A 144,179-nucleotide genomic window follows, 5' to 3' on the forward strand; every position below is an offset into this window, starting at 1 on the left:
TAGTAGTAAAATAATAATAATAATAGGTTGCCATTTAACTTACGAAAATTAATTTTTTTTAACAAAAAAATGGGGCTATCATTCTTAAACAATCACATTATATATATATATATATATATATATATATATATTATTATGCTTATTATTTTTGATGTTAAATTTATTTTTGATTAAATAAAAAAACAATTATAGTTATTTTATAAAGTACTCGATGAATGTACTTTTAAGGTTTTTTTTCTATAAAAAAATTATTTTCATTATAATCATTTTAGTTTTGATAACTATTGGATTAATTAAAAAAGGTTTATAGACAAAATTATTATTTTGTTTTTATCTGTTTTTAATTTTCAAATTATAGTTTAAAGCAAGTGGTACCTTGATGAATTGGTTTTAAGGATTAAAGTTTATTTACTGTTAATAATAAATTATAAGTACTGTCACATGGGTTAATTTAAGAAAATGCTTAAACTTTGGATAGTTAAATATTTTATAGATTTCATCATTTAAATTTTGTAAATAAATATTTTGTTATTCTTAAAAATACTTGTAGATATTTAACTAGTGCTGTAGATTAATATGACTAAAATGATAATAGATATTTAACTGCCTCAAATTTAACCACTATGTTGGCCTTTTTGACGCTACTTGTGCAGCAATTGGAAATAGACTTCATGTGAGATGACGTAATATACAAAAAATAATTTTAAGAAATAAAAAAATGATCTCGCTGTTAAAATGCATACCATGGGAACGATCTAAATTATATTGCCTCTGACTGAATTCATATTTCAATTGACTTAAGTCAATTTCACTGCTAGTTAATATAAATCATTAAATATAATTACTATATTCAGTATTAGTTATATTATCGAACCCTTTTGTAATTAATATTACATATACATTTAACTGTATAATAAGAGGTATATTTTTTATTTTATGTCAAAAACGATTTATTAATACAATTAACTCAAATATATATATATATATCAGACAACTGTTCTATAATCAAATAATGAAATAAAAAAATATTCTTTCCTCGTTTTATTAAATTCATTTGAATAAAATGAGGTGCGCGTTTTCATTTTAATAATAATTACATTGATGACTTCAGAGATTTTTTAAGATCAAGGACCAGTGATATAAAATCCTATCACAATTTATATTATCACACATTATGAAATCATAAAAAATACGTATGAATATACATCTATTTGTATATATTAAAAAATACAACAGCAATTACTAAATAACATGAATAAAAATGTATTGTGATTTTTTTTACACAACAAATTTATTAACTATTTTGCGTGATAAGATTACTTCATATTATTAACCTCGATTAAAATAATTATTATTTATTATGATTCAATACTAAGATGATATACTTAAATTATAGTTCATATAAGTAGTTTTATAAAATCCTTAAAATAAGGCTTCATTAAAATAATATTGTATATAATAATTATCATGCATTATTTTCGCATTTTTTTAAACCAAATCTACAAATAGTTCACATTTGTTCTTGAAAAACCACGTCAATTGTTAAATAATAGAAAAATTATTAAATACATGATTACGAAAATGAGTTTAGTTGTTTGAAATATATAATACTTTGTACTATACTCGTTATAAATAATGAGTATTAACTGAGTTATCAGATGTGCTTAAAACAACATGATGTTACATATAATTATTTCAATAGATTATACTAATTGAAGATAAATGTTTATAATTGAAAAGCATTTTTACATATAAAAATAATATTTTAAGGTAAATTTACATATAATAAACTTAATTTTACTAACTTTTTTTAGGTCAAAAATCATAATATTTAATATTTGTAATAATAATATTAAGTTATAAAGTTCTTTATCGAATAAATTAAAATAACAATCTTTATGCATTACGACAAGTACTAGAGAAAGAATAATATGACTAAATGTAACCAGAATTGTCTAGACAGTGTTTGTTAAATATTTGTGTCAGGATTTATAGTTTTATTTTACACGGAGATAAAGGACTATTATAATTTTAAATATTCATCTTAGACGAAGGTTATGGGAAACAATTGGCTACATTTACGTGATTTCTCTGAATAAGTACCTATTGATAACTTCAACGTGTCTACCGGCCAGACGCAGTACCGTCGTTAGATTTTAAGAGTCAAAATTCAAAGCATTAAGTTAATAATGAATATATTTGTACATGAATATGTTCAAATTTAATCCAAAATTAATAATTATAGTTCTGTACATTTATAGTTTTTTGTTAAAAAAATAATTTTTAAATAACAATTATGACAGATACAGTATACTTTTCAAAATTTATGTCACCGTAGACTGTGGGCACCTTGAATATTAAACAGGTCCTGTCATTCAAATGCCTGTCAACTTGGCATTACGTAACAATGATATTCACAACGATGTCTAGTAAAAAGTTTAATGTTGTGCTTATAAAGTGTATTTTAAAGTGCGCGAAAACCTAACGGAGGAAACAGTTGATGATTGGTCATTGAAATTTCTGTTGTTTAATGAACAAAACAAAACGAAGCGGCCGAAGGTCTAGTTATGTAATGAAACCATTTAAAAAAATGAACGTTTAATAGTAAATACATGCCGGTTTCACTTTCGCATGTTTGTAAAGCACGCATACATGACTCGTGTCCTCCTTTTTTCCATTTATTTTTCCCGACAAAAAGAAATTTAAATAACTATTATGCGCGTGACCGTCGTCGCGTACCATATGCACCTCTCAGTATCATTGTACGCATTCACGGATGTTCATTATTCTCACAGCATAATATGTAATTGTCATAATATATTCCGCGTGCAAGTTTGATTTTTGTCCGTTTCAAGATCGCGGCAGCCGAGCCTATTGCCGTGGCAACAGCAGCGGTTAATTACTCGTACTACTACTGCACCTGTCACCAAATTGCCACCTCCATGACGTCACCCCTACACCGGCAGACCGAAGCTCGTCTTGACAAGGTCGACTGCGGTCTCCGACGCGACTTCTCTTCGAGTTGCGTTTAAACGACAACCGGCACGCGACAGACGCAGTAATACCTCAGGGTCGTGACTCTGCAAAAGTTATTAGCTGAAAAGTATCTACTTGCCGCGTATGTACTCGCCAGTGTAATTCTATTTTGCGCCCCAGTCGGGAAATTCTTCCCAACTGTAGACGACGAATCCGCCATGAAACCCTTCAGAGGAACATTTGAATTCGTCATCTTGGCCGCGGTTTTGATCATAGCACGTGGTATGTAAACCATTCTTTAAAACGTTTTTTCACCAGTCCACAACCTTACACGCAAATTCGTAACTTTTCCTTCGGCATGACACTGAAATATTTCAATTTAAATAATTTCCTTTTGTTTCCGGCTGTTATTATATGATATCAAAACTTTCTTTCAGTACAACAAAAAACTTCTAAAAAGTAAAAAGTTCTGTTAAGCGCATGTATGTTATTGGTAAGGTTGTTCGCTAGACTACGCCTAATGCATAAATTTGCAATAATTATGAAAGATTTCATACTTATCTACAACTCATCTTTATCTACAACGATACATACAAAATTAACGAGAACATTTTCCTTGAATTAAGAAAAACTATACTTCACAAATTTTAATTTAAGAAGATTTTACAACAAATTTTACATTCACACTTTGTCATACCATTGACTTACATAATCGTTGTTAAGAATTTTAGTCAAAATAATGTCCCCGTCAACATTATAATGCAAATAAAGCAGTTTTAAGTCAACAATAGAGTCCTAATATTATCATTTATTTTCTAAAACGTACAATTCAAACAATTGATTTTTTAACACTTTTTACACTTTCTATTACTTTCGACTTAAAACATAAAAATTTAAATAATTTACCATACAGATTTTGTTTACAAATTCCGAATAAATTTTATAGATTATATAAACCATAACTATTGTGGATATTTATAACACATCTAACATTATTTTATTGGCTATATGTAACTTTTTTGAGTATTTTAAATTAAAATTAATAGCTATAAAACATATTCCCTTCGATCTATTCTGACAACTACCTAACATTTTATCAGTCTATTAGCTTGCAATCGACATCGTATGAAATAACTTAATTAAGTGGCTATTGTTTAATAATCATTGTTACATTCAATTACTAAATCATAGTTATGTCTCGATTGTTCATTACTAATCATTATTTTTCAGTTACATCTTTTCTCGTCTATTTTGCATGTTTATTATCGTCAATTTTAATTATTCGAAATTAGGGTAAAGTAGAAATTCGGACATAGTCTAAAAAAAATAATTTTCCTCTTGAATTCCCATCTTCTTACAGACTTTAAGTATGATTTGATCACTCGTTCAACCATTTTTCTAATGGTATTGATCGTAATTAAAGGTCTCTAAAATGATTGCAATGCGGAAGGCATATTATTTTTTCTTTACAATATCCGAATATTTAATGATTCAGTCGAGATTAGCTCAGGTGTGGATCGTAGATTTACCTTACCTTAGTTTTACAAAATATTTTCAATAAATGTCTTAAACATCAATAATAAAGTTTTATGCAACTATAATCATAATTAACTTTATAATTAATTATAAATAAATGTCAATCCAGCTAAACTAAAAGCTGATGGAAATAAATTGCATTAAAATACTTGAACTGATTTTTTGCTTGAATATTTATTATTAGTTTTCAGTTATTTTAATTTTGTATAATATTAATTGTTTATAACATAGACAACAACAAAATTATTTATTCGATCTTACTAAGAAATTTGAAATTTACAATTTCAAAAATATAATAATAATATTTGTGTTCGGAAAAACTTTATGCGAATGACAGATTTCCTGAGAGGGATTATAAATTTACACGAAACAAGATATAACAAGATACACATAAATGTTGATACGAAATAAACCTAAAATTAAATGACAAAAACAACTACAAATAACTTTGTAGTATTTAAATAAAGAAAAGTATAGATGTTGATGTGTTTTCTTGTGGCTGCCTATTTGACAGAGGATAGTATTTTTATTCATCGACACTAACGATATTTTAACAATCCAACATATGAAATAAGTTCACTCAATATTTAATTGTACATATTTGTTAACTAGCAAAATAAACCCAACGTAAAAATTATACACAATTACCATCAACCTTCACCACATTAGTAAATACGCGTATTCAACATGAACAATTTTAGTGCGGATATTAATCACTAATTTTAATTATAATATAGCAGAAATCAAACACTTGGTGTAGCAAGGTCTAAAATGCAACAATCCTTCATTGCAGTACCTCATTACTCAAAAAATGAATATTTAAAAATGTATATTGCTATTTTATTTTGAAGCATCTGCTACCAAATCAATCAGTAAATTATTTTTTGAACTTTTTTTTTTATTTCTCAAAAAAAAAAAAATCAAATTTGAATACATAATACAAGAAATGTTTGAGTTTGATTCAATACGAGACTTTTATTGATTTTTCTATCAAAACAATTCAAGTATTATTTAATTAAAAAACTAATATTTTCAGACAAATTTGTTACTTTATTTAAAAAATAACACAATACAAATCACTATTACTTTACAAAAAACAATTTTTAAGTAATTTCAAATTTTTGGCGGCAAAATTGCAATAAAAAACACAAATGTATATTTTCTAAATGTTTGACGAGAGCTATTATTTTATATATTTAGGCTCCACGAAGTTTAAAAATGAAACTGCACAACCAAAAAATTACTTTTACCTAATACTTTTTCAACTTTTATTCAAACTTACCTATATCACGTATATAATTTCATAAACTATTTATTTTATTTTATTTTAAAAACATATTTTTCTTCAGCGCAAGAATGTCCTGGGGGTATACCCGTGACATATGTTAAGTATAGCAATTCTGCTCCAAGATCTGTTATTCAACCAATTTTGTTATATGCTAGTGTGCCTGGAGTCGCCATTACTGCTGAATGCTACAATAGGTGAGGAAAATTTAAACCGATCGTGTAAGCTAATAAATAAAAAACAAAATATTTCCTAACAATATTTCAACAGGCCAAATTTTTAACTTGGTAGATCAAAGTCAAAATATAATATGTATAATACATTTATTAAGTTATTACTATGATTAAACTGTTTTCTAATTTTTACTCAAATTTATATATAACGTGTTCATTTATTTTGATAAAAAGTATATAAAATATAGTCATTTTAATAAAAGTTTTAATCTACTTTTACAAAAATCAATTAAATCATTTTTAATTTTAAGGATCTTTTACTTATTTATAAATTATTTTCATTAATTGCCATATTAATAAAATTATTTTATGTAATTTTTATTATTTTGTAATTTGATTTGTAAATTAATAGATGCCGAAAATCAATGGACTGCGCAGGATTTATCATTGATTACCCTTCTACGTCATGTTATCGGGTACCTAACATGGGCAGCTCAACAGATAATATTATTGTTAGTTCCAGTTCAAATTTCTTTAGAAAAGCATGTCTTCGAGGTAAATTTTAGTTTTCATATAAACAGGTGAATGATAAGAGGATCTTTACAATGCTTTTTAATCAGTCAAAACAACAGTGTTTGTCAATCAAATTAATATGAGAATTAATTTTTTAATCTTAAAAACCTGATAAATTGACGTAAGATAAACACTAATACGTAAAATAGATTAAGTTACCACTTATCTATTCTTGTTACTAATTCGTTTCGACTTATTTTGATTTTATCTGTTAATATCAATTAAAAAGAGCTTTCAACCAACATCGATGAACTATAAATTGTATTTTCTTTTAAGTTCCGGAAAATTGTAATCGAAAAGCATGGCCTATCGAAGTTTCCATGGATTATGAGCTGAATGGCTTTCAGCTTTCGGTTATACCGAACGTGGTAGACAAATGGCAGTGCGCACAACAATGTCTCGATCAACAGTGTAAATCAGCTAATTACTATCGGAAAACTAAAATTTGTTCATTGAACTCTGAAACAAGGAGAACCAAACCAGCAGCGTATAGCCCAAGCCCAGGTCAAGTAGAATATTTAGAAAACCAATGCGTTGACCAATCATCAGGTATTTTTTACCACATACAGAATAAACCAGATCTAACTGACAACTCTTATAACATTTGATCTAATAATAATTATTATTATTATATAATATGAAAGATATTATTTGATCTTATAATAATCATTATTCTTCTTAGACTATGTTATAGCATATTTTTAAAATTAATAATAAAAATGTATTATTTTATTTTAAATTTCAAAATTGCTATATTTAACCGTTTACAAAAAAATTTGATAGGTCAATAACAGTTTTAAGGCAAGTGCTCATTAAGTTACAAACATTGTAATACATACAGGGCAGGTGGAGTATGCATTATAAATATACACCAGTATGAGCTGCACCTATCCTCATTATATAGCCACTTTATGTATTAACAACTCAACAATTATTTGTCTTAAAATTGTTATCGACCCATCAAATTTTGTTTAAAGATAGGGTTAAAAAATAGACTATTTTTAAATTTAGACAAAATATGATGACAATATTTTCTTATTATTGATAAATAATTAATTAATAAATAATCAAAAAATATGTCTTAAATATAGTCTAAGAAGGCAGTAATTATTTTTTAAAACAAATGTTTACAAAATTGGTATACGTATAAAAAGTTATAACAGCTGTCAGTTAAATGTAATTCACTGTGTATACACTAATAATTTATTTGACTTTATTAAAAAAAAATTTTAATTATATTAACATAAACACTTTTTACGATAAACCTACCTTATTTTCAGGCATAAACGAAATGCAGTCTTGTTGGCATGAACCTGTATTCAACAGAACTTTGCAACAAGTAGACTTGCAAGTGGAAAATATCAATATAGAACAGGTATTATATATATTGTTATAATAAAAGAGTCCAACAAATTTGATCATTATTGTCAAATAAGTACACTTACGTCTAATTTAACAGCATTATTTTGTAGCCAAGCCATTTCTATTTATTTAGACCAATCTTGAGTATTCCATAATGATTTTTGTGTATACTAATAAATTAACACTGAACTATATTCTAATAAAAATAAGAAAACATAGGTTAATTAATTCAGTAAATTTTCAAACAATGATCTATAAATAATATAAAGATGAAGAATCAAACAAAATATCAGTACTTATAGATCGCGGAATGAAACATTTTCGGGGAATTCCGCGTATATTAAAAACTGTTTTCTCTGCACATGTACGAGTATATTTTTACACATAGATTATTTGAGTACTTTTTATGTTAAGTGTAAAGACAGGTGTGAAGCAGAGGAATATTTCAATTGCCGTGGTTATACATTTAAATGTCCAACCAACGAATTCTATGGTGGTAGTATCTGTCTTTTACATAGTGACGATACCATGACAGCCGGTCCTCTCGTTCCTTCACTTTGTGCTACATACGTCGAAAGAATTCCCTGCATTGATCGTGAGTCTAAAATTGTTTTAAGTAGTTATTATTAACTGTCAATAATTGTTATTTAACGATTTTTAGTAAGTGTTACTTGTAGCGATACTACAATGTCAGTAACGCTAAATTCTCCAGCCTTCAAAGGACGCATGTTCGTTCTCGGACGTCCAGAAGAATGTGGTGTAAACGGAAGAAATATGGACACTACAACGATGACAATGCCAATTACGGAAAATCATAATCAAAGAAATCCATGCAATATAGTAGTAGCCAAGTCAACACAGGGCAATAGGAAATTAGCCACAGCTGTTGTTGTGGTTCAACATCATCCTATTATACAAACTGTTGGTGACCGAGTGACCAGATTGTCTTGTGCAATGGGTTCAGACTCACGATATTCACCTTCATCATCAGGAGGACAAAGACCGCAAAATATCACGTTGGACGCAACCTTTGGAGTAGCTGAACCAACGTAAATAATTTTTATTTCGGCTTATTGCAAAACTTATTAACTGTTATTTTGGTCATATTTTTTATAATTTATTATTACCGCCATATTATGTACAAATATGTGATCTTATTTTTTGAAACTGCATTAAGAACAATACATTTAACTTGAACATCGTTTTTATAAAAAAAAACAATCATATAATATACAGATAATAGTTGATAATAACAAATTAAAAAAAAACACGTTATAGTAAAAACAAAACGCATCAAATCTAAAATTATAAAATAACGGTTAATGAGTTTCCGCATCTGACCGCCGATTTGTAATATTATACCCTTTACCAGAATCCATAACACTGTCTACAATGATGGAGGATTTGATTCAAATGGTTTAATTGGTTCAGCAAATGTGGTAGCTAAAATGCGCATATTGGAAGTAGGGCACAATGATAGAAAAGTGTCTGAAGTGACGCTCGGCGACGAACTTGAACTCCGCATTGACGTCAATTATCCTTATAGTAAGATGAAAATTATCTATTAATTAATCAATTAACTAATATATATTTTACGTAGATGCTACAAAATTAAGGGCTGGTCATTTGGTAGCTAGTTCGGGTGATGGACTAGATTCATTGCTGCTTTTAGATTGGAGAGGATGTCCTCCAGAACCTGCCACATTTCCAGTGCTAGAGTTCATGCCACCCAACTCAATGGTAGCTCGATTTAAGGCCTTTAGGTTTCCATCCTCTCCTATTCTTCGATTCAGTATCATGCTGACGTTCTGCGAACAAGATATCTGTCAACCAGTACGTATTAATAGTTTAAATAATGTTTACAATTATTAATCTCTTTAGTTTTATAATACAGAATGAATGTGACGATGGACGAGTTACTCTTGGAAGACGTCGTCGAGCCGTATCACCTACAGAAAATAAAAGTAAAGAAGTGCCATTACAACTTGCTATTGTAGTTCGATCTATAGAGGAACAAGAGCAGATTATTGCCGATCAAAGTTTAATAAAAGGAAACGATTCAATACCGTCCAATAACATCGATAGATTACCCAGAAATTTATCAACTACAGGTTTGAATTGATACACGATATGTTAATATCTAATATATTTATAAGAAAAAATTTACAGTGTTTAATTCCGACGAGTGGTGTATTTCCTTCACATCTGCTCTGACTATGATTGCTGCATTGATCGCTGTTCAAACATTAATTTTTATAGTCTTTTGGTCCTGTTTACGCCAATCCAAAAAGAAAGCCGTCAACGACAGAGTTACATTAAACTCCGACTTTCAACCTAGACATGTTACTTGGGCTGATAGCCAATAACCGTTACCATTATACAACACCAACCTATATTTATTAAATAATGTATTTTATAAAAATATGTACATATTTTTTAATTAAAAATTTTCTTATTGAATAAGTTCTAAAGTGTAATTATTCACAGTTGCACTTTGGCAATCTCGTGTATTATAAAACTGCATGTATTCAGTAGTATAGGTAACGTAAAAAAATTAAATTAAAATCGAGACAATTGTAATTATAAAATTATGTTTTCATTCTTCTTACTAGAAATATTTATAAAAAGTATTTTTTTAAGCTTACAAATTATACTGTTATGAATATAAATTTATAGTTCTTTAACTGCTTATAGTTATTTTTTATATTTTTACTTTTACTCTTAACTTATTTAAAAAATAATGAAGAAATTAAATTGATTTATAAATAACAATAATTATCAGAATTTTTCATTTTGATGTATTTTTAAAATGGCCAGTTTATATAATTTTTTTAAATTTTTACACGAAATATTTTACACCCTCTGGGAGATTTTCTGCTGGCGTATCTGTCATGAACAAATATTATCTTCAGACGTATGGAACTTAAACGTCACTTGTTGATTATACATTATTTTTTTTATTTTATAACTATAATACTTTTATTCTTTCCATTGCTTTAAAAACACTTAAAAAGTAAGTAAGATAGAATACAAACTCTTGAGTGAACATAAGTTAATGGAACAGTATATAAGCATAGAAAATCCTTTTTTTGGTAAAATTCAAAAAAATAAATATTTATTGATTGAAGATTGCAAGAAGATATAATTTCCGTTTTAGGAGTACAAAAAACTAGAGACATAAGACAAATGAAGTTAACATAAAATATTAAATATTACACACAGTTAAAAATAATAATTATATCAGTTGATGGTGATGGTAATAAATCTTTATTGCCATATCATTTTTTCCGATTCATTATTTAAATAGCCAAAGTTGACGTTTGAACATGGTTGAAAAAATATTTTATATTTTAATTATACTTTAAATTCAAAAAGATATTATTTAAAAAAATAGTATATATTATAATATAGTTTAAGAAAATGTTTATGTAAAAGTATTTGTCGTGTCTAATTTGATTTAAATATATTAAGATGAATAAAAGTATCAATCTGATAATTAACTATCGAATGTATGGTAGCACTGTACACTTAAGTGTACCTATAATCAATGTATTTTCAATTTTTATCATCAGCTGTCCTTTATCCAATAAACATAGTATTCTTAATACGTATTATACACAACACACACATTCGCCTTATAGGCGATTATAGTTCTTGATATTATAAATGTTTAATTCTGTTGTCCATTAGTCATTTCTTGTTTGTAAAATTATAGTATGTAATATTTCTTATAAATCTCTAACTGCAATGCAGTGTTCTCCCGATAGTATCATCGAGTTGTCCAAAGTATGCCGGTTATGTTTGTCTGTTGTTGACTGGCCGATAAGTGTATTTGATGAGTTAGCTGCCAAAATATCCCAATGCCTCCAAATTAATATATCTCGTACAGACTCGTTGCCTAAACAAGTGTGTGTTAAATGTAAAGACACAATTAATGAATTTCACTCTTATTACAATAATACCTTAGAATGTCAAAAACAACTTGTTCGGTACATGAATGACTCGGTACTAGATGCTGAAAACACTAACAACATAGTAAGTATTATTTCTGGGATATTAATATCATTAATCTTAAGATCTTAAATTTATTCTTTTTTTTTAGGTTACTAGTGACTTTGAACCAGTGGTAACTATTGATTATGATAATATAGAATATAAATCAGAGTTTAATGAATCAGATCATTGGCTTGATGAAAACCAATCTGAAATAGAATTAAAATCTATTAAACTTGATAAGTAAGTAAATATATAAGTAAAAAGAAAAGATGGAGTAAGTGAGTATGCTTTTTTTTTTGCTTAAATTTTTATAAAATGATTTGTGTAGTATTCTTCTGTTAAATAATTATTTTATTTAACATAAGAAGTATTAGAGTACTTAAATTAATGATAAAAAGTTAAAATTAAACTTTTCAGTGATTATTAAAGTAGAAAAAAATTAAGATTACACTTGCCCCAATAGTGGGACAAATTAAAAATTAAATTTGATAATAATTTTAAGAGTTATGGATTTATTATTTTAATGCCAATGTCAATTATTCAAGTTTCATGTTAATTTGATTCATTAATGCTTTATATTAGTTAGGTGGTTAGACAAAAATAAATGATGAATTCTCAAGTAATCCATTTGATTGTGATATATTATATACTAAATGAATTCACAATATATTCACATATTCATAGAAAGTATGAAATCATATTTAAATCAATTATAATATTATTCAATTGAAATTAATCTTATGAAAAAATGTAGTATTTAACCAAATTGTGTTAAATTTTTACAAGCAAGTGATAACAGACTATGTCACACAAAAATTAATAATTCAATATTTAACAGAGCTACAATTATAAGAATTAAAGAATTAAAAGTGAACAACATAACATTTTGATAAATTTCCTTCTAATGAATAATCAGATGTTATGTCTTAATGTACAACAAGTTTACTTACCCCATCTGATCTTATGTATTTATTATATTATATTTCTCATTTCCTGTTTACTTTAACTACATTTAAAATTTTTAATTGCTTATTTTTATTTTACTAAATAGGACAACTTTAGATGGAAATGATAAAAAACCAGGTAAAATTAAGACTTCTCTTAAGTCAAGGAATAAAATGTTTAATTGTACTAAATGTGAAGAGTCATTTGATACAAAGAATGCTCTCAAACTACACAAAAATGATGTTCACCCACATTCTGAATACAAATGTAATTTTTGTGATAAAATATTTGATACTATGTGTGCTCGACAAAAACATAAAAAAGAAGAACATCCTAGCATTACTTATTTTTGTGATACATGTGAATATAGAACTCCTTACAAAAGTCGAATGCAATATCATGAAAACCGGCACAAAAAAGTTTACAGCGTTTTTTGCGATGCATGTCAAGCAGGCTTTTTCAATAAAGATGAACTAGCTACACATGAAATTAAAAATCATGGTGCTGAACCTTACCAATGTGATAGATGCAGTAAATTATGCACATCCAAAACTAACTTGTATAGTCATATGAAAGTTCATACAACATCTGCTGAATCTGTCAGCTATCAATGTGAAACTTGTGGTAAAGCATTTAGACGTATAGGGAGTTATAGAAGGCATATCCAATCACACTTAGGCCTTAAATATGAATGCTCTTACTGTAGTAAGCTATTGAGTTCAGCACATCATTTAAAATTGCATATTCGTATTCACACTGGTGAAAAAAATCATGTATGTGAAATGTGTGGCAAAGCATTTACCGTTAGCAAATACTTAGTTGAACATAAAAGAATACACACAGGTGAACGTCCTTTTAAATGTGAATTATGTTCTAAAGGTTTTACACAAAAGACATCTTTAAGAATACATACCAGATGGCATACTGGTGATCGCCCTTACAAATGTGATGTGTGTGATGACCGATTTGTTATCAATACATTCTTACAAAGACATATTAAAAAACATCATCCTAACTTAATTCAAACAGTTCAAAATTCTAATATTCTTCAACAAAATATACTAAATAACCCAACCTGTTTATTATAGTGTTTCATTAAAATTTTTTATAATTTTATCAAATAATAATTTTATATTCATCTAATCATGAATTGATTATTTATATAATAACTATGATTTTAAAGTAGTGGTATTATGTATAAAATATCAGCTCTGTGATATTTTAAATGCAATGCCTGCAAATTATTTTAATTAGATAAATAAATCATGAAAAATGATTTAAATTTTAAAAAGGTTTAATGTCAACTTAAAACTATAAGTTTAATTCATATTATTTATAAAAATCACTTAATTTTCTTAGCCTTTATTAGTTTAAGTTCCTAAAATATTATTTTAAATACTTCATGCTTTTTAAAATCTACTGAAAATAGTCACTATTGTGAAAATAGATATATTATTATGTCAACAAATTTTTATTTTAAATTGTTATATATGTTAAAATCTAGAACACTTCAATAATTTGTGGATTATATATTCTAATCATATAACAACACCTTCATAAATTACTATGTAGAAATGATCTAATCTTCATTCTATGAATATTATTTAAACTAAAAAGTATATTAAATACCATATTAAAAAACAAGAGATCAAAATGCTAAAAATACATGAGTTTTTTTTACTTTTTTTATAATTACACAGTTGACATTAGAGGATTTTTCTCAAACAGTATTAAAAATGTAATAATAAATAAAGAAATACTAGGAAATATAACAATGCAACAATAAGTAAAAAATGAGGATAAATTTTCCAGCATTTAATGTTCAGCTAGTTCTTTTACCCTTGATGAATAAAAAATGTTTAAGTACAAAATCTTAACAATATATTGCCATATAGATAACAGATTTATGTAATTGGTAAATTTTTTCAATGGGCTGATGAATTGGCAATATCATAATCTTGAAGTCCTAAATACACATAATACAATTTCAATAAAAATAGTTTTTATATTTGCAATATAATATTATGCACCCTGCTTTTTATAAAATAGGATATATCCATTGCAGTAATCTTCTTGGCCTGGCATTGTTTTTGTTGTGTTTTCATCATTGTAATAATACCATTCATTTGTTTCTGAATGTTTAGTATAAGCTGTATAATGTCCCATTGAAGTACCTTGAATTTTTAATAATTTTATTTTATGAATTATAAAATAAAAAGTAATACTGATAGAATACTAACTTCCAGTGTGACAAATACACGCATATAAGTCATATACTATATTTTGTGAAGGGTTCAAAAATAAGTTGTCAATAGGAAATATAACACTGTCTTGAAGTTTGATTCCCCAATTTTCATGAAAAACAAACCTAAAATAATCAATGTATTAATATATGAAAAAAAAAAAACTTATAAATATTTTGTTACCTTTTTAAGTAAACAATTAAGCAATTAGGATATTTAGATATGGACAAAGTTTTAGTGGCACACTGGTTTTTTTTACAGTTAGGGCACCACCAAGGATTATTTTCATCTAATAGTTCACTACAATACAGAAAAAACAATTACACTTATAAACTATTATATTTTTCTATATATAATATCATATAAAAATTTATTTTTAACCTTTGGCTAAATGCGTTTATACAATCATAAATGGTAAGAGGATGATTTGATCGCATTTGTTCTGTTGATACAGAATGTATTTCAGTCTCAAGTAAACTTATATCAACTATATTTTCAAAATTAACAGCCAAGGTATCACTACTACGTAGCTTAACCACTCCAGTTTTGGGGATAGCACAGCCACTACAATGTACATCCCACATACACCGAGAACACATTGTTCCTTGACCATCAACCAAAGACAATGAAAATTCTTCAGAGTATGGATGAAGTTTAGCAACTTCGTCATACAATAATTCAGCAGATAGTTCACTGGGTAGACGTACTAGTGTTGGTCTTCCAATCAAATCTTTTTCATTAGCTTGTTTCATAACAATTGGTATAGTTAGGCGCCTAATAACTTGATTAGTATTATTTGATATTTGTTCAATTGAAATTAAGTCTACAGTAGGATCTATCCGTACACGACATACAGGACAGTCCATCTTGTTTTTTTCGCCACTTGAATGAAAACAACTCATTTTAATACATTCTTCACATAAAATACAAGTACAATTATTCACATCATTATGATGCATCATATCAGGCTTAGACTCTAAACAGATTGTACAAGTTTCTCCTTGTTCCATTGTTCCAGAATCCAAGTCCAAAGATTCCTGTTAACATACAATAAGATTAAAATAGTTTTCCCGGTATTTATAAAACTTTAAACTTACGGTTATTGTCTCATTCTTATAAAATGACTCAATTTTACAACCATTAACACTTTCATGGTTAATTTCTAATAACTCAAAAGCAAACAAATCTCGGTTATTGTAATCCACACTTTTTACTAAATGATCATCATTCTATCCAAAATAAAGAACTTTAATAATTTTATATAATTAAAGCTTTTGAATATAAAGCATACCAATATTTTAGAAATATGTTTGTTAAAAACTTCAGCAACTAACAATATTTCAGGATTTATATTTTGACCAACTAAATTAACTAATTCACTTTTAAGTTTTTTAATATCATCTTGTTTGTTAACAGTTAGCAAATATTTGGTTGGAGCTTTATGTGTTGCACTAACAAATGTTATATCTAAAAGGTTCATTCAAATTAATTAAATAATTGAAATAACAGTATATAATATGATCTCACATATTTGTTGTTCTGTAGCAAATGGTAGAGGCACAGATAAATACATGAATGGTTCGTGCATGACAGAAATATAGTCACATTCTGAGCATATAACCTACAATAAAAAGATTTATTTAAAATTGAAAACAATTTAAAAAGTAAAAATTTTATGTTACCACATAACGTATGATTTTATGAATAAATTACTCACAGTACTTTCAAATTGACCTTGAAAAATTCTATTAATAACAGAAGTGTTGTTAAGTTTTTCAGTCAATGATGACCCTATTGAATCTGGTTCTGCAATTTCACTTTTTGATACAGTATCATCTAATTTAACACGCTTGAGATCCATAAAATTTGAATCAGATGAGGAATCACAACAAATTTCTCTTTTTCCATTTAATAAATCATCAAATCTCTGTTCATCAGTTTTTTGATTATCAGTACCAAATATCATGTTTTCAACATGTTCTATTGAAGTTGTAGAAGCATCATTTGATTCATATTTTTTTTTAATTGGTTGTTCATTATCAGTCATTTCTTCTGTTAAAGTTTCAAAAGTTTGAGGATAATTAAAATCAGTTGAACTTACAGCAGATTCTTCTGCATCACGTGGTAAGAGTCTTCTTGGATTGGACGACTTCCGAGTTTTACGAGAAGCAGACACTTTTAAGTGTCTTGAGAAATGTTGCATGAGTTCTTCATTTAAACTATCTAACAATAAAGCTAGAAACTCTTGACAATCATGTTGACTACAATCACGAAACTGTGCATACCGTTTACCAAGAACATATTTGAATTGATGGGGATTAATAACACTGAACTGACCATGCCATACACGTTTAACAAGATCTGCAAACTGTTCAATTAATGTATCTTCCGAGCCATCAATGTCAAAATTTAAAAAATATGTCACTAAAAATTCCGTTGACAATAAAGCTTGTAAACCTGCACTCATGAAACATGTGTTTCCAAGATTACGAAGCCCACAAACTCCTATTTCTGGTGGGGGTTCTGATAAATCAGCATCAGCAGTAAAACCTAAATTTAACCCAAGACTAGGAGAAGGTATTCTAGAGACAAAATTATCAGCCACATTAAATTCATCAAAATCATTTGGTCCTTGTAAAGGTATAGGAAAACTTGAGTTAGTTGATGTTGGAAAACATGAACCTGAATCTTCATTCCTAAAAATTATAATAATAATAAAATTTATTATTAAAAAACATTGTAAATATTTTAATTAAAAAAAAAACCATGGTACTTGCATTAGAAAATAAATTATATAAAATTGTACATCAAATTTTATTAATACATGATATAATACTTATTACATCAAATGTATTAAACAAGTTTGTATTGCAAACAATTAAGCTAAAAAAACTAAGAGTAAAATACTCACTGTTAACATACTTAATACTACTAACAATAAAAAAACAAATAATTATGATTTTAATCAAAAATTAAACATGATTTTATATTCGAATAATGTATAAAATGAATTCATTTTTTTATTAAATGGTTTTATATTAATATAATAGTATTCTATAAAATTTAAATTAAATGCAATAGTTCTTAAATTATACATGTACAAGTATAACTAAGGAAGCTATGAGTCTTAGCTTTTCAGTTAATAAATCAGCACCCCAAAAATTAAAAAAATATGTTTATTGTAATATAAAAATATTTTTTAGTAATAGGGAAATACCAATAGATGACTCAAAAATGTTGTTTTTAATGAGCCTATATTAAATATATCAAATAAAATATAACTTCTTCCAAGTTATAAACATTCAAAAGTAATTAGATAATATGTGTATCGACAGGTATTTGACTTACCATGAACTATCAATTGTCATCATTTGAGAAGGGCCAGAACCACCACTTCTTATAATAGCGTCAGTATCTGTTATACCAGATAATTCAGGTAACGTTTTTAAATCCTTATCAAGATTTTCTGCTAAAAATTCGGAATCACTCAAACTTTCTTTATTGTCTGCTCTTAAAAATTTGAAACGGTTGCTATGCAACGAACTCAAAATGGAAGACACCTCTGAAGTTTCCATATGTCGTGCGGTCTGCATAATGTGCAAATTATTAGTTGAAAAAAATTCCAATAAACAAAACCTAACTTTCTTTATACCTGAAAACCAAGATGGCTATTGTAGTGTTCCGAAAACTTTTCGGCAACACTAAAATTTAATTAGGAAGACACAGAACAATAATTAACATTAATGAACACTTTTAATATTAACAAAACACTAAACGTTTGAAATATACATTAACTAAAATCTGTTAATAAACCGCGTAAAAACACTACGGCACGCGGGAAATAGCACATCAATTAACAAATGAATCACAGCAATACAATAATAAATTAATTATCTAGAAAATAAATTATTACACTAATTGGCGCCTAAAAAATATCATTATCAACTAGACTAAGAAATCACGAGCAATGAATGTATAAAATTAAATTGTGAATGAAGTTACATATTATCGTATTTTCTTTTTGTTAAGTACAGATGAAAACATTGGTCGATCTTTTTAGGGTTATGCGGTTCAGTCAGGCACTACAACATAGAATATATTTCATTCAATGATATTTCAAGAATCTCCTTGAGAGAAATACCGGTAATTCTGAATTTACAATCTCTTTGATTTACATAAAAATCTCAATACAAACCGTTCGCAAAATTTATACCAATTTTGTTACAAAATAAAATTTTGAGTAAAGTTAGTTTAGTGTCAAAGTTTTTAGCCATTGAAAACTTACCGTTCAAATAACACTAGTCAATTAGGAATTTTCATCAGAGATAAAACTATATTTCTTAATCAATTTTTCGTTCTGATTTCAAATCTACAAATATATTTTTTCTATCACTATTTGAGATAACTATTTACTAATTAGTAAAAAAATAATTAAAAATAAAATTTTTTTTTTTATTCAAAATTATTGATTTTGATGTTAAAAATGATCAGTGCAAAATGTCGATAGTTATATGTCAATAACTTTAAAATAAGATTTCAAAAAACAAAAATTCAAGTTATTATTTTCATTATATAATGAAAATAACATACTTTACATTAAATTAAACTAATGAAAATTTTGTCATGGAAAAAATGATTTAATTATAAAAACAATACTACATGCTACATTAATATGTAGTTAAATCATTTTTTTGTTTGCTTCAGAAATAAAACACATAAATTGTTATTTTCTTTAACAAAAACTGCTACTTTATTGATGTGAAGCTGAGAAAGTAAGGTTTTATCATAATATGCGTTTATTTTATGTCTATCCATAAGAATTCTCAGCTCTCACTAGGTCGGTTTTGTTGGTATATCCATCAAAAAATCTAGTTAAATCTATCAATGCCAAAAATTTAAAAAACCATTCTTGAAAAATTTTTAGCTTCGATGCGAAGCGGAGAAGGTATTAATTTTACTATGATGTGTTTTTTTTTTTTTTTATGTCTGTTGCCACTTTTTCTCAGCTCTCACTGGACCGATTTCTTTCAAAAATACGTCAAAAGATCACAAATCGTATCTAGTTGAAGACATTACCCTTAAAAATTGAAAAAAATTCCCTCGTTCCCCGCAAATGGGGGAAATATCCAAAAAAATTACAAATTTAAAAATCGCTAATTTTCGAAATTTTTTCACTTTTTTTTCTTAAAACTTCCATAACTTTTTGAAAAATCAACAAATCAACATAATTTTTTTTTATACTAAAACCTTAGATATTTACCTTTCATTTGATATCATTTTTTTGAAAATCTATCACTTAACCTGCTCATTGGGGGGGATTTAAAATGGCAACTTTTTTACAAAAATTAATTTTTTCAACTTAATTTTTGAAAATGTTCCGGAAAGACTGCGTCCTTTAAACATATATCAAATTAAAGCTTATTTTATGTACTACAAAATGAAAAAAAAAAATTTGTCCCGACACTTTTTTTTCTACATTTAAACGGCTGCCGTAGTTAAAAAAACACTATTTTTGTGTTAAAATTTTCGATTTTCGATTTTAAATTTTCAACTTAAAAATGCTATAACTTTTTGAAAAATGTATATATCAGCACAAATTTTTTTTTTCTAAATACATTATAAGTACATCTTTCATTTGACATACTTTTTATTAAAATTGGACAATTTCCCCTTATATAGGGGGCGTTCAAAACTTAAAATATTGTAAAAAACATAGATCTTTTTCAACTGAACTTTTGAAAATGTTCCGGAAATACTGCGTCCTTTAAACATATATCAAATCAAAGGTTATGTTATATACTATCAAATGAAAAAAAAAAATTTGTCCCGACATCTTATCTTCTATGTGCAAATGGCTGTCGAAAATTTAAAAAAAAATGTAATGTTTGCGATAAAAATTACATTTTATCGGGATGTTTTTTGTACTTAAAACTGCCATAACTTTTTCAAAAATGAACAAATAAAAATAATATTTTTTTGTATTGAAACCTTAGATATTTCCCTTTCATTTGATATAATTTTTTTTGAAAATCTAACACTTATTCTGCTCACTGGGAGGATTTAAAATAGTAACTTTTTTACAAAAAATAACTTTTTCAACTTAATTTTTGAAAATGTTCCGGAAATACTGCGTCCTTTAAACATATATAAAATTAAAGCTTATTTTATGTACTACAAAATGAAAAAAAAAAATTTGTCCCGACGATCTATCTTCTATACGCAAATGGCTACCATATTGAAAAATATACTATTTTTGTATGATAATTATGGGTTTTGTATTTTATTTTAATAGAAGTTGATGTTGCTTTTGCAATTATCCATCAATTTTTTAAAATTAAACACTATCTACAGATTTGCATCGAAGCGTTTCTTATGATAGTGATTTTAATCACTGTCAGATTAAATCTATACTGGACCCTACTATGCAATGTCTCCACTATGCCGTGACCCCACTGTGCTACCGTTTTTATTATTAAATTTAGTTATTTAATGTAATAATGGGAGATAAATGGTGAAATAAAGCTTTGTGAAACGATAGGCTGGTCAATAGTTGCAATAGTTTAACATAATCTGAAATGAAGCCCTTGTGTGTTTATATATATATATTATAAGATTTATTACATCCCAGAAACTAATTTTATTATTAAAAAGTAGGTTATTTATAGACATTCTATTTAGATTTTTATTATTCATTGAGATAATCATTTTCCATCAATATTTTGTATCAAAATAATTTATTTTTTGCTAATTTTTATCTCAAGTATTCCAAAACAATTGAAAACTTTTAGAATTAGCTAATTCATTTCATACGATTAATTTGTCAATATCTATTCATTATTACAACATTGTTTAACTGCTAATTTAGAAGTTTATGAGAATTATTTTCAATTAAATGTTACCAGAATTACTAAAAAATATATGGAAAATTTTATTTAGTAAAAAAAATTCAAATTAATCAACACAAACACATCAAAAAAATTATATATCAAAAGTCAGTAGTTATTAACTTTGGCTAGTTGCCTCAATATTTTCTTTAGGATCACAAGGTCTTTTAAATTCTTGTCCTACTTCATGTAACCATTTATTGCACACTAAAAATAAAATATTTTTTATTATTTCCTAATATTTTAAGATAACTTTAAAACAATGAAAAAATGTTTACCCCATTTAGACCCTTGCAGTACAGGACAAGCAGCATGTCTAGTTCTAAGATCTCCATTTCCACTAGGATACAAATTAAACCACACTGCAGCAGTGCCTTTCACTGGTTTTAAAGCAACTCCTAACCATGGAAATACAGTAGCACCACCTTGTGCTACATCACTCATCTAAACAAAATTGTTCTTAATACATATTATATTTATAAAAATACATTTAATATATAATTATTGCTCACATAAAATAAAACTGTAGCAATTCTATTACCAGTTCCAAGAGATTTAAAAGCATTCGTTTCTTCTCTCTAAAATAAATACATTTTTAATATAAATCAATAATTATAATATAGTTTTCGATAACAAAATATTACTCTTGCAAAATCATAATGGGGATCATAATGTCCACCAACACCATAATTAACTACTTGTAGTTCTTCCGCAGTTTCAGTAGTAAGACCTGTCATAGTTTCAACACGTTTTGCCACATTAGCAATTACATTGTCTTCGTGTTCTTTTAACCATGCAGATTTACTAATCCTATAATCTGCAAATTCTAACTCGCCAGTTTTATAATTTTGAACAGTAGCTCTTCTAAGCTGTAATTATAACATAATGTAAATCTATAATCTTATTACAAATTAATTAAATATGAATATACCCTAGGTTGTGCCAAACGTTTTATAACATCGATTTCGTTGTTATACAAAATGTCATGGTACAAAACTATGCGTGGACTCAAAAAGGCTTCTTCTTCTTTCAGTGGAGCAATTATCAAGAAGGCTTGGTTGTTTTTGGTAGTATAACGGCAATGAAGTTTTGAACTCTCTTTCACAGACATTAATTTTTCATTTCTACATAACATCTGATAACGGTCACGTTCTTCTGGATCTAAAGAAGTGGAACCCATGCTCCTTTGATTAGAATCAGATTTTTCCATGTCTTTAGTACCATTTTTTATAGCTGCTTCATAGTAAGCTCTATTTCCTAAAGCGCGCTCATGATTTGGAAACAAAACTAATAGCTCATTAGTCAACTGTAAAGCCTTCTTCAAATTACCTAAAACAAAAATTATTGTTTATCACTGTTGTAAACATTTTGAATCAATTAGCAAGTGTAATTAAATACAAACCTTGCATAAAAGTAGAATAAGCAAGGTATTCCAATATTTCCCATCGATCTGTAGTGCTATTGGATCTCTCTTCTTCGTGTCTTCTCAGTGCTTCGTTCATCCATAATTCAGTGTGGTAAAAATCTCGACCATTGTAAGATTGTCGGCCCAATTCAAAACAGTCACCAGCTATATGAATCATATAAGTCCACAATAATTATTTATACATATTTGAATAAATATTTATGTATTATATTCACCAGTAAGTTGTGTGCTATATTGGATTCCATTCAATTCTCCTCTGGCAACAGATGACGTGTCAAGTTTGTACGTGTCTTGCAACCTCATAAGAGCAGTTGCCGCACCCGACAAGTCTTCTTCGGTAGGGAATTTTAAGAGCTCACGATATTGGGTTAGATTCTTCATTGCAGCTAAAATAATAATGTAAGTGTTCTATTATTATTATTTTAGTATTCAAAATTGTTTTAGATTTGAAACAAGAGCAACACTATGTTTATGTAAATTACACTACTGCTCAGCATTTCGCGATAATAAAACAGGGTTCTTAAGAAAATGTACACATACATAGCAATCAAACATACTTCAATGTGAATGCATTATGTATTTATGATTTACTTACCATCATAATAAGGGTCCTGCATTAATTTTTCAGTTTTGTACCAGTCACTGGTTAATCGTTTCACTAATAAGTAATCATTAATTGGATTAGATAAGTAGTTGGTAATGTCTTTTGCGGCGATCTTATGTTCTTTTTCATAATCATATGCATGTCTAAAACAAAATTATTCGTTAACCATATTACATATATTTAGAGTTAAGATTTTACTATATTATTTACTTTTTAAGTGAAGCTATTCTTTGTTCTTGGTCAGATATGTATTGATGGAGAGTCCTCAAAAGAACTGATTCAGTCTCTAATAATTCTTCGAGTTCAGCAAGAGCCGTATACACTTCAGCTCTAATAGATAAACTTAGAGCCAAGCACAATGGCAATGCTACCCATATAGGGTGCATCCCTGTAACGAATTAATCAAATAAAATATGAGGTACTACATTTTAATTCTTTATTCTGAATTCAACACGATAAAATATTTTTCCATTTTAAGAACCAATGAAATATTCTTGATAGTAATTTATGGTTCATTCATTTAAAGGGTATTATTTATTTCCCATAGTTACTAGTTTATAACAGCAATCAGTGAATAGTTTTAAATGTTAGCATGGGGTAAGGACCAAGAGGATGTGATATTTACTTCCTACATTATAGATAAACCAATAATGCGTTAGAATAGAGATAAAACTATTGTAATAAACATTAAATACTACATCCAGCAACTTAATTGTGATTGAACGTACAATTAAATCTAATTGTTACATGTCTAAAATTAAAATGAATCTGTTTTACATATGAAATATACAAATAATCTAATTTTATATGAAGGCAATGTATAATTAATTTATACGTTATCTATTGTTATAATAATCTCTCTCCTCTCACTACAGCCTTCGTAACTCTCACTGTGAGATTGTTAATACTCGTTAATTTTAAACGAAAGGTCAATGCCTAACGGATGCTGTGCATTTATTGTAAGTTTTGAGGCCCACAAATAATGGTGTACTTGTATTTTAGTTTTTAAATGTATTTCACAACGAAAAACAATATAAACTTAAATAATGATAGCAAAATTATTGTTTTAAAATAATTCTCACGGTAACTGTCCATGCAATATGCCGCATTTCAGTATAACATTATTATAGCGGGATTTTTAAGACGTATGGTCATGTAAAAATTAAAAACCGTTATTAGGTATTACACAGGGAAATGCAGCACAAATTAAAGGTACGCTTACACCTCTTTGTTTTTTTTAATTGTGACCCCGTACATTATTTAACGACCTTAAAGTCGAGCCACGGCATCTTACGCCCGAGGCAAGTCTATTATATTATACATGTACAATTAATTTCACTTTTATCAATTCCGTGTCTATTGATTAACAAAAAATTATATTAAAATAAGAGTGAAAACTACATAGTAGTATTCATAGAGTAGCATATGAATACAGTTGTCTATTAACAAATTCATATTGACTTCATTATTAATCGTCAAACGATAATCTGGTTTATTTAAATTTACTGTGCTTCTTTTGAGAACCAAAGTAGTAATGAATACTAAAAAACCCAGCACAGGGGGGTCGCGGCACAGTGGTGACGTGGCATAGTTGGATCAAGTATAATGATATCTGACAGTGATTAAAATCACTATAAAAAAAAAACGCTTCGATGCAAATCTTTAGATAGTGTTTAATTTTAAAAATTGGTCAATTATTCCAAAAGCTACATAATCTGCTAGTTCCTTATTAATATCCTGATTAAGATAAAGTATGTCGAAGGAAAAAGGGATTATTAAAAAATATTATTTCTCATTAAAAAATTATGTTAATCCATACACTTTTCAATAAGTTGTATCATTATAAAGTTAAAAATGTAAAAAATAAAATCGAGAATTTTCACACAATAATAGCATTCGGTAGCTATTTTCACCGTGAAGACAAAATAAAGTCCGAATTTTTTTTTTTTTCATAATAAAGTATATTACATTAGCTTTAATTTAAGATATATATAAAAGTGTCAGACTTTCCGGAACACTTTCAAAAGTTTAGTTGAAAAAGTTCTACTTTCTATATGCATTTTTTAGATTTAAACCTCCCTCGTATATAGGGAAATGGTCCGATTAAAAAAAAAAAGTATGTCGAATGAAAGATGTGTATAAATACTACTTCTCATGAAAAAATTGTATTGATCCATACATTTTTCAAAAAGTTATAGCATAATGAAGTTGAAAATGGAAAATACAAAATCGAAATTTTCACGCAATAATAGCATTCGGTAGATATTTTCACCGTGAAGACAAAATAAAGCCCGAAATTTTTTTTTTTTCATGATAAAGTATATTACATTAGCTTTAATTTAAGATATATATAAAAGTGTCAGACTTTCCAGAACAGTTTCAAAATTTAAGTTAAAAAAATTAATTTTTTGTAAAAAAGTTGTCATTTTAAATCCCCCCCTGTGGGCAAGTAAAGGGTCCAATTTACAAAAAAAATATATCAAATAATAGTTAAAAACATCAAGCATCTATAAAAAAAAATTTTTTATTGATATGTTCAATTTTGAAAAAGTTACGGCAGTTTTTAGTAAAAAAAATTGAAAAAATTTCGAAAATTAGCGATTTTTAAATTTGTAATTTTTTTGGAGGTTTCCCCCATTTACGGGGAACGAGGGAATTTTTATCAATTTTTGAGGATAATGTATTCGACTTGATACGATTTGTGAACTTTTGACGTATCATTGAAAGAAATCGGTTCGGTGAGAGGTGAGAAAAAGTGGGTAACAGACACAAAAAAAAAAAAACACATCTTAGTAAAACCAATACCTTCTCAGCTTCGCATCGAAGCTAAAAAGCTTTTAATAAACATTTTCAGTCATGTAATTATTTATACACAAATGTTACATACATTATTTTATATAATTCTATAACTATGTAAGTTGTAAAAATGCTAAAAAGTTGTAACTGTATAGAAGCTACTACAGTTCAATAATTTTAAATATAATAAACTGCTATGTTAGTGTTGTAAAACCTCGATTTTAATATAAGTAGTGTGAAAAAATGTGAGCACCAATATATTCTCTATATAATACACTAAAATCTAAGAATCATCAATGCGTGACAGTGGCTCACCCGAATCAATTAACATAATAAAAGTATTGTTCTGGCCAATTGCCATAGTAAAATAAAAATATTAACTCTATCTATGAACTGTGACAAAGTATATTATATATATATATATATATATATATATATATATATAAATATAAAAACATTAATCTATGTTTAATAACGAGCTGCTTTTGTAAATACAATCTCAAAATGCAAAGCGACACAAGGCATATTTACCATTGACCAATACGAAAAATGTATTTAAATAAATATCAGATATGAATTAGGTCATTTGACATATGCATCTCCATTATATTAATACAAACTTAATGAATGGGGTAATGATAATGTAGCGCGCATCGGTACCCAAGGACAGATGGTACTTCGAACAAAATTTATTTTGATTTCTTTACGAAGTTATAAAGTAAATGTTTAAAAATAAATATAAAAAATACAGTATTCCTTAAAGCTATAATGTATGTAATTACTCTACTGTATAGATCATATACTATATGATCTATACAGTAGAGTAATTTAATAGAGAATATAATACATTCTCTATAAAGTTATAAATTCAAAAATAACCATATATACTTTCGCGATTTCACAACATTTGAATACATCGTGTACATTACATACAACTGATGTCAATCGATTTTAGATACCTTTTACTTTCATACGGTGAGGAAATGACTATAATATAATGAACCTATAGCTACGACAAACGTCAATGTAGATGAATAGTAGATACAATGAAGATTAAATGCGGCCTAAGGACAACATCTTTTGGCACCCGCTATTTCTGCTATTATCACATGAGAAGAAGATCCTATAAATACAGGTTTAACCAGTACGAGTTAAAATACTGGTATTTTTTTATTTTTATTTGTCAGCGCCACCAGAAGTCTTGTATCTAATCTTTCCATAGATAACTTGGCCAAATTTAAATTAGGATAAATATATAATGATCGACAATGCGTCAAAACAATTAGATATTTTATCATATGTCAAAGTATCGCTACTTAACGTTGAAAGATCAAAACAAATCAGATGAGTCAAGCGACATCACACGATCGCGTGCATTGATGTGGGCAGATAATCATCTATGTACTAATACTTGATCATTCCAAGGTGTCTTAAAAAACTCATACGAAGGAATAAAAGTCGGAGAAAGTGAACGTATGTTGTTCTTATTGTAAACGATTTGACTATACTAAGTATTTACACATGTATACATGCATTCTTACAATTAATATTCCTTACAAAGAACAACAATTATTAATTCATATTATTTCGAAGCAGATTTAACCTTGCCCCATGAGCAAACACATATATTAAATTTCCTTCGCAGAAGGTGCCATATTGTGTACTTAACATTTATTACAATACTTTTTAGAATTCACACATTACCCGATGAAAGTGTTCGCCGTTTTCCTCTAAATAACACGGCGGGTAATTTGAGTACATTATATGATATGGTTTAAGTAACGTAATAATAAGCGTAAGAAATATAAAATTGATTGCGATAGACCCAATGGGTATAGCAAGTAAATACAATAGAATCAAACTTTGTTACACAATCATTAAATAATAAGATTAATTAATTTTTTAGCAAATCGTAAATCATAATTAATATTAATACCACATGGTGACTCATATTTGGAATATTAACACACTAGAATCACGCTATATAAAATTAAACATTTTTACATTTGACTTGTATGCTGTATATTAAGACATTATACATTTACAAAGTATATATTTAATAAATTGTATATCACAATATAAAGTTATGTAAAAAATAAACACGTTTATTGACCCAAGTTCTATTTATTACAATTATTTATAGAAAATAGAAAATAAGAATAGTTGCATGGAAACCCTTTATAAGTAAAGAAAGTCTTCACAAATGAAACTGGGGGCTTGAATTTAGAATTTAAAAATAAAGCTTGAATTTTGTTTCATCGTTAAAGATTTTCTATTAATAGGTGTATACATGGTATGGGTAAATGTATTTATTAAAATGAAGTGCACGACTACAGTTATTATATTAAATACATTTTTTCTACGTTTATATTAAGTAAAAGAAAATGTTACATTGATAGTCACGATTCTTTTTAGAATAATAATTCAAAGTCAGGTGACTCTCATTGCATAAAATGGTAAAAAAATATTAATCCACAGGTAACCGACACGATCTTCAAGTATAGAAAACTATCATTTAAATCATTAAAATAATTGTCACAATAATTAGTATTTATATAAATTAGTTGATTGATTATAGTTTAATTATTTAGTTCATACTATTTTACTAAACTAACGATTTCTAACATAATTTAACTACTCAACTCTAGTAAATTGTATTATTTTAATAAAAAAGATTTATAAAAAAAAAATACATTTCAACTACGATCAAAATCAAAATATACATCATAAAATAAATTGTAATATAGTTCAATAAAATAATTGCAACATGTTTTTAATTAAAAAATCTCTGACTTCCCTGATTAAAAAAGAAGTTTTCCTAATTTTCCATATTTGTGGCAAATTTTAATAAATTTTACTATTGTTGTAATGTAATTTTTAAGTGTAATATAACGTAAATAAAGTTTTTTTATTATTATTATTATTATTATTATTATTATATATATTTTTTTAAATAAGATAATAAATATTTTTTTTTAATTAAAACGGCACAAATTAAATGTATATGTAATGATAGTAATAGATTTTTTTATGTAGAATGAATGTTACATCCAATTGCCACTAAGGTATTGATATGTAAACTAATAAAATAATATTTTTAGAAGATAGTTTATTAATACATGAAATATAGTAAAATCATACATTTCCAATTAATTTATGACAAATGCATTTGCCAATTTTATATAATTTCTATATATCAATTAGTGATAGTAAGTATTAATGTATAGTATTTCCAATATTTCCAAACAAAAATTTTATGTTATTAGATAAAATAATTTTTAATTCACATGCAAAACGAATAATTTTATATTTTATTTACATTAAAATTTAATCGAATTCTATAATAACATAAAAACCCTAATTATAATTTATCATTTCGAACTTAATCTCCAGATCAGGGGATCATAATCATAATCATATGTATTAGGAATTAAAGACCTCCCAATTAAGAAACAATAATTTAAAAAAAACAATTTTTTTTTTTAATTTAATCAAAAACCTTTTTGTAAAGGTAGCTATAATGCTAAATACACCCAACTTTTTTTATAAAGTATTTATTAAGTTAATTCATCAAAGATCGATCATACCGTTTGATCGATAATTATAATACAAAATAAGATTTGGACTAAATGGGCGCTTATGAAATTATATAAGTCCATAAACGCTATTTGAGGGTCTAAAAGATACTTAGCTCACATAAATTTCATCATTACCCCGTAAAAATCATATTTAATGTAATTTGTATAAAACTAAATAATTATATTGATAGGCAAATATTCCAAATTGACTAAACAATAAGCTATTGGAAAGTAATGACAATTATATGATTTAATTCCATCCCTTTGAAATTCAAGTTTACGGTTTCATAGAAAATAAAAAAATAAATCATAAGTGAAACACAAATTAAATTTAACTGTTTTGTGTTTGAATAGAGCTAGGAATCAGATTGAAATTTGGATATTTTCTAATTACTTGATGACAAAAAAATGTTAATAAATAAATAATGTATTTTACCTATTAGTAAATTAATTGTTAGTACAAAAAGGTTCTGATGATGTAAACATTATTATTACCCTTTCAAAATAAATAGTACCCTTTATACTCTTTGCACTAATCAACAATAAGTCAATTAAGACCGCACAACACATTCTTTGTAAATTATCCAAATAGTAGGTGCATATAAGACAAAAGATAAACTTACCAATAATTGTTATGTTCGTTTAAAAAAAAAATGTACACTTTACGACGTCAAGTTCAAAAAGTCTACCGAGCATAACATCACAACTGATCACTGAATGCTAACTGATTAACACAAAGTAAATCCCGAATATTGTTGGATTAGATTCTCTACCATAACATCAGATTACTGTGAAGCGCCTCCCAGTTAAAGTGGAAATGGTGTATTATCAGTGTTATAACTGATATCATAACATATCAACAAACAGAAATAGATTATTAACTGAAAATGAAATAATATATTTCTTAATTAAAATCATCTTTAAGTGACATTGTATGTCTAAATTATTATAATTTTATATTAAAAATTGGAAAAATGTAAATATGTAATTGTTCTTTTTTAAAGAATGAAATTCTTATCGATATACTTATATGATAACTAATATTATTGAAGTTCATACTCCGAATGATAGACCTTATCTATTTTGTGTTTCGCACGTGAATAAAATAGTGTGATTACGATTGTAAATCGTGTAGTTAAAGATTTAATTTACCAAAAAAATTGAAAGATTTTACATATTTTTGAGTAACGTTTTAAAATAAATCTATATGAATGAATATTGGCTAAGTTTATATTAGCTCAATAAACCTTTAATGCAACGGCAATAGATTAATTTATCTTACGTTTTAATTATTTAATTTAATGAGTTATTTTATTAATAATTAAATTAGAAAATTAGAGTTTATGTATAATTTTCAATTAAAGTATTAGCTAATCTATTTTATCTTAGTACACTAATCAAAAATGAAACATTGTCAGTATCTACTGTGGTTTGCTCATGAGCATGTACCTTTTCGATTACTGGTAAAATATCTCTAATATTCTTTAAATACAATATAGTGTTTAATTAAGAAAACCAATTTAATCATTTTAATTATAAAATTAAATATTGTTTTAAATATATTCTAAATGCTATCTATTCAATTATAACTAATAAAACTTTTTAGGAAATTGAATCAATTGCATCTGTGTTGAATATACCCATAAAATGGCTTGAATCTCCTTCTGATAAAGTAAGTTGCTTGAAATTTTTAAATAATTAATTTTGATATATATTATATCATTTTTTTGTACTTCTATAGTTTTATTCCTTTGATAAATTTTAATTAGCCATTTTTTATTTATTTATTTATTATTATATTTTTATTTTTATTTTTTAGCCTTGGTATCTGGTAGAATTACCTAATGATGAAGCAGTTGTAAAAATATCAGAACGTTCAGTAACTATGCGCCGAGCTTTACATCTTTTGGCTGATGAAATAAGTATACCAATTCTTCATGAAACACTAAAAAATAAATGTATGAATGGTATATTAGAGCCGTATAAATCAAAATCTTTTAAATTGGATGTGGATTTGTTTTGTAATTCACAAACACAGCAAGAAAAAGTTAAACGGATTGAGGTACATTAAAATTTTTCAAGATAAATATAAATAAAAAGTGAGATAATTAATATAGTCTTTCAGTTATTTACCATTCCAAGGAGCTGTAGACCTAAAAAATCCTGAGGTGATATTTCAGTATATTGAATATTATGGATTAGATCCTAATGTTGTACTTAAACAACCTTTACGCACTTTTTTTGGTCGTGTTGTAAGTAAAAAATTAGTTCATTCAAATTTTTTTTAACGTGTTAGTTTTCAGGTGGCTGAAAGTGGCCGAACATTAATTCATAAATTGTCCTTGAAAAAAAGAAAGTTCATCGGTAATACAAGTATGGACCCACAACTCTCTTTGTTAATGGCTAATTTAGGAAAAATTTCAAATGCTGATCTAGTATTAGACCCATTTGTTGGTAGTGGTATGTTTTTAAATAATTATATATATTTTTTAAATTTTACATCACAATAATTATTTCTTGATTTAAAACTTATTTAGGTTCCTTATTAGTAGCTGCTGCAGCATTTGGAGGTCATGTTCTTGGAACTGATATTGATTTTTTAATGTTACATGGGCGCACTAGGCCCACTAGAAAACAGACTAGAGTAAAAAAAAATTATACCAAGTATACTTTAGAAGTTTTTGATCAAAGAATTTTTTTAGGATGTAGCTCGAAAAGATGAAAGTGTGAGAGCAAATATGGAGCAATATTCTTTTATTGACAAATACATTGATGTAGTAATTGCTGATTCATCAACTCCTTTTTGGCATGAAAATTTAGAATTTGACTGCATTTTGACAGACCGTAATATATAACTTTATTTTACCTTTAAATTATCAACTCTTGCATTTATATTTAACTGTTACTTTATAGCTCCCTATGGTATTAGAGAACCCACTAAACGAATAGGTTCTAAAGATAAATTACCAATTGTAAAAAAAGAAAGTTCTCCAATTCATTTTCCTTCTAAAGTTGAATATGGTTTAAATGAAATAATAAAAGATCTGATGTGTTTCTCATCTAAACAACTTAAATTAAATGGGAGATTGTTATTTTGGGTCCCAGTGTTTCGAGAAGAATATGATGATACTCAAATGCCTAAACATAGTTGTTTTAAAATGATAGGTAATTGTGAACAAGTATTGACTACATTTACAGCAAGGCGTTTATTGATTTATGAAAAATATAGAAAACCAAATGTAAGAACATTTTCCCCATTAAATTCTGTAGAATTACATTAATTTTTTGTTTTTGTTTAGGAAAATGATAAATGTAGTTGTATGATACCTACATCAAGCAATTTTAGAGAGAAGTATTTTACTCATGGTGATGAAAACCGATTAACTAGAAAACAAAAAAAATTAGAAGCAGCCAAGAATAAAGAAATTCGGTTAGCCAAATTAAAAGAAATGGGTGTAAAATAATATTGAGTAAGCAATAATTTTATATCAATTTAAAATAGTTATAGTAATTGTATAGTGTTTGATTAACTATGCTTAACGCAATATATTTAAAAGTATTAAACATATTACAATTTTTCTTCTTAAAAGTTAATGATATCCTGTATTCTGAAACTTTCAACAAAAAATTGTTCCTATTCTCCCTCTCTCCTTTAAAACAGTATCAGCTTAATATTTTTAAATTTCTATATTTTCTGGCTTAATATCACTATTACTTTTTGAAAAAAATTTAATTTATTAAAAATACCTTTGTGTATTTTTTAATTATATTCTGAAAAGTCTGCATATTTTAAAAATATTTTTAATTAAAATGTATGAAGTACATTTGATTTTAAAAAGAATATTGTCTTCTAAGTGTAGTATCAAAGTTAAAGAAAAGGTACCATTTTTGGTAAAAATTGCAAAATTAAAAAAATTAGTTTGATCATTGTATAAAAAAATTTGAGGAGAATCTTTTTATAGTTAGGTGTCTATTTCATTGTTATTGAATAATAGGGATATTTCTAAACCATTCCTTTCTCTTCTTACATTTGATAATAATAAATTTCTTTGTTGTAACGTGACAAAAGTATCTGATTGTTTTTTTTGTCTATTTGTATATATATATTTGTGTTGAGCCGAATGCGGACTGCGACGNATTTATATTTATGTTCCAGTGTTAATAAATTTGTTTAATGATAAAAATTCGAAAATAAAATCATATTGTAAATTTAGTGTTAATCAATAAAGTTAACTAACATATATATAAAAAATAAGATATGATTTAAACAATATTTATACCTAACATAAAAAGTTTATCATATCAATAATAAATAATATGTACTTACTAACAATCTCTAGCAATATAATTAATTTAATAAAATTAACAAATACAAGAATACATTGAGTATGTTACAACATAAAACAAAAAATAAAAATTATCTTTTTAGATGAAGACTTTTTAAATTATTTTTATCCTCTAGTAATCCAATTAATAATTTGAATTTTTTGCGTGTACTGAGCCAATATACATAATTATATTTATAATATAAATGACACATTAAAAATGTATAGTACTTTTTTTTAAATAAACTCAAACAAAAAAACGTCAAAAACACTAAAAATAAATAGTTTTTTACAGATTTAAGTGTGAAAAAATTATCATCCATTTATAATAGCATAATTTTTTTTTAGTATTATGTGAATCAAAAATTACAACTAGGTTTAGTATTATATAATTTATAGATCTGCTGGTGTTAATTAAAAAGAATTTTTTTCAGTTTTTCTTAAAAAATATAGTTCTATACATTAAAATATAAGTTAAAAAGTATTAATTAATAAGCAACCTTGTAGGAACAAAAATCATTATTTGTATACAATTTAAATTATTATATACTAAGTTGATTCTTTTCGTCTAGCTAATTTATATATTAACTTAACTAAATCACTACGTTTATTTTTTAGATCTTCTACATCAATTGGGTCAACATCTCGAATATCTAAATTTGCACATACGTAATGAGCAACATTCTCAGCATTGCATATCAAATGAATTCCACAATCAAAACTATTTTCTTGTTGTCTAGTTGGCAAAGGTGTTATGATATCTATTATATCTTTAAAATAAAATTTTAATTTCAATGCCAATTTTCTAGCTTGCTTTTCATTTGAATCCCATATAGAGTCCATATGGAACAGTCGTTTATCTTGTGTTCCATACACTACTAAAGACCAGTGTGTACCTCCAACTGATTGCAATTGTTCTTGATCGTTTAAAGGAAAAAATATGAATGAATATTTTTTATCCTTCACTAAAGGATCTAAAAACACAGCTATATCATCAACATTACATTCTTTAATACACTGCACAATTTCAGGGCTAACAAAATATACTTTAGGATTATTTTTAAATACATCAGTATTTAAATATTCCATGTAAAATCCTAGTATAGAATCATTTAACCATTGATCATCTAAAAGTAAACGGACATCAGATTCATGCAAAAGAAAATTTTCATAGCTCAAAACTACTGGATCCTTTTCTTTAGATGATGAGCGACGTTTATTCATTATGATTGACAAAATAATACTTTACGAAGTAGACAAAATATCTTAATTGTTAATTATGTCAGCTATTATCAAAAACTGATCTTTATTAAAGAAATAGTTATGATATCGATCTGTTGTGATAATAATTATGATAAAGCTTACAAAAATAAGTTACGCAGTGTTACATATTATTGAAATAAATTAATGTAAAAAGAATTTTATAAATGACTACTCTGTACAAATGTTCATAAAGATTATCATGTAATCAATATCGACTACTAAGTATTTGATAACGATGGATTTAACATTGCTGCATAATCTTCCTTCGAGGTTATTTGAAGTTCATTTTGGGAGTCTGCTACAACTTTGACTTATACTTTTTAATCATCCAAATTAACTTTTGTTTAGTCTTAAGAATAAAATATGTCAGCAACAAACGTAATTATTAATAACGCCCGACTTATAAGAAATTTAAATAGGAATACTGTAAGAACAGTGTCTACTAGATGTCCATGGAAAGTTTTTCAAGCATACAGGTAATTTTTGTTTTACATGGCCGCTATATTTTTAGTGACTGTTTATGTTCGTTAGATGCCAAAACAATATTCCTCAGCATTTCGGAAAATGCATATCAGTTAAAAATGTAGGTTATAGATTCTACGCATCAGATGTTCCTAGTCATACCAAAGTAACACTTCCAGCACTTTCTCCAACTATGGAAACTGGTACAATTATTGAATGGTCTAAAAAAGAAGGTAAAGTTTCAGTTTTTAATTAAAACAAGTAATAATAAAAATAAACATTTGATTGTGTGCATTGTATAGGCGATCAATTGAATGAAGGAGACAAACTTGCTGAAATACAAACTGATAAAACAGTTATGGACTTTGAGACCCCTGAAGCTGGATATTTAGCTAAAATTATGATCACTGCTGGTCAAAAAGACACCCCTGTTGGAAAGGTATATTAGACATTATACAAAAAATGATTTTACATTTTTTAAAAATATTTTTAATCTATAATTTTACGAAATTCATAAACTTCTGACCAATTTATACACTGACTCTTAAGTTCAGTTTTCATTTTGGTTTATCATAAAAAAAGAAAAATTATAATTTTTTTTATTTTTAATTAATATCATTAAACTAAATTAATTAATTATATGAAGTAAAACCTTAAGTCTAAATAAGTTTGGAAATTATAGTCTGACAAATGCTATACATTTAAAATAGATAAGTAATTTAATGAGTATACATAATAAAATAAATTAATCATTTTTTAAATGATGATAAGTTTTATTATTAGAGCATACTAGTTTACAATTTAAAAAATAAGAAACTAAGCAAAAAAGTTTATATAGTGTGATCAAAATCTGGATGTTAAGTAAAAATTCATCATTGATTTAGTTTTATAACACCAGTAGCTGTGCAACCACTATTGAAATAGATTATTGCTGCAATTAGTATTATGAGACCAAAACAATGATAATTTTTACTTGACATCCAAATTTTTAGATAATGTGTAAAACACACAGTTGATCAGATAAAAAAATTATAAAAACATACTTGTTTGTAAAATTTTTTTCTATCATATTGTAAAGTTAAAAATAGGGATGGATTCCCATCTAAGAAAATTATAAATAAAGATTTTTATTTCTGAAGGGACAAAAACAACAAAAATGATTATATATTATTCATTAAAGATTACATATTATTGTAGTTTTTTGAATCTAATCATTTGTTACAAAAATTTGAAATTCTAAAGTTTAAAAATGAATGTCTTACCAGATTTTGATCACTTTGTATATTTTTTATAACTTTCTTCATTAATTTCTATAGTTAAAGATTTATGTTAAGTATTATTTTAAATAATTTTTTTTCTTTAGAAAAAATTTCTAAGTTTAAATATATTAATTTATTTTTACAAAATAATTTTATTTCCAGCTTGTATGCATTATTGTTGAAAATGAAGCTGATGTAGCAGCTTTTAAAGATTATGTTGATGATTCACCAGATACTCCAGCTCCAATAGCTTCTACTCCTAAACCATTATCTCCTAAACCATTATCTCCTACACCACCGATTTCTAAACCAATATCTACTCCTACCCCTGTGAAGTCAACTTCAATAACAGTAGGATCTCGAATACTTGCTAGCCCATTAGCCAAAAAATTGGCAGTTGAAAAAGGATTAGATTTAACTGTAAGACAAGTGATTAATATAGTTTTATTATTACAGTTAATATTATTTAAATATTATTTTCAGTCAGTCTCTCATGGTTCAGGATTATTTGGTTCAATTAAAAGTACGGATTTAGCTAATGCATCAACAGCAGGAATTAAACAGACAGTAGCTGATGGTGTGCAAGGAGATGGTTTTGTTGATCGACCAGTAACAAATGTGAGAAAAGTTATTGCTCAACGTTTGTTAGAATCTAAACAGGTAAATATTTAATATAAAATCCTTTTTATTTTAGTTACTTCTATTTTTTATTTGCAGAACATACCACATTATTATCTTACGGTTGATTTGGGATTAGATAATATAGTATCATTAAGAAAAAGAATGAATGAACTTTTAGAAAAAGAAGGTGTCAAATTATCTATAAATGATTTCATTATTAAAGCAGCAGCATTAGCTTGCAAAAAGGTTCCTGATGCTAACTCATCTTGGATGGATAGTTATATTAGACAGTAAGTATTTAGAAAAATAATATCTATTAACTTATAATACTTAGTATATATTTTCAGATATGATGCTGTAGATGTAAGTGTAGCAGTTAGTACTGATACTGGCCTCATAACACCAATTGTTTTTAATGCTGATACTAAAGGTCTAGTAGCTATTAGCAAAGATGTAAAGGAACTTGCAGCTAAAGCAAGAGAAGGCAAACTGACACCTCAAGAATATCAAGTACATTGATAATAAATATCAAATTATAAATTTCTTATAATAAATAATTAAAACATTTAATTTTTAGGGAGGTACATTCAGTGTATCTAATCTAGGAATGTTTGGAGTTAAAAGTGTTTCATCTATTATAAATCCACCTCAATCATGTATACTTGGAATTGGTGCTTTAACCCAACGATTAATACCAGACAAAACAAATGGTACACGAATACAAGAAACTCTACAAGTTACATTAAGTTGTGATCATAGGGTTGTAGATGGTGCAGTTGGTGCACAGTGGTTACAAGCATTTAGAAGATATATAGAAGACCCTCACTGTATGCTGTTATAGAAAATGACTTATTAAACTTGCTTGAAATATATAATTTCCCGCCATTTTTGCTCTGTTCGGATTTTTTTTATGTTATTTGTTTTATATATATTGTTAATGTATTCTGTTGTTTTAAGCACGTTATAGCTGTTGAAGTGCAATAAGAACGATTATATAAACTGAGATTAATTCTAATTTAACTCTAGTAACTTTATTTATTAAGAAATAAATATAGAAATGGTTGAAAAGCAAACAAAACTTTAAATCAATCAATAAACTATAATTGGATGAAATAATTTTATAAAACAGGACCAATTGGTGTTAGCTGCCAAATTGTTTGACCTGTAAAAATAAAATAACATAAAATTGACTTATTCTTTAATATTAGTTAACTTAAACTATATATTTCAGTTATAAGAAACCAGTTTGAGATGAATTCTACTACACTAATTTCATAAATTAAATACTATAAGCTTAATAAATTGAATGTATTAGACATTAAAATTTAACAAAATTTATAATGACAGAATTATTATTTTATAATTAAAAGCTACAGAGTTAAAACTGATCGTTAATTTTGTTATTCATTTAAAATTTTAAAATGTATAATTTATACAAAAGATAGTATTTAAAATAAAAAATAGTCTTAAAATTAAAGGGATATCTGATATTTTTATAATTGCTATTAATTTACCTTCTGCTAAAGACCACATCAATTTATGTTTCTCTTCATTCTTATGTAGCAGTTCATTGACTGTATAAATATGGTCACTTAATTTAGAACTCAGTTTAGGTGACCTTGTATAGAGAAGAGTCAAGTATATCAGTTTCTGCTGTTGTTTTGTACTTAATAACTTAGTTTGTATCTTCAAAAGCCTGTAGAACATGTTAGAGTATATTAAAACATATCCTATATATGAAAACTGATGTTTTCTTTATTGAATCAAAAACTTAAGAATTTTTGACTTAATATACATGTATAATACATGAGGGATTACAAATACAGTTAACTAATTGATTTTTTATGATGTCGCTATCACAGATAAGGAGAGTTCATTGTCAATTATGACTTAATCAATAAATATGCTTAGAGTATGGTAGTAATTCACATTGTTGTGAGTTTATAAATACACTAACTGGGATACAAAAAGCCTATCTATTAATAGTTATAATTAACAATAAATAAGAGTCAGTAATAGAGACATCATAATAAATCAATTAACTACCTTTATTTGTAATCCCTCGTGTATTATACATGTATATTAACTCAAAAATTTAATGTTTTGTGTCTAATAAACAAATAAAGTTATATGAATAATTCAATTACCATTATCTATAAAATAAAAACCCAAACACTTTATTAAATTCAATATATGCTTTCCCATTTGATAAAACAAAGTTGACGCCCTTACAATGTATAAAGGACAAACTTAAAAAGTATTATATATATAAAAGCTAATAATTCAAGAATAATATGTAACTAATGGTATACAAAAAAAAAATGTTTAAATTATTTTTATTCTGTGAGTAATTTAGTGGATTATGATAAAAAAATTACCCTATATATACTTACCACCTTAAAAAAACACTTGTATATTTATGAGGCATCTTTAATGCTATTTTAAGCACAATACTAGTATCAATGTTTTTCATTATACCCAGGCAAGTATCAAATTCATTATGATTGGTTTCAATTTTTTTATTATTTTTATGAATAACAATACACAGTTCTACTATCCACAAAGCAGCAATATAACTTTCTTGAATAACCAAACATTGTAATAAATTTGAAATTAGACCTAGGGTACTTATAATTTTTAATAAAATGCTCCATGATGATTTATCTACTTTTGAAATTCTTCCTAAAAATTATGAAAAAATATAAGTTAAATCTACTTTTATAAATATTCCAAAAAAAAATATACCTTTAGTGGTTTTATCTTCCTGGGCTTGAAGTAAATAATGGGTACAAAATACATTAATTAACTGTGATGCCAAAGCATTATCACTTAATAATTCTTTAATTTTTTTTGTACACTCTTTATTGGGTTTTGAAATTTTTGAACACTCAAATGAGGTTATTCTTTGCCTGAATGGTACACAAAAATATTATCATACAATTTTTTAAGTTATTTTAATCCAAAAATACTACTAGTGGATTATTAAAAATTTCTATGCTATTAAAATTTAATGATATAGTTATTGTAAATAGTGTTATGTAAATTATACAGAAAAATTTCAACTTACATAATTAACAATTTATAAAAAATTATATATAAAAGTAGACTTATAAGTAAGAATATTTGTATTGTTATTATTTCCCCAAATTACTACAGATGGAATATATTCTTAGTTAAACAAAAATAAAAATGTATGTGTATTTAATACATACCTTACAGTATTAATGTTTAGATATTTAGATGAATTTTTTAAGTTTCTATTTAAAATATAGCTATCAATAATATTTGTGAATTCATCAACAATATCTACGTTTAATTTAGTAGTTTTAATTTGAAAATTTTCATCAACACTCCAATATTTTATCTGAAATTTAAAATATATTTTGATATTTTGTTAGTGTGATAAATAAGCTATTATGAAAAAATTACTTGAAGCCATTCTAATGCAAACTTAACTGCTGCTCTTAAATCTTTGAGTGTAGGTAAATCTTGGTCATGAGAAATCTTATGTCTCAAATCAATTAACCAAGTAGGAAGTTCTATACTTGATGCTCTAGCATATAGTGATTTTTGAGCACCTTTACCCAAAATATCTGCTGTTAGATTGACAAACCTTAAATTATTAGTATATAGTAAACAAGTATTGTAATACTATAAATTAATTCTCTTTGACTGTTTTCAAATTATTAAATATTACCTCATTACAGACATTGAATACAAACGAACTAAATCACTTTCATTTATCAATTTGCTATTTTTACAAAAGTAAGGATCTTTTATTACAACTTGAAGTAAAATCTCAGTACATTGTAAACCTCGAGGTAATGATTCTACTCTGTAATAAGTTTATAGTTTATTAAAACAAGATATTAATTGATGAAAATTAAAATGCTTTAATAAAATAAAAACCTAAGTATACTTTACTTTATATAGCCAAAAAAATAAAACTTCGGAAACTATTAATAATTTATTTATTTTTTTATTATTATTATAAAAAACCTTTTATAATAGTTCTTTTACACTTTTTAAAATGTAAAAAATGGTATACAAAAAAAAATGTTTAAATTATTTTTATTCTGTGAGTAGTAATTGAGTGGATTATGATAAATTAAAATTGAAACTTTAAAATTTTATATCTAAAAAACAGATTAAGTTATATCTGAAAAACTAAATTTTTTATTTATAATATTAAAAAAAAAATTCACGACTTTTAATTAATAATAAAAAAAACGAATAACAAAAGTAATAAATAGAAAATTTTCTTTTTTATCAATTTTAAATGAATATTAATTTAATAGAATAAATAAATCTCAAATAAAAGTCAACCTTAGATGATCCATTTAAAGAAGAACACTGATTAATTTATAAAATGTTTAAACTTCTTCTATTTCTATTGTAAAAATATTTTAATCACTCCTATTGATGGATTAAATATCACCAATAATTAGCACTTAAGCCATTGGTTCTTTAGTATCTTAATTGAAGTTTAAAAACTACTTGTAATAAAATAGTGTAACCAAAGTAGATCAAGGATTTTTTTCTTTGTCTTTTAGATTAATACCACATTTTTATAAAAAAAATTGATGTAACTACAAACTTTATAATTCTATAAATAAAAATTAAAACTTTAAATGTTTACCTAGTTTTCCAAATTAAAATTTTTCTAAGAGCGCTTTTGTAACTTGTTTCATTCTTATTTTCAAATATATCATTTTTAACTATCTGCCATTCCGAACTAAATATTTAAGTTGAATATTAGTATAACATTATATTTAAGAGATACACTTTAAAATTAAATAACTATAATTTCTGAATAATCATATTAAATTTATAAATTTTAAATAATAGAATATTAAAATGGTATACTTGACCAATATATAATTAATATGAATAACTTGATTTGAAAAATAAAAATAGTATTGATAATTTTTTTTATTAATTTCTTTTAGTTCAATATTTCTCTCAATTTATTTATCATAAAGCATTTTTTATATTCTTCTTTTATACCATATAAGATTGTTTTAACTGTTATAATAAATTATACAGTTTTCAGTAAGTAAAGAAACAGGTCAATTGTTACAAACAATAAGAATATAAACCCGTTTTTTTACTTACTGAACACTCTATATATTACACACATTATTAACTGGCTTATTAAATTATGATAATCACTGGTCAATAACAAATTTTGAACTACTATTTCAGAAATAAACAATTTAATATAATGAAAGGAAGTAGAGAGTAAGTTCTATTATTTTTATAACTAGACATTTCTTATCCATATTTTTCTTCCCACCTAGGTATAAACATGTCAATAATACCGAAATACTTATTCAAGAGTTTTTATCAGCCAATCATTATCATAATTAGATGATTATATATTAAATGAGCTAGTTAATTATGTATGTTACTCTTTGAGAAATTAAAGTTGGCAACATTATAAGGTATAAAGGCTAAAAACAAAAATTATTCATGTCTGATATATTAAGAAAAACATTAAACATTCAAAATTATCAATATTATTTTTCAACTAATTAAGTGATTTATAGTAAGTAAATCACCCTATAGAATAATGAGATATAAATTTATGTGTACTCTTTTTTAATAATCATCTAAATAATTAATGTTAGTTTCTAATTTTAGTTAATATTGTTCCTATGCTCCTTAGTATATACACCTAATATATTCCATTAAGATGTTACTATTCTATATACTTTACTTTATAAGCAAAAAAAAAATAACACGGTTAGATAAAATTAAAACTATTGATATCAAGAAAATTTTTAGAAGAAATTTTATTTTTAAATACCTATTAGTTAGTTATACCTTTGAAATTTACAAATATATAAAGTATTTTAATACATTTTTAACTTAAAGCAATATTGCTCTACCTTTGGTAAAATCTATAATTTAAAATTCAAGTGGTTTTAAAAAGTTTTATTTTAAAATAAAAGATTAATAAGTTAGGAGAAATTACCCAATACTAAAATTATTTAAATTTAAAGTGTAATTATTTCAAAATGTATTATTTTTTAAATTAAACCTTTAATCAAATAGTTAAAATTTGTATAATGATATCAAAACATAATTTTGGTTTGCTGTTGTTTTACCAGAGGGATAATGATATAACAATGAATTATTCGCCAAAATTTATAAATTGATATATCTAACTTGATGAACAAATAAAGAATTAGTGTATAACAATTTAAAATACTTTATTTTAGAACATTTATTTAATTTATAAGAATTTAACAATTTTATTTTATTTTCAATACGTACTCTGATGACCACGGCGTTATAACCAATTTTTCAATCATTATATAAATGCAACAAATTAATAATTTACAGTTATTTTGAATATTTAGTAATTTATTATTAACTATGTATAAATCAGTAACATGCCATAATTCTTTGTGTTACATATTTTGAATTAGGATATACATTATGTGTTCTTATTATAATGCACGTGTTTATATTTGTTACTGATAAAAAATGACTGTTAAGTTGATAACGTAAGATTTGAACAATTCCACTATACAAATAAGAGATAACATAGACTCACATAGAGTAACCTATAATTAATTATAATTCTTAATACTTTAAGAAATGATAATTTGTGAAGTTTTTACTGTTTATTACTATTAAAAAAAGTTTTAAAAAAGTAAAAAAAGTTTTACTAAATCACTGACGCATATTGTTAAAAATAATTTAGTTAATATTTAAAGGTCTTGAGGATTTGGACATCCTTTCGGCTTTTTGCCAGTTTTTATTATGTTAAAATTTTTTTTTATACTTAATTGGATGTTTTTATAAGAATAAAATTCTCATTTTGATACCATGTTTGTTTTTTAATTAGTTTACAAACTTTTGTAAAATTATTATTATTTTTGCAAAAACTTATTTCCATGGCCGAACCGCGTATATTGAATTTTCAAAATTATTTTAAAAGTTTTCACTATTTTTGTGTAGCTAACAATATAAAGAAGCTAAAAATACTACATTATATCAATAAAAAATAGGATATTTATTTTAAAAAGTGTCATATTGTAAATGTATATTTTTCAACAAAAATTAAAATCTCAAATTATCGAGATACGCGATTTTGCAAGAGTCTACAATATGATGTAATATTAACTTTTTACACAAAAATGTACGAAGAAAAAAATATAACCGTTCACTTATAATATTGTGAGTGAATTGTAATTGGGATTATTGTAATCTAGTGTGACATACAATAGTACCCTATTGGATTTTATTTTTTCAAATTTAAAAAATCCAAATAATAATTTCAATAATAGAAACCAGTAGTGATTTGTGGGTGCTGGTGGTGGGGATGCGACTTTAAATATAATACTGCTAGTCATAGGTATAAAATATTGTCAAATTAATTATAATAAAATAAAACACAATAAACATATTATTATTGTAAAGGTCGCAATAGAAAATAGAAATGAAAATAATGATAATAGCGATTATAGCAACCGATAACGACATGCAGTTAATTTTAAAATAAATTACCAATATAGTAATATACTAATATTTTATTAACCCGTTTATAAGATCACAGCTGAACCGTACCCGCACACACACAATTGCAGCTAGTCATTAATAATATAAGTTATAGAATATTGCTGGGACGACGCTGTAGATTGTCCAGACACTACTCGTGTGTGTATCCGCAATACTGAGGGAAACAACTAAAATGTTCGCACACAATTATAACTATTTTACTATTTAAAAATTTGCATTTTTAATAAAAAATATTTTTTTTTAAATGTAGAGTTAAGAATATACAATTAATTTTCTTCTTTTAATTAATTTTTGTAGGGGGTGCGATCGTCCAAACCACGAGCCGCCACTGATAGAAACTGCAGTTTATAAAAGAAAATATTTAAAGCAACAAGTTCAAAAATTTAATTAAACTAAACTATTATACTTCAAAGAATGGTACTACTATGAAAATTTTATGTTAGACATAACATAAACGAAATAAAAATTCTAGTATCAAAACTTTCAAAAGATTATTATAAAATTTAATTTTTTCCCCAATTTTATTCATATTATACTATATATAATATAATTAATAACAATTATAATATTAATAATAATTTTGGAATTAGGGACCAAAAAAGTATTCTTTTTTTACTATTTCTTTTAACTTTCTACGCTATTATAGCTATTACAATAGCATAGAATGAACTACTATCAGTGAGTATGCTTCTTAGTAAAAACACATAATGGTCATAGTATTTTTTTTTTAAATAACCTTGTTAAAGTGAGAAAAATTAAATTTAAATTTTAAACCAGGCACATAACTATTCTGTTTTGTTAGATAAGTTGTGTGCAAATTATCTAATATAGATAAATAAATCTTTGAAATCAAAGATTTATTTTATAAATATAAAATATTAATTATTAATTATTAAATAAAATTTCCTTACACTATAAATATAAATTATATTAATGATTCAATATTCAACATAGTGTTTAAAATTGATGTATGTTATAAAAAGCAATCTCATTTTATACCATTTATAATTAAACATAAATGTTTTTTTTTTTGATAATAGGTATTTAAAAAAACCAAATAATAAATTGATTTTTTTTAGCTATAAACAAAGAAAACATTGTGGACAAGTTTAATTTATTTTATACACTTTTAAGTTAACAAGATAATATTAAAATCTACTCCCTAGATTTAAGAGTGCCCTAGAACTAGATTTATTTAAAAAACACATAATTTAAAGTTCATAGGTTACCATGAAACACATGTGTTATGTGAATTTTATTATATATTTAAAGCTGTTACCATTACTAAAAATCCTTATATTATATGTAAAAAAAATTATCATAGGTATTTTGTTTGATATTAATTTAACCATACAGCATATTTCAATAAAATTTATTTTATTTTTATATAAGCTGCTAAGTCTAAAATTACTTACAAATTCAATATATTACTATACCTAAAATATAATTAAATTACTTACTTTTGATTTAAGCATAAAACAAATTATTAACAGAAAAGTGACTAGAGAAGCAGAAATCTTGTCAATTCTCTTGTTAAGAAAATGGACAAATCTCAAAAGGAGCATTTATAGAAATGGTATATTGTCAACAATTTGTGGGAATAAATCATAACTAAATTAAACACACAATTAAAAACGCGCGTATTAGAAATGTTGGTCAGTGGTTAGCGGCACGACTAGTTATTCCGTCATAAGTTCACCAAATGAATTCGCGCTAGTATCAATGAAGGCATCATAAATCATTGTTATACCTAAAGTGTTATTATTTTATTAATTTATTAATTAAAGGTTAGATTATTATATAAAATTAGACTGTATCTCAAAACTGTTATAACCATTAAAATGATTCTATTGAACTTAAAATAAAATCTAGTAGTAGGTACAACTTGATCGTATGAACATTACATAAACTGAGATCCAGGTTACCAAATGTACATATGAACATTTATAGAACTGTACAGTTTTATTTTGAACTTTGATCTGTCCCAGTACTTATAAATATTACTAGGTTACTCATTGAACTGGTGGGTCGCTTAAACCGACCGTGAACCAATATAATACAAATTAGGTGCAATCCGGATTGACTACTTTAGTACTCATATGACTTAATTTTTTTTTTGTTTTTAACCGTCTTCAAATAAGGGCGAAGGTGGTTATGAATTTGGTTGTATTTTTTATGTTTGTTATCTCAGAATTTATAAACCATTTAAAACCCGATTTCGAAAATTATTTTTTATTTCGAATGAGATGCTTTTAAATTAGTCCCCGAGAAATTTTATCAAAATCGGTTTAGTAATTTTTAAATCAAAATAACTGAAAAAATATGTCATCAAGTAAACAAAATTGCGTATTAAATTGCTTTCTTGTGACCAATGGTATTTACGGTCACTAAAATAGACCCAAATGAACTATAAATCTTCGCTTCGTTATCAAGTAATACTTAATAATTAAAAATATGCACTAAAAAATAAAAATAAGAAAATTGTACAAAGAAGGAATATCGACCTATAAATCTGCTATGAAAAAATTCACTAAAAAAAAAAAAATAAATCAAACTAAAATTAGAATAAAATCAATTTATAAGAATATTAATATAAATTGTTGATAATGTTGGAGTAGGTAATAGCCAAGGTAAACAAACGTGTTCCATAATCAACAAGACAGCAAATGTTTGATGTTGAACAGCACGGCGCACAGTGATGGACATGTACTGAGATGAAGGAACGGTATACAGTAGAGTGGCGACCCTAACGCTCGTAAACGTGGGGGGCAGACGTTGTTGACTGTTGGTATCAAATTGTTTGAATTTATTTACAAATAAATTAGTGGTGATAAAATGTTTTTTTATTTTAGTAGCATCTTCTTACGCTATGTTGTTGCGACGTAAAATAAAAAACAGCAGCTACTGATATTTTTTAAAGAAATTATGAAACTATTACTTTCTATAACTATTAGCTTCGATGCGTAGCTAAAAAGCTGTTTCTTATACTCTGTTATTATTAATTTTTTTGTGTGTCCGTGTACGCAATTACTCTGCTCCTACTGAGCCATTTTTCTCAATTATACGACAAAAGATCACAAAATGTGTTTATTTGAATGAAACATGAATCTAAAAAAACTTCAGTTATATAAAATGCTTTTCTAAATTTTAACATATGTTCTTAGAAAATCTTAACTTATCTCGTGACCCTCAGATGTCAATCGCAAAAAAATCAATTGAACATCTTATAAGTTTTAATGATCCTTGCAAATCATAGATATAACCACCCCCTCCCTTTAAAAAACAAATAAAATATTATGTTGATTGTTACATAAAAAAATTACAGGTGGTGTGGGTTCAACCAACCATGTTTTTATACCACCCTCTTTCCCATAAATTATCTACGTCTCGTGTATACACCTTTGATTTGGAGAAGCTACTTAAAATCGGTCATGCACTCTAATGAATATTTTTACAAAATATGAAACTTAATAAATTTATAAAAATTGTGTTAAATTATACTAAAATATTTTTAAATAGCTTTAGGCTATTGTATTAATATTATAAGAGTTATTGATTTATCATTGTCCGCTAAATTTATCCTAAAATAGTAATACTCTTAAAAATGTTTTTTTTTAGTAGTAGATATTTTATTTATTTATTTTTTACTTTTTTAAATACTGTTTAGGTTCACCCTTATCCCTTTCTTAACTTTATTTTTTTTAATGGCAACATATGTATTGAACTACCTTATAAAATAGAAAATAATATAACTAAGGAAATAACTGGTCGATAACAACTTTTAGACTAATACTTCTAAAATTAACAAGTCTTTATACAAGATGATCAAAATCTGGTAAGACACTTATTTTCTCAAAAATAATTGAAAAATATCTCTATAATAAAATTTAAAATTCTCAATATTTTCTGAGAAAATGAGTGTCTTACCAGATTTCAATCACTCTGTAGATGACAGGTGAAAGAGTGTGGTCGTGAAATCATGTTAAATAAAAAAAATAGTCACATTTGATCACTACAATAGAGAAATAAATTGAAAACTATACAACAAATCGACGATAAATTTATTGATTATTTTTAATTTGATGGTCAATTATTTGAGAAATTAATACTGAAGTCAATCAAGACAAGAAGTAAAAGCGACAAATTACAATAACCGGACGAACAAAATATCATAATGGTATAGTACAGTTAATATACTGTATGAGAGAACGCAACTTAGCGGGCAATTGGTAAGATAGAATGATCCTGTCTTATTCAAGTCATTCAATTGAGTGGCCGTGGTATAACAATAAGCGAACTGGCAACGTCGCTTTCATATGACTGTATAATTAAGAGGGACAGTGCATTGAAATAGTTCTTAAGGCTTGTGATATCTACACGTTGCCAGGTTGCTTATTAACTTTAGTTGAATTCGTCGCGGTTTTTAATATATTTCTTCCCGCCTGCTGAAAACGGTTGTTTAAATTTGTCGCTCAAATATACTAAAATGATTGCTATTAATAGACCGTCTGGTTGCGTTATTATTCTATTTGTTACTTAACATCCATTAATATTGTAAATAAATTGTTGCATTTATACAAATTATACAAGCACCAATTTTACTACGTTAATGTTATTCTTTTTTGTTATGTTTTTAGCAGAAATTGTTGTTACACTTTATGGAAGTTTCAAATTTTCTTATTATATTTTAGTTAGGGCTAAATATTTGTTGCAATTAAAATATATTTAATCGGTTATGCAGCTATAAATTAAAATTAAAAAATATAAATAATTGTTTATAAAATTGTAATATAAAAGTTATGTGAAAAATTACTAAAAATATATATTATATATTATATAATGTGGTATTTTATTAACTTTAAAGAGTAGTTAATTTATCATTGACCACTAAAAGTTTTAAATTTTATTTTTATATTTTATTTGAGATAACATACATTAAATTAATAATAATTCTATTGATTATGCAATATTATAACTTATAAATTAAAATTAAAATATATAAATAATTGTTTATAAACCTGTGAAACTTAATAAATACATAATGTATAACTGTTAAATAATAATTGCGTAAAATATTACTAAAAATAATTTTTCAATAATGTTTAATTAGTTTTAAAGAGTGATTAATTTATCATTGACTACTAAATTTATCCTAAAAGAATAATCTTAAAAAATATTTTTTTTGACTTTGTGGAGTACTATTTATTTCTCAATTTATATATGGTTCAATATTTTATAAGTTCGTTCTTTGCCCCTCATAAGGGTATAATTTTTATTTTTTTAGATACATACATTTTTAATTTACATTTAAAATAATAAAAAATGACTGGTCGATGGTAACTATTGAACAGTACTTTGGAAATTATTAGTATTTTTATATTTGGGCAGATAGAAATGTGCGCCCGTAAACCGTCTAATGATTAAAATAGTCATATATATATATATATATTAGAGCAATAAATTTAAAACTTCACAACAATTGGGCGACAAATTCATTTATTATTTAATTAATTCAATAGACAGATATTTTGTAAAATGAATACAGAAGTCAATCGAGCTAAATAGTAAAGCTACAATTGAAATAATCGGATGTACAAAATTAAAGTATCATAAATATATAGTACAGTTATTACACTACATGAGAGAACGTGACTTGGTGGCCAACAAACTGACAACGTTGCTTAGTATAGGTCTGTATAATTACAAAGGACAGAGCGTTACAATTATTCTTTACGCTTAACAATAACACGTTGCCAGTTTGCTCATTTCCTTTTCTTTTATTTGTATTTGTTGCTCTTACTATTCGGTCTGGTCGACTTTCGTGTTAAATTTCTCATAATCTGTCCGTCGAACAGAAAATTATGAATGAATTTGTCGCCGTTTTAAAAATATCTGTTCCCGTCTGCTGAAAACAGCTGTTTGAATTTATCGCTCAAGTATACTATAAGTATTGCTATTAATAAACCGTCTGGTTGAGTTATATTTCTATTTTGTTATTTAATGTCCATTAGTATAGTAAATAAATTGCAATTATGAAGTGTATGTTGTTTTGTCAATTATTGGTACAAATTATTCAAGCACCACTTCTACTACATTAATATTATTCTTTTTTGAACTTTTTTTAGCAGAAATATTTGTTATGTTTGATTACAAAAATGTTGCACTGCAATAACTTTTTATTTAAAATGTAAAATTAAAAATATTAATAATTTTTTACAAAATGTTGAAAATAACAATTGTAGAAAATTGTTATACAAAAATTGCTAAATTACTAAATATATATTTATATATACAATATGTTATTTAATTAGCTTTACAGTGTGATTGTTTTATCATAGACCACTAAATTTCTCCTAAAATAATAATCTTAGAAATATTTGTTGACTTTGTTGAGTAATATTGATTTCTCAAATTAAAGTGGTTAAATATTTTTTAAGCCTGTCTTTTTTCCTTTAAAGATACCAACTTTATTGTTTTAAATGGCAACATACTTCTTTAACTTACCCATAAAATAGAAAAAGGTTTCATTTAAAAATTGAAAGGTCGATAATAACCATTGAACTAGTACTTTAATTGGGAATTATAAGTATTTTTCTATTAAGGCAGATGAAATGTTCGGCTGTGAAACGTCTAATGATAAAAATAGTCAAAAATATATTAAATCAATAAACTGAAAACCACTCAACATATTGCCGACAAATTTATTAATTATTTTGAATTCGTCAATCGAGCCAAAATGTCAGAATGATAAATTCAATAATCAGATAAACAAAATTAAAGTGTCATAAATATATAATACAGTTATTACACTACAGAGAGAACGTGACTTGACGGCCAATATGAAAGATAGAAAATAAGATCCTACACTACTCAATAGTCAGTCAGTTGTGTTATTTTGTGTCCCGTGGGGTAGAAATATGTTCATAAACAAACTGACAACGTTGCTTCCATAAGTCTGTATACTTAAAAGGGACAGAGCTTTGAAATCGTTCTTAAAGCTTATGATATCTACACGTTGCCAGATTGCTTATTAACTTGCATGTTAGTTGAATTCGTGTCGCCGTTTTTAATATATTTCTTCCCGTCTGCTGAAAACGGTTGTTTGAATTTGTCGCTCAAATATACTAAAATGATTGCTATTAATAGACCGTCCGGTTGCGTTATTATTCTATTTGTTATTTAACATCCATTAATATTATGAATAAATTGCTGCGCTTATACAAATTATTCAAACACCACTTTTACTACATTAAGGTTATTCTTTTTTATTTTGTTTTTAGCAGAAATATTTGTTATATTTAATAAAAGTTTTAAATTTTCTTATTATATTTATTTGAAATAACAAATATGATGTAATTAATGATAATTTTATCGATTATCTACTGTAATAACTTCTAAATAAAAATTAAAAATATAAATAATTGTTTACAAAATTTTGAACTTAATAAATACATAGTGTATAACTGTTTAATAATAATTATGTGAAATATTACCAAAAATAATTTTTCAATAATGTTTATTTAATTTTAATAAGTGATTAATTTATCATTGATTACTAAATTTCTCTTAAAGTAATAATCTTAGAAACATTTTTTTTTGGCTTTGTTAGGTACTATGTATCTCTCAATTTATATATGGTTCAATATTTTATAAGTTCGTTTTTTGCCCCTCATAAGGGTATAAATTTTATTTTAGCTTCGATGCGAATTTTAAGATGACAACATACATTTTAATTTAATTAAATAAAATGATCTATTTTGAAAAATGATTGTTCGATAATAACTATTGAACAAGTACTTCGGATATTATTAGTATTTTTATATTTGGGCAGATAGAAATGTGCGCCCGTAAACCGTCTAATGATTAAAATAGTCATATATATATATATTAGAGCAATAAATTTAAAACTTCACAACAATTGGGCGACAAATTCATTTATTATTTAATTAATTCAATAGACAGATATTTTGTAAAATTAATACAGAAGTCAAAATAGCTAAATAGTAAACTCACAAATTCTAATAATCGAATGTACAATATTAAAGTTTCATAGATAAATAGTAGTTATTACACTACAGAGAGAACGTGACTTGACGGCCAATATGAAAGATAAAAAATAAGATTCTACATTACTCAACAGTTAGTCAGTTGTGTTCGTTCGTGTCCCGCGGGTAAGAAATAAGTTTATCAGCTAACTGGCGACTACACTTTCATAAGTCTGTATAATTAAAAGGGACATAGCTTTGAAATCGTTCTAAAGGCTTGTGATATCTACACGTTGCTAGATTGCTTATTAACTTACAGTTTATTTGAATTTGTTGCTGTTTTTAATATATTTTTGTTTCCGTTTGCTTAAAATGGTTGTTTGAATTTATCTTTCAAATATACTAAAATGATTGCTATTAATAGACCGTCTGGTTGCGTTATTATTCTATCTGTTATTTATTGCCAATTATTTTTGTTAATCAATTGTATTTATAAAATGTTTATTATGTCGGCTTAGACAGTTTTTGGTATTCGAGCACCACTATATTAAAGTTATTCTTTTTTGGTTTTTTTTTATATTTTATTTGAGATTATATATATATAATGTAATTAATAATAACTTAATCGATAATGCACTGTAATAACTTTTAAAAATTAAAAAATATAAATAATTGTAGACTTAAAAAATGTCTAATATATAACTGTTAAATAAAAATTGTGTGAAATGTTACAAAAATATTTTATAAATGTTGTTTAATTAGCTTAAAAAGTAATTGATTTATCATTGATCGCTAAATTTCTCCTAATGTAATAATCTTAGAATTATTTTTTTTTGGCATTGTTGAGTACTATTTATCTCTGAGTTTAAAGGTGGTTATATACTTTTTAGGATAGTCCGCGATTCCTTATAAAAATTTCAACTTTATTTTTTAAATGGAAACTTACATATTTAACTCACTTATTAGATAAAAATGTAAAACTTATATTTAAAAAAATAATTTATGGATCAGTACTCAGAAATGACTAGTATTTTTATATTTAGGCAGATAGAAATGTGCGGCCGTGAAACATCTATTTATAAAAATAATCATATCTAAATACTTTTATACTATAAGAGAACAATATTAGAGTAATAAATTAAACAACAAATTTATTGATTATTTTTAATTCGATGGATATGTATTTAAGAAAATAAATACTGAAATCATTTGGTACAAGTAGTAAGAGCGACAAATTCAAAAAACCGGTCGAACAAAAGTAACATAAGAGTATAGTACAGTGAACATATTATACGACAGAACGCATATCGTCTGTCAAATGGTAAGATAAAGGGCTCTTATTTTACCCAATAGACACTCAGTTACGTTTTCTCTGGCCCAATTCATAGAAATAACGAATCTGGCAACGTTGCTTTCATACGTCTGTAAAATTTTAAGCGGCAGAGCGTTAAAAACATTCTTAGTCCTATAAACACCACGTTGCCAGTTTGTTTATAAACCAATCTTCTATTTGAATTTGTCGCTGCCTTTAAAATATATGTTCCATCTACTAAAACAGTTGACTGAACTTATCGTTCAAGTTTGAGCGATGTACACCGTTTAATGATGTATAGAAAACTAAAATTATTGCTATTAATAGACCGTCCGGTTGAGTTATTTTTCTATTTGTAATTTATTGCCCATTAGTATTATTAATTGATTGAATTTATGAAATGTATGCTGTTTATTATGTCAGTTTAGTAAATTTTTGGTTCCAAAATTTAATCAACATATTCTATACATTATTGTTGTATTTTTTTTTTGTTCTACTTTTAACAGAAATTGTTATTGTGTGATGGAAGTTTGTAATTTTCTATTTAAATTTTATTTGAGACTTTAAGTATGTTGCAATCTAAATTGATTAAATTATAGTTCTATACAAAATTTACATAAGAAAACCTTAAAAAAAAAATCAACATGGTTGAATCTTCAAGGTATATTATTTTACTATTATTAATATCTTTTAATTTTATTAGATTTTAATTTTAATTAAAAGTTGGTCTGCTATAATAAAATAATTTTAATTATTGTTATAAATAATTATCTGTTATCTCTAATCAAATATGTCAACTTTTTATAATTTAATTAACTTTTTTTCTTTATTCTATTTCAATATGAAAGATGTCAAATTTAAATTTGTTTTAAATAATATTAAGTCTACATTATTTAATAATATTTAAAATAAAAATCCCCCTAGAATGTTTAAAAAACATACTAGTTACTACTCGATATTATCCATTGCATAGAAATATTATCTTTAATAATTCATGTACATTAATAGACGCATAATATTATACTCAACGCAAGATTTTGTTAATGTACATTGGTGAACGGTCGATGTAGAAAATTTTCTTGTTAACAACCACAAAAATAATTTATGGCCTATTGAAAAAGATTATTGTTGCCTTCAGTATTGTGAAAACTAAATTAACGATGAATTTGTATTTGAAATCCAAATTTTTAAACAATTAAAAAAAAAAACCATTGATTGTATAAAAAAAATTTAGAACAAAATCGTTTGAAATTTTCTTTTTCTATCAACATATTAAAAATTAGGGTTCCCAAATATAGAAATATATAGTTTTTTATCCTTGAAGGGACGAATCACTCTGTATATTATATGATTAATTATAATTAGAGTACGGAATTATATACACTTAAAAAGGCAAATATAATGAAGTATGCGCAAAAAAAAAAAAACAATAAAATATGAACTTAATAAATTTTTATTCTAAAAATATTTTTTATTATATTATCAATTGTGATACTATATTAAATTATAGTAAATATTATAGACTAAAATATTGACTCGGCGGCCTGCATTGATTGATTGCCGCCTTGGTGTGCAGATATCTCCGTCATCTCATATAAGAATTGTTTCTGATAATTATTATTTTTCCTCTTAATTTAACGTTTAGATTAAATTTAACTCTGCAACGAGTCCGTATTTGGAGAGAAAACATGTAAAAACAATGCATATAAAATCTTCATTTAAAGAATTTAAAGAGTTTAATTAAGAGTTATTAATTAACTACGTTTATTTGTAGAGGAAGCTGAACGCTTGATTCTATGCCTGTATAAATATGTGAAATTACACTTTATGATATTTGAGCGCACAACATATTTCATGGAGTTGGACAGTTGTCATACGACAGCAATGCGAACACGCCGAAGTGGACAGGCGGTAACGGCGTGTATGTCGGTAGTTATTATATTGACAATATACAGATAGTTCTAAATTGGAATTTAGTGGAAGTCGGACGACAAGGCACAGCAGACAGGCAATAGTATATACGTCGGTAGTTATTATACAGTATACTTGCGAATTAATAGGAAGATCTCGTCTGTCGCGGATAGTCCGAGTTTTAGGCCATCCATACAATTTTAACTTACTTATAAAATAGAAAATGATCTAATTAAGAAACTGATTGTTCGATAACATCTATTGAATCAGTATTGTAGAAGTTATTTACAATTTAAAGTAATAGCTGGAGCTCCGCGCTTCATCTCCCACCAAAGTATAAGAACGTTATTAACTTCTGAAATACTAGAGCAAAAGTTTTTATCGACCAGTCATTTAAATCGTTATCTCAAAAATAAAATAGTAATTATGCATTTTAACATTTTAAAAATAAAGTTGACATCCTTATAATGTATAATTGACAACATAAAAATACTTCATGGCATGTAAAAATATCATTTTTTAATTAATTAAATGGCTTTTGATAAATAAATCGCTCTATATATATTAGAAGACATTGTATTTGTATAAAAATTCACATTTTTAATTTAGGAAATACAATTCAATTTTCAATTTATAAATTTTATGATAAAAGACACACTATTTTAGACCTCTAAATAAGAAAAAAATTTGAATTTTAAATTAAAAATTTGTTTAATTACTTATTAATTATAGTAAAATAATTAAAAAAACCCTAACATATTGGGGTTTTCAGAGAATTGTCTGAAAGGAGTATTCATAAGAAATTAATCCTTCAAAATACATCTCTTAAACGCCTTTTTTCGTTAAGCGGTTTATCCCAAGTATTATTCTATAATAACGTCAATGTTCACTACAACATTCATGCCTAAACATTTTTTAGTCAAAAATTTTTATTTTATGTGTAGATATATTTCCCCTAAGGTCTTTATTTAAATACTATTCTCAAGTCAGGTTCAATGATAATATGATTTAAAAAATCATCTAAACTTTATAAGTTTTTGATTTAAAAAAATATATATTTTTTAATGATGTCCATTTAAATTTAAAAAAATGACATCTTACATCTTGTTAGTTATGTATTACATACCATTCGAACTATAGAGATTTTGATCTCATTTTCAATTGTAAACTTCTTGTAATTAATTGAATTAAATGAGCAAAATAAAAAACAATTTTTTTCAATTTCAAAATTTTTATTCTAAAAAATTGATAATTTAATTTTTTAATAAAATTTAATTAACAATAGATAAGATGTTTTAATTAAAAAAACTTATTATCCTGTTATTTAAATGGACTAAATTGAACTATATCAAAAAACAGGGAATTTTTTTTAGAAACATAAATAAAAAAATAGGATATTCTTTAGAATTTGTTTCAATACTAATCAATTCACTAAGATAATTTGTATTGCATTATTAAAAAATTAGAGATAATGTTCTTAAAATGCATTTTTACTTGTTCGAATACTATAAACTTTATTCCTCTTAATAAATTAGCTATACTTTTTAATAATATTAAAATTATTTTCAATATATTTATTTTGATATTAGATTAAGTTAATTTTAGATAAATTCAGAGCTCATTTGGAAAAATAAATAAAATAATTTACAAAAATTACTGTAACATAAATATAATTTAATACAACATAAATTTAGGTATGATAAACAATAACATGTATTCATAAATATAATAAACAATAACTAATTTAATTATATATCAATAAACAATATATATTTAACACAATATGCATATATATTTTATATAAAATTATTAATCTCAACATTTTTTCAGTCATCAATAAAATAAGCAATCAAATAAAGTAAATTAAATAAAAGTAGAATTAAGATTAATTAAAAAACAATATATAATAATGACACATAGGTTTAAAGTTATTATGAAAAATACCAATATTTAAATACTATAAAAATATAATGGCATTAAATATGTCTTTTTATTTTCTTTTATTGTATATATTCTTATACTTTATAAAAATCATCAGTTAAAAATTTTTATATCAGTTTATACAACATAGATATAAATAAATAGTAATATGCTTAGAAAAATATGGTTAATAAAATATATTAGTATGAAATACAATACTTTATGTCAATTTAAATTTTAAATAGTATTATTAATTTTCCAACAATGTCACTCATATATTTTTGAATAAAAATAAAAAAAAAATATATATATATATATATATCAGTAATTTAGCTTAATTGAGTGAATTGTAACAAATGGTGAGATATAATTTTATTTATAAATACAGAATGGGTTATAATCAAATTGAGATTTTGTGATCTTTATAACAGAAGATCTGTACAACAGTTTTGTCTAATATGTAGACTGTTATTTGACTAGAATATAAGTATTGTAGTTACAATATTTAAAAAAAATGCATAATCAAAATTTTAGCTGAACATCCATTTTTGTAGTACCCTGATTTATATAAAAATGTGAACACGTTTAATTTTGGAAATACAAGGTGATTTATAAATCATAAACCAAAATATTTGTCATAAAATTATAATAATTTTGAGCATTTTTAATTTTTTCAGTTACATATAATTTTTGATTTATTCAATATTATGTATTTTTTTTACATAACAGAAGTTTTTTTTTTTTTTTTAATCTACGGCATTAGAACTTTTTATATAACTTTATTTGTTTATTTGATATAATAATTTAATGTTTCAATTATTTGAGTATAGATATAGACTGTTAACTATCACGAATACTGATTTTTACTACCAAGCTATTTATTGATACACAACAGTTATTATAAATTATAGGTTTACCGGTTAATAGTGTATACCTATTGCTATAATCCAAAAATTGAAACTTTAAAATATTCTACCGAAAAAAAAAAAAAAAATTTATATAAAAAATTCAAATACTATAATTTAACAGAAAAATTCTATAAATTTATAAAATTAAAATTGATTTTAATAAAAATAAGTTCATACCTCTATAACGCATAAGAGAAGGACCAAAAAAATACTTAATGGATAAATCAAAAATTAAATATTACTGAAAAATACAAATAAAAAATTCTTATCCTTATAAATATATTTTTATTATTATTTTATGAGTAAACGAGTGGTTTATGATGCACAAATCACCTATATATATTTAACAATTTATGGCCAAATCATTTCAATGCCAAGTAGTTTATTTTTTTGACTTAGTAATAGTATAACTATTGGCTAAGTAACATGAACTTCCTTGTTTAGAAGTATGTACATCAAGATATGCTTGTCTAGAAAAAACACGATGACAAGACTGACACTGGTACTTACTGATATGTACCTTATTGTTGTGTCTTAACAATGATGTTTGAAATTTAAATGTTTTACTACATGCTACACAATAAAATGTTTTACGTTGACATCGATCAGCATCTACAATAAATGTTTGATCACAGTTCGGTAATTCTCCACAATTATAATCTGATTGTCGATTCGTAACTTTTCCTCGTACCTAGAAATGTAAAATAAACATCAATTTTTTTGTTTTTCTAATAATCAGTATTTAACAGCTGATATTGATTATAAAATTTAAAAATTCTAATGAATATTCATATTAAATAACCGAACAATGAAACAAAGTATTAAATATTTAAAATACGAATTATAACTTATGTTTGTTTGTGGATATCAAAAATTTAAACTAGTACATAAAATTAATTGAAAAATAATACAAAAAGTATCAACACAATATATTGTATATCATATTGTTTTAAAATTCTTACTTATACAAAATCTCAATTATATTTCAAAGAATATGAAAATTTGATTTCAATAATGAAAGAAAATAGCTAACTGCTATTGTAGAAAAGGTAAAATATCATTGTAATTACTTACTAAAAAATTAATCTTGTATAATTTTAGACACTAATGGATAATCCTTATTTTGAAATATATTCACAAGATAACTTTAGTATTTCATTAATAGAGAGTAATGTTGAATGGACAAATATATATAATTATTAATTCAACATTTATCACTAAATTGGGAAAAATATAGAATTAAGAACTTTAATTTTTCATGTAAAATAAACTACCATTAATTTGTATATTTTACACATTTTTATTAATTTATAACACAATATACAAGAACATATTAGAAAACATCAAGGCTGCAATAGTATTCATACCTTTGATTAAAAAAAAAATGAATTAATTTTCTTCCTTTTGGTAGTATCATTATGTTTGTCATTTGGTCTTAAATGGTTTATAATAGTACAATGTGATAATAATAAAAATTATTATTAATAATGAAACTCAAAATAATAGTACTCGTGATAGTAGAAAAATCATTAAATTTTAATTTAAATTTGGCAACAAAAATTAAATCACAAATATTCAAACAGTTTATAATGCACCTTTTGAAATCAATTATCTAGTCATATAAACTTTGATAAATATGTAAGTAATATTAATACATTTTATGAATTCAGAACTCTACTTAATAATAGAATTAATATAATTATACTAACCTTAGATTTATGTATAATTTGTCTAGACACATCTGGTATAAGAGGGTGAGGTGGCAAATTGGGAGGATCTATAAGAGATGATTCTACTGGTCTTCTTTTTTGATTCATGAGCAATGGATGGATATCATAGCTATTTAGATGTGGGTAAAACATTGACATTGCAGATGATGTTGATTTAGGAAAAGAAGTTAAATCATATGAAAATCCAGATGATGATGGACATGGATCACAATCTTGTTTTTCTAATTCTCCATCACAATAATCATCTAATGAAGTTGTACAGTGTACACTTAAACCTACTAAAAAGCAAAGTTAAAAAAAAAAAATGTCAAATAACTTGGATACTAGACTCACGCCAATTATCTAACATCTGATTGCTAGACATATCTAATTTTGATAAACTCGATGAACTATGTGATGGATGGTTCAAATTAGAAGCCAATGACTCTCCAAGATCAGCATCATCATCCATACCATAAATGTTGATCATTGGACATCAGTATTTCTAAAAATATACCATAAATTTATTAAAAATAAATATGAATTCACAATAAAAAAGAAGATATTGAATAAAAGTAAAAATAATTCATTTTTACTTACAATGAAACTGTAAACTTTTTGACTAACTTTATATATTACGTGAGGCTGAATTGAACACAGCAAACCAATGATAGCCAGAAGCAATTGGTCAAATAAAGAAATTCGTTATAATCGCTTCAACTTGCTAGTAATGATCTGGCCATTCTTCAATATTAATGTGAAACTACCTTAATCAAACGAAATAACATCACTTTTGAGTAAAGTTCATGTTCTAACTATCTGCGTTCTAAGGATTGTTTACAGGTACACTAAATAATTATACATTTATTTTAAAAGAGGTTATTACGGGCCGCCAAATATATTTATTGGCGCGGCCCAAAATATTTTAATTATTGAAACGCACGTCTTACGACGGCGAAATCGCGGTGTTATTATTATCAAAAAAACAAGGCAATGAACAATAATAAAAACATTTTTAAGAAACGTAAAATAATTTACCCAATCTGAGCCTCCTACACCTTCGTTCTACCACAGCCCGCGCTTCTAATCAGTTGGTATTCAACGATAAGTAATCATAACTTACTAATACTGCACTGATAAATACAAAAAAATATGTTAGCAATTCTCTCTAGTGGACAATATAGGAAATAAATTTGAAATTTGAATATTCTACAAGATATGATTTAGTTAAAATAACTTCAATTAATAATACTAACTATAAACTATCAATAAATATATATTATATAAACTATAATAAAAATAACACCGGACAACTCTTTTGAATTATTTAAAATTATTTTCCTTACAAGCGAAATTTTTTATAAATATGAGTTTGTTTTCTTATTTAAAACTTTTGTAGATTAAAGCACGGCCCTAAAATATATTTTTTAAGGCCGTGCCTGAAAGTATACTTCGTAATGTTTTTCTATTTTTCCGGTATTAATATAGGTGCAATTTCAACATAATTTTTGACTTACTTGATCCAATTTTCTCTTCCTTAAAATTGATTTTACTCATTAGTGTATATAATTTTTCTGAAATTATAGATTACGCTTTCAACACAAAAAATTAATTCATTCTTTTCATAAAGATAGTATAAATATTCAATAATTTATGTGAAATAATATAATATGCTAATAATATTTATTAATTCAACATGCGTTTATTATATTAAAACAAAAGTAATTTACATCGAAAAATATTCATATTTAGATTATTATCTAATAAATAAGCTAATTAAATAAGTATGCTGTTATTTGAAAAATAAAGTTGATACCTTAATAATGTGTAAGGGATGGACATGAAAAATACTTCATGATTGATAAGTTAAGAAAAACATATAACTAAAAAAAATCATAAGTAAAATTCTCAATATTATATTTATTTTTCAATTAATTAAGTGGTGAATTATAAAAAAATTATCTTTTATGGTAAACTGAGAAAATTAGACTTCGAATCGGATTATTACAGTTTATTTTTTAAAAGCGATATTTTCAATCTCGATATTCTTCGTATTACCCTATTAAAATTGTTGATAATATTTTAATTAGACATACCTTACAAGCTCTGATACAATGGAGCAAAGGCGTAATGGTCTCTCAAAATGATCAATATGTCATAATAAAAGTCCAATTTTAAAAAATAAGCCTCATGCTACAATAATGAATCGACCCCTGCCGAAAGTTTTTTTTTCTGTAACCAGTTGTGTTTACGATCTTTTTTCCAACAGTTTTTTTGATCAATTGACATTTGTAGTTTACGATTCATTGAAAATCGACTACTCACACATATACCTTGCTAAAACTAAATTATTGGATATACATGTGTACTATTTGTACGAGTTAAAAATTAATTGAAACAGTATCAATTAATCTATAGCTGTATATTTATTTAGAAAACTTTAGACTAAAATTAGATATTATTTTAAGTTTTAAATAAATAAAAAAAATATATGTATTATAAATGAGAAAAAGTACATTATAAACTAACACCTATAAGTGATTACATTAATACATTTTTATTTTAATAAAAAGCATTAAAAGTCAAATTACTTAATGTCATAAACAGTTTAATATAACAACTAGACTAATTAAATAAAAAAAACACACACATAACTATCATTATTCAACTAATTTTTTTTTTTTTTAAATTGTAATTTATTTAACATGACTAAAAATGTTTCAAATGAACACTTTTTTTTGTGCAAATAAAATAGTTTGATGTTTATATATTGATTAACAATTTTTTATGATTTTAAGTTTACTTTCAATTTATATAATTAAAATAATAGAACATATATTTTAAATTCAAAATTTTAAAATGATTTCATTATATGTTTTTTGGCTTAATTTCTATAACATATTTATTAAAAAAAATACAAGTATTATACATTTTATTAAACCTATATTGTAATATTTCCATGTCTATAAATTATTAATAAATTAAAATCTTATTCAGTAACATACAAGCATAGAATATTTAAGTAAAACTAATTAATAATAAAATATTAATTAATATTTTAATTTGTTTATTCGAAACGTTAAAGTACTTAGCTAATAATATCTATTTAGAATATAATACGACAATTCAACCTAATTTCAAAGGTCATTAAAAAACAAAATTAATTTTCATAAATGAAAACGTTAATTTATATAAAATTATGGATTAACCATGTTAATAAAAATTGTCTACTATTTAAGCATTTAAAGTTAATTTAAATTATTTATGTTAAATTGGAGAATATGTCATAAATATCCATATATATTTAATTAAATAGGTAAAATTTCAACTTTATTAAAATCAAATTTTTATACAGAAATATACAGGGTGTAAATCTTTCGAACCATAGTAATGTATGGGCGAGTATCCTGGTAAAGTGTAAAATAGGACCTCGTTTTTTTTTTTTTTTTCCAAAATTGGAGAAATTTTAGAATAACCCACCCGAGTTTCTCTAATATTAAAAATAAATCATACCACAATATTCCCCGCAAAATTCTCATACAAAGTGAGTGGTCACTCAATTTTTTGTAACCTTTGCGCCCTCCCCTGAACTTTGGGCTCAAAGTTGGAAAAAAATTTCACAATAGTGTGACCCATCAATTTGTATTGAAATTTCACTGGGAGTTTTGTAATGTAGTTTATTTTTAGTATAAACGATTAAATAACAAGAAAAACCGAAAAAACCTAGAAATAATGTAATATTTATGCATTTTTATTGCACAAAAAAAAAGAAGCTATATTTTAAAGGTTATCTAATATTATGTGCAACTTAATAAGTGACTATTCAATAGTGAACAGTATTTTTCGAACATTTAAATAAACATTAACAAGCTCAGTGATGTACCATATTCTCATTATTGATTAATTTCGGAAAAGAGTAGTGTGCCGGTTACATTAAAATAATTATTTCTAATTGTAATAAAGTTAAACATATTCATTTCAATATTATAATTCTTTTATTTCCCCGACCTAAAAAGAAAAAAATTTATAATTTTATACAGTTTCAATGATAATAATTATAATCGGTTTGAATAAATAATAAAAGACGAAATAAACTCATGAAATTAAAAAAATATCACATTATTTGTGGGTTTTTCGGTATTTCTTGTTATTTAATCCATTAAACTAAAAATAAACTACATCACAGGACTCCCAGTGAAATTTCAATACAAATTGATGGGTCACACTAATGTGAAATTTTTTTCCAACTTTGAACCCAAAGTTCAGGGGAGGGCGCAAAAATTACAAAAAATCGAGTGACCATTCAATTTGTATGAGAATTTTGCGGAAAATATTGTGGTATGATTTATTTTTAATTTTAGAGAAATTCGGGGGGGTTATTCTAAAATTTCTCCAATTTTGGAAAAAAAAAAAAAAAAAAACGAGGTCCTATTTTACACTTTACCAGGATACTCGCCCATACATTACTATGGTTCGAAAGATTTACACCCTATATATAATTATTATATTTAATTTTTAATAGACTAGTCAATATTAGTACAAAGTTATAAATTTTTAATTCTAATTATATTTATTCTAAAAATAGCAATGGACAATATTCTACTAATCATAATATAAATGATAACACTATAGTGTTGTTATGAATTAAAAAAATCAACTAAGGTTTTTAAAATAGAATATTAAAACTAATGATCATAATTTTATTTTGATTTATAGTTAATATTTTAACTGATTTTGTTACACTTTCTTATCTTATAATATTAATGCAACTCTGTTTACACATGTGCTGAATGATCTGTCAGGGATTATCTCTCTCATTATGATAGGTACATTTGAAAATGTTTAAATGTAATAAACGAATAACGTACGTTGTAAATACTCAAGTTTTTTACATAATACTACTGAATTCTTTATGTCCAATACTGATTATTTATTTAAAAATATATGTAGAGTAACTATACCAGTTATTAGCAATTCTGTAGTTATTGCAATTTTTATATTTGATTTGTCGTAGATTCATTTTTAAACCCACAGAAAAATTGGTTTTTCTTTCCTAGTAATGTCTCATATTTGATTTATCAAAATATTATTTAAAGCGTTGACAAATTATTTATTAGGAGGTATTAAACTCGAATGCCAATAACTCAGGTCCGTATTTTTGTATCGTTCGGGGTACTCAATTTTGTCACCTCCAATGACCTTTTTATATTGCTCATAAAAAAAAAAATTTTCGGAATCGCTATTTTTTTTTATTTGAATGAACAAATAAATCTTTTTAATTCTATTATTCAATTTTCAATGGCACCCTTAAAACCTGTTGTACGGGGGATACGTTCACTCAGTGACCTCCTGTTATAACTGGTGCAGTTACCCTATTCAATTCTACAATAAAGCAATACTATAATAGAAAGTTAACCTTTGCATTTCATTATCATATTAACCATGCATCAATAACGATAATAGAAAAAATTGGTTTAATTTTAAATGTTTAGGTTACAACATTTTCTTGACCTTATTTTAAATTATACCAAGGCCACAATTTTGAAATTTTGCCACCCCTTTAATATTTTGATCATCAAAAATATTTTTCTCTAATTATTTTTATTTGAATGGGAAAAAAAAAAGTCTTCAACTCTATAATTTGTATTGCTTCATATTTTATTTCCCCTATGTTCATTCAATGACCCCTTAGATGCGGCCCTGATTTACACGCTTTCAAGTGACACTTGTTTCCGTGAAATTTTTCTCGCGGATTGTCGTGTCGAATTTATACTTTTATCAAAATTAAATCACCTACATACATTTATAGTTTTATACATAATATAACAACGTTTAATGACAACGAAATAATTATACTTGTAAATTTAATCTATTATTATAATATTAAGTGCAAATGTTATCATTACGTTTTTAGTAATTTTTGTGAAGCCCGTAATTAATATTATTGATAAATGAGAAATGAAATTTTAGGGAAGTTTAATATTTTGATTACCTACATCAGTTATCCGCTAGTCAATATAATTATTCGTCATTATTTATTTTAATAATAAATTTATTTATACGCATCATAACTGCCAATACTGGTGCAGTACTGTGCCTGTTGTTCATTTCTGATTGGAGAGTTTATTGTTTAGTCTCACTATTTTGCAGAAATGGCTGCACAACAACTGTGAAAAACCGCCGATTGCATTATTCCAGCGAGAGTAGATGGCGGAGCATTTAATTCACGCGACATAAACCGTCTGAGGTCTGAGTGTGGGCTGTTGTATAGTTGACCAAATGGTGACAAGTACGTAAAGAAGGTTGGAGTGCGCGGTGTTGGTATAGGTAGTAAACGTGGGACGATTTCTTCCAACAGATCAGCTGGTGCGGTTTGGTGTACTCGTTTGGCATGCAACTTTAACGTGTCTATACGGCTGTAGACAGCATCACAGTAGGGACACCTGTGGTTCCTAGAGAAATGTGTTTGAAAGTGATGCCAACGGCTTCTGACTCGTTTCGAGCACAAAATGCACATATACATGCCAGGTTTGCTTGGGTCTGTTCGGAAAATGGAATCATTTGGAGGAAGACGAATGTAGTCAAATCCTGCAAACAGTCAATTTAGTTGTACATTTTTGACTTGAAAGGGGATATCTAAACATATTTTTAAATAACTATTTTAATTATGTTACTATTATAAATACCCAAATATTTTAAAAATATACATTTCATATTTCTATTAAAAGAAACTAATTTAAAACTATGAGGGTCAAAATGGACACATCGTCAAAATATGTTCGTTAATTAAATTCTTTGTTTGTATCTTATTAAGGTATCAAAGTCGTGTAATCATATGTCCCATCATTTTATCATTAATACTTTCTAACCAACCTAAGAACGTACCTAATCGATTAAATATTTAGTATTTTTTGTTTTCTAAAGTTTTTCAAAATGTTGAGGGATACAAACATCTGATGTCTAGTAATAAAAATATTAGTGGTCAAAATGATAAAAAAATAATGTCAAATAATAATATATCTTTATAGTCTATTTAGATGAGTACCATTTGTATTATATGAGGTTATAATTCTCTGGAATGTAGTCGATCTTAAATCTGATGGTGAAGTCCTATTCATTGAAAATCGAAATTCGTTTGTCTGAAACAGCATCCATTAAAGTTTTAATACTAAATACTTACATTTTAATTCTTATTTTATTTTTATTTTATAAAAGATAATAAAAAGAACAATAAAAAATAAACAAACATGGCATCAGTGCAATTAAGAAAGTTTTAACATTTTTGTTAAAATCATGTTTCTACGAAATTTTTTGGTATAATATGGTCACTTTCAACAAAGAATAAGAAAATTTCAACAACCAACTTTTGCACATTCATGAAAATTAGATATTTTAAAATTTACTTTACAGTAAGTATTACTGGAAAATCTTTTTTTCATTCGTTATTTCAGAATTTTTGAAAAACACCTTAAAAAAAATAACGAGCAAACAAAACTCTTTAATTCTTTTGGCTACTAAAAAATTATTTCAATCATTTTGATGAATTGGATTTCATTGTGAATAACAACAAAAAAATTCGCATATGTAATAGGACATCAAATAAAAATTGACGATATCGTCCAGAATTTTCATAAAAATATCTAGTATTGCATTATGATATAATCAATTTTAGACTTTGAAATAGTTAAAAATTATATAAGTAAAATTTTTTATGTTATTCTAATAATTATAATATTTAAAATTAATTTGATAATACTAGATAAAAAATTATACATAATATATACTACTAATTGAGTATATTTAGTTAAATTACTTAAAAGAATTTGTTTTTTTAATTTTAAATCATGGATGTTCACTAGAGAGGGAAAGAAGATATTTGCAACCTCTTTAATTTTTGCTAGGTCAATTATCATATTGGTTGCAAGATAACATTTTTTTTAATTGAAAAAAATTATTTTTATTTAATTATATTATGAATGCTGTGATTAAAATTATTACTTTTTATAGATTAATGACATGTAGGTTTGATTTTTTTTATTACATTTAGAGAGGCATTTAATCCTATGCATAAATGCATAAAACTACCAAGAAATCTTTAGTTTATTTTTTATTTTTTCAAAGCTCATAGGTACCTATTAGAATAATAATTTTGAGGTTGTACTTTAAAATATACTATATATATATATATATATAAGAACAGACTTAATCTTTTTATTTTTTTGGGGAGCTAATTCGTTGAAAGGGCTAAGCTCTTTTTGAAAGCATATGGTGGACTTCCAAAAAAGCATGATTCTATGGTTGAGAGGACCTCTGTCACCGCCTCTTTAACACTATGTCTTTTGACCAAACAGTGAAATCAAATATTTTGTCCCCCATGGTAAATTATTTTGGTCGCCCTTGCTTAAAATTATACCATTTAGGTATAAAACAAACCAAAAAATTGTGTTGTTATTTTGTAATTTTTAAGCATAATTTTAATTTAAAATATCATAGGCGCAACTAGAAGGGCTAAGCCTTCTTCCTAACAAAAAATTTAATTTATTAATTTTATTATAAGCATATAATTCTATAATATTAATTCTACAATATTTCTTTCACAGAGAATTGAGGTCTTTCTAAAGGAGAGATTTCGTCTGTTTTTTCCTCCGAGATATGTGGTTAAATCGTAACCCGAGAGAGGGATGGCTTTACTTTAAACACTGAATACATTATCGTTTTGCATCCGTGACCTAATCTTGAGCCCATTGTGCATTAGACACTGCCACGTTACCGATTCGGCCACATCGTCCCTCTAAATAATTATATTTTTAATTATATAAACATATTTTTAGGGAAGGGGAAAGTTAATTTAACCTTCCAGAAATTTTATTCTAATTATAAATAGTAAATTAGTGTTAATAAGTATATTATTAATGTGGCAAGGGCATATATTCATGTTCTCAATAAAAATAAACTTTTTTAAAATTTATATGACTTAATCTTTTACAAATCACACAAATTAATGTAAAAATTATTTATAATAATTTTCATAATAAGTATTTAAATATTTTTTTAAACCTTAAGAGCAAATAGAAACATGTCACTCACTTTATTTGTTTTTGTTAAGAAGTTATATAATTTTTGATACACAGGCTCCTCGTTAGTTATAAAAATATCAGTACTATTAGAATTTAATCTGTTCTTTTAACACAAGTAGTAGCATTTATAAAATAAAATGACAAATATAAACATCAGCAATAAAAATGAAGTTAATAGAAATTTAATAAAAGCTGGTGTTTGCTTAGCCCAAAAAATATTAATATTGTAGTAAAAAAAATTACATTAATTATTTTCTACATACATAATTTGATTAAATTTAAAAAACTATTTTTTGGAATTCAAAATTTAAGAAAAATTTATGTTAACGGTTCAGAGATGAAATTATTTTTTTTTTATAAATTAACATTTATATAATAATGTATAGAAGTGATAAATTATTCATAATTACTTAATAGAAATATATACAGTTTTTATGGCCAAATAATTTTTCTCTTTATAAAAATGAAAAATTCTTTATCATTATATAAGCATCTTACCTTTAGTTAAACACTGTATAAGTATATAAGATATAAATATCCTTATTATAATAAGATAAAAATAAAAAACTTGGATTGTATTACTTAAATTTAGTCAATTACAAGTATAATTATTTTATGCCAGTAACTATAGAGGAACGTGCATAATGGACCTACAGGTCTCAGTGTATGGGCATTATATCCACCTCACTAATAATAACTAAATTATAGAAGAACTCAATTGATTAAAAAACATAAAATTAAAAAAGTTTTGTCATATTTAATCTTAAGCAACAATAATAGTTTCTTATTAACTACCAACAAATGCCTCCCAATAAAAAATGTAACATTAAAATTAAAATAAACAATTAATTTCCTACATAAAATATAATAAAATTTAACGTAAAACATAACAAAATTAATAAATTAAAATATTAATAACTTAAAGATGTTATGCTTATAATGGTAACAAACTTTAAATCAGATGACTGAGAAATTAACTATTCTAAATAAATTATATTTATTTTGATGGACGGAAATGTGCATTACTCTTGTTATTTAGTTCATCGATTTCTCTAGCCATACAATTTTTATGAGCTTTGGAACGAGCATGATGATTTAATATTTCTCTTCTAAAATTACAACTGCCTTTTGCAAATGATGTTTTAACATCATTTAAAACCTCACTCCACCGTCGACAACTTTTGCAAAACATAATATTTTCATTGCAGTCATATGCTAACCAATTGTATGATTTTAACCAATCAGTTCTAAATCGATGTCGCACCTGTTGATGTGTTACTTCCGTAACATGCTGATTTGTTTTTTTTGAGCATGATAAATCTTCAGGCATTGTATCATCAAACATAGTGTTATGAACAGTATTTAAGCAATCATTCAATGCTATTTGATTGGGTGTTGATGGAATATTATGTTCTATAGATAAATTATCCTATAATAATACACACTTAACAAATATATCTAATTTTTATGAGAATGAAAAATAGATCTTACAACAAAATAAGTATTTTCTTTTGATTCATAACATTCCTCTGTACTAATTAGACTTGATAATTCTTTTTTAATAGAATCATTACTTATATGACTATCATGAATGTCTTGGCTCATCAAAGTCAAATCCACTTGAATTTCATTTTTAAGATTATCGACAGTATTACACTCTGTTATCTATGAAAAAAAAAAAGTTGAAACACCTTTTAAAAACTTCTAAAGGGTAATCTAACGGTTTTATCACTCCAGAATTTATATTTTTTGATATTATTTTCTTCTAGTAGGGGTAATGGTCTTTTTTCTTTAAATGATAAATTATCTTCACCTAAACCTCGCACCATTAATGATCTCGCAGTACACAGAACTTCATTGATAATTTCATGTTTAACAGTAACTTCCCCTTTATACATAAAGTCTAATATAATTTCTATTTGTTCATAACTTATACCATTAAGATAAATTATTGGATGAGGATGTGAGTTTTGTAAAAATAATTGTTCAAAATAAGAACTACAAGCTGATAACACCATTTGGTGAGCTTTAACCAAATGTAACTTTTCAAATTCACTATGACAAGCGATAGTAACATCAACCAAATTTTCATTTTTTAAAAATGAATAAAATACTTTGGTCAAATTTTCATTGTGATTCTTCCATGTAAGACTATACTCTCCATTCGAATTGTCCATTGTTATATTAAACCGAATTAAAAAAATTAGTTGTGGTTAAAAGAATGAAATTACAAAGAATATAAATTAGAAATAATTCAAGGAATTACTATAAATGATTAGTTAATTAATTTTAATGAAATCAAACTTGATTACGTTATAAAATAATTTTAACTACAACAGAAATATTAAAAAGATGATAAATGAAAAACGAATTATTACAATTATTAGATAAAATAAATGGGCTGATAAGGTCCAAAATTACTATCTACTACCTGATTATTGGTAATAAATTAAAACCTAAAACTATTACATTCATAATTTATTTATTTAGATCAGAATTGAGATATTTAAACTCAATTTGCTTTTAAATATACGATTAAAACATGTTTTAAACATTTAAATTAATTATACACTGTTTTTGTTTAATATTTTTAATATTCTGTTTAGTTATATAAAAAAAAAATGTTTGAAACATTTTAAATTTGTTCAAATTGATTAAAAGGATTCAATTTTTTTAATTAAATAAAAAGCATTTTTTGCTTAACCCTTATTTAGATAATGAATGCCACAAAAATGTCTTTAGTGTAATATATTAATATAAAATAATAATGAAAATACATTTAAATGTAACATAAATAAATTAACAAAATGTAATGTAATATTTTGGTAAACTAATGTATGTGGAACATAACCAATAGTCAAATGTATAAATTTTGATTTATAAAAATTTTTCTCTTCGGATAATTACTAATAGTGTTTTTGCAAAAAACCTTTTTTTATTTTATGGAATGCGCTGATTTGTGAGCTAAAATAGTAGTAGCACATAAGTATTATTTTTTTAAGGTATACGTTAATTTAAAAAATTGTTAGTGGTTATATCTCATATACTTTTACAACACCACTGAGAATAACAGTAATAACGCGGTGTACAAAATAATTATCATCACTACTCGATGATTGTTGAATAAATCAAGTTGACTTTATATTTCATCACTTATGTGTAATTGATTATATCTTTCATTATTTCCCATTAATTTTTTTACTATTATACTTTGTCATATTTTCAAAATTGTTGGGTAGTTCAACTTTTTTTAATTGTGTAACGTTCGATATTCAAAAATATAACGGCTATTCCGACATATTAATAAAACGTCCATTTGAAATTAAATATTTGCTATTGCGGAGGAGTAAACATGAGTTTAATCTCACAATAAAAAGTATTTGTGAGAATGTGTATGTGTAAAAAAAACCCGTGTCAATAATATTAATTATAAACAACTTTCTCAGCTTCGCATCACAGATAAAAAGATATTGACCGACGAATATCTCTGTGTCATCTTTATGAGATGAAAGACTTCGAAGCGCAGTTATGAACCATGTCCGAGAAAATAACGAAAAATGTATAGAGTTTAATGGTGGACATTTAAAATCTGTAATTTTTAAAAAATAATTAACTGTTAAAAACTGTATTCAATGAGTATTATTTTTCAGATTTTTACTTCTTTTTACAACAAAATTTTTAATCACTACAGTGTAGCGAAAAACGCCACATTGCACTGCCTGACTCTGTATAAGAAGATCCTTTAATCATGATTCACATAATTAATCAAAAAATAAAAATAATATTGAGCATTTCTTTATTGGTTTTCTTTAGTTCATATTTCTCTCAATTTATCAATAATAAAATATTTTTATGCTTATCCCTTATACACAGTGATTAAAGTAAGGGTGAACGGAGTTCCCTTCTTATTAGGAGTACAATCTAGCGCTCCTAGTCGAATCCCAAAATGCCTGCGAGTCGCTTTAATTTTAAGCACTGAAGAGTGGAATGCGTTAATATAAAAAAATCAAGTTGCCATGGCTTATTTAATACAATACACTAATGTTTATTTTCAAATATAGATTAGTTTGTTGTTAAATTTATTCGAGAAGAGTATTTTGATTTGACATTAATTTTTTGCAAACAATCACATTAAAATGATGGCAAAAAGATGCTTTCGTCGGTTGGCAAGAGTCTCTCCAAAAAGGAGCGTAACATAAATGGTATAGTATCTTAGCTTAATCTAGTCCAGGTATTTTTTTGATGAAACATAGCTTAACACAATAGATAACAAAAATTTTTTCGGTATCTAGCGTTTTAACACGTACACTTATTTAATACACTCATATATTTGAACATATAAATGTAGTATAGATTAATATAATCGGTATTGAAAAATTCTTTAATAATTTTAATAAAAACTAATTAGACTAATTATTGTTAATAAATCTTATTCTTCCTCGCCTTAATTCCAACTACTTGGGGTCGGCCACCCTTATCCTAAACTTCCACTTGACATGATCTCCCACATCATCTACGCTCACATCAACTGTCCTCATATCGCATTCAATAGCATCCCTCCATCTCTTTTTTGGTCTTCCTCTATTTCTTCTTCCTTCAACATTAATTTCTATAACTGTTCTTACAGCTTCCGATTTTTTTCTACTCATAACATGACCATCTAAGTCTATTTTCTCTCATCTCATCCACGATTGATGTTACACATATACTCCCTCTTATGTGTTCGTTCCTTATCCTATCTTCTATAGTCACTTCACTCATCCATCTAAGCATTCTCATCTCTACTACACTCATTTTCTGCTCTACTTCCTTATCAACCACCCAACACTCTGAACCTCTGTCTTACTTCTACTTATTCTTAAACCCTTTTTTTAAAGAGCTGATCTCCACACCTATAGCCTTTGATTAATTTCCTCCCTATTTTCTCCTATTTACACTATATCGTCAGCAAACAACATGCACCACAGCTCCTCTCCTTGTATTTCTCTAGTCATTTCATCCATCACTATAGAGAATAAGTAAGGGCTTAAAGCAGAACCCTGATGCATTCCTACTCTTACCCGAAAACCTTCTGTTACTCCTCCCACACTTTTTATCCTAGTACAAGTACCATCATACATATCCTCTCTTATATTAATGTACTTTTTCGGGACTCCTTAATATTATAATATTTATATGCATACATGTATTTGATTTTTATGTATAAAAAATTCTAATAAGTAGTAATAATTAATATCATAATAAATAAAAAATAAAGAATATCTTATTACTAATAATTATATATTTGTAATTGTAATTTTATTATAATTATAAATTTAAATATTCAGCATCCATCTTTCTCTCTTTCTCTCTACAAATATAAATTATTCTGGTTTTAAAATTAATATAATATATAATTAATTATTTTATTGAAATCATGAATATTATTGTTTTTGTATTAATCAAACATTTTAGTAGTTTTGTACGGTGAAAAAATTTCATCCATCACTATAGAGAATAAGTAAGGGCTTAAAGCAGAACCCTGATGCATTCCTACTCTTACCCGAAAACCTTCTGTTACTCCTCCCACACTTTTTATCCTAGTACAAGTACCATCATACATATCCTCTCTTATATTAATGTACTTTTTCGGGACTCCTTAATATTATAATATTTATATGCATACATGTATTTGATTTTTATGTATAAAAAATTCTAATAAGTAGTAATAATTAATATCATAATAAATAAAAAATAAAGAATATCTTATTACTAATAATTATATATTTGTAATTGTAATTTTATTATAATTATAAATTTAAATATTCAGCATCCATCTTTCTCTCTTTCTCTCTACAAATATAAATTATTCTGGTTTTAAAATTAATATAATATATAATTAATTATTTTATTGAAATCATGAATATTATTGTTTTTGTATTAATCAAACATTTTAGTAGTTTTGTACGGTGAAAAAATTTCATCCATCACTATAGAGAATAAGTAAGGGCTTAAAGCAGAACCCTGATGCATTCCTACTCTTACCCGAAAACCTTCTGTTACTCCTCCCACACTTTTTATCCTAGTACAAGTGCCCTCATACATATCCTCTATTATATTAATGTACCCTTTCGGGACTCCTTTTCTCATTAACACCCACTTTAGAACCTCTTTCGGTACTCTATCATACGCTTTCTCCAAATTTATAAACACCCTATACATCTTTTTCTTTTTCCCCTAAACTTTTCTATTAGTTACCTCACGCAAAATAATGGCTCCATTGTTGACTTACCAGACATAAATCCAAACTGGTTTTTAGATACGGATGTCTCATTTCTTATTCTCTTATCTATTACCTTTTCCCAAATTTTCATACTATGACTCATAAGCAATTAAATATGATATTAATTAGAGGGCATGGAGAGTTACTTAAATAAAGTAAGTAATCATAAAATGAAATCTGACACAATGCAGAACGTGGATACAAAAACTAAAATCATGGTGGAGTTAGAAGATATGACAAAAAAGAGAGTAGATATTGAAGACAATAAGCTTAACAATATTCTCGAGGGATGTGATAAGTTTGAAGAAAATGTTCATGAACTTGGTATGACAGAGCCTAAAATAGTAGCTATTGAAGGAGCAGCCTTCATAGATACTCGTAGCCTTAAAGAAGGTATTATATGCTTCATTGGAAAAAAGAGAAATTTCGGCAAGATCGTTACAGATAATGGGAATGTTATAAATTGTACAAAGTAAACATATTATTTTATTGTTTTAACTATGATATGATAAAACTGGTAAACAACATTTTGAGATTTTATTTCGGTTTTATATATATTTATAATATTTACATTTATTTTAACAAACTGCTTTAAACTTGAAATATTTTTAAATTTTAATTCTTAAAAAATCTATAGATTATAATCGACGTTTTAGATATCCACAAAAAGTGAATTTTCTTGTTAATGATTCAAATTCCAAATGGGCCTATGAAGTAGCAATAATTGGAGACACTTATATTCAACGGTAATATAAAATGTTTTAATAGCAAAAATGATCAAATTAATATTGTTCTTTTTCATCTACAGGTGTTATTATTGTTTATTGGACGATCACCTTGTTTAGATGACTGTAAGCAGTTACAGTTATATTCTTATAATTTTTTACTATTCTTATATATAATATATTCAGTTAATGTTTCAGTTTAATTTATAAATATTTTAAATTTTTAACAAAAATTATAAGAGTTAATGTATTTTAATAATATTCTATGTTATAGCTAAATTATGATCAATATTTTGTCATTAATTAAAGATTATTTTAATTAATATATTTAATATTATAAATATAGATAGATGTGTGTTAAAAAATCCAGCACAGTGGGGACGTGGCATAGTTGGGTCCAATAAAGATAATATGTGATAGTGATTAAAATCACTATTATACAAAACGCTTAGATGAAGATCTGTAAATAGTATTTAATTTAAAAACATTGGTGGATTATTTCAAAAGTGACAAGATCTTCTATTTCCTTATTTATATTCTGATTACTAGTTTTATGATTTATAAGTGTACATATTAATAAATATATATATATCAAGGGAAATGGTTCGATTAAAAAAAAAAAATTGTGTCGAATCCATACATTTTTCAAAAAGTTAGAGCATTATAAAGTTAAAGATATAAAAAAGATTTTTTTTACATAAATCGTATTGTTTTATTAACTTTGATGTCCATTTTCACAATGAAAACAAGTTCGAAATTTTTTTGTTTTCATATTAAAGTATATTACATAAGCTTTAATTTAATACATATATAAGTATCATTACTTTCGTAAAATTTTCAAAAATTAATTTGAAAAAGTTAATTTTTTGTGAAGAAGTTGTCATTTTGAATCCCCCCTTTGGGCAGGTAAAGGGTCAGATTTATAAAAGAAATTGGTTCAGCGAGAGCTGAGAATAAGAATAAGCTATAGACCCCCCTCTTAGTTTTTTTCACTTTAACCACTTTAACTATTAAAACGAAAACTAAATAAAAATACTGTACTTAACTTTGGTTCGTATTCTCAAAAAAAAACGTACTTAATTTGTACCATTTAGTATCTTACCATTTAACCAATTGTAATTAATTAATTAATTAATTATTATTTAATTTTTTCAAATGTATTATATGTGAAATTTGTAGTATAATAATTGGTTATATAAACTACAGTTTATCAAAAACGTTTATAGTTAAGGTACAAGTACAATTTTTTTCGAGTTTAAAATTAATTCAAGTTAAATTCACTTATTTTTTTTTTTTAATATTACTTAATTGAATCTTAGGGAAAAATATTTTCAACTAAATAATTTATTATTGTACCGAAGCTATAACTTTAACTTTAACACTAAACTATATTTAAATAAGTACTTTTGTTTATTGTAAATAAAACATAAATTTTTTGAAGTTAATGATCGAGTCTTGGAGTAAAAGGTTAACAGATTGAAATATATAATAACACTAGTTTACAACAAAATTGACCTATGACTTATGATGGTCATTTTTTATGTAAAATCGTCCACTGAGTCCGAAAATGAAGTCCAAAATACAAAAAGTAGAACAGTTTTTGAGTTATTGCGAAATTAGCGTTTTTCGTGTACCGCGAAAAAACGTTTTCATTATATTCTTAATATCTTTAATTGCATTCAACCGATTTTCATTTTTTTTACATAAAATTAAACAATATTGAATTACATATAACTTTTATTTTAAACAATTTTTTATTTGACTTTTTTGTCGTTTGCTATCCACGAATTTACCACTGAATTTTTATCATTTTTTTCAAAATGTCAGAAAAAATTCAGAGTTTTACGTAAAATACACCAATAAAAAATAAATTTATCAACAATAATTTTAATAGACGTCATACTCTAATACATAACAAAGAAAATGATATATTATTTTGTAAAATTGATAAAAAAATGAAGAAGTTATGCGCGATTGAAAAATAAAACAAATTTCCTAAAATGTAAACATCATGTCAAAACCAGTTCCACATTCACTCTCAGTTAAATATCCTGTTTTTCCAAAAGGAAAAAAGAATATAGTGAATCGCCCGAACCAAGTAATCATGCCGAGTGTAAGACTGACATTAGTTTTCAACATGAAAAAATTCCGAAGCTTTTTACCCAAACTGAACTTAATGATTTAATAAGACATTTGAAACTCTCAAAGGAAAAATCAGAGTTATTGGCGTCAAGATTGCAAGAATAAAATTGATTAAAATCACAAGTAAAAGTTACATTTTACCGAAGTCGTCAGAAATATTATGCTCAATATTATATAAAAAAAAAAACAATGTTTGTTATTGTAACGACATTTACGGTTTGTTTAAAGAATTTGGTGAGCCATATGATCCAACCGAATGGCGTTTGTTTTTTGATATCAATAAACTAAGTCTGAAAGCAGTTTTACTGCATAAGGAAACATCAAACTTTCAATTCCATTAGCGCATGCTGTAAATATGAAAGAATCGTATGAATCAATGGCGATCTCTAATTACTTTCTCTAATCAACTACAATCAACACAATTGGAAAATTTGGGCAAACCTTAAAGTCATTGCAATGGTAACTGGCTTGCAACAAGGATACACAAAATACATGTGTTTTTTGTGTACATGGGATAGTCGAGCACGTCAAGAACATTAAACACGAAAATATTGGCCAGATCGAGTAAACTTAACAGTGGGCAAAGAAAATGTCAAATTCAATCCTCTTGTTAATATAAATAGAATAATCCTGCCACCTTTACATATTATACTTGGACTTTTTAAAAATTTTGTTAAAGCTTTAAATAAAAATGGAAATTCCTTTACTTATTTGAAAACTGTGTTTCCACATTTGTCCGATGCGTTTACAACCAAACTCGTTTCGTTTGGTTGTATATTCTTTTTTAGGAAACTTCAAAATTTTAAATTATAGAGAAATAGTAGACGATTTATTGATAAACTATTCAAAAATAGGTAAACAGTACATTTTATAATTTTATTATTTTTTGAATAAAAGAAACATGTATATTTTTAATTTTATCGGAAATAGGGGTGAACATGTCATTGAAAATACATTTTCTTCATGCACACTTAGATTTTTTCCTGAAAATCAGGAAATGAAAGCGATGAGCATGGTGAACGTTTTTATCAACAAATAAATGATATAGAATGTCGTTACTATGGGTTTTGGGATGAAATAATGATGGGTGACTATTATTGGTTTCTTATAAGAGAAAACAATGAAACATGTAAAAGAAATATTAAGACTAATGCGTCCTATTTTTAATTAAATAAAAATTATTCTTTGGTTATCATAAAACTAATTACAAAAAATATAGTGAAAATTATAATTGTTTTCTTTTTTGTAAAACTTAATTATTTATTTTATCGATTATATGTTAAATTTACTATATTTAAAATAATTTTTTAAATCCATGCAAAAACAATTTCAATTTTATTAATTCTATAGAAAATTACTTAATATTTTTAGAGAATTATCATTTTTTTTTAAATGCGAAAATTTATCACAACCCCACCAAACTGTATAATTAACTCAATTTAAAAATGTCCCAATAAAACTATATGAAATAACCTTAAGTTATTTAAAAAATCGAAATTTTGTTTTGAAAAGTAGTATTGTGAGTAATTTTCCTATATTTTATAAAAAAAATTATAGCATCGAATTAGAAAACTCTGATTTTAGGAAATTTGTTTTATTTTTCAATCGCGCATAACTTCTTCATTTTTTTATCAATTTTACAAAATAATATATCATTTTCTTTGTTATGTATTAGAGTATGACGTCTATTGAAATTATTGTTGATAAATTTATTTTTTATTGGTGTATTTTACGTAAAACTCTGAATTTTTTCTGTCATTTTGAAAAAAATGATAAAAATTCAGTGGTAAATTCGTGGATAGCAAACGACAAAAAAGTCAAATAAAAAATTGTTTAAAATAAAAGTTATAGGTAATTTAATATTGTTTAATTTTATGTAAAAAAAATGAAAATCGGTTAAATGCAATTAAAGATATTAAGAATATAATGAAAACGTTTTTTCGCGGTACACGAAAAACGCTAATTTCACAATAACTCAAAAACTGTTCTACTTTTTGTATTTTGGACTTCATTTTCGGACTCAGTGGACGATTTTACATAAAAAATGACTATCATAAGTCATAGGTCAGAAAATTTTTTTTTATTTGTAAACTAGTGTAATCAACATACAGACTAATTAAATTTTAAAGCCGTTACTATCGAATGTTATTATTTATAATACATATTATAATTATTAATCAGTGATATATAACTGCCAAAAGAAGTTGTAATGTAAATTATCTAGACATCTCGAAATTAATTTAAATATGATATCTAAAAATCACCTCTAGATCTTTACATAACTTTAATGTTAGCCCGCTTGAGTTCTATGCGGAGTTCCGTAATATTAAAGTAATAACTATATGATGTCGAATAGAAGATTTGATAAAAAGTTCATATTCTTAACATATCTCAACCTGTCATACCAGTTATATTGTGGTAGTGTTGACTGGCATAATTTGTTATTAATGTAAGGAAGTGTAATAATTGCAATTCAATTTGTCTTCAATTATTCATGACAAATTGTATTTTGTTTGTACCTTTAAGAAAATCTTTACGTAGCTGTCAATAAATTCAATGAAATCGATAGAATGATATTTGTGCTGTTAAGTAACATGAATTATTTATTCTATGGTATTTTTAATAATCAAATAGACGTTACTTGAAAATGAGAAGGTTATGATTCAAATATTTTTTTCAAAAACATTGTATTTTATAAACATGGTATTTTTCTACTTTATCATGTTCTTTGATTCCAAATTTATTTACTTACTTACTTAAAATAGATGATAACTATAAATAGGGTTATTAAAAACATTTTTTTTAAAAAAAACCTGTTTAAATCATAAATAAACAATTTAAAACGTCCCATAAGATCAAAGTAAATTTTGACATTTTTGGTGTTTTAAACAAGCAGTGTTTAAAACGTAACAGCTCTGGTTTAAATTACATTAGGAAAAGTTTTGTGAATAAATTTCCTTATAATAAATAAGTATACAGAATAGTCCATTATTTTTTGACAAAAAAAATAATTCTTGATCTACTAAATATTAGGCATTACTTTTTATTTTATTTTTATTATAATTATGCATTATAAACGGCCATCGAAATAATATATTTTTGAAATTATTAAAAAGAATAATTCTGTTTAAATTTGTGCGAAAAGTAAAAAATATATATTTAGTTTCGAAAAAGTTTTCTATATAAAACACAATTATGAAATCAATATTTATCAATTTTTTTTTTTTTTTGAAGATTAGATATGATACATATGATAAATATAAAAATTTCTTTTGTTAAAAAAATCAATTACTACTATTTTAAATTTTAAAATAAATAGTACTTACCATGTTGCAATGTATTGCTTTTTAAATATGCAATTGGTCAATAAATATCTATATTTCTTAAACTATATTTGTTAATATAACAATAACAATAAAATGTATAATTAAAACATAATCTATTTTGTATACATTTAATATCAATTTTGAATTATTAATAATTATTTATAATGAACAGTGAATTTTCCTTTCTTTTTTCTCCGACGTTGAATATCAGTTTTCTTGAAGTCATTTTGTCCAAATTTAAGGTTTATTTAATGATATTAACTAAACGTCATATTTACTTTAATGAAATTGAAAAGTAAAAAAAATTATTTAATTGCACTTTTATTATTTTAAGTTGAAGATGTTCTTGCATACATCAATTTAATTTAATTTAAATATTAACTTATTGTATCAATTTAAGTAAAACACATATTTTAAACACTTTAAAATTATTAAAATTTTAACTAATTTAAATAAAATAAGAATCAAATGATGATGTTGTTAAATAGATCAACAAATAAAATTTTTTTACAAATGCGCGCATTTCATCTCTTCGTTAAAATTTCAGCTATCCGATTGAATTCATTGTAAACTTAATTGACCAAGATATTTGTATGAAAATAAATTACTATTAGTTTAATTAAATATTAAAATATTTATTAAATAAAAGTATATTTAAGTTAATTTAATTTGCAAATTGTTAAGCTTGATTTATTTGTTTTAATTTATAAAAGTTTAAATATATTTTGTTTTTGTCGTATGATAGTATAAAATTTATCACAATTTAAAATCAAATAAAATGAATAAGTTAAAATTTTGTTCTTTTAAATTATAATGCTAAATGAGTAGAAATTACACGATCCATCTCCGGCTGTTAATAGTAAGCTTCAAGTACTTACGTCCAACATCATATTATTGTTTGGTGTTTTAACTTTTTCTTTACTTACGTAGTCTTACTGGTCTTAATGTAAATAAACTCTTGTACTTGTCGAAGCTGAACCGTTTGCTACGACGATGCAAAAACATCTGAACTAAATTGCCAACTGCATTTTGCTTGTTGATGACTACCCTAACTTACAGCGCGCTTGACGTCACATAAGGCGATTTGAGCATGGCTAAGAGGAATAGAGACCACCTCCCTAACTTGCAAAGTGGGTGGTTCACAAATCTGAGGAAATTATTCAATCACCATAAAGTCAGATAAAAATGAATAAATGATAATTCTATATTTATGGTAAGTATATTTATTATTGCATCTATTAATTGCATCCCTTTAGTTTTAGAAGATACAAATCCATGTTTATAATGGTATATCTACCATTTAAAAGACTCACAAAAAATGAATTAATAATTTTAGAAAAAAAATCTAGTATAATATGACTTAGTAAAAATAAGTATACATTAAATCGACAATAATACGTTAAATGCTCAAAAAAATGTTAGTTTCGAATGTGAATATAAAATTTAGGTTTTTTCTATTAAATTGTTTTAACTTAAAAACAACTTTAAATTATTTATTCAATACTTATAAAAAGAAATTAAAGTTCAAAAAAATAATGATATATCGTGACAAATCGTAAGACAACTTTTTGAAAACTTGAAGTACATTACATAAGCTTTAATTTTATATAAATTATTGAACACGGTATATGATCAATAGTCAAAAGGATTTACACGCGTTTGTTGCTTTAATTAAAACCTTCAAAAAATAATAGCAATAATCAAATTTTCAAAAACAATACAGTCAAAGATATAGGGGTCGGCCTAGCCTAGTGGGTAGAAACGTATGTTTCAGCAAACGGGGTCACGGGTTCGATCCCCAAGGAGCCAACGAGATTTTTCTTGCGATTTCTTCATTGGTGGTGCAAGCCGGCCATAATATCTGTCCCATCTATCTTTGACTTAGCCAAGAATCATCATTGACTTGTAATCCAAGGAAACTCTAAATACAATGTTTTTTCAATTATCTATAGTACCTTTGTTAATTTGCCTTATTCAAGATCTCAATACTAATTATTAAAGGAAAACGATCTAATAAATAGTAAAATATTTTAATTATACAAATTTATCTTAAACAATCTAAGTAAATATTATTATTTTAAATTATATAATGAAAGCAGTAAACAATTTCTTTAAACACAAGTTAACTTAATTATTTGACTACTGGACAAAAATATATAATACATAACAGAATATCANAATATAATACATAACAAAATATCAATAATCTTAACGATAACGTATAATACATGGATTACATATGAATACATAATGTCCAGAATTGTTTTCGAAGATATTAAATAGTTACGGGTACCGAGTCTTAAATTGACTGCATTTATATACATTATTCTTCAGTTTACGCAGAGTTTTTTTACGTGCGTTAGATAATTTGAAATCTAAAATAAAAAAATTGTTGAGTTTTCAACGAATAAACTAATAATATTATAGATACCCGATATAATGCATTTAACTGCCAAAGGCGCGTGTTTCATATAAAACNGAATGCATTTGACTGCCAAAGGCGCGTGTTTCATATAAAACGTTTCCAATCTACGCAGTTCAGCTGATTACAGAAATCGTTTCTCCCCAATCGATTAAATTAATATTATAAAATTGACTTCCATCCACACTATTTTCAACACCAGTACAAACTCCTCTATACCAGTTACCGTCACCTAAATTAAAATAGATATATTAAGAAGAAAATAATGGAAATTTTTTTTTTTTTTTGGTATAATATTTCTCAATTAAAGACAATGTTTGAATAATATGAGTTATGATGCACCCCATATGAAAGAAAAAAGGTACTAATAAATTATTTTAATTGATTAATTAAATGTCCATCATAAATCCGTATGATGTTTATTTATCTTCATAGTATTTTAATAATTAAAATTGTTGATTACTATATTTAACGGCACAAAGTTCATCACGTCGTGGTTTAAAATTACAATCTTGTGTATGTTTATAATATACATTCATAATATTTTCCATGGTTCTTATTATTTGTTCATTTTTGACTCTTGTCATGCGAAAAAAATCTGCTTGACAGTACAGCACTCTCATGCTATAATCATAATTATTTCTTAACTGAAGTTGAGGAACATTATCCAGAGTATAGAATTGTAGACCATTGTCGACCTGAGATCCGTTCTGCTTGTTCACTACACCTTCATTCTATTAAATAGTATTATTATTATTTATTTATTAATATAAGTCCTCTCTAAAAAAACTATGCTTGATAATAAAAGTCTAACATTAAGAACTAAAGTGCTCAGTATTAGTTAAATAGAAAAAAATTGAATATATGATTTTTAATTACCAAGTATGTTTTATTAAAGTCCTCTACAGCATTTGACCAATCATACACCGCATCTACTAAAATATAAATTAAAATATTTACAATTTTCTTTTTACTATCATAAAATATAACCTATAGGTACATTTATAAATAACAAATTATAGAAATTTAACACGTCTATTTGAACGTATTCCTGAACTAANTCACGTCTATTTGAACTTATTCCTGAACTAAATAATTTATGAAAAAATAAATGATTGTTGTCACAATTAAAAATAAAATATTAAATAAATGTTTTCTTTATATAAATTCAATATTAATCATTGAAAATTATATATGTTTATTCAATTTTAAAGTAAACATACCTTCTTTAGATGCTTCTAAAGGAAACGAAATACATGACTTCAAATCATGTTCTATAATTTCATCAACTAATGTGATATTTCTATTAGAAATTTGTTCAAATTTACCTTCAGTGGTTATGTGTTTTTTTGTCACATACGGTTCAGTCTTTTCTTGAGCGTCATTAAGTGTCGTTGAAGGATTAATTACTTCCTCAACGCAATTATTTANTCATCAAGTGTCGTTGAAGGATTAATTCCTTCCTCAACGCAATTATTTACTAAATAAAATTAGTAAAATTAAAAAATTGTTTTCATACTTGTAAATTAAACGTACCTTTTAAAGATAATTCCTTTATAGTGTCTAAAATGGGCTCATTTGTAGTAGGTATGAGACAACACTGAGAACCAGTGTGCATATAATTTTTTAATATTGACATTGAATCATGACGCTCGTGCAAAGATTTTTTATTTGAAATAATATTTTCTAATGAGACGTCAGTTTGTGTTTCACAATTTAATGAATTCAGTAAGGACAATTCTGTTTGTGTCTCAGACACATTAAACATAAGTTTAATATTAGTCTGAGTAAGTTTCTCAGAGGTTAATAAAGATGTCTGAACTGCAATGTCTTGAACTTCCTTATTCTGTGACTCCAAAATATGTGCTTCTGGAACAGATTTTATTTGACCGTTTATATCATCTGTCAATTTGTTTGTTTGTGTTCCATAATCTACTGAGATGACTAAATAAAATACGAATTAATAACATAAATAAAAATTATAATGACTATAACACGTAAGAATTAATCATAAATAGAGAAAATAAATTTAGCAAACGTTCAAATGTGCATAGAATTACCATTGCGTTTTTTCNGAAAATAAATTTAGCAAACGTTCAAATGTGCATAGAATTACCTTTGCGTTTTTTTCTTAACCCAAGTTTCTTCTTACCAATTCTTATTATTCGTGTAATAATATTAACCATTTTGTATTAAAAATTATTGATTTACTTAATTAGATCGAAACCGAAAATCAACATCATTTATAAATATATAAATGGTTGCCATGGAAATGTTTTTCAAACCAGAAATACTGCTACAATTACAATATGATAATCTTTTTCTTTATTAATTAATAGCTCACAAAAACACTGCATATAGTAAAAACCATCAATATTTTCAATATTTAGTTTACCTACCTTCAACTCACTAAATAATTTATTTGAAATTGTCATTCAACTGACTATTTAAAAATAATTATGGCTCTTTGTTATTAAATTTTAATTATAAATCGATAGATATTTATGAGTTTATTTAAAGTTTACCATGGACAAACAATAACTATGATTTATTCATTATAATCAATAAGTTCATAGGAAGATGAAGATTTTTCGTAACTAACTAACATAATTAATAATTAAATTTGTTTGATATCTGTAAGTATAAAAAATGAACAATAAAATAATAATCCCATTTTTGATTTATATAAATAAAAATATTCATAACTTTAAATTGTTACGTTAAAAAGATCTTGGTAATCTCCAAAATGTTTTAATACATGTAATTCTTTATTAAAAATTATCTGTGTAAGAATGTAAGTTATATTGTTTTTTTTAATTTAAAAATAATTTTAATATCATCAAATTATGTAAAAATATTAAACAAATTTGTTTTTTTTTTCGATTCAATAATAATTCAATAAATTAATTATCACTTAATTATTAATTAGTAATTATCTCAAAAATTAAATATGACCAACAAAATTTGGTGTTAGATTTCGAATTAGCGTCAAATGTCTTTACAGAATTAATCTATACGTTGTGGTTAACAAAATAGCTGTTACTGTATGTTATTTATCTGTTTTAATACTGATTGTTTAAACTCTCATTACTCTCAATTGTCCTTGTATCACCAATAAAATATAATTATATTTCAAGCACGTGTTCTTCTAGGAGGTCCTATGATAGATTGTATATTTGAACGTCCAGTGTAATTTTATAATGCGCGAATAGCGGTTTATATATTGTTCCATTAAGTGTGTAAGTAAATATTAGTTCAAAGTGCATAATGTACGGAATGTTATTAGAAAGTGTCCAACATTTTATTCAGGTATTTTAAAAAAACATAATACCAATAATATTAACTGTAAAATGTTCATAGGAGTAGTAATACTTGAAGAATTTGTAACAAGATTGTATTTACTTTGCTTGCGATAAGAATGGGATTTGTTAGGTATTTTTATTATGGAAAGCTCAATTTGACCTATTTGTTCACTGGTATTTGTTTGCTAGTCAGAGTGTTTGTCTCTTGTAATTTTCTTCCTGTACCCTTGAAAATGAATGTAGACATTACTGAGAAATGTCATCGACGAGTTTATATAAAGGAAATTCTCAAGATTTATGCGTAGTTATACGTAGAAATTTCTTGGTAAATTTTTTTTCTTATGTACCTTCAACACTTCGTCTAATTTGAAATATCCTAGATTATGTATTCTATTTGTAATTCGAACCACAGTTTTTTGACGTGACTGAAATTTCATTATAATGCAATTGCTTTCCATTTGATTAACGAATAAATAATATGTTATTGTACACTATACGCGTGTCAATAAATTCTATGAATGTTATAATAACTTTTATTTAAATAAAAAGATAGCCATCAGGTTAAGAAAGGAATAAGTTATAAGAACAAATACTTAATTATTACTCAATGAAAAATTATTAGATTTTTTTTAACCTGGATACTGAAAAGTGGTATTTTTTTTTATGTTGATATATATTCATCAATATTTCTATTTGATTTTAGCTTGAATATGGAGAAAATGCTTGGCGTCAAGTTGTTCGTTTGGCTAAATGTAAATGGTATGAGTTTAATACGCATCATATTTATCCGGATACTTTGATACCTCAACTAGCAGAAGCTGCTGCTCGACTGTTAACTGATCCAGAAAATCAAGAAAACAAAGAACCTACAGCTGAATGTTTTATGAGATACTTCGGGAGGTGTTTTGTGAGGTTCTTCAGTAACTTAGGATATGACGCACCAATCAGAGCAACTGGACGATATTTCTGTGAGTTTCTTAAAAATGTAGATAATCTACACTTACAAATGCGGTTTTCTTATCCAAAAATGAAGAGTCCATCTATGTATATGTCACACGTCGACCGAAATGGATGTGTACTTGTCTATAGAAGTACCAGACAAGGCTTCACACAATATTTTATGGGTAATTGTACATTTTATTTTTTATAATTTAAAGATCATTGCAAAAATATTAGAGATAAAATATATATTTTACGTAGGATCCAAAATAATTGCGTTAATATTGATTTAGTACTTTGAAAATTCTACGAGTTTGATAAAAGTTATATTTGGTTGAAAAATATCTCAATATAATTTAAATTTTTATATAAAACGATCCATTTATTTTTCTGTAATTTGTTATTATTGGTCAATAATTCGGTTAAAATATAAAATAATTAATAGAACGCAATATATTACATTTAAATTAATTATTAATTTAAATGATTTTTCATTTAATGAATTATTTTACAAAATTAATTAATAGGTCAATTAGATGAAATCGCTAATGATGTGTATCACACAAACCTTAAAATACGTATCCTCCAAGAAGAATACACTAGTGCTTCACAAATGCCGACTGGCTGTCAAAATATTCTTGTAAAGTATAGATTAGAATTTGACAACAGTGCATACATCGACCAAAATGCTGCTGTGTATGCATTTGATAGACTCCAATTACCATCTATACCTATAAGTGTATTGCTGCGGTTGTTTCCGTTCGGTGTGGTTATTGGTCGAGATATACGTATTATGGATGTCGGTGAAAAATTACTTGGTGTATGGGGTTTCACATTGGAAGATGTACGTGGTCACCTGCTGGTTGAACATTTGATTCTAAGAAGACCTAGAGACATACCCTTTACCTGGACTAACGTAATTAATAACTAGTTTATCAACCTAATCAGATGTAAGGTTTAATTTCTTCAGTTACTTATTGATGACATATGGTAGATAACAAAATTAAAAAAAATATATTGATTCTATTATAAATTGACTCGGTGTTTAAAATTTTAAAAGAATTATTGTTAATATTAACCCCTAAACAGTCGCGTGGGGGTCTAGCATACCCCCACATAAATAAAAACGGATGCATTATATTGCATAAAAGGTATAGATATAAATTTAGAAAATGGTTTTTATAATAATATTGAATCGATTTTCATAAATAAATACCTTCGAAAAAAAAATGTATGACTTAAAATATTCATCAAAATTGAAATGGGTCATATAACCCCCACGCGACTTGTAACGTTATAATTTTTTTTTGGACTTTTATTTTTTTTCAAAATATCGTTTTATTATAATGTTATAATCGATATAATATTGTGGAATTGGAATTATGCGAATCTGCCACCGACTGTACAATTAAGTTTTAAAAATAAATAATCTATTGAGAATTTCCACTACTCGATGATACGGAACAAATAAGAACAAAACATGTAATAAATATATGGCGTCGCAATGTGGACACATTGATTATCGGAAATCGATGTGCTACTACGAACGAATAATTGTATATACTCGTATCATAATAATTAAATGTATTGTAATATTATTAATAAAAAAATTCAATTTAGAAAAATGATTATATAAATGTAAATACACATAAAACTAATAAATATAAGCCGCGTTTGAGCTCGAAGAAATACAAGAAAAATTGATTAAAATATATTTTGTAATAGTAAAAGCTTTTGTTTACCGTCTTAAAAATAAGATTTTGCAGTTAAAATAATTTTTTTACAAACCAAATTTTTTTAATGAAATTTTGAAAATTAAGTTTTTTTTGTAATATAATTTTTAGTAATGCACATAATTTTGTAATTTATTTATTTTTGAATTTTTATCCATATTTATATATTATATGGTAACAAATAATGTATTTGAATTAAAAAAAATGAAATTTTTTATACGTAATTTATACTTTTTTAGAAATGGGGTCTGATAGACTCCCACGCGACTATGAACGTTAAAAATTGGCACGCGACTGCTAAAGGATTAATAGTAAATTTTTTTTAAACTAAAATTATTGCTGATTGAGTGAAAAGCTTATTATCAAATAAATCTATTGTAATAATTCGTAACTATATTTTAAAATATAAATGCACAAAGTCTTTAAGTTTTATTATTTAAGACTTTTAACGATTACTGTTGACATATTTGAGAGAATTTGTTTACGGTTGGTTTCAATAATATTTTCATAATAATTTAAATTAACTGTTTTAGTGTTTCAAAGCTTATGCATAAGTATATTAAAATATTAGCTATAAAAAATTTGATAATACTTCACTTTTCTTAGGTTTTATTGGTACAGATAATGATAATAATAATAAAATTATCTGTAAGATTTTTTTTTTGATAATGTTTTTTATTAAACAAAAATATATCTCGCGTTACATATTTTTGTTTAATAAAAATAATTTACTCTGTATAAATAAATACATATCATATANCATTACAAATTTTTGTTTAATAAAAATAATTTACTCTGTATAAATAAATACATAACATATAATATAATATGTATACATAAAATATGATTTTTATCAACTTAAGTATTTTGTAGCTTATGTATTTAACATCTGTTACTTTTGAACTCGAAGTACTCCGAAGCACACATGCCTTAATGAATACCAGAAATACTTCTAAAGTCGAAAAAAAATCAGTAAATCCATTGCCTCCAACATTGGACCGGAGAGGTAGTTATGGTTCAAGGAGTATTTTGCTCAAAGGACAAATGAGACATTTCAAAGAAATCGATGTTGTTGTATTTTTGTGTAGTCCTGTGTGAGTAAATAAATAAGTGAGCTATTTTATTAAAGATTCAAGAAAATCAAATTTATTTATTTTACAAAGTTATATAAAATCATAAAAAATAAAACTAAACAACAAGTCATTATCCTTATTGGAATCGATTGTAAATGTTGATAGCAGTATTATTGTTTTTTCCTTTTTATTTTAATAGTAATAGATTATTTTTTTTTTAAATCAGTACAGTGGAAACTAACAGTGATAACTCTGCATAGCAAATTCTAGTATATTTAAAAATGACAGTGATCATTAGCACTAAACACAAAGTTGCGATTTAATTGTCTATTAAAAAAAAAATAATATTACTTTTATTAGTATTTATAATATATTAATATAAATAATTATCAAAAATTAAAAAAAAAACATTTTGATACAATGTTTAAACTCCTTGCCTTCTATAAAAAATAGGTTGCCGACAAAAAAGTAATTTTCTAAAATATTGTCAATAAAAATGTCATAATAATGCATTCGTTTTTTAAATAGCTATTTCACATTTTCCATTTTCATTTTAAAAATGTGAATATCAACTAATACTTTATAGCAATTGTAATTTTTAGAGGCAAATTTCTAAGTTTGAAATAATGGTATAAAAATAAGTTAATCCATATTTTTACGAATAAGTTTTAAACAGTTAATGAACACATTCACATTTAATTTAATTATGTTCATAACAATTTATAATAAATGTTAGTTCAATTTATGGCATTTCAGAGTCAATAATTTAGATGAATTACAAGCTATGAGTTTATACTTAAACGATTTGAACTTACACGGTTTAAGCAGAGAACTAGTTTTAGCTGGATGGCAACATTGTTCACGGTAAGTAAAATAATATTCATTAATAAAAATAATACTTAAAATTATTAAAGAAGTCAAAAATATTGTCGTTAGATTAATTAGTTTTCTCTAGTGAAATTCAACAATTATTAGTTAATTAATGTAAAATTTGAACATATTTTTATTTCCCTATTCTTTAGATTATTTTGTTTACATTACGATTATTTTCTAATAAAAATTTTTATGTTAAAATTGAAAATGTCATATTATACAAATGTACTCACTTATTTACCTAGTAAACATCAGTTAAATTTTACTTAACCTGTCAAACTAATCTTCTAATTGATAACCCCCCCCCATAAATAAGAAGTTATTTTTTAAACAGTAACAATGTATTTAGCTTAGAGCTCATGTTTGAAAGAGCGGAACAATGGTCACAGGATCTAGAAGATAATTATGAACAGTTAGATAGATGGAAGAGAAAAGGTGATTCATTACTATATTCTATGCTTCCAAAAAGCGTGGCTGACCAATTACAAAATGGACATAGCACAATGGAAACTTGTAAAGTAATAATGTAATTTAACTACATATAATGATTATGTTTAAAAAATATTATCTTACTTTCATTCTCAAAAAAGCACATTTATAAGTTTTGCGCTAATGTTTTTAATGAGTTAGTTTTAGCGTTAGTTATTAGAAGTGTGGTCATAATCATTGCCAGTGTTAGGAATAGTCATCTTGGTTAGATATAGATATTTGAATAGAAACTCATCTATATAAGATAAAAATATTTGGGGATAGACTTATCTAGATGAAAGATAAAATTATTTGACTTTTAGCTAGATAAAATTCAGATAAATTATATTTTCTATTTGTTAATAATTATTAATAAACGCTAAGAAAATTATTTTCCCTCCCTCCGATTCATACTAAATGATTTTGTTTAAAATTATAAATATATTTAAAATATTAATTTAAAAATAAAAAATAACTCGAAGAGCTACAATAATTACCAAAAAATCCCGTTTACGTATTTCGGGAAAAATGTTTTCATCATCAGCGATAAACATGATAAACATAAACATGATAAATTAATATTTCAAATATATTTATAATTTCAAATAATATTAGTTACAAGTGATATAGGTTAACTTTTCCATCCCAATATACGTTACTAAAGCATATTTAATATTCGCTATTTAACAAAAAAAATTATCCAACACTACATACTAATTATTAAACTTATATAAAAAAGTAAAATATTTTTAATTTAAGTATTATTTATTACGAATACTATCTCCATTTTTTTGTTAAATAATTAATTTTCATAAAATTTTACTAACAAAGTTGTAAGTTAAATTAAATTTATTTTTATTTTTCATTGTAAATGTCAAGTTTATTGTAAGAAAAAATTTTTCTGAAGATAGATTTTTAGGGAGCTTCTAAAATTTTAATGAGAATCTATAAGAATTTTTTTTAATGTTAAATGAGAAATAGATTTAATTAAAATTTGATTAGTCGATAACCAGTTTGTATCATTTATTTTTGAGTTTAGTTAATTTTTAATTATTCTTATCGGTGAATTATGGTTAAAATAAAACGTTCACAATCACTACCATCGTTTTCTAAATATTTAAATGCCAATACCTCAAAAATTGTTGTCATTTCAGTAATTCTTGAGGAACCCTTGCGGTAGAACTAATGCCTCAATACAAATTATGGTTTATTCAAAATATAAATAATAACTTTTTTAAATACGAAGGTTATAAGGAAAGTAAAAACATTTTGTTAATTTATTTTGAGTTAAAAAGAGACTAAGGTGGAGTCAGTAGCTTAAAAAAATTAGCTATGATAATTTTTTTCGTTGAAATTATGCGTTCTCTTTAACTCTATCAAAAATAATGTTAGTATAATAAGTTTAATATGTTTTTTTGTAAGTGAAGGAAGGGATTGTTCTGATTACATTTCATTTGAGATTTATTGATATTTATAGAACAGGTATTATGAACCATAAAAGATTACAAGATGGGCTAGAAAATTAAATAGAAAATATAGGACAAATGAACATAACGAAGAGAAGAAAGGACGGTTATCTATGATAACAGATGATTTTGTTATTTATATCTGTCCTACCTTTTCGAAATTCTCTAGTCCATTTAATGATCTTCTGATGATTCAAAACGCAAGTTTCGTATGTTAAAGTTATAAAACTTTTCAATTCTGTCTTAACATAATTTTTGAGGAGGTATTAAGGCGGTAGTGCACAATAACTCATGTATCAAAAAGAAAATTCATGACCAAAAATTTTAGTTATTGTTTACTGGAAACCAAATTGATTTTTTTTCATTACATCGAAAGCTATATAAAAATGACATTTAATAAAAAATTTCTCCGTAACTGTGAGAGGTTTTTATTTTTAATTTTTGCATAACTTTTTGTACAATTAAATATTATATTTTAAATAATGTTTGTAGTTTTAATATATTTTTTTATTTTTTATGCATTTAGACATTCAATATGGTATCCGTAATGTTTTGTGAAGTCGAAGGCTTAAATCCTTTATCATCAATTCAAGGTGTAATGTGTGTTGTCGAATGTATGAACACAGTATTTAGTTGTTTTGATTCTCTGACGGATCGGTTTCATGTTTACAAGGTATTTAATTTTTAATCATAATAGATATAATTAAAAATGTTAAATTCTGTGTTTAAAGTTACAAGTATAACAAAAAGACGTATTTTTTGTATATTTTTACAAATTTACCATCGTTTCATGTATATTATTGACTTTTTTTTTATAACTTTTTTTATTGACTAAGGCGTGGGGCAAGTTGATATACCATGGCTTAAGTTAGATAATGCTTATAAACTGAGTTATATATGTATTCCTCAATCAAGAGGATTTATTCTCCTGTCACCTTAAGAAATTTTGGATGTATTATACAATTTTTTATTAGTTTACAGAGAAACAATAATAACAAAAGTAATGTGTGAGGTGCAAGGGGACAGTTGACACCCCTTAAATTTTTACTTGAATAATTTTCATAATCGTCGCAAGATAAATTTTTTTTAATTAAAAGATAAAAAAAAATATTTTTATTTAATTACATTACGAAGACTGTGATTAAAAACATTATTTTTTATATACCAATGACATTTAGAGAGGCATTTAATTCTATAAATAATACATAAAAATACCAAAAAATCTTTCATTTATTATTTTTTTTTTTGTGAATCTCATAGATACCTATTAGAGTAATAATTTTGAGTATGTACTTAAAAAGTGCTATATATATAAATAAACATATGACAACAAACTTAATCATTTAATTTTTTTGGGGAGCTAATTCGGAAGCTCTTTTTGGTGGGTATAAGGCGAGACCTCCAAAAAAACATTATTCACTGGTTGAGGACCTCTGTCACCCTACCTTTTATGCTGGGTCTTTAGACCAAATAGTGAAATCAAATATTTTGTCCCCTCCCCATGATAAACTTTCGCGGACGTCTTTGTTTGAAATGGTCCTTTAAGATATGCTCAATTATTAGGTTTATTTTTCAGTAACTGAGCTAGTTTAACTAATTAATTAATCAAATCGTTAAGATATTAAGTTATAGAATATATTTTTTTTAATCATGTATGTGTTTTTTTCGGGTGCTAATTCTATAGCATATTTGATCTCGACATTAAGTGTCTAATTAGTTTCTTAAAGTTGACATAAATATTAAATTTTGTGTTAAAGTAATAAATTATAGCCTATAACTTAATAATACAATTTTATTAGTATTATTATACCAAAGATAGTGTTAAAATTGATTTATTATTATATTTTTGTGATGACTTCTAAACAACAACTTCTACTGTATACTCATTATATTTTACTATTGACTCTTTTTAAATTTTATTTATTATAATAATTAAATGTTTACTATATTTTTGTTATACTGTTTGAGACTTAATCCTTTTTGTGTAAAAAACTTACCATGCTCTTTATAGCTGAGTACTCTTAAAACAATATGTTAGCTTAAAAAATGATGTTCAAACAAATTATGTGTGCGGTTTCATTCATTATTTCACATACAATATTAATCCAAAATATTTATAGTTTATAATTAAGCGATATTATGTAGTAAATATTGTAGAGTTCACTCATTATTAATTTTGTTTATGTTTCTATTGTAGGTAGAAACTGTCAATCAAGTATACATGGCGGTTAGTGGTGCTCCAGAGTATACAGAAGAACATGCTCGCAATGTCACTGACCTCAGTTTAGAATTTACTGATAACATAAGAGAATTGCCATTTCCATGCAATTTAAGAATAACTATAAAAATTGGTACCAATTTTAATTTAAATAAAACAACATGGAACAATTTTTAATTGATTGATACTTTCATTGAACTAGACTCAATAATATAAAAACTGTCCTCTATTAATCATTTTCCTTATTTGTTTTGTTAAAACAATTTATAAAAATGCAATATAAGTTATATTAAATATAATTATAAAGTATCAGTGTAGATCCAGGATTGGGATAGGTATAAAAATTTAACTTTTAGACTATGTTTTCATCTGATATTTTTGACGCACATTTATACCGCTGTAGTGAGGCGCGAATATATTAAATTTGAATTTAGTACAATGTAAACCTAAACTAACGCCCTATCCTATCAGCCTGCATAATAATTATGATTAAATTAACTAAAACATTGGTATTTAGTCTATATTTATTTTTCAAGATTAATTAACAAGGTAGAGAACTGATCAAAAAATAATAATATTCTAGGGTTTTGTCATTTAATATAGATATTGAATAAAATATAGTTGCCACCAGGTACTGACACCTTCTATAAATTTTGACCTAGTGAATATTTTGTGTTGATTTTAACTTCGATATGAAACTGAGAAGGTATTAATTATACCGTGATGTGTTTATTTTTTTTTTTTGTCTATCACTACTTTTTCTCAGTTATCAGTGGACCGATTTTTCTCAACGATACGTAAAAAAATCAAAAATCGTATCTAGTTGAAGACAATACCCTCAAAAATCGAACAAATTTTCCTTGTTCTTCGTAAATAGGAGAAATTCCACTGAAAAATTATGCGACTTTTAAAATTTTTTTCTCAACTTTTTAACTTAACTTAATTTTAATGAGTTAAATAAATCATTAACTTACCTCCTAGTCTTGTTAATAGTTATTGATTATATATCATTTAGGTATTCATTCAGGACCTGTTGTAGCTGGAGTAGTAGGTATGAAACTACCACGTTATTGTTTATTTGGCGATACCGTCAATACCGCATCGAGAATGCAGACAACCAGTGAGGTGAATTAAAATATATCAACTATTGAATGCAATTGGATAGTTCAAATAAAAATTATTATTTTTTAATATGTAACACAAAAAAATTATTAAAATGAATTTTTTATAGCCTGGCAAAATTCACTTATCAAATACAACTAAACAGCTGTTACCACCAGACGCATATATATTATCTCCAAGAGGAATGGTTACAGTTAAGGTAAGAAGCATTAATTAAAATTTAAATAAGCTTATATTTTAATTTTTTAAGTACATTTTACTTTCAGGGAAAAGGAGAAATGGAAACATTTTGGGTTCAAAAGAAATCAGAAACATCATTGCTGTTTACTAAAAGATGTAGTGTTTAGACTAAATGATTGCAAAAAGGTTTTAACCTTACACTTTTTTTTAATCGATTATATTTAATATTATATTTGTGTACCTAAATTAATTTTAACTCATAATTTAAATTTTTCAACTGAAATATTAAAAATACTTAGTAATTTAGTAATATATAATTACGTCTGTTAAAATGTCAAGGGTATAATGTATATTTATACAACACTTAACATATAATACAATACATGATTACAAAACATAAAATATAAATTACTTTTATGTTTTTATACACTAATATAATGGAAATTCTTTCAATACCGATAGATAACCAAGTGAAATACAACAAAATAACTTTATTAAATTATTAAAATATTGGAAACTAAATGTGTAAATTTATAATATTAAACACATTTTCGCATCATCATTTTTAAGAACAAGGTTTTAAGATTTTTTTTTTTAATTTCTTATTAATATATAATATATTCAATGGGGCCAGATGTGGCGCTCTGAATCATTCAGTCGCTGTTTTAGCGCTGATGTTCAGCTGATATCTTTGTTATTGGGTACCAGATGGGTAACCAATAAACGAAAACATTAACAGTGACACACACATTGGCCCATACTGTTTTCCTCATCCATAAATCAGTTGCATTTGGTCGACAGCCGGTGTACAATTCCATCAAATCGTTAAGGCAGAACCAAAAACTGGGAAAGAGATTATGGTGGTGATGATGATATAATATGTTTAATAAAATAGATTCATTCAAATTATATGACTAAATAATACATTTCTTTTTTTTTTAATAAAAAGTTTAGTTAAATTTTATATAATTTTATATGATATTGTTTTTTACATATTTAAGATAATAATCTTTTTTGTATTTAGGGGCGTAAAGTAGCTCATTTGACCAAAATTCATCATCTTGCAACTCTTTTTTAACGAATATATTGTTTTTAAATTCTTGGTTTATATAAATCGTTTTAAAATTATTGTTATTATCATCAAGTTCTATAAAAAAATTTTCTTTGATTTCTTCGTGGTTCATTAATTTTTGTACATCAGAATGAAATTTACTTTTGCATATATTCTCTAAATTAAAAAATGTAAACATTAATCATTTATTGATAAAAGTAAAGTTAAGTATAAAACAAGAAAATTAGTCTAATAAAAAATTATTGTAATTAGTTTATTTTTTCTATTCAAAGTAATTAACTGCTATACAAACTATGTTTTATGTATCTATAATTGACAAAAATTTTAAAGATTATAATCTTTAAATTATTCTGGAATATTTTAGGTTCATTCTGAACTAATTTATTATAATTGTTGTTAGTCTATAAGAACAATATACACAGTGTTTTTTTTTTTAATGAATTACTTAATTAATTAACAAATAAAAATAATATCAATAATTTTTTTTTTGTTTCATTTGGGTATATGTATTTCTTAATTTATCTGTCACAAAGTATTTTTTATGTTGATTCCTAATATCTTATAAAGATGAGAACTTTATTTATTTTTAATGACGACATACAGTTTAATTAGCTTATAAAATAAAAAAAATGATACAATTAAGAAAATGACAGGTCGATTATTATTAGAATAGTTCTTCAAAAGTACGACCGAAAATAATAATATACGTTTTATACTATGATTATAGCATATTTTAGTTATCACTAAAAATATAAAAAACTTATTATTGTTATTAATTTTTTTTCAAAATATTAATATAGATTTTTTTTAGCAGTTTTAATAAAAAAATTTTGATGAACCGATGATAATTATAGGACTCAATATGTTATAAGCATTTTGATATCATAGCATTATGTAATCGGGTGAGTAGAAATTTTTTTTAAAATTTCAAGAGCTTATATTTAGCACTATTCTTAAAAAAAACAAAATAATAATTTTAGGTAAGTAGTCATTAAATTACGAACTTTTTAATTCATAACATGATACAGAGTATATATCATCAGTATGAACTGCACCTCACTCTTTACATATTCACTATATGTATCAAAATGTTTGTAGCTCAATGAGTACTTGTCCTATAATTATCATCGAATAATCAACATATTTTATATTAAAAGGGCTAAAAAAATGTATTTAAATTAAAAAAAAACAATAATAACATTTTTTATTTTTTCTTATTAGTGATAAGCGTATTCTAAGAGGCAATAATTATTTTAACAAAATTATTGTTGTATCAAAGGTTATAAGCATTGTTCGTAAGATCGGAGACATTTTGTACAGCTCATAAAGCGAAAACCATTTATTCGCATTAAGTTGTTGAGAGATTACGCAATAAAAAAGTGTCAATTCCGGACAATCTTGAAAACATGGTAAATAATATGGAACCGCAGCGCGATAACGTCGAAAAAGAACTACTAACTCATTCCAACAATTCTATTTACCGACTAACTGGTACTTCCTTTTCCCTTATTTTATTTCCGTTTTGTTATACAAGGCGATTTTTTTTTAAATCATCAAATTATTACTATAATGATTATTTTCATATGACAACTTCATAAGTGATCTAGAAATTTTTCAATAAAGACATCTGTTCACAACAATCATTTAACATTGTTGACTGTTTTTAATTTTTAAGTTTCATACAACTAGTGTACATTTTTAAGAAATTTTCCAATTTCTTGTGAATTAAAATATATTTCGATAGTGGTTTATCCAGTATTTCTAGTTTTTAATATAATAATATTTAATACAGAATACTTTAATATAATTTAAAATTATCTACTTACTTAGAAAGGTTTCATTTATAAGATTATTATTCAAAACAAATAAACTATTTATCAAACTATGGTTGTATAGAATATCACTCAAATAAAATCTCCAACTTTTTAATTCATCGATGTACAAATTTACGTTATTTTGAATTACAGTGGCCTCTTCAATAATTGTTTTAAAACTTTGCTTTGTAACCAAACTTTCGTCAAATTTCAATTTTAATGAAAATTTCAATTTGTTACAAGTCATTAGTTTTTCAATGATTTCCAAAAGCTTATCAGATACGTTATCGGTGATTGTTTTTATTTTTGATGTTTGAAAATTTTCAAAAAATTTGTATATTAATTCGTAAATCACTTCAAAAAAATGTCTTACGCCACGATTTTTATTAGATTTGTCATAAATTTTTTTATTGCAAGTATATTCGATGAATTTATTAAGGCAATGCATCATACTATTGCCCATCTCAATGATTATATCTTTGAATGGCGTAAATGAATTTTGGAGAGAGTCTACAGAATAATATACAGTGGCAGTTTTAATGAAGTTACGAATAATAATTGCTACAGGGCGAAATAATGCAGCAAATGTCATTTTTTGAAATAATTTTAAATCTTGAATGTTTATATTATACTTTATATAATTGAATACTTCAATAAGATTTACGTATCTTCCATCATAACACTTTTCATTAATTAAAGCCAACCGGAAGATGTTTAAATTCTCTATTCTTTGATGAAGAGTTGATATATAGTTATTATTATTTTTACTCTTTTGTCCATACATATTAGAATAAAAGTATTTCTCTGGATCAAAACTCACGAGTATTTCAATATTACTAGTTAATTTAAGTGTGTTCATGATAGACACTTTCATTTGCAGATTTTTTTCTAGTAGATCTGTCGGGGTATAGGTAATTAATTCGATAGGTATATTTAGTATTTGTGTTTGTATTGAATAATTTATGTGCATACAATTTTCATCAACATGATGCTTAATATGTTCAATAATTGAGCGATGCATAATCTGAAAACCTTGAATTAAAAAATATATCCAATTTGTTTTTTTGTCAGTATCGTTACAAAAAGCGTTCAAAAGTGTTGTTTTAGAACCATTATTTATATACATATTTACCAAAAACAAATCATAAGGGATAACATCATAATTTAAAGACGCCAAATTTTCCAGAAAAGCTAAAACAACAATATCATGAGTTCTGATTGCTTTGTCGAAAATGCGCAAGTCTTCTTTAGTAACATTTTCAACATTTTTTTCTAATTCATTCAATGAGATTTTATTGTTTTGAAAAAATCTTAATAGATATTGAGAGTAGACACAGTGTAAGTTGTGTCCAGTAGCAGTGGTATTTTCTGCCTTGGAAAAAGCAAAAATTATTAAAACAGTAAGCAAATACATTTAATTTAAACTAAAATTTAATAAGATGAAGGAAAAATTTAACACTTTTATTAGATTTAGTTAGACAGTATACATTAATTTTTTTCTTTTCTTTGTAATTTTTTTATATTAATTAATTCTTCTCTTTAAATAATTGTAAATTATAAAAGAAAAATATTAGAAACAAAGTGATGTACAATAATATGATTACGAATTAAGTATTTATTACGAATTTTTAAAATATATTTTACTTTATGAGCTGTTTAAACAATTATTTAAAAAACTGTATTATTATAACGTGTCAGGTGTTAAAAAAAAATTATTACAACAGTCGAAATTCAAACAAAACAACGTCGTGCGAATGTAAAAAGTACCATTAATTAAATAGTAGAAAAAAGAATAAAACTTATAATTGATTAGTAATTTAAAAACAAGGCCACAAAATACTACGTTTGCCAGGGAGACTATCCGATGACAAGGACGCTAACAGTATTTTATAAAATTCGTCAGGCTAACAATTATTTTATCTATAAGCTCACTTTGATTAAGAAATAACATTTTAGTAAAAAGAGGAAGGTTAGGTAGTTAATTTTTTATATTTTATTATAGTTTAATTATTTTTCTATTTTGAGGAGCGATAACAATGATATTTTTTCTTTGAACTTGTACTTTTCAGTCTTAACATGTTACAATTTTTAATAAGTAAAGATTTTCAGAATTTTTATTTATTTTGTTATAAATAATCATTATTGATTGGTTCATGCATTTGTATAGAAATTAAAAAATCTTAATAGTAGTTAATATTAATTTCACTTATTTTAAATTTGGCAATTGCTCACACAAAAAAATTCGCAATATTATTATTATATAATTTCAAGTGATTCAAATTTTTTAAACCATGAAAAACATTTATAATTATGTAAAATAAAAATTTTCTTTAATGCATTACTACTCTATGTGCATAAAATTTGTAAATTATCGAAATTTAAAAAAAAACCGTTGAATATTGTAGATATAAAATTGAAGCGTTGTTATCAATTTAGCAATTATCAATTTACAGTTAAAGCTGCTAAGAGGAAATTATTGCATGCAGGTAATAATTAATTACAATTCATACAATCATATGGCTATTTTGGTGTATGAAAGATGACTTACGTCTTTATTTTTAAATATGATTTAATAAAAGATGTTTTATAACCTGGTAAAATTTGTATTTGATAGATATTTTTTCAAATTTAAATATTAAAATAATTAAAAATTATTATAAAACACAAGTTACAAAACTTATAATAAGGTTAACAAACAGCGATGACATAAAACAGTCAAACATTTATAAAGTCTACTGTTAGGTTTATATTGTAGTTTTAGTTCACCCAAATAAATTCTCTGATATCATAATGTGTTTTACATTCTTCTCATCATGTAGCGATTCCTCTATATTTGATTCTATTATTTGATCTTCTTCACTAAAATTTTCTTCAATTTTACTTTCTTCCAATACATTTTTAGTTACTTTATTTTTGTTGTTTTTAAGATAATTGTGAATTTCATAAGCAACTTCTCTAATAATGTCATCTTCGATTTTGTCTATATTAAGAACCATTTGATCACCATGCCACGTTACTAATGGTTGATTTCCTCTCCACCAATTGGATACTTCCAACAAGTTAAAATTATTGTTACAAAAAGACTGAAAATTAGATTTTAGAAATAAGTTAGTACGTAGCGCTGCAGCGTGCATACTTATAACTAGCATGTCTTCTGTGTTGAAAACTTCTCTGCCTCGTCCATTTTTAAGTAGATTATATGCTAAAGAAAAATGAAAATAACCGTTACTGTCGAGTTCATATTTTATAGATAAATGTCCCATCTCCACAATTGCTGAAATGAGAATTTCTTCTTTTCGTCGTGTCTTGGAGTCTTTAATAATTGTTTCTAGTAGCTTATAAGCCTCCATTTTATTATCATTTCGTTGTAATATTTTAGATGCTTCGAGAAGAGCTCTAAGATCCAAATCATTATCAAGATCAATGTTTAATTTACAAGCTGTAGAGCATTTAATAAATGTATCTATTGCTTCGTCAACCATTCCAGCTGCATAGTATCTTTTACCCAGCTCAAAAGTTGTCAAATATTGATCATCATTAGGTCCAGAAATTTCTATTAATTTTAGAGCTGTTTGAACTGTACGTAATGCCCATTTCGAATTTTGACATGTTGCTATTAACATTAAGGTTTTATATTCATAAAAACAAGCGGCAGTCCATAAGGGACCTTTTGTTATGTGTATGCCATCATCAATAATTTCTTGAATTATTAAAGGTAATCGCCAAGATTGTTTCCAACTCATGTTACGAGAACGATTAAAGAAACTAGCTGCATCTTCTAATGAACTTTTTGCTGTCTTTTTTAAAAACCAACCAGTTATGAATAATACAGTCGCTTTGTCTAATTCACTTAAATCGTCTACCAACATCGTAGCAATCAATAAACAATATTCGGCCACCCACCACCATTCCGCAGACAAATTAGCAAATGTTATAGTTAATTTTAAGAGATTTAAAACTTTTTGAGCGATTCCATTTTCTGGAATATCGATAGCTTTAAGATGTTCACTAAGTTTTAATAATAAATTATCATTTTCTCGTAGCGCTGGCGCTAGGGGCGCTATTGTAGTCCGCTCATTATCTATTATCAAAATATATTCGAATACTGATGCAGCATAAAATTGTTTGTCTTCAACCATTTCCAAATACATATACTTATACATAGGTAATAGTTTGCGTCTAGCGGTCTTTAAATCATAATGTATAGTCAATTTGGTCATGGCTGCTTTTAAAGTAGGAATACCATATTTGAGCACAATACTGCGTTGAAGATCATTTTGATCCAATTTTACTATGTTTTTTTCATCGAATTGGACATCTTCCGGTACATATTTTTTTTTTGTATGAGTACGAGTTATGAGTGACATCGGTTTTGAATAACGACTTTTGATGTTGCTGTATTGTTTTGATTTGTATTTTATTATTGGATCATCAGACCATTGATTAAAATTTGTAGCACCTAGCGGTTTTAATTTCGTTTTCATTTTTACTTTGTCTTCCATAATTTAGTTACGTTAGTATCACTAAGCTAAAGATTTTAAAGTATTAAAAAATAAAGCAATGTTAAACAATAAAAAAATATGAAATTATATTATCATGATCATGATACAATCAAGTTGTAATTTATGTATATAATTGTTGTTGTTGACTATAACATAGCTTTTATTCTGTAGCTAGGGAAAAAGTTAGTTTTTAATTTTTATTAATAATTAAAGGCTAAATATTTTTTATATGCTTGATCATAAGTATTTATTTGTTTTATTTCACACGAATGAATATTCTTATGATTCAATTTATGTGTATGACATATTTGAGCATAAAATTATTTTATTTGAATTCAAGCTACTTTAAATATGATCAGTCGACTTGCAAATCATACTAAAAAGGAAAAAAATGAACAATGGTCGACCGTTACTATAGTTATGATGGCATTGATGAAGCCTCCACAAAGATTGAGTACTTACTAGTAACAATTGGGCGCCATTAGAGCGGTGGATATCTTTGATAAAAAATATGCGTTAACCAATCCTTTAAAAACCGGTGCTGGAATGTTTTTACATTCAAACCTAAAACGACCCTTCTCATGACTAACGGACATGATAAGATGAAGACTGTAGTTATTATACTCTGCATAACTTGACAGGATTTTTAAGCATTTATAAAAGCCAAGAGATTATTTGTAGATATTTTTGCATACGGCCTAGAAATAAACCACAAGTATAAAATTAATGTAATTTCAAAATTAGACATTTTCTGCTATTTATAAGGGCACAAACAACAAAACTTCGAAAATATTGATATCACCCTAATCTCCCTTGAATTACCACGACTGTTGATAAACAAAAGACAATATTCCTATTTATTTTATATTAGTGTGTTAAATTTCAAGTCATTTGAAAATATACACAAGTCAACAGGGTTATTCAAAATGTTCGCCCGCAAAGCATAGCGGCTGCATTAACATATGATCAATGATGAAAAAAAGTAATATAAAGTAAAAAAATTGATAAAAATAATTTTTATAAAATCTTTGATAATGTTAATATCAAGGTGTTAAACATTTTGTGGCCAGTATTTTAATATAATAACATTTATTGTTATCTTGTTTTATTATCAGATTTTACTTTTTTTAAATATTTTTTGGGGAAAGAGAATCTATTATACTATCTGTATTCGAAAATAGATAACACGCTAAAAAAAAATTGTATCCAAAACTTACTATGTGCATCTATTATTATTTGTGTTCATTTTTTAAAAAAAATTAAATAATTAAATTATGTTTAATCATTTCTGTATAATACAAAAATGTATTTATTATGTATTTGTACTTACATGTGATGGCATTAAAAGTTATTAATAAATATGAATTCATTACTTGTTATTAAATCCAACTGTTATATTCCAGTTCTTTTGAAAGTTTTATAACGTAAATAAATAAAAATATTTTTTCAATGAAATTTATAATATATTTTTAATAATAAATAAATCAATGAAAATTAACATTATAAATTAAAATGATTAAATAACAATTTTCTAATGAGTGCTGTACAAAAAATACATAATTAAATAAAAATTGTTTGAGATCTTGATTGCTTTCATTTTGAATGGTGTTATTCTGCTGATGGTACATAAATATTTGTACAAGGACATGCGTCAAGTGTGTTGTTGTGTATCCAATTTAAGTATCTGTTTACTCTGGAATAAACACCGGGTTTTTTCGCTAGAGCACATCCTTCTCCCCATGAAACAACACCTAAAATTTAATGAATTAGGTATCTGTAGATATTAAGATTAATAAACTTTATTTTAAACATACATACCAACAACATGTAATGCTGAATTGTTAGCGATATGCATTGGGCCACCACTGTCACCCTATAAATTAAGAACACAATAAAATCATTATTCTCAAGGGCATGATGGCAACTATCATTTGGGAATATACTGAAATAATCAAATCAGTTTTCTTCCGGGTAAACTCATTAATCACTAAACGGTGAATCACTTAATTTGAATTTTAAATTTTATTCGTTTTAAGAGTTGTAAAATTTATAAGAGGTTTTAACCTTCCTTGTCATCATGATATTTTGATACAATAGCAATCTAAACACGTTTGAAATACACAATTTTGGGGTTCATTAAACACCACTATCAAAATTCCTAATTAAAAATTAATGTAATACTATACTGTAGAATTGACTTGTTACATTGTGGGTTTTGGTAATGAAATACATATTATGTCACAAGATATATCTCACTTGATCCGCATACGAGTGCATCACCTGCCTCCTTATTTTTTTAATTGGCATTGATTCACTATAGGTTTATTGATATTAGTTTTTTTAGTAAGTTTAAAAACTTTTAAGTGCTTTTGGAAACTATTAATTTTAGTAATATTTTATTCGTGCCACTTCTAAGATGTTTTAAAATAACCCAAGAATTTATTTTAATAAAATTTAAGATACATTATTTAGCTTTTAAATTATTTATAACGCACCATTCGAAATAATTTTTCTAAATTACGTTTAATTAAAATACCGAATATTGCTAATTTTATATTTTATTCATAAGACCTATTACCTGACATGAGTCTTTTGCTCCTTCCGGGTATCCGGCACACATCATGTTATTTGTTATTCTTTTTGCGTCGTAGTCTGTTTTTCTACAGTCTTCATTGCTCATAATTGGTACGTACACTTCATGGAGGATTTGTGAAGATGACCCACCTTGCTTTTTTGCACCCCATCCTGAAATTATACCTTCGTAACCAGCAAAGCTTTTTCCTGTAACAGATTAGACCAATATTCAGAATAAACAACTTACTCTTAATTTAAAAAAAATGTCTAATAGTTATACCTTCAACAGGAAGACACACTGGATTGATTCCAGTTGTTTGACCTAATTCAATGCCTTCGGTATCAAGACGAAGTAGGGCGATGTCGTTATTATAAGAGGATGGACTGTAACCTTTGTGTTTTATTACCTTTTTCACTTTAAAATCGATGTGTTGAGCTTCATCAGTAATACTACGATCATGTTCTAAAATTCTGGCACCAATATTCTTTCCATCAAATCTAAAAAAATTAAGTGATACATTTTTTTATTTAAATAAAATAGGATACGAAAAATATTTTGCTGAATTGGATTACGAGCATAAAATAAAATATAATAACTTTCTTATTTTCAGAAAAGTCTAAAGAAAATACAACTATATCCTTTTTTAACAAATAACTTTGTTATATAATATCGTTTTTATTGGAATATTTTAATATTTTTACTATGAAGGAAATTGTTTTTGTTTTTCAATTTTTTATTTAAAATTAAAATGCGTTTTCAATCAAATAATAGGTTGTAATTAGTATATATTACAAAATAAGGTTTGGCTTATACCCGTGAACGCAGTGGGCAGCAGTTAAAACGTATTTATGATTTATCAAAGTTCCTCCACAGTAGAATTTGCCTTTGTATGTTAACATAACCATCCAAGGATATTGATGTTTGTATGTTGGTACTCCACCGACTATTCGATTCTTTTTACCAATAGCTCCACAAGCTGTTAAAATAAAATAAAAAACATTAAAAAATAAATTATATGAAAAATTAATGGAAAAATCTTACTGCATGCTGGACAAGTGCTCTGATCAATAGGAGTCACTGGTACTTCAGGTGTAACGTCTTCAGTAGGAGTTCCAATGCCAATAAGATTCTGCCACCAGCTCAAGTAATCGGAAAACGATTGTTGACTCATTTCACCAGGCTTACCTTCAGCAGATAATGGCAACATAACCTTAAACACATAGAAGTTTACTTATTAGAAATAATGAAAAAAGTTGCATTTTCCTAAAATTCTCACCGGCACACGTTGAACGGACATGTCTAAAAGTGATACGAGTACAATACATAATATTTGCCACATTCTTTGATTTTTAGTGTCTATTGAACAATTTTTAGAATGATTATATTTACTGAAAAAAAAAATTTATTTTTGAGTTGAATAATTGTTTGGTTCCGAAAACCGCACTGATCACAACTAGCTCTCTGCTCGTATATTTATTAGCATTGTAACTTCCGTCATTGGATTAAGTGCAAGTTTTTGCTTTTTTTCGTTAACAAACCAAGGTCATGGTCTTCCGGACTACCGCCGTCTACCCGCAAAGTCAAGTCTCGTGGCCATTTAACTGATAAAAGTTCGGGCTACCTCGCTGGACGGTCGATAAAAATCCAACAACCGATTTTCTAGGTCGCTCTTTTAATCATCACTGCTTATGTCTACTTCGGATTGTAATAAACAATTATTTAAGTACGCTAATTGTAAAGCTAATGGGCGATGATAACAGCTATTGTATTCGTGTAATTGTTGTCAAAACGTTTGTCTTACATGCTTGTTAAGATTTGAATTTTTATTTGAAGATAAAAACAGGTGGACAAGTCATGTAACTTATTTTGTTTTTAACATAAACGGCAATTAGTTTGAACAGTAACGTTTTGTAAGCAACGCGAGAACTAACAAACAGTTTCCTAGTTTACGATGGCTAGTCGTCTCTGTAATCTCTCATAAAATTTTACCGTTTTTCTCTATTGCAATGCGTATGTATTATATTATTTCTCTTTCTAAAAACTTTATTGGGAAGTATGATCATTAACTTTGCAATTGCAGACATGAATCTGATAGCATTTACAACGATTTCATGTAATAAAATGAAATCATTCCACTGACGAAGAACAAAATAAATTGTTGACGAAAAAGGGTTCGGAAAATCGTCATGATAAAATTTCAAAACAACTAACTAAATGAACAAAAACTTTATAAATACGAAGAGCATAAAAAATAAACGGCGACTATTTTATTAGTCCAACAAAATGGAAAATTCTGAATAAGCTCTTCCGTCCATTAAAAAAATTGAGAAATATTCAGCGTAATTTTACAATTACAAATTATTCTACTATTTTAGTGAAAATAAAAATGATACATCGAATCGATTTAAGTATAAATTTAAATAATTCAATTTAGTTAATACTAAAATCGCGGTTTTTAGATTATTTAAAAATTAAAATAACTATACTTGTTATAGTAAATGTAATAATCATAATAACTGAGGTATTGTAATAGTTTATAAGAAATAACTAATTAGTTAGAACTAAATCTAAATAGTTACCCTAATTTAAAAACACGGTTAATATATCAACAAAATTATTATGTAGTTAAAAAAATTAATCTCACATATTTGAAAGTATAGTTGAATCATCTATAAAAAATAGATTAAATCTATCTATGATTGATGTCTGAATCAGTTTCCATAACAGATTAATTAAGTTTTACAGCATTAACTTTATGAAATAACATTACTGAATATAAATTACAGGTTATAGTACAAAGTTATATAGTTTTATAATAAATCAAAATGTTTATTATTATAGGACTGATTCGATACTTGGTAATTCGTATATACATATGATCATTTTTTGTATTTTTTCTGACTAAAAATGACACATAAAAATAACTAAATTAGAAAAAATTGCTCATTATAATTGTATTACAATCATTAATTTGTTTTCAACTTTAAATATAATATTTAGTTGATCTATATATTTTATATTAATATTTTTTTTAGAAATATCAACTAGAGAAACAAACAAACAATGACAACAATAGATATCAGTTTCCTTACTTTTTTAAACACTTTATATATGTGCTTAACGCTATGTGTATTATCTTTGGTAACATTGATCTCGAAATACGTATCCGCCATTTTTTGTGTTAAATATTTTTAATATTTTTTTTTAGTTTTATTTTAATATTTTTAATGTAATTTCAATTTTAAATAATATTAAAAATATAATCACAATCAGACATTATCTATACTTGGCCCAACTATGATGCGTCCCACTGTATCACGATCACACTGGGGTGTGTATTTTTATCATATATCGTTTATTTGAGTTATACAAATTTAATTAAACGTGGATTCTGCTGGAAAAATATGTTTGTAAAGTAAAATTTTATTAATAAAAATATTTATATAGTAATCTATTCTGCACTAATTAGTTAATACTCATACTCTAATAATTTTTTAAATTATAATAAAACATCATCCAACCGAAATACGCCATGAGTCAATATAAAATATAGGATTGTATTATTGTAAAAATTAATTATTGTGCGAATTTAAAAATTGAAACGAGATCATTTATTTTTAGCAGGCTATATCACACAATTTAATTCTATGTAAATGATTATAAAAAACGAATATTTTTGATGTTCATTAGGCAAATGAAACAAGATATTTAAGGAAGTTGATTTTTAAATGTATTCAATGTAATCATAANTTTGATGTTCATTAGGCAAATGAAACAAGATATTTAAGGAAGTTGATTTTTAAATGTATTCAATGTAATCATAAATCATAACCTGATTGAAAATAACAGCAGCTAACGAACTGGAAGACGTTTTTACGTATCATTTCACTAAAAGGTATTTTTTCATTTCATGATTTATTTTTTTGATGCGTAGTAATAAAAATACATAAGAAAAAATATACAGAGTGGTTGTTTTACCATTAACCACTTAATTTATCAAAAATAAAAATTATAGTAAAAATTGATATTGTACTTTATACCTTAAAGGGTGTAAACTTTATTTTGTCAAATATCAGCATTCATAATTAACTAGCATATTTATAATTTATTATATAAATAAGCCAATTAATATTAATAATATTTTTAAAAATACTTAAAAAAAAGAAATTAATAAAAAGTTATCAATTTTGTTTTTATATTAAATTAATTAAGTAGTAAATGATAAAAGCATCACTCTATATTAAAGAAATTTCATGATATGGTAATTTACATGATTAAATTAAAGTAAGGTTTCGACTGTTGTCTTTTCTTTATTAAAATGTTTATCCTATAAAGTCATGATATAATGTTCATTGCAAAAAGTTCTTTAAGATTTTTCGATCAAGTAGCACTAAAAAATTTTATTTTTTACTAATAAGTAAGTAAGGTTTCACTAAATTTATGTAATAAAACAATAAATTGTATTGAAGAACAAATTTTAATAATTATTAAAAAAAAAATCATTAAGACAATTTTAATAATTTTTATTTCAATTTTTGCTCTTTTTTTATTTAATGATAAGAAATTCTAACTCAATTATTGTACTTGACCCGTTTAATTTTAAAAATTAGATAAGGAAAATAATATAAATAGAGCGGGCAGTAACCTCGGTACACATAAATGTTCTCAACATCATAAACGGATTGAGAAAAGCTCATCACATTTATACAAACATAAATAAATACACCGTCGTTGTGATAAGAACAAAACGGCCTAAATGACATTGGAAAAGAAACAAGGATATTAATGGAGATAAATACAATGATGGTACATTTATGTCATGGTTAAACCACAAAGTATTTGACCCCATAAATATGTTAATAATAGAATATGAGGATGCCTAAACAATAGTTTTAGCTTTGTTGCTTTGGTTCATTTGTTTATTATAATAACTCATAGACAAAACCATACCCGATATTTATATAATTGTAAATAATCTGTATGTTCTTCAACAGTTAATAAGTTTTGAATGGAGCATCGACTATTCAAAAGTAAAATGTTAACTAAAAATTGTTTTTTTTTGTTCAATAGAGTTTTTATTGAGCTATTATTAGTTACGATTCCTTAAAAATATTCTGAAAATTTTCCTGAATTAAACGATCATTGCTAATTATTCGTTTTCAATAATAATGTTTACTTTTTCTAAAGTTTATGTACATCATTTTATTGTATATTTATGATTTATTATACATAATATTGTTATAAACCAGGATTTATTTTCTCATTGAAATTGATTAAAACGCCGTAATAACAAATAAAATAATAAATATTATATTAAACAATTTGAAAAATTGTGTCTCACGTTAAACAGTTGGACTTGAAAAATGTTATTGAAGATATCATTTGAACACTGTCACAGGGTGAATTGTCCTTGAATGTTATTATATTAATAACCAATAACGGCAGTATTGACTATATTTTTGCTTACATTTAATACAAGGGCGACCAGTCAATTGTTCTCGATATTCTATGATAATTATCAAAAATTTAATGAATTTATTTTTATTTGAATATTTTCCTGGGTTGAGTTGATGGTTTTTTTTAAAAATATTGTTCAACATGTGATGTATTTTAAAAAATCGTGTTCGTTGCGAATGAGTTATTTTGTATTCATACAGAATAACTCATTTATGTTTAAATAATTTTAGTGAGTATTTAACTTCTGTATAAAATACTTAACAAAGAAATTTTTTGGTTTACTATCTAAGACGGAAATTTACTAAAAACATTTGGAAATAATTTATCATTTATTATGTAATTGTTTCTGCTATTATTACATTTGTTAAGTAATAGCAATGCAATAAAGATTAAGTTACTATTAGTCAATTATAGGACGATTGGGTAAAGTTATTCGGCTAAAATTAAAAACTGAAACGCAATACACCCACTTGGACCAACTAATGAGAAAATGTATTGTCATTGTGGAAACCACCGGGAAAATATGTTTTGATATTTACCTGTCGAGTTTGGTTTTGTCGCTAAAAATACAATATTGCGCATTAATACTTAACATAAAGCATAGTCATCTATTTATGCGTGAAATGACAATTAATGGGTCGTTTAAGTCGTGTTCATGCTGACACAGAGAGACTACCGACATTTGTGTCTTCCGTCGCTTTCACCCGTGTCGTATATGGCAGCGGCTTTGTTGCGCTATTTTCATTACAGTCGCGTTGGCTTTCACGACCACACGTAAAAACTCGATAGCAAAACGATTATGTATTGCGATTGATAGCACAGCGTGTCATTGGGTCTAAAGTACCTGATTAGACACATACATTGACAGTGGCAAGGTTCTTAATAGTAGTGAGAGGACTTGAGACTTTTGAAAACAAAATGCCCTCGAAATCCACAGACAGTTTAGTTAGCCATTAAAACTTGCACTAAATGTTTTTCGAGAATTCAGAAATAGTTCTAAGCCCCTTGGCGTGTTTATTGTAAAGTTAAAATTATTAGTATTCGAAGAAATGTTATTCGTCTAATATTTTTATATAAAATATGATTTTATTCGTTTTGTACGGAAATTTCAAATAATTCTTTGAAATATTTTTGTTATTTCTACTTCAAAGTTGTGTCGTGAAAAAAAACTTGAAAATGTTGGCAATGTAACGTACAAACATCACTTCTGAGAATTATGATGTACTATATTAAAATTTCTTACAATCTTTTTGAACACCATACTCTGTGTTTCCACCCGAATCAACAATATTTTCCTTTAGCAATCTCGAAAATCAATGAGTTTTATTAAACGCGATCAGTGGCGTGTAATGGCCTTAATTTACTTTTATTATGTTCAATAACTCGCAATAAAAATATTTCTACGTAGATAAAATTGTTGAATGCATAAATAACTATAACGATTCTAGGGATAATAATATAAAACATTTATTTTTTTGTATCAGAACTTTCATAACAGTTATCAATTCGCGGGAAATGTGTTTTGTTTTATTGTTTAGAGTAAAATATATTTATCTAATTTTTTTTTAATGGCTTGATTTATACCTCATTTTTGTTGGTTTGTCAAGTCAACCGTCGATATAGTAATTGCTATTTACTCGAACAATCTTTTAGAATTATATTAAAATGAATTTCAATCGGAAGCGTAAATTAAACATAAAAAACGTGAATTATATTTGTTAAAGGAAAAACTTGAATAATTTATTAATAATTAATTTAACTTCTTTGTTGTATATTCTTGTATTTACTATCTACAGTTTAATCAGAGTACACCGAGTTGTTAAAATGGATATTTATTTTGTAAGAGCCGTTCATACTTTTTCAATTAAAATTAAGACTTTATTACTATTTATATATTGACGAAGTATCTTTTGAATAAAAATACTAAATTCTATTCGGGAAAACTAATTTATTTTCGATGTCAAGATTGTTATGGTACTTTGTTTATTTTAATCCATTCTTCTCAACCAATTCTATTTGATTACTATTACAATTTTGGTATAAAAAATACCCATTTTGATTTATCAGTACTATTTTTATGATTCTCGTCATAATTATTATTGTGAATAAGAAATTTGTTAAAATATTGAATTAAATAATTTTGTTTGCTATTCATATTCTTAAGAATACATTCTGATACATTTTTGATTATTAAAATGATTTTTCAGGAAAAAAAAAATCAGGATGTATAGATAAAATATTTTCCAAAATAATTATTAACGTTTTCTGTTCATTGTTATTAACAATTTGTTAATATAGTTTTCATGAATGCTTCATTATGTTTATTGTAAACTCCAGTATTTAATTATACTCGTGGAAAATGTAATTTTGTAAGAATTTCGAACATTGAAGTAATTTAGTATGTCGAAAATAGCGACTAATCGAATAAAAATCAGAAGTGAATTGAAATCGCAGTAGTGTTGTGCGGAAAACGTCAAAGCCGCTTATTCGATTACATTTTCTTAAAAGCACGAATAAAGTAAAAAATAGCAGTTAACAGAACTCGTTGCTTTCGTGTCGAATCCTAAATACAAGCAAATGTAGTGCTCTGGTTATGTCAATAGCTGTTGAACGATCAACGTTTAACGACGCAGAAGAACGGAAAATCTCTTTTGAGAAAACCTACTGCGAGCTTCCCATAAAGCAAAAAAAATTGTTTATCCATTTTATCTCTGCATTTTACGCGTTGTCATTGTTCATTAAAATCTTGCAGCTGTACTCAAGTATGCCGTACATTAAGTTTTGCATAGGAGAGAGATAGGACTGGAGAGACGCGGTATGAGAGCTGAGAGTATTACATGCTCGCACGGGTTTGTTTTCCGGCGAATAACAAACATGTGGGAGACTACACCAAAAGGATTCTCGGTATTCAACACGGCTTTGATGCTTTTTCCTTTGTAGGTACATAATATTCTGTTTTGCACGATAGTTTGGGAATTAATTCCTCCGAACATTTTCATAATAATATCCTATTTGATGTATTCGTACCTTCGATTTCTTCGGGCGAAATCTCGTGAAGCAAAACATTTACTTTGACAAAAACGCTTTTCGTTGAAGACGTTTTTCCAGTCTAAAAATTGACTACTACGATCGTTCACCTGACAAATCGATAACAGTATACGCACAAAACATTAATTGCACTGCGGTGCCGTCGTGTGCATTGCGGTAGGTCACCATACACAGACGGGGGCGCAAATCTAGAAAGTGGGTCAGGGCGATTACGATAAGCCTGGTCGCCGATGATCCTCGACGCCCACATAAAAAACACTTCTTCTCCGTGCCCAGACATATCGATCGGTGTCCTCCCCCTGGGAAATTTCAGTACCCCGTCTTGTTGCACTTCGAGCAATCATAACCGAATGTCTGGTAAACACCACTAGACTCGAACGACGGTCAATGTCGGTGACCGGTATATTCTGAGGGTTACCGTTGTGGCTGGTTAATAACATTCAACTTATAGTGGCGTTTGAATACGTAAAAATAACCGCAAAACTGCGATAACACTGCAATGTGTCACCGTAGTGCATCAAAGATTACGAAATCAACACGGTATTGCATAAAAAATTAACGGCCAAAGATAAAAATAAAAGTGTTGCAGAATAATGCACTAGTGAATTATTGTACCTAATAACTAAGAGTCATTTTACTACTATGATGAATAATTTTCCATATTTAATTAATATTTTACTATTTAACAAGTAATTACTCTTAATCATTTTCTTAAACGAGTTGAGATAAAAACACAATGTCATCATTTTAATTCTGCATACGTGTGTATTTTTTTACTACAACTATATAAACAGTTTTAATGTCTAACCCTCTTAATAATGTTTAACGAGGATTAAAAATTAAAAGACAAATACAACATTTAGTGTGGCCCGAATTATGTCTAGGAAGAATAAGACAAGATGATAAAATATACTTACTCTAATACTTTTGTTCAATAATTTTATTAATCTTTCGCTATACTGCTTTTCTAAGAATATCGTGAGATTCGATTTTACATTTAAAATAACAATCCGTTTATATTTCTTTGTATTTCTATTTTAAATATTGGGAAAAAATAAAATATAAATTCAAAAAAACACTTCGATTCTCCTTACTATTTTACTATCGGCAATATAGAGATCTTTATCATTTTGAAGATGTGAAGTTTATACTAACTAAAATTTAGTATTTTACACATATTTAATCAGCGTTAATATGAAGTTGCAATAGTAAAAACCGTAACAAGCGTGTAAATGGAAATCTCGACAAAGTCCATTATTTTAACACCTAATTACAAACAAATATTAGTCCGAGTAAAGTTTAGTAAACAAGGAAACAACAATTAAATTCGCAGTTTCCAAGTTATTGTTAGTTTTGAAACTAGAGATAATTCTGAATTAGAATGTACACGAGTTCTTACCTGTGTACATCGATTCATAGTTTTAACAGAATTAGCTAATAAACACGAATAATGCTAATATTATTTCCTCGGAATTTCGACCAAACTAATAAAGTGAGAAAAGGACAGCGTAATGTTTTACTAGAGACTACTCCGAGTTTACTTGTGAACTCTATTGGAGTTGAAATAAACGGCGCCCTCAGTAAGTGCAAACGAATCATTCTGCGAATTATTACCTATGCGAAATAGTTTGAAAATAATGATAATTATCACTGACGGTCTTGAATTATTCTAATTAACTCGAACAACAATAATATAATGGTATTTCATAGATACTGCTTGTCCTTTCGCATAATATTATTATTTATTACACACTGTTTCGAATGACGACAAGCTTTTTGAAAGCCGAGATCGTCAAGAACCTTTTAGATTTCTAATAATCCTATTTAATGTGTACCCCGTATGAATTTTTAGCTTGTTTATGTGACATGTGAACACATTTAAAATGCAATTAGTCGGCTGAAACTTTTGGGGTAGCTCGACATTTGAGATTTTAAACGTTTTAATAGATCTTGACGTTTACTTAATAACGAAAATTAAATGTTGTCACCGCTTACCTTATAGGCGACAACTAGTTGCAATAATTTTGTGCCAAGTTAAATTTCATTTCAACTGTATGATATTATACTTAGTTTTCTGTACAAAAACGAGTAAATGTACTGTTAATCAACAAAGGTGTGTAATAGTGTTGATATAAAACACAGTTCTCTGAAAACTCGGTGAACATGTTTTCTTTATCATAAACAAAAACTGTTGGCGCGTAGATAATTATCAGGTAATTGCATTTGTCACACGTTATAACACAAATTTGTGAGATACAGCCAAAAACCTTCGAGGTGAAATCCTTTATATGAGTAACGTAGAGCAATTTGGAAACTTAATACAATTCTAAGAAGATTGTAAAAAGCAGTTGAATTTATTTATAAACCAATAATGTCGGTACTCGCTTATAATGAAGTGGAAATTGGGTTTTACTTTGCATAAACTTTTACATTCTTAAAACAACACGAGCAAAAGACTTACAATGAAACGTCATACCTTATAACGTTTCACGTTCTATCGTCTAAACTCGTATGGTTTCTGCTTGAAAAGTTCAGAATTTAAGACAAAATAATTTATGCTATTTTGATTTTTACTCACAAGTTTTGTCAAAATTAAACCGGCTATTACTAAAAATGATAAGCTGCTCTCACATTAAGCTTATTTTAGTTAAACGTCGTAGAAAAAAAAACAAATTCTGTATAATAACATTTTGAATTGATTTATAACCGAGTCATTTAGCGTTAATAAGGAGGGAATATTTTAACAAATGTGTTGTAATATTGAGCTGAGTATCTAAAAATAGAACTTTTATTTTTCAAATTATTTTATTATCATATAAAATATTATAGTTAACACTCTAATTATAAATGTTCAATTAAATGAATTAATTATATTATAATTTTTGCATTGTTATTTAACTTAACTATTAGAATTTTATAAAGCTCAATATCTTTTCGTCATAAAAAAACGTTTATCTAGAAATTAGGATAATTAAACTAGCGCAAGTTGTTTGGTTTGGTTGCTAGTGAATTATCTAACATTAATTAATTATGGAAATAAAATCAAAGTGGTTACCATTAGTCACTATCTTTTTTAATTGTACATGAAAGTTTTTATTTTAATACTAGTTAGATTTTTATTGTATTACTGTGTTACGTTCCGTAGGTACTTGACAAATGGTACGAGACGTTTAGTTAAGTATTTGCAATAAACACTATTTTTTTTGCGTGTGTACTATCAACAATTAACTACATCAGTTTTGTGTATAATTATTTTATAATTTAAGCGTACAAGTAAGTAATCACGACAAAGAGTAAATTTCGTGGAACTCATGCGTTTTTTTTTTTTTTGTAAATTTAATGACTCCTAAAATTTATTCAAATTTTACACCTTGAAATTCTGTTCGAAGAAATAGTCATTGTCCCTGCGATAACACAATTCAAGCATTTATAAACAAATTGTACAAATATTAAGAACTCTACAAAAAGTAATAAAGATACTAATGTAAATATGTAATGTTCATTTAGGTCATGAAATAATTGAAAATAGGAAAGCAAACGATAATTGCATTTTGTTTATCAAATAAATGTTTTGACTAGATTAAATTATTTTATTGTATTTAAATTATTTGCAAATTGGTTTCTCATTAAAAACAAACATCCGTTTGGGTATAATTTTAACTACTATCTTAACAGGACAATTTTATTTTTATTAATTCAATGTATTTTACATTTAAGGAATACTTACGTATATCAATTATTTTAGTATACGAGTTAAGTTCCGTTGATTTTTATGGGCAAATTTGTAACGTGTAGTATTTTTTAAAGAATTCTAGTTGTAATTATTGCAACGATGTGTCACTAGTCATGACTTTGAGATTAGTATCCAAGGGCCCCGAGATAACTGTAAGTTACTAACTTATGTATCCGTGACTATCTCGTTGCTCTTTCGGTCATTGGGACGTTAAAGGGGTGTCGACTTTAGGTGGCACGTGCGGGCGCTTGACCTACAAACGTGCATCATTATCGTAGACGTTAGATAACAGCTAAAAACTGGCAACAATTAGTAACATAATATTTTGGATCGGTATAATAATATTACGGTGTGGTGCGCGAGTGCGTGTGGCCGTCAGTAACCTTAGGGCCGTTCAAGGCTGTTAGACAGCATGTAGTGTAGTGGCACCGGACAAGCGTGCCGCATATATAACGCCGGCGCCGTTGATCCTGCAGCGTGCCCGCGGTCCGTCTCGTCCTCTTGTCGCGTTAACAGCCGCCGTTGTCGCCGCCGTCTCGTTGTACCCGTACGCCATTCAACACCGGAACAGACAGTGACACGCGCACTTTGCTGTCGCCACCACTGACACAACCCGTTCGACCGTCGACATGCGCCCAACGACTCTCTTCGTCGCCTCGCTCTTAGCCACCGCCTCGTGTCTATCCAGTGCAGCCTTTACTTGGGTCAGTATATTATATTTAACCAATTAAATAAAAAACACATTTCATTCAAAAGTAAATACGCGTTAACGCATACACACCATTGCGATTCTCCGAACCGGTCACTGGTAATTGTAACAGCATTTTTTTGTTTTAGCCCCAACTTCCGTTGCAGTTTGATTTTCCGGAAGAACAATCTTCAAAAGAACAAGGGCCGGCTGTTAAGTATTGCTCCTCGTGTGGTAAATATCAAAAATAATGTTTTTTTATTAAATGTACCGTATTAAATGCAAAAGGGGATCCTAAAAGTATCTGCTGGCGATTTAAACACTGGTGCTGCACGTTCACGGGTAAATTGTTGGACGTTTTTTTTATGCTCATTACTGATTTGAATTGACAACTTTGGTTGTATGCCTTCGAGTAAAATAATTGTGTCGTATAATTAACGACCGTTCAAAATCGGACTCGACCACAACGCGGTTTGATCGACCGGAACTCAGTCGATCAGTGATAACCTTAACCCAACGTGTGTTACGGTGAATTGTCTTAGTCTGTATGAATATAAATTATGTTAATTGATCTGCAAGTATTACACAAGTAAGGTAATATTTTAGATATATCTGTTGCATAGTATTTTTTTTGTTTTAAATCCCAAATGAAGTTTACCCTTTAGCGAAATCTCTAGTATTCTGCAGTACAATATTTTTTATGACCCAATTTAAATTAGAGTAGAGTAACATCGATTACCTCGTATTTCTGGCGTGTAAATAACACACTGGTATTGTCGTTATTGCATTGTTTTGTAAACGAAAGTTGGGTGTGGGCATCTCTCACTCACTACGGTAGTAAAATTCAAGTGTGTTTTGGTTATCTATTTTTTTTTTTTTTTTTTTGTCGTGAANTTTTGGTTATCTATTTTTTTTTTTTTTTGAGTATCGAGTAGAGTTCAATCGAGCAATGCGCAGTATTTCCAAATAATTATATTCACCGCGTTGTTTATCTACAAAATACATTATTACAACGTAGGCCTAATGACCGTTTACTGGCAACACATACTTGTTTGCATAACATTTTCCCAAACGCCGAGAAAGAATTTTTGAGCATACTTTGATATGGTAACATGTACAAGTGCTTGTTGCGTAACCGGTAGAGAATCTGAGAGATCGTTGTCTTATTTCAAGTACACGGAAACTACTTTATCGTTATCGTCAAAGTTTTTTATTAATTCTACTTGCAACAATTCAAATATGTCTGTTTATGTATTAAAACTTCCATCAAATAACAAAAACTATTATACTGATCATGAATACTTCTTCGTTTCACTTTAAGTATATTTAGTCTATTTTGTTTAATTGGTCCAACTTTATTGAATAATGCGTTTTTTTATTCATTACAAAACTTAAGTAGGCCTATTCAGATGAATTGCATTTAATGTTTTGAATAATCCGAGTCGTTAAAGCGTGATGGTTTCAATTAAAATTGTGTTATGTTTATGCAACAGTTGCAGTTTATATCAGCTGTTTGTTTTAGTGGCAGTAAAATAACTATCTTGGTAAATACAATTACCTAACTGAACCTGATATGTATTGTCAATAAGTTATAGTTTTATTTTAAAAGAGCTGATAGCTGAACAAGTGTACGAAGGTACAACAGTTTTGTCGCTAGTATTTATTGTTATTTAACAGTTAAATCCATTGTTTTATTGACCTATTCTAGCTTTGAGTTGTGTAATAACATGCAAATGCCTTTCAATGTTTTATTTTGCGCGCAAAATTCAAAAAGTTCGTATTGTTTTTATGGGATCTAAAACTTAGTTAAAAACTAAATCAACCTTCATTTTAACTTTTAATTATTCTTTAATTAAATTTCTAAAAGTTTATAAAGAAAAATTATCAATTCTACATTTTTTTTAGCATATAGCTCTGGGTGTAATAAAATAGTTAAAGATATAAAACTCCATAAAATCCTTTTAATTTTCAACAGAATTCTTATTATACAAAAGACCAACAAAAAAAAAACATTGTTTCAAGTTCTATTATACAATACAAGTTAATTTTTTATGGAAGTTTATTAAAAGACTATCATGAAACTCTCTTCCGGTAGATAAAATACTGTAATAGTCGTTATATAACATATATCTTGACATTGTAAGATGCATTTCGTTAAATTACCTTGAACTTACTAAATTCCATTCCTCGAGATCAATAAAAATTATTGTCTTAAAACAATAACAAAAAAAAAAAAATCGTTCTTTTATTACTAGAAAAACAGTGTGGCATACAACCTGAAGATAGACGATCGATATTTGCTAAGATCGTAAACGGCAAGGACGCTCGTGAGAATGAGTTCGGTTGGGCTGCAACTTTGGCCAGACGAGGTCAATTTTATTGTGGAGGAACTTTGATTACAAAAAAACATGTACTCACCGCCGCTCACTGTGTCGAATCGTAAGTGTCTCTCATAATATATAATAGGGTGTGTACATGATCTTCATTTATCAAGGAACAACCTTTGTGTAAAATATTATGTCTATAAATAATTAAAATCACTAATCTGCACTGAATGTAACTAATTGTAACCAGTTAACAATACACGATTTTTTATTAAAAGTTTTAGTCCAAAAGACCTCACTGTTACCATTGGTGAGCATGATAGGAAAACTGATACCGGTCGTAAGTCGGTTCATCATGTGCTCAGAATTCACAGGCATCAAGACTTCCGTTTGAGTACATTTGACAATGACATAGCTATTCTTGAGCTTCGCGAACCCGCTCCTCTAGAAAGTCCTTGGGTCAGACTTGCTTGCTTACCAACGTCTTGTCAGTAAACAAATGATAAAAATAGTCTCAAAACAAACGAATGAAAATTGTTTAACTCTATGTTTACAGCTGATATTTCATACGAAGGATCTAAAGGCACAGTGATCGGCTGGGGAAGACTGGGAGAACGTAAAAAATCATCCAACATTCTACAAAAGGTCGAAGTTCCAATAATATCTAACGAAGACTGTAAGGGAATGGGATATGCACCAGAAAAAATTACCGGCAATATGATTTGTGCAGGATTCAAAGAAGGCCAACAAGATGCCTGTCAGGTATAAATTTATTACATTGTTATATTCATGTCCGTTAATATTAATACAAAAACTTACAATTTAAAAAAAAAATCCAATATTAAATACTTAAAGTGTATAAAATTGTACTGGCACTAAAACCCAATCAGTTTCGATAGACACAAATGATTACTTTAAGTAAAACAAAAATCACTTTATTTTTTATTAGACTCGGTTTATTATCCGAATTGCATAACTCATGATTATGTTGTCTTATTTTCTCGTGTAGGGTGACAGTGGTGGACCAATGCATAGGATCATAGATTCATCGAATATCTTTGAAGTAATCGGTGAGTTTACTTGAAAACGAATTGTTTTCTTTAATTGTCTATAATCAATTATTTAATTGTCAGGTATCGTTTCTTGGGGAAAAGGTTGTGCCAGAGAAAATTATCCTGGAGTTTATACCAGAGTCGCCAATTATTTGGATTGGATTCAAGCACGCACTGGAGACGAGTGTATATGTGGATCGCCCACCACAACGTCGGAAGAGAGTTACTAAATGGAAAGATAAATACTCTCCAAAATGTTTTGCATTGTAAATAGCACGGCACTGTACCATTATATATTATATTAATATTTATGTACTATATTCATCACCAATTAATTGTTACCACCGAGTACCACGGATACCATTATCACACAATTATATAAATTCTAGTCAATATGCTGTTTGCTTTAAATGAGTGAATATTAATATAAAACGATAAATCAAGTTTTATGTATCATGAATATTAAAAGTTTTCTAATTTAACTCAAACAAAACATGTTTTGTTTGTTTATTTTAAAAAATTATTCTCAACATAATTAGTTAGATTAAACTGTTTATATATTTTTTTTTAGTTTCAAAAAATTACTTTATTACATAATCTTTTGACTGTTAATATATATTTTTAAATTTTTGACTGAGCGATTAAAAACAGTTAGAATTTTCACATTTTATTTATTTATAATAATTATATATTAAGAATTTTATTTTAAGACAATCATAGATAATCATTTATTGTTTTTTTAGTTATTACTGTGTAATATATATTATTATGTTGAACATTATAAAACATATTTGTAACTAGTATTTAATTTGACTAATATTTGCTTTGATGATATCACTCAATGTATAAACGTAGCAAGGAGATTAATATATTTAAAGGTTATTTACAGTGAGCAATAAATAAAAAGATTTTACGAATTGAATCGGCACAACAAACAAACAAACAGTATGACAATTATTCATTTTTAGGTTTATATAATTAAAATTTAAAAAAAATATGATAAATGTTTAAATGTATTAAAAAAAAAAAAAGAATTCGCCAACTTTTAGTTAGTTGTTTTTATAAAAAATACATTATATTTTATAAATAAGTGGCTCACTCTATAATTTCAAAAAGTCTATTCCTTAACAATTGTATAGAAAAAATTGAATAACCTCGAAAATCAACCGAATTGTTTTCAATTTATCGTCATAGTCATGGCAAAATCTACTTTGCGATTTTATAAATTTTCGGAATAAAAAATAATTATTATTTCTCAAGATATTTGAGCATTAAAGAACCCAATTACATTGTTAGTTATAAAAGAATAATGTTTTCTTGTATTCCTCATTGTAAAAAAAGATTCATTTATCGTTGATCGTTAAATTTCTATTGAAATAATAATTTTAAAAATTTTATTTTCATTTTGTTATTTATCTTAATATATCAGTAATCATTTTTTTTTTAGCTCCGACGCTTGTTGTCCTTTTTAGGTTACTAAATTAATTTTTTTAGTGGCGCATAAATATGTAACTCACTAAAAATGATCTAATTAAAAAAATGATTGATCGATAACAACTTTTTAACCACTAATTCAGGAGTTATACATATTTTTATACATAGGTCGGAGGTGTAGCGCTGCAAAAAATGAGCGTCGATAAAAATAACTTAACCCTCACCTCGTCTCCGGTCTATATTTTAAAGTGTATGTAACTTCTGATCTACTAGTTTAAATGTTGTTATTTGGATTATTTTATAGTATATGAACTAGTTAAATAATGTGTATGTTGCAATTTAAACAAAATCATATTAGTACCTTTAAAACGAATGAGTCATAAACTTAAAAAAAATATTTAATTACTACAAAATCGAGAAATTAATAATACTAAACAAGATAAAAATTTCAAAAGTATTATTATTTTAGGAGAAATTTAGTGGTTAGTAATAAATCAATTATCTTTTTTACAGGGTAATTGATCTACAACTTAAGAATATCAAGTACCATTTTCAAAAAAATATTTTAATAACCTTAAAATTATTTTAATATTTGTTGAAAATTCAATATTATCTGGTTCTGTGTTCATTGTCATGTTTTCTTACATTTTTCGTTAAAAGTTTTTGGATTACATGGTCTAAATTTTTTCAAAATATAGAGTATTATCGTTTAGGAGTAAACACTTCCCCTTTCACCGAGAATATGTCACTAGATAAACTTTTCTTCTTTCTGTAAAAAAGTCATTTAATATATTAAATATTAGACTGTATGATGTTGATATTCTTATTTTCATTGTTGTCAAGGTATACAATGTTTACTAAAATTTTTTAGAACTAAGAAGTTCTATTTATAAAAAATAAAAATATATTTGTACCATAAGGTACTATCTATAGAAGATTATTGTTTTGTTTGTAAAACTCTGAACTCAATTGTTTTTCTCAAATTAAATTTTGCATTATATGTATTAATTTAAGACCGCAGATGTTTTAGAGCATTTCAAAAATTTAAAAACAAAAATATTTTTTTGTTTCTTTGTTAAAACCGCTTCTGTATTTAAGGTTTTATTTGAATTTTCGTAAAACATATGTATCAAATGACATTGTTTCTAGTATATTGATAAAAATTATATATTTAATTAATATTTTTATAAAGTTATTTCAATTATAAAATACAAAATAAAACAAAAAAAACATAAATTAGTCTTATTGTGGACTGCTTACTTATAGTAGTACAATTATTGTTGAGTACAAAAATTAGTACCAACGTGTGTTACTAATATTCCGAAACAAATTTAAAATGAAAAATAACTTTAAATAAAGTTTTCCACTAACATTTTTTAACAATCTTAATGCATTAAAATAAAAATTGTTAAACAAATAACTTTTTTCCAATCATTTTTACAGAAAATATTGGTGTACTAAAAATAAAATGTTACACATTGTGTTGGATTTAAAAATATTTTAAATCTTATTTTCTATTAAAAATTGTGGTTTTTATATTATTAAACAAAATTTTCAGGACACTTACTATTTTTCTTCAAACTATAATCTACAAAAAATATAATAGATTTTTTACAAGTAGGTATATAATAATTAATTATAAAAATGACACTCTATATTCTTATTAATACACTTGTTATTTTATATTCAATGATTTAAAGTTGTATATATTCAGTTGGGTTGGGGTTTTCGGTTTTTTGTTTAAACATTTATAGATTCACCGAAAAATTAAATAAAAAAACAATACAATTCAACTATTAAAATTACTTAAAAAAATATTTTGACTTCATAATTCCCAATATCAGTAACTAAATATGTAACATCAATTTATTTACTTCATTAATATTAACCCCTCTTTTTTTCCTATTTATCTTTCGTTCTTTCATTTACAATTTCTTTGATCTTTTCGTTGACTATATCTATATGATTACATGACAACTTAATCTGATAGATATACTCATTAATGAATAACAGTGATATTTGTAGGTACACAGTTATATTTTGCAGAGTGGACTATTGCAGACCCTCCGTCAAAACTGGTTATTCATTTACTTTCTTATTATAATTATATCCGTTAATATGAAAAACATTTTTTCTCCGAAATTTTTATATAGAATTCTATATAAAAAATTACTATAACTATATCAGTAACTGTACAAGAAATGTAAAATAAATGTTTAAATTTATTTTACACAATTTTAATGCATTGGGTATTTTAAATTTTTATTTGAATAGAAATTTTGGAAAAAAAAAATCTTTATTTATAAAAATGTTTAAAATTAAGATTAGATAATTGAAAATTTTATTTCTTAAAAATGTAAAATAATCAATAACCAGTTTTGAATATAATTATTATAGTTAAATCGTTTTTAAATTGTAATTTTTATAAAAATAATTACTAGTGCTACTTAATTTGAACGCTCTTAATCTTATTAGACTATAAATAAAATATAATATAATTAGATAGAAACAATTTTCAATTTTTTTTTTCTAATTTATAACATATTTTTTTCTAGAAATTATATCAAATAAAAAGGAATTATTTCGTTTATTTTTATTTTAACTGAACTAGTAATAAAATTTTTGTTTACGTTATTTACAATCTATTGTAGTTTTTAGTAACACACTTTTATATTTTATAATTTATTATAAAGAAAATAGCACACTTTTATTTCTACTAACAGATATATCATATTTGAATAGTCTATCCATTTCGAATAACCTGTTTCGAGCCGTTTTTACAATGTAACTGTACTGTTTTAATTTTTTAGATTCCACTTTTAGATCTTTAAAACACTGCTTATTATTTTCTCCTTGCTGATAAGTTTTGATTTCATATCTTTATTGCATCAGGATAAATTAGCCTAACCCAACCAATTAAATTATAAATTTTAAGCTTATATTTAAACATATATACTTAATTATGTGAAATTTCTGTTTGTAAAAAGTCTTAAACCTTAAAATAAAATAAAAAATTTACAAAAATATTGTAAACCTTAAAAGTTATTTTGTTAAAACTAATATTTTTCAGTGATAATAACTTTACAGCAGAATGGAATTTGTTGAAAAAAAATATATTAAAAAAGGTGTATAATTATTCTAATATGAAGATAGGTAAATGAGAAACTATAAAAAAAAATGTGCACTAATCTTGTGGTCATATACACTTTTTACTTGACTACGTGCAAAACTTATCATTAACAGATACTTTGAAAATTATTAAAGAGAAATCGAAAATTGTATTAATATTTATTTAAAAAAATTATTGTCATCTAAACTTACAGGAATATATTTCATAAACTAGTAGTTATGTTGTGCAATGATGTATATAATTATACATTTGTTTCCTGTTGTATTAAAAACAATTATTTTTAATTTAAAAAACGGTTTTAATTAATAAGACGAAAAAATTGTTTGAAATATATTTATTTTTTTATATTTAATATTTTATGTATTGTATTTTAATGGTTTACTTGTATTATACAAGTGTAATATAAAAACAAAGTCATGTAGTTAAAGATCTTGAAAAATCTCATAATACTTTCTAAACATATGATAGTGTTATGTTACATTGTTTTTTTTTTACTATAGAAACAAGTTTTAAGTATGTAGGTAATAACTAAAAAATATTTATGAAAAGCAAGTACCATGTAAACAAATAATAACCAAAAAGTAGAAACTCAATTTTAAATTAGTGTATAAATAATAGTAAAATATTTGAAATAATGTAACATGTAAAAATAACTTATGTTAAGAAAGTAAATTTTAGTGTTCAATAATAAACAATAATTTTTTTTCGGTAGTTCTAATTGATATTAAATTAATACAATAGAATTACAGGTTTATGTGTCAATTGTTCATGAAAAAAAAAGTGATTCTAATATAATTTAAAATATTATTTAGATTTTTTTTTTTAAGGTTACAATTGTGTTTGTGAATCAGTAAAATTTTAAACGGACTTTTACACATACATGATCAAAGATGTTTGCTCCTCCTCCAAATAATTCAGATTGTAGGAGGATTTAAGGGCTTAAAGGATTTAGAGTCCAGAAATTTTAATAACTTCCCCTAAAATGAAATTTATTTGTACTGTTATTTTATGTAATCCTTTGGTCCACTTAACTGAATCATTCAAGGCCCTTAAAATGTTTACTAAATCTCCGCATGGGCTACTATGATTCGAGATTTGAGTTGTAATGTATAAAAATTAAAAATACAAAGTTCAGTATTGAAAAAACTATGTGATTTGGCTTTAAAGTCCAGGTGCGAAAATATTTTCTCGCCAGCAAGTTTTCAGTATAATATTTTAATTAATACATATTATTATTATTATATAACATTGTTATTAAAAGATGTAATTTTTTCTTTGTAGTTTTCAACTTCGTAATCAGATTTTTAAGATATAAATGTTATTATTTATAACACAATTTTGGTAATTTTGCATCGTTTGTTGATGTGTAGATTAATTTTCAAAACAATAACTTTCTTTTTAGTTAAATTAAACAGCGAGTTTAAAAATAAAGGTTATCTTGCTAAGGTTATAAATATATTACTTTTACTTAAAAATTATTACTGAATTAAAAATCAGATTTTAATTAAAATCTGAATAATTGTACCCTTTATTATCAAACGTCTACAAAAAAGTTTCTTTAGAAATGAATATTTTACAATAGCTCATTATCAATCCAACAAAAGTTATCTTATTTTATCTTCGTGTAATCAAGATCTTGGTTTTTAACAGACTAAAGTTTTTTAATATATTACATTTGAGCTGCATTAAACTTTTTAGTAAAATTACTGTTATTATAAGTTAAAAAAACTTTAAACAGATTTATGTTATTTAATTAAATAAGAAAGTTATTACCGTGTAAGTACTGTTTCGGTCAAAAGCCCTCATTAAAACACATTAGTGTATTTGAATTTTTACATGGCAGTAATGTTTGCACTGATCGGATGTGCGGTTTGCATATAAAATTGCAGAAAGGGAAGTGTCCAGCAAGTAAGTGGTCGTAGATTTCTATAAAACGATACCTATACGTTGTGTGTGTAAATGTGTTTAGAAAGAAAATCGGAACGTGTTATGGCGGGGCGTCCGTCAAGGTCACCGGAGTGTCCAACAAGAAAAAAGTGAGAGTAGTGGCGGCCGCGTGCCGCCACCGTCCGCTACCGGTATACACTTTTACTTGCGTCCGGTCTGCTGGCGGGTGCACTTTCTTCCACCGCAGTCGCACCACAGTCTCCGTAACAATTGTCGCTTCCGTCGCTATTTCATCCGTCACCAACTCATCACCGTTTCGAACCATATACAATTGTTTATGTCGATAAGTTGAGCGAGGTGAACATTACGACGTCCCACGCGAGTTTATGGTGCGCGACTGTCGACGATGCGGCCGCCGCAGCTGCAGCTGCTGCACGTCCTTTTCTGCTTCACGTATATCACGGTGGTCACTCCCTTGGTGACAATCGACAAACATGCGAAACCAGTCACGGTGAGTATGGTAGTTAAAGTGCCTAAATAAATTCCTATGACAACCATAGGAATTCTACTACAAATTGTAGTAACGGATTCTAAAGCTCAGAGCCTAATTTATTTTGCAATTTAACTTGCATTTGTAACGGCAGAGAAACTTTTTTCACGCAGTTTTACTTGTTTTTAGAATCATAAGGTTTTTTTTCAACTCAATTGTGGATTATCATAATTGAGAAAAGAGTTCAATTTTCATTCGCTTTTAAGACAAATCTGTAAAAAAATTGTCTTCGAATCGATATTTTGTCTCGCGAGTAGCTTTAATACCATGTAATCGTAAATTAATTCCTCTTTGAACCCCATTAGTTATGCAGATATAAATTAAACTTAAACTATAAAAATTTCTTCAAGTTAAAAAAAATTTAAGTAAATGATTTTTATTTATACAATATACTTATATTTGTTTAATAAGTTAACTAGTATTTTCTACATTTAAATATTACGATAACTTAATTTTTGGAAATTTAATGTATTTAAAAATAAATTATGTCAAGCTAAGTGTCTAGACACTTTTATAATCTAATTAATTATTAATAATTGAGTGATGTATAAAAAATAAATTGAACGATTTCTCAGGTGGTGAGAAATCGCTCATGACATTCCTTCTATGGTCATCATTATTAAAATTGCGTTTAAATTTTATCTTTCTCATTCAATTATTTGCCTCGTCAGATTTTATAACATGTCTGTCTTTGAATAGACGATGGTCACTGTTTACTTTCTGCTAGTAAAAGTAGCAATTGATTGATATGAATAGAAAGACATACCAATGCCGATGATATGACGTATTTAACTACAACTATTACTTAGTTTTACCGTTATTTTTTACTCGCTTTTTTCGGTTTCGTGTATTACAGAATGATCATTACGACACCGGAATTCTTCCACCACCGGTTAATTCTTCCTCGTCGACCAGTCACCGTGATAAGAGGATATTCTTTGATGATCTTTTTGGATCAGTTAGTTATGAACCGGAAGAAAAATTAACAATCGAAAATTGCACATGCAGTAAGTAAAAACAATGTTATTAATAACTATAGAAACTTCAATGTTACCTTTACTTATATGTAAATAAATATTGTAATCAAATATTTGGCTTTTGAAGTACACGTGTGTCTTAATATTTCAAAACATTTGCCATATTGATAAAATATACTTTGACCTTTATATGGGAAGAGTAATGATATTTAGACTTATTTTTTGATCTGGTTACTTAAGTTTGATTATTTTATACGCGTATTTCATAATGTTTTTGATTTTGCTCGGAAATATTTTTATAAATTATCAAATATTGGATAAAATTGGAATTTATTTTAGGTAAAGTAAAATATAATTTACCGAATTATATTAGTAAAAATATGAATAATTTCATATAAGACACTAACGCACAATTATTACTACTTTTTTTTTACTGTAGATTTTTCTATTTTCTCCAGTAGAAACCACTGACTCAAGATAACATATACTTAATGGTTAATTTTCTATTTTTGTTGTCTATAATAAAATTGTGATTACATTAGCTATCCGATATTTGCAAATGTAACTTATACAGGTAATCTGTAAGAAAGAACGGATGTCTCGATATAACCTTGAGAGTATTTTCAAAAACAACACATATAATTATGTAGAATTATTTGACGCCTGTGGGTTTCGCTTGTTAAAGTGAAATCAGGACATACATACTATCATAACTATATTATAATACTAATGGGTGCTCGTCCTTACAATAATAATACGTTTGTTTCTTTAGATTGTGGAGTATCTAATCAAGAAATCCGCATAGTAGGCGGACGACCCACTGGAGTGAATAGATACCCTTGGGTGGCTAGGCTTGTTTATGATGGCCATTTTCATTGCGGAGCATCGCTCATCAATAGCGATTACATACTTACAGCTGCTCATTGTGTGCGGAAGTAAGTAAAAAATCAGTGATACTATTTGTTCAATGATTTTCTATTCGATTTTACTATACGATACCGTAACGAGCGGTTTAATTGCATAAGTCTTTTAAGCGAGTACAGCCATCGCTTTTATAAGAATTTCGAACATTTCATTTTAATTATAATTTCGATTAACAATTTCTTTAACCCGTAGTAAGATTAGTACTTAAAATGTTAAAAGTACAACGCCAAGTTATTTCAAACTACGTTCTAAGCATTCAAAAACGTAGCATGATATTCCAATATAAAATAATTAAAGTAACTGTAAATGACTAATGTAATTTGCTAGAATTGAGTCATCAGTCAATTCTTGTATTGTTAAGTGCTATTAACGACGGATTTTTCATTTTAAGAACATTACTCCGAATTTACGTGTAGTATTAAGGTAACGTTTCGTTACATATTTTTCAAAGTATTATGTCGTTTAAGTGTGAATATAGAAAGTTCGATTATTTTAATCTTCGTTCGTAGATAATATGTTCAGTACGAATGAAAGGGCTTAAAAAAAATATATGTCACATAAAACAGACATACCTAAAGTTGTGTCCGAAAAATATTTTTAAATAATTTATTCATTTTTGAAAAAGTCATGTCGATTTAAAATGAAGAAGTAAAAATATACAAAATGTTCAAAAAGTAAGGAAACAGGTCAATTGTAACAAACAATCAGACCAATAGAAACCCGTTTCTTTACCTTTTGAACACTCTACATATATGAATTGCCGATTTTAATTGTAGTTTAAATTTATATAATTTGATTTGTTATTTTTTTTGTGTTCCTCCTATTTGCGTTGTAATGATCACGATGATAAAGGAATGGGTCAATACTTATGAAAGTGTTTCAATCGCGTTCAGAATAATAAAGACGAGTAGATATGAAAAGATACAATTAATGGTTCTACTTTATTAAATTATAATGATAAATTATCGGATACCGAGGTATTCTTGGAATAACGATGGTCTCCTCTCTGATATCCAGTCGAAATACTTATCAATAAGGTATTAATTGGTCAAATAAGTTTAGAAATTAATTTATAACTGAATTTAATCTATTGCTTTATTATTCCTTACTCAGATTCTTTATACTAATAATTTAGGATAATTGAAAACACTTAATTTGAACTTCGCTGTGAGTGCTCTAAACTTAATGAAAAGTCTCTGCATCCAAAAATGTGAAACTCGTATTTTTTTTACGTGTATCGTTAATAAGCACACACGTTTGATATTTATTTCAATAATATTTTTTTTATTAATATTCAGGATTTTCTTAAAGCAATAATTTTAAATAAATGATTCACTCGTAATGGACCAAGACAACACGGCTAATAAAAAATTTTGCTAGGTAGGATTTGATAAAAATTGAACCGATTTCAGTGGTTTATATATCAGTAAAATGCCTCCAATCTAAGGACATTGTAATCAGCGCTTTTTGTAAATTTTATTTTATTGGATTAAATAAACATTATATGATTATAATAATAGAATAGCATTGTTAATAATAATCAAATTGACATTTATGTAAATAGTAAGACATATTTAAAAACGATATAAATATTATGACAGATAAATTAGTTTACTTTCTATTAATAGATTATAAAATTTTCATTTATAATTGTGAGATTTGTCATGCAACATATTAACTGAGAAGTTATCAGTTTTATCAGTGTAAAACTTTGAATAGATTGGAGTATTATTTAGAATATTTACAGATATATCCATGTTTTCAGTTTTATGCTGATATATTGGACTCGTTGCAGAGTTTATCTTTGAAGCGATAAAAATGTTATAATTATACTGCTTTTGTGTAGTGTAGTTGTAAATATCCATACTAAAATAAAACAACTTTAAAAGACGTAGACTATCAAACGGTGGAAAAACCCGATGTAGCTTAACACTAGCAGCCATAAAAAGTTCACTCAAAATTGAACTATACAAGGTCAATATTTTGAATGAAGAAGCTCATTATACAAAACAAATTTACAAAAAAACAATAGAAACTGAAAATTTTTTAGAAAATTAAAACAGACAAAAAATATGGAAAATTAGCAAAACTTGGTGACCAATTATATATTAAGAAAAAAGAAGATAAAATTATAAAGTAAGTAACATAATATGCGACAAAGCCATATTAGATATATCGGAAAATTGTCGGTGCAGAAAAGGAAGATTAAAATATAAAAAATGTCGAAAACCACCAATAAATCTAAACACGTACAAAACATTAATGCCAAGCAGACATTCTATATCAAAAATAGCAAGGCATTGTACCTACAATAACAAAAAATAATCATATTGATATTATCAACTGATTACCAAAAATAAATTCAAGCAGAAAACAAGACTTGTTTTCTACTTGAATTTATTTACTATACTTAGTATAGCCGACACTATAGTTATAATTTTGGACTCGTTTCTATAGCTCCAAAGATAAACTCTGCAACGAGTTCAAAATATCAGCATAAAACCGAATACATGGACATATCTATAAATATTCTAAATAATACTACAATCTATTAAAAATTTTACACTGGTAAAATTGATACCTTGGAATATCACACATCCTTAATGAGATTTCGATAATTCAAAATGTATAGATTGAAAAAAAAAATGGATTTGATGTTAAAAAAATCTCTTGAGAATTTCAATAAACAAAACCCAACCCAGCACAGGGGGGTCGCGGCACAGTAGTGACGTGGCATAGATGGATCAAGTATAATGATATCTGACAGTGATTAAAATCATTATTAAAAAAAAAACGCTTCGATGCAAATCTTTAGATAGGTTTAATTTTAAAAAATTGGTGGATTATTCCAAAAGTTACATGATCTGCTAGTTCATTATTAATATCCTAATTAAGATAAAGTATGTCGAATGAAAAAGGGATTATTAAAAAATATTATTTCTCATAAAAAAATAATGTTAATCCATACACTTTTCAATATGTCATAGAATTATAAAATCAATAATGTAAAAAATAAAATCGAGAATTTTCACACAAAAATAGCATTCGGTAGCCATTTTCACTGTGAAGATAAAATAAAGTCCGAAAATTTTTTTTTTCATGATAAAGTATATTACATTAGCTTTAATTTAAGATATATATAAAAGTGTCAGACCTTCCGGAACATTCTCAAAAATCAAGTTGAAAATAATAATTATTTGTGAAAAAGTTGTCATTTTAAATCCCCCCCCGTGGGCAAGTAAAGGGTCACATATAAAAAAAAATATACCAAATGAAAGTTAATGATATCATGCATCTTTATAAAAAAAATTATATTAATTTGGTTATTTTTAAAAAAGTTATAGCAATTTTTAGTAAAAAAAATTAAAAAATTTTTGAAAATTAGCGATTTTTAAATTTGTAATTTTTTTGGAGGTTTCCCCCATTTACGGGGAACGAGGGGATTTTTTTCAATTTTTGAGGGTAATGTCTTCGACTAGATACGATTTGTGATCTTTTGAAAGAAATCGGTTCGGTGAGAGCTGAGAAAAAGTGGTAACAGACACACAAAAAACACATCTAAGTAAAACCAATACCTTCTCAGCTTCGCATCGCAGCTAAAATATTTTACTATGAAATGAAATTATGCCCTTTTGTCTAGTTAAACACATTAAAAGTTTTATGATTTTGGTAATGGAAATCAAAATTAAATAATCAATTTGAATTCTTGTTTTATGTAATTTTTACGAAAATGCTCATATTACGATGTAAAAATTAACTGCTTAGTATATATTTTAGTCTCTTTATTAGTTATTTGATTGTGTTTTAATTACTTTTATTATATTTTCAACAGTAAAAACGTGTGTGTGTAACAAAAAAAAAAAATTATTAGTATCCTAATAACTTATAGGAGAAAGTTTAGAGTTGTATTTTATTTATTTAACAACTGTTGTATATGTTTTTGTATCCAATGTGACTTGTATGGTTAATGTTTTTTCGAATGCGCGTATCATAAAATTTTAATTTTTAATAGTTTCAGTATATGTTGAACAATATTTAATAATATTTTAATCTACTTTGGTCGGTTTTGAGCGTAATAATGTTAATAACTGATAAGTTATTTATTTCTAGGCTAAAAAAATCAAGAATTCGTGTAATATTAGGTGATCATGATCAAAGCACAACATCTGATGGTGAAACAATTACTAGGATGGTGGCATCTATAGTTCGACATCGAAATTTTGATGTAAATTCATATAATCATGACGTGGCCTTATTAAGGTTACGAAAGTCAGTTCCATTTTCCAAAGCAATTCGTCCCATTTGCTTACCCGCGTCTAGTAAGTGACGAATATCAAGTTTATATAGTTTTATAATTATAGTTGTTTGTTAGAATATTGATGAAAATTAAATTTTTGTAATAAATTACAGCTCGAGAACCATCCGGAAAAATGGGAACAGTAGTTGGTTGGGGACGAGTATCCGAAGGTGGTTCCCTAGCCAATATTGTGCAGGAAGTTCAAGTACCTATCTTGTCTTTGGCACAGTGTAGAGCGACGAAATACCGACCGCAGAGAATTACTAATAATATGATTTGTGCCGGAAGAGGCGTGGAGGATTCTTGCCAGGTAAATAATAAATAAAATAAAATTGTTTTTGTTCATTGAATTTAATAATGTATCTAGTAAAATTGAATGTCATAAAATACCCACTTACGAATATTAAGAAATTTATATGTGTATTATTAGTACATACAAATATTAGCTTTATAATTATTTATTATTAATTATTATGATTTAAACAATAGAATTAGCTTGATATTAATAGCGTAGAATCTAACATTTTTCAATTTTATATAGTTGTGAATTGCCTTGTTTTTGAAGTAATCAAGGAAAACTAAAAGTAATTGGTTGCTTTCATACATTGTGGAAAGCTTCGTAAACTTGTGGATTTTCTTTTGTATATTTTTATAATTTGATAACATTTTAATTATTTATTAAAAAAATAAACAAATAACTAAAAAAGCATTGATCCCTGAAAAAATGAAAAAAAAACTTTATTTTCAACTCTCTATAATGTGTTAGAAGAACACATGATTTAAANTCATTTCTCTATAATGTATTAGAAGAACGCATGATTTAAAAGAAAAATCTATAATTACACATTTGTTTTTACAGGGTGACAGTGGTGGCCCTTTGTTGATAAATAGCGATGTTGAAGACAAGTTAGAAATTGTCGGTAAGTTATTAGCAGATGAAATATTCTTATTAAATTATAGTAATAATTTTTATTATTTAAAAGTTATTTTTACGATGTGGTGAATTTTTAAAATTTCCTGCCGAACTCCAGACATAAAATTTAGATTGTATAATTTATAAATTAAACAATTAAATTATTTTTAGATGGGCTTAAATATTTATTTTGATTCATTTTGAATTAGGTAATTTTTTAAGTATTGGTTCAATGTAATCAAATTACAGTTTATAACGTTACCAACAATCAATAACTTAAGTATCGTTTGATTAAATGAAATTGTATTTTAATTTGATTTTAAGTTTAGTAAATTTATCAATCATTAGCAAATATTAACTATACTTAACTAATTTGATTTAGGAATAGTGTCTTGGGGCGTTGGCTGTGGACGACCTGGTTATCCAGGAGTATATACCAGAGTTACTAGATACTTGGATTGGATACAGAATAATATGCGAGATACTTGTGCTTGCATAAAATAGTCCAATAAATGCAAACGGAGAAAAGTCCTTGGTGTACCATAATATTTTAAATTATTTATTTATAGAATTTTTTATTTTATTTTTAGTGTTAAATAAAATACTTTACAATGATCATTCGTAGCTTATTAATTCAAATAAATTTACTTGTTTATTATTTATAAACCAAAAAATTTATATAGGTTTATAATTGAAAACAAGTAAACGTGTATTAAAAATATATGATCAGTGTGTTCACGATTAGGTTGGATTTAATAAAACAACGGAGAGTTTCAGAAGTAGAAATATGTTCTATATGTTCACTAATATGTTTTGCTATAGATATTACCCAGTAGGTATATAATTGCATACATTTAGTCCAATTAAATTATTTAAATTAATAAGATTGTGAGTTTCGGAATACACAGAAAACATAAAGCAGCTATCCAGTAGAAAACTCAAAATAAAATTTAACCATTAAATTAATATTTAAAGTAGGTTGAATTTATTATATTATATCTGATTTATTAAAAGTAATTGAAAAGATGGGCAAGTAAATGGAAATAATTAATCTAAGTTAAATTAAAGTAATTAGGAACAATGACGAGAAGATAACGGTCAAAAATTTATAAATTATAAATGTTATGTCGGTTTTTTTTTAATTTAACTGATTTTAATAAAAGTGTGTTCTAGCCTATCAGTTCCTATTTTGATTTTTACTCAAAATCACTTAAATTGATTTAATTAATTGAATAATAAATAGTCGATTTTTTATTGGTTGGTGACACTAGGGAAGGCTTAGAATACAAATTCAACTTTTAAAACGGAATTAAAAAAATAATATTAATAATAATATAAACGTTTTTTATTTGTTTGGTAGCCTAACATTGTTTTGTACATTTTTATGTTGGCTGTTTTGTTTTATATTAATAACAGTAATTGTAATTAAAAAAAAAAAGTCAGATAATCGCATAAAAATTTTTTTTTTCTTTTTTTGTTTCCTAATTTATAATAAGCAACATTAATGCAATTACAAAAGCTTAGCCCAAAATTCAAAAATTATTATATATATAATTAATTATATTTAATGTTATATAAATATATGATTTAGGGTAGGGAATAATTTAATTTAACTCTGCTTATTTCTAGTGCCATTGATAAATAATTGTATTTTTATTAGATTTGTTTAATTAAACCATATGCGCAGCGTATAAAGACAAACATATTTTATACAATTTGTAATTTAACTCAATTTTTATTATTTAATTAACTGAAAAAAGCTAAGTTTCAATGGTTAATTTACAAGCTATGTTGAAACTAAAAAAAAATAAATCTTTTTAATTTAACTTTAACTTTTTGACTAGTTAATGGTTACCTTAGACTAAATGTCATTATTAGGCTTTATTATTAATAAAACCTACCAAGAGTGTATAAATATTTACTTGAACTTTTGACTTGACAAAAAAATTGAAAGTTAAGTAGTAAATTCTTAAATTATTTTTCTATTTATATCTTTTAATTCTAATTATTATTTTTTTTACACTCTGTTTTTTAAATACCTTTACTAATTAAAACTTCTAGTGTAAGTATTAATAACTGATTCCAATATTGATGAGCTCATCTAAATTAAATTAAGTACCTAAACAATCTATTGATTTCATAATTTGAATTAATTTTGATTGGAAACTACAAATCTAGAATATATATTTATTAAATTTTTACGAAAAAAGTAAATTGGTATGAATAAATCAATTAATAAAAACAAGTTTGATTAGATTATTGATAATCCTTAATTGGCAAGTTTGCGTTAAAATTCTCGTTTTTGTTAATGTTCAATCCTTCTTTTTCCTACTGATTCAGTCACAAAATGTCGTTGAACTGTCGTGGTTCAATGTTTCTTACAAACATTCTGTTTTTAGATAAGTCACCAAGTAAATACCGAAAAAGTGCGTTATAACGATATTCTTTATTTTAACTATAAAAATAAATGTTTATTGTAGGGAATATGCGTCAATAATGTTATTTCCTGGAAAGTGGTTCAAATTATTTATAATATAATAAATAAAATAACCCATGTTGACGATTGTAGTAAGTTTTTTTATAGACATTTGAATAAAGTATAATTTTTTAATTTTGTAATTTTATTGTTTTTCATTTTTAGTAATAGTACACGGGGCTAACAAAGGGAGTTTTGTATTCCTAGCAAATTTAGTTAGTTGAATTGGACTGGTTACAAAAGGTACTAAAAAGAGATAATCTTTATAAAAATTGTTTTTTGACTCAAATAATAAATTTTCGTTTTGAATCTATGGGCTGGATGTTTGAGCGAATTGTCATTATGATTGTCTTATAATCGTATAAAACGTCTTTGTCCCTTTCGACCTGAATTTCTACTTAGGTTTAAAAATGTTTATATGCATTGCAGAGGTGTTAAAGTTAATTAAAATGAATTATTATTTAGTTTATTAATAATCATACAATATTAAAAAAAAATATCTGAGTAAAAACAAATAATTTTATATCCAAAAATAATTTGGTAAACATTTTTTAAATTGAAATACTCATAAAATATGTTTATATCATATCAATTATTAAATATTAATTGAAGCATAATTAATCTCTAATAGATTTTTGTAAAATGAATAATGTGAATTAATGAATTATTGATGATTAAAAATTACATTTATTAATTGATTGGTTTAAATTGAATATTATATAAATTATAGTATAAACTATATGATTATAAACAGTAATTAGGTTACAGAGTTCTAATAAAAAAATTGTTGGTGTAATAAATATGTATTAACAGCTGCGTGTAAAAAGATAAAAACTTTTCTTTTAATTTTATACAGTGTAATCGATAATCGATAATCGACAGTGTAATCGATTAATGGTAGGACATTTATTTTCTTAGAAACTATTGAAAATTTAAAATTATCGTAAAGGAAAAAAATGTTAATACAAAAACTTCCATAATATGTAGTTTAATAATTTTTTTTGACCTCTTATCAAATCAATTTAAAAATTTTTTTCCATTTAAAAAAATTATAACTTAGGTATTTTATCCATAAAGGAATGAAAAAAAAATTAATTTCTACCTTTGTTGACAAATTTATCTCAACAATTATCGATAACCATTTTGTGATTTTTATGAACATCTTTATCTAGTATTTTAGAGCAAATTTTGGTTTTTAATAGAAGTGCAAATCGCAGTTTTGGTTATGAAAATTGAAAAGTTTATTTACCTAATCTATTATCTATTATTTAACTATATTTTTTAATTATTCAACAAAAAATTCGTAGAATTTCTTACTAATTAAACAAGTAACGCGTTTTTCAGTGTAATAAAATATGTAACATTATTATTATAAAAGTTAATAATAGTAATAGAATATTTTTTTTTCTCGAAAATTACAAAATATTAATATAAATAATTAATTAACATTTTTCCTGTGAAAAATGATTAATATTTAATTCTATTTTAATAATATAACTTAACATTATATATTCATAACAAAAATGAACATTTTAGTTAGCAAAAAAACATTCATACCGAAGTTTAGACTCCATATCATAGTTAAAATTTATGGCAATACTATTGCACCTTCGGATCATTCGACCTAAAGGTCCATTAAAACTTTATAATTTAAAGTGAAACAAATCGTGGAATGTAGTTTTCGATATGGAAAAAATTATGATACACGCTAGATTACCAGTTAAAGAATTTCAGGACAATTGATTTTCATATTCATTATTATTTTTTATTGGAATTAAGGCGAGGAAAAATAAGAAGACTATTGTTCATTATTTAGGTGTGCAATTATTGTTCTAAAACCTTTGTCTGATTTCGTTAATTTTCTAAAAAAAATATCTGACGATGTTATATTATCATCTATAATGAATGACTTCTATTTAATCAATTTCTAGGTATCGTATTTTGAGAAAAAAGGTTGTGCTCGTTCAGAATATCGAAGAGTATATAGTAAAGTAAATAAATATTTTTCTTGGATAATGGAAAATTATAGGGATGGGTTATTTTGTAAAAGATAAAAACATTAAAAGATATATTTTTATGTATTTTTAATCAAATTTAACAAAATTACACAATTATTTTATATGTTATAATACTTTCTATATTATAATAAATTATTAAGTACACTGATTATATATTTTACCAAACACTATCATAGTGATTTCTTTTATATTATTCACATCACCGAACCCAACCATTATGACGTATAAACGAGTCTCTCTTAATACAAATAAAACCACTAATGACTAACTTACTTTTGTAACAAATTCAATATTCTTATAGCACACAGTTTTCTCTTTAAGCAGTCACCAACCAGAAAATTTAAATTCAAAATTAATAGAAACTTTATATGGTATCTTTTGTAATTCAGGTAATTTTT

The 144,179-nt window shown here is 25.9% G+C and overlaps 17 protein-coding genes and 1 long non-coding RNA gene across 22 annotated transcripts in view; 8 read left to right on the forward strand and 10 right to left on the reverse strand.

Annotated features, from left to right (window-relative positions):
- Window positions 1-2,791: 2,791 nt before the first annotated feature.
- Window positions 2,792-10,368, forward strand: LOC126900950 (uncharacterized). The gene is made up of 11 exons (XM_050676989.1): window positions 2,792-3,258; window positions 5,862-5,994; window positions 6,383-6,525; window positions 6,820-7,092; window positions 7,824-7,918; window positions 8,320-8,500; window positions 8,567-8,954; window positions 9,278-9,450; window positions 9,506-9,738; window positions 9,800-10,016; window positions 10,075-10,368. The coding sequence occupies exons 1-11, from the start codon at window positions 3,195-3,197 to the stop codon at window positions 10,269-10,271; spliced, it is 2,097 nt and encodes a 698-aa protein (XP_050532946.1). The 5' UTR covers window positions 2,792-3,194; the 3' UTR covers window positions 10,272-10,368.
- A 1,128-nt stretch (window positions 10,369-11,496) lies between these two features.
- On the forward strand, window positions 11,497-13,989 carry LOC126902663 (zinc finger protein 664-like). The gene is made up of 3 exons (XM_050680154.1): window positions 11,497-11,940; window positions 12,008-12,141; window positions 12,953-13,989. Exons 1-3 carry the CDS (start codon window positions 11,653-11,655, stop codon window positions 13,932-13,934), a joined length of 1,404 nt encoding a protein of 467 aa, XP_050536111.1. The 5' UTR covers window positions 11,497-11,652; the 3' UTR covers window positions 13,935-13,989.
- A 511-nt stretch (window positions 13,990-14,500) lies between these two features.
- Window positions 14,501-19,130, reverse strand: LOC126902660 (ubiquitin carboxyl-terminal hydrolase 4-like). The gene is made up of 11 exons (XM_050680150.1): window positions 18,742-19,130; window positions 18,438-18,676; window positions 16,807-17,785; window positions 16,617-16,710; window positions 16,381-16,556; window positions 16,187-16,318; window positions 15,471-16,126; window positions 15,273-15,389; window positions 15,087-15,214; window positions 14,877-15,020; window positions 14,501-14,812 (listed from the first exon to the last, which is right to left on the reverse strand). The coding sequence occupies exons 2-11, from the start codon at window positions 18,662-18,664 to the stop codon at window positions 14,772-14,774; spliced, it is 2,694 nt and encodes an 897-aa protein (XP_050536107.1). The 5' UTR covers window positions 18,665-18,676; window positions 18,742-19,130; the 3' UTR covers window positions 14,501-14,771.
- A 2,863-nt stretch (window positions 19,131-21,993) lies between these two features.
- On the reverse strand, window positions 21,994-31,167 carry LOC126902661 (prolyl 4-hydroxylase subunit alpha-1-like). The gene is made up of 10 exons (XM_050680152.1): window positions 31,001-31,167; window positions 24,214-24,391; window positions 23,995-24,146; window positions 23,615-23,785; window positions 23,376-23,543; window positions 22,905-23,302; window positions 22,618-22,842; window positions 22,486-22,551; window positions 22,252-22,417; window positions 21,994-22,180 (listed from the first exon to the last, which is right to left on the reverse strand). The coding sequence occupies exons 2-10, from the start codon at window positions 24,387-24,389 to the stop codon at window positions 22,092-22,094; spliced, it is 1,611 nt and encodes a 536-aa protein (XP_050536109.1). The 5' UTR covers window positions 24,390-24,391; window positions 31,001-31,167; the 3' UTR covers window positions 21,994-22,091.
- A 317-nt stretch (window positions 31,168-31,484) lies between these two features.
- LOC126902664 (tRNA (guanine(10)-N2)-methyltransferase homolog) lies at window positions 31,485-35,504 on the forward strand. The gene is made up of 10 exons (XM_050680155.1): window positions 31,485-31,840; window positions 31,984-32,049; window positions 32,197-32,439; window positions 32,495-32,629; window positions 32,681-32,837; window positions 32,915-33,021; window positions 33,080-33,221; window positions 33,291-33,616; window positions 33,677-33,847; window positions 35,321-35,504. Exons 1-9 carry the CDS (start codon window positions 31,781-31,783, stop codon window positions 33,839-33,841), a joined length of 1,401 nt encoding a protein of 466 aa, XP_050536112.1. The 5' UTR covers window positions 31,485-31,780; the 3' UTR covers window positions 33,842-33,847; window positions 35,321-35,504.
- On the reverse strand, window positions 34,705-36,095 carry LOC126902666 (sentrin-specific protease 8-like). Its single transcript, XM_050680157.1, has one exon. It carries the CDS (start codon window positions 35,924-35,926, stop codon window positions 35,252-35,254), a length of 675 nt encoding a protein of 224 aa, XP_050536114.1. The 5' UTR covers window positions 35,927-36,095; the 3' UTR covers window positions 34,705-35,251.
- Window positions 36,096-36,205: 110 nt separating this feature from the next.
- Window positions 36,206-39,322, forward strand: LOC126902662 (dihydrolipoyllysine-residue acetyltransferase component of pyruvate dehydrogenase complex, mitochondrial-like). Its single transcript, XM_050680153.1, has 8 exons — window positions 36,206-36,441; window positions 36,497-36,660; window positions 36,730-36,866; window positions 37,849-38,106; window positions 38,170-38,346; window positions 38,404-38,597; window positions 38,655-38,817; window positions 38,885-39,322. The coding sequence occupies exons 1-8, from the start codon at window positions 36,329-36,331 to the stop codon at window positions 39,146-39,148; spliced, it is 1,470 nt and encodes a 489-aa protein (XP_050536110.1). The 5' UTR covers window positions 36,206-36,328; the 3' UTR covers window positions 39,149-39,322.
- Window positions 39,323-39,386: 64 nt separating this feature from the next.
- LOC126902665 (uncharacterized) lies at window positions 39,387-44,795 on the reverse strand. The gene is made up of 9 exons (XM_050680156.1): window positions 44,587-44,795; window positions 42,947-43,042; window positions 42,005-42,142; window positions 41,737-41,920; window positions 41,520-41,671; window positions 41,053-41,216; window positions 40,701-40,989; window positions 39,822-40,003; window positions 39,387-39,469 (listed from the first exon to the last, which is right to left on the reverse strand). The coding sequence occupies exons 1-9, from the start codon at window positions 44,622-44,624 to the stop codon at window positions 39,426-39,428; spliced, it is 1,287 nt and encodes a 428-aa protein (XP_050536113.1). The 5' UTR covers window positions 44,625-44,795; the 3' UTR covers window positions 39,387-39,425.
- A 13,902-nt stretch (window positions 44,796-58,697) lies between these two features.
- On the reverse strand, window positions 58,698-62,650 carry LOC126901171 (uncharacterized). 4 transcript variants are annotated; one of them, XM_050677471.1, is made up of 4 exons: window positions 62,183-62,650; window positions 61,937-62,087; window positions 61,583-61,878; window positions 58,698-60,564 (listed from the first exon to the last, which is right to left on the reverse strand). In XM_050677471.1, the coding sequence occupies exons 2-4, from the start codon at window positions 62,070-62,072 to the stop codon at window positions 60,256-60,258; spliced, it is 741 nt and encodes a 246-aa protein (XP_050533428.1). In that variant the 5' UTR covers window positions 62,073-62,087; window positions 62,183-62,650; the 3' UTR covers window positions 58,698-60,255. The 4 variants fall into 4 exon arrangements, with proteins under 4 accessions (XP_050533428.1, XP_050533427.1, XP_050533426.1 ...); XM_050677470.1 differs by having other exon boundaries at window positions 61,583-61,881; window positions 62,222-62,648; XM_050677469.1 differs by having other exon boundaries at window positions 61,583-61,881; window positions 62,210-62,648.
- Window positions 62,651-71,134: 8,484 nt separating this feature from the next.
- Window positions 71,135-73,032, reverse strand: LOC126901235 (protein abrupt-like). Its single transcript, XM_050677595.1, has 3 exons — window positions 72,381-73,032; window positions 72,151-72,324; window positions 71,135-72,088 (listed from the first exon to the last, which is right to left on the reverse strand). The coding sequence occupies exons 1-3, from the start codon at window positions 72,834-72,836 to the stop codon at window positions 71,657-71,659; spliced, it is 1,062 nt and encodes a 353-aa protein (XP_050533552.1). The 5' UTR covers window positions 72,837-73,032; the 3' UTR covers window positions 71,135-71,656.
- Window positions 73,033-85,585: 12,553 nt separating this feature from the next.
- LOC126902175 (uncharacterized) lies at window positions 85,586-87,722 on the reverse strand. The gene is made up of 6 exons (XM_050679202.1): window positions 87,653-87,722; window positions 87,056-87,480; window positions 86,760-86,949; window positions 86,416-86,471; window positions 86,000-86,270; window positions 85,586-85,768 (listed from the first exon to the last, which is right to left on the reverse strand). The coding sequence occupies exons 1-6, from the start codon at window positions 87,720-87,722 to the stop codon at window positions 85,653-85,655; spliced, it is 1,128 nt and encodes a 375-aa protein (XP_050535159.1). The 3' UTR covers window positions 85,586-85,652.
- A 1,007-nt stretch (window positions 87,723-88,729) lies between these two features.
- On the forward strand, window positions 88,730-100,034 carry LOC126902788 (soluble guanylate cyclase 89Db-like). 2 transcript variants are annotated; one of them, XM_050680393.1, is made up of 12 exons: window positions 88,730-88,845; window positions 89,542-89,962; window positions 90,305-90,693; window positions 92,384-92,604; window positions 93,340-93,447; window positions 93,806-93,974; window positions 95,917-96,063; window positions 97,588-97,741; window positions 98,624-98,733; window positions 98,840-98,929; window positions 98,997-99,096; window positions 99,935-100,034. In XM_050680393.1, the coding sequence occupies exons 1-11, from the start codon at window positions 88,804-88,806 to the stop codon at window positions 99,075-99,077; spliced, it is 1,932 nt and encodes a 643-aa protein (XP_050536350.1). In that variant the 5' UTR covers window positions 88,730-88,803; the 3' UTR covers window positions 99,078-99,096; window positions 99,935-100,034. The 2 variants fall into 2 exon arrangements, with proteins under 2 accessions (XP_050536350.1, XP_050536349.1); XM_050680392.1 differs by lacking the exon at window positions 99,935-100,034 and having other exon boundaries at window positions 98,997-99,344.
- Window positions 99,367-103,379, reverse strand: LOC126902790 (uncharacterized). Its single transcript, XM_050680396.1, has 2 exons — window positions 101,809-103,379; window positions 99,367-100,138 (listed from the first exon to the last, which is right to left on the reverse strand). The coding sequence occupies exons 1-2, from the start codon at window positions 103,208-103,210 to the stop codon at window positions 99,882-99,884; spliced, it is 1,659 nt and encodes a 552-aa protein (XP_050536353.1). The 5' UTR covers window positions 103,211-103,379; the 3' UTR covers window positions 99,367-99,881.
- Window positions 103,380-104,516: 1,137 nt separating this feature from the next.
- Window positions 104,517-107,765, reverse strand: LOC126902789 (uncharacterized). Its single transcript, XM_050680394.1, has 3 exons — window positions 107,672-107,765; window positions 106,761-106,996; window positions 104,517-106,324 (listed from the first exon to the last, which is right to left on the reverse strand). Exon 3 carries the CDS (start codon window positions 106,296-106,298, stop codon window positions 104,559-104,561), a length of 1,740 nt encoding a protein of 579 aa, XP_050536351.1. The 5' UTR covers window positions 106,299-106,324; window positions 106,761-106,996; window positions 107,672-107,765; the 3' UTR covers window positions 104,517-104,558.
- A 38-nt stretch (window positions 107,766-107,803) lies between these two features.
- Window positions 107,804-110,339, reverse strand: LOC126902791 (trypsin-1-like). Its single transcript, XM_050680397.1, has 7 exons — window positions 110,150-110,339; window positions 109,915-110,083; window positions 109,687-109,849; window positions 109,153-109,370; window positions 108,877-109,079; window positions 108,117-108,171; window positions 107,804-108,049 (listed from the first exon to the last, which is right to left on the reverse strand). The coding sequence occupies exons 1-7, from the start codon at window positions 110,210-110,212 to the stop codon at window positions 107,907-107,909; spliced, it is 1,014 nt and encodes a 337-aa protein (XP_050536354.1). The 5' UTR covers window positions 110,213-110,339; the 3' UTR covers window positions 107,804-107,906.
- Window positions 110,340-111,815: 1,476 nt separating this feature from the next.
- Window positions 111,816-113,928, forward strand: LOC126902794 (uncharacterized). The gene is made up of 3 exons (XR_007703323.1): window positions 111,816-112,279; window positions 112,639-112,768; window positions 113,484-113,928. It is a non-coding gene; the product is annotated as an uncharacterized LOC126902794 (long non-coding RNA).
- Window positions 113,929-121,692: 7,764 nt separating this feature from the next.
- LOC126902792 (trypsin-like) lies at window positions 121,693-125,840 on the forward strand. The gene is made up of 7 exons (XM_050680398.1): window positions 121,693-121,815; window positions 121,949-122,033; window positions 124,055-124,238; window positions 124,402-124,610; window positions 124,680-124,885; window positions 125,133-125,193; window positions 125,257-125,840. The coding sequence occupies exons 1-7, from the start codon at window positions 121,741-121,743 to the stop codon at window positions 125,403-125,405; spliced, it is 969 nt and encodes a 322-aa protein (XP_050536355.1). The 5' UTR covers window positions 121,693-121,740; the 3' UTR covers window positions 125,406-125,840.
- A 5,974-nt stretch (window positions 125,841-131,814) lies between these two features.
- LOC126902177 (transmembrane protease serine 9-like) overlaps window positions 131,815-144,179 on the forward strand; it is a 19,080-nt gene continuing 6,715 nt past the window's right edge. The window contains exons 1-7 of the mRNA XM_050679203.1: window positions 131,815-132,137; window positions 133,033-133,183; window positions 133,926-134,088; window positions 138,188-138,396; window positions 138,488-138,684; window positions 139,234-139,294; window positions 139,670-139,790. Of these exons, the coding sequence (XP_050535160.1) occupies window positions 132,033-132,137; window positions 133,033-133,183; window positions 133,926-134,088; window positions 138,188-138,396; window positions 138,488-138,684; window positions 139,234-139,294; window positions 139,670-139,790 (1,007 nt within the window). The 5' untranslated portion in view covers window positions 131,815-132,032. The remainder of the gene's footprint in view (window positions 132,138-133,032; window positions 133,184-133,925; window positions 134,089-138,187; window positions 138,397-138,487; window positions 138,685-139,233; window positions 139,295-139,669; window positions 139,791-144,179) is intronic.

This window comes from Daktulosphaira vitifoliae, unplaced genomic scaffold (genome assembly GCF_025091365.1).
Source record: "Daktulosphaira vitifoliae isolate Bord-2020 unplaced genomic scaffold, ASM2509136v1 Scaffold_3, whole genome shotgun sequence".
NCBI lineage: Eukaryota > Metazoa > Arthropoda > Insecta > Hemiptera > Phylloxeridae > Daktulosphaira > Daktulosphaira vitifoliae.

Coding starts and splice junctions, on each gene's coding strand:
- LOC126900950 (XM_050676989.1), top strand. CDS start 3,195: ATGAAACCCTTCAGAGGAACATTTGAATTCGTCATCTTGGCCGCGGTT. Junction 8,955..9,277: donor TTTGGAGTAGCTGAACCAAC/GTAAATAATTTT, acceptor ACCCTTTACCAG/AATCCATAACACTGTCTACA. Junction 10,017..10,074: donor CAGAAATTTATCAACTACAG/GTTTGAATTGAT, acceptor AAAAATTTACAG/TGTTTAATTCCGACGAGTGG.
- LOC126902663 (XM_050680154.1), top strand. CDS start 11,653: ATGCAGTGTTCTCCCGATAGTATCATCGAGTTGTCCAAAGTATGCCGG. Junction 11,941..12,007: donor CTGAAAACACTAACAACATA/GTAAGTATTATT, acceptor CTTTTTTTTTAG/GTTACTAGTGACTTTGAACC. Junction 12,142..12,952: donor AAATCTATTAAACTTGATAA/GTAAGTAAATAT, acceptor TTTACTAAATAG/GACAACTTTAGATGGAAATG.
- LOC126902660 (XM_050680150.1), bottom strand. CDS start 18,664: ATGGAAACTTCAGAGGTGTCTTCCATTTTGAGTTCGTTGCATAGCAAC. Junction 16,557..16,616: donor TGCTACAGAACAACAAATAT/GTGAGATCATAT, acceptor TGAACCTTTTAG/ATATAACATTTGTTAGTGCA. Junction 14,813..14,876: donor CCTATTTTATAAAAAGCAGG/GTGCATAATATT, acceptor ATGTGTATTTAG/GACTTCAAGATTATGATATT.
- LOC126902661 (XM_050680152.1), bottom strand. CDS start 24,389: ATGCACCCTATATGGGTAGCATTGCCATTGTGCTTGGCTCTAAGTTTA. Junction 23,544..23,614: donor ATATAGCACACAACTTACTG/GTGAATATAATA, acceptor TGATTCATATAG/CTGGTGACTGTTTTGAATTG. Junction 23,303..23,375: donor TTATTCTACTTTTATGCAAG/GTTTGTATTTAA, acceptor TTTTTGTTTTAG/GTAATTTGAAGAAGGCTTTA.
- LOC126902664 (XM_050680155.1), top strand. CDS start 31,781: ATGAAACATTGTCAGTATCTACTGTGGTTTGCTCATGAGCATGTACCT. Junction 32,050..32,196: donor TTGAATCTCCTTCTGATAAA/GTAAGTTGCTTG, acceptor TTTATTTTTTAG/CCTTGGTATCTGGTAGAATT. Junction 33,617..33,676: donor AAAAATATAGAAAACCAAAT/GTAAGAACATTT, acceptor GTTTTTGTTTAG/GAAAATGATAAATGTAGTTG.
- LOC126902666 (XM_050680157.1), bottom strand. CDS start 35,926: ATGAATAAACGTCGCTCATCATCTAAAGAAAAGGATCCAGTAGTTTTG.
- LOC126902662 (XM_050680153.1), top strand. CDS start 36,329: ATGTCAGCAACAAACGTAATTATTAATAACGCCCGACTTATAAGAAAT. Junction 38,107..38,169: donor AAAAAGGATTAGATTTAACT/GTAAGACAAGTG, acceptor TATTATTTTCAG/TCAGTCTCTCATGGTTCAGG. Junction 38,347..38,403: donor GTTTGTTAGAATCTAAACAG/GTAAATATTTAA, acceptor TTTTATTTGCAG/AACATACCACATTATTATCT.
- LOC126902665 (XM_050680156.1), bottom strand. CDS start 44,624: ATGATTGAAAAATTGGTTATAACGCCGTGGTCATCAGA. Junction 40,990..41,052: donor GGAAGATAAAACCACTAAAG/GTATATTTTTTT, acceptor CATAATTTTTAG/GAAGAATTTCAAAAGTAGAT. Junction 40,004..40,700: donor ACAAGTGTTTTTTTAAGGTG/GTAAGTATATAT, acceptor CATGTTCTACAG/GCTTTTGAAGATACAAACTA.
- LOC126901171 (XM_050677470.1), bottom strand. CDS start 62,072: ATGATCAACATTTATGGTATGGATGATGATGCTGATCTTGGAGAGTCA. Junction 61,882..61,936: donor TCAGATGTTAGATAATTGGC/GTGAGTCTAGTA, acceptor TTTGCTTTTTAG/TAGGTTTAAGTGTACACTGT. Junction 60,565..61,582: donor AAATTATACATAAATCTAAG/GTTAGTATAATT, acceptor TTACATTTCTAG/GTACGAGGAAAAGTTACGAA.
- LOC126901235 (XM_050677595.1), bottom strand. CDS start 72,836: ATGGACAATTCGAATGGAGAGTATAGTCTTACATGGAAGAATCACAAT. Junction 72,325..72,380: donor AATTCTGGAGTGATAAAACC/GTTAGATTACCC, acceptor TTTTTTTCATAG/ATAACAGAGTGTAATACTGT. Junction 72,089..72,150: donor AAGAAAATACTTATTTTGTT/GTAAGATCTATT, acceptor GTATTATTATAG/GATAATTTATCTATAGAACA.
- LOC126902175 (XM_050679202.1), bottom strand. CDS start 87,722: ATGGTTAATATTATTACACGAATAATAAGAATTGGTAAGAAGAAACTT. Junction 86,472..86,759: donor TTTAGAAGCATCTAAAGAAG/GTATGTTTACTT, acceptor TTTATATTTTAG/TAGATGCGGTGTATGATTGG. Junction 86,271..86,415: donor ACTTTAATAAAACATACTTG/GTAATTAAAAAT, acceptor ACTATTTAATAG/AATGAAGGTGTAGTGAACAA.
- LOC126902788 (XM_050680393.1), top strand. CDS start 88,804: ATGTACGGAATGTTATTAGAAAGTGTCCAACATTTTATTCAG. Junction 96,064..97,587: donor ATCGGTTTCATGTTTACAAG/GTATTTAATTTT, acceptor TTTCTATTGTAG/GTAGAAACTGTCAATCAAGT. Junction 98,734..98,839: donor GAATGCAGACAACCAGTGAG/GTGAATTAAAAT, acceptor AATTTTTTATAG/CCTGGCAAAATTCACTTATC.
- LOC126902790 (XM_050680396.1), bottom strand. CDS start 103,210: ATGTATTTGCTTACTGTTTTAATAATTTTTGCTTTTTCCAAGGCAGAA. Junction 100,139..101,808: donor TATAAATGAAACCTTTCTAA/GTAAGTAGATAA, acceptor TTTTTAATTTAG/AGAATATATGCAAAAGTAAA.
- LOC126902789 (XM_050680394.1), bottom strand. CDS start 106,298: ATGGAAGACAAAGTAAAAATGAAAACGAAATTAAAACCGCTAGGTGCT.
- LOC126902791 (XM_050680397.1), bottom strand. CDS start 110,212: ATGTGGCAAATATTATGTATTGTACTCGTATCACTTTTAGACATGTCC. Junction 109,371..109,686: donor GCTGCCCACTGCGTTCACGG/GTATAAGCCAAA, acceptor TAATTTTTTTAG/ATTTGATGGAAAGAATATTG. Junction 108,050..108,116: donor TTCAGCATTACATGTTGTTG/GTATGTATGTTT, acceptor ATTAAATTTTAG/GTGTTGTTTCATGGGGAGAA.
- LOC126902792 (XM_050680398.1), top strand. CDS start 121,741: ATGCGCCCAACGACTCTCTTCGTCGCCTCGCTCTTAGCCACCGCCTCG. Junction 122,034..124,054: donor TAAGTATTGCTCCTCGTGTG/GTAAATATCAAA, acceptor TTTTATTACTAG/AAAAACAGTGTGGCATACAA. Junction 124,886..125,132: donor GCCAACAAGATGCCTGTCAG/GTATAAATTTAT, acceptor TTTCTCGTGTAG/GGTGACAGTGGTGGACCAAT.